Genomic DNA, 136,275 nt, shown 5'->3' with positions numbered 1-136,275 from the left:
TGAACCTTCATCAGAACTGTAGAAAAATGTATGAAAAATAGCAGTAACAAGTGATAACAAAACATACAGTGGTGTGAAAAAGTGTTTGCCCCTTCCTGAATTCCTATTCTTTTACATGTTTGTTACAATTAGTTTCAGATCACCAAACAAATTTAAATATTAGACAAAAACAACAGAAATAATCACAAACTGCAGTTTTTAAATGAAGGTCTTTATTATTATAGGAAAAATAAATCCAAACCTACAGGGCCCTGTGTGAAAAAGTGATTGCCCCCTAAACCTAATAACTAGTTGAGCCACCCTTAGCAGCAATAATTGCAATGAAGTATTTGCGATAATTGGCAAGAAGTATTTTACAACTGTTTGGAGGAATTTTGGCCCACTCATCTTTGCAGAATTATAACTTAGCCACATCGGAGGGTTTCCGAGCATGAACCACCTTTTAAAGGTCATGCCACAACATCTCAATCTTATTAAGGTCAGGACTTTGACTAGGCCATTCCAAAGTCTTAATTTTATTTTTCTTAAGCATTTCAGAGGTGGACTTTCTGGTGTACTTTGGATCATTGTACTGCTGCATAATTCAAGTGCGCTTCAATTTGAGGTCACGAACAGATGGCCGGACATTCTCCTTCAGGATTTTTTGGTAGACAGAAGAATTCATGGTTCCATTTATCACAGCAAGTCTTCCAGATTCTGAAGCAGCAAAACAGCCCCAGACCATCACACTAACACCACCATATTTTACTGTTAATATGATGTTCCTATTCTAAAATGTGGTATTAATTATATGAGAGCTGTAAGGGGACATACACCTTCTAAAAAGTTCAACTTTTGTTTCGGAAGCCCACAGAGTATTCTCCCAAAAGTCTTGGGGATTATCAAGATGTATTCTGGCAAAACTGAGACGATCCTTTATCTCTTTATTGCTCAGTAGTTGTTTTTGTCTTGGAACTCTGCCATGCAGTCCATTTGTGCCCAGTCTTTCTTATGATGGAGTCATGAACATTGGAAGCCTGCAGTTCTATGGATGTTGCTGTGGGGTCTTTTGTGTCCCCTTGGATGAGTTGTCGTTGTGCTCTTGTGGTAATTTTGGTCGGCCACCCACTCCTGGGAAGGTTAACCACTGTTCCATGTTTTTGCCATTTGTGTATAATGGCTCTCACTGTGGTTTCCTAGAGCCCCAAAGCTTGGTAAATGGCATTATAACCCTTTCCAGACTGATATATCTCAATGACTGTTTCTGATTTGTTCCAGAATTTCCTAGGATCACGGCATGATGTCTAGCTTTTAAGGAGCTTTTGGTCTACTTCACTTTGTCAGGCAGGTCCTATTTAAGTGATTTCTTGATTGGTAAAATGTGTGGCGCAGTAATAAAGCATGGTTGTGGCTAGGGAATTTTAACTCCGCTTCCCAAGGATGTGATAAACCACAATTAATTTATGTTTTAAGGGGAGAGGACAATCACTTTATTAAACAGGGCCCTGTTGGTTTGGATTTCTTTTCCCCTTAATAAAGACCTTCATTTAAAAACTACATTTTTTGTTTACTTGTGTTATCTTTGTCTAATATTTAAATTTGTTTGGTGATCTGAAACATTTAAGTGTGAAAACATGCAAAATAATGGGAAATCAGGAAGGGGGGCAAAAACTTTCACACCACTGTATATACATATAATACAAAAATATGTCAACATAAATAGTTTTCATAGTATGGGATACAGCGAATACATCTGTTCTTATGACAAGTCTATTGTTTCTTTTTAAATAGTATTTTTCCGTATTCTATTTAGATATCTAAAATAAGATCAGCAATTCCTAACAATCATTTCATGAAAAAAGGATACAGCAGAGATTTAGAATGGAGTTCCAAAACTCTGTCACAAGGTTGCAGCCTGTCCAAGGAAAAGACACAGTGTCCACTACTAGGACAACCCCTTCTTAAACTAAATTTTCGACCATGATAACATAATAAAGCTTATACTGACCTCCTGTGCAGGCACTGTTCCAGCGGTGTTGGCACTTGCGATCCTGGGGCTGTGATTGGGTGGAATGGCACGTGATGCCCGGCGCCCAATCAGCTCTGTCGTCACTGTTTCCGCCTTCGGACAAACTGAACATGAAGAGGAAGTCCAGGCTGCAGCTGATCCCTGGCCATAATTGACCCCACATTACTGATTTATTCAAAACCGACCATGTGTCTATACACATGCTATCATGACCATATGCTTGTTCCAATAGGGCAGACCATGGCAATTCTGCAGATTTGGGTATGGTGGACGTTACTAGGTTAAATTTACTATGTGTTGCTAATCTTTTAAGGGTAGATAAATCTATACTTACTGTTCCTGGCTAGAGCTGGACAGACCCCTGGATGTTCAGGTCTGGCAGGTTCGGCCAAAGTTAAGAATAAAGTTTGTGTTTCGGTACCAGAACAGTACCCAAATCCGAACCCAGACCCCATTCACTTGTATGGGGGGCCCCGAACATCCAGTGTTTGCCACACTGTCATGTGCATGACAGAGTGGCAAACACTGCTTCTGAGTGGCGGCATAATTACCGCCGGACAGACAGCCACGGTTCCCACACTGTTATTTGATCACAGCTGTGATAGAAGGTAAAAAGTTTACCTCCAGTCATTGCGTCAGCTGATAAGACTACTGCTCCCATCAGCCTACGCCTGCCGCTGCAAATAACTGCTGTAAATAAATAATTTATTTTAAAAAACTGCGTGGGTTCACCTGTGGTTTTGATAACCAGCCAAGCAAAACTCACAGCTGGGGTCTGCAACCCTCACCTGTCAGCGTTAGCAAGGTTGGTTATTATTATACATTTTTTTCTAGTGCCATTTACCCCATGGAGCTTTATATGTGAAAAGTGGGCAAATATAGATAAATACAATAAACACGAGCAATAACAGTGCACTAACAGGTACAGAAGGACAGAGAGGACCGTGCCCGCGAGGGTGAGGATACACTAGGAGAGGGTAGAGCTGGTTGTGCGGCGGTTCAGTAGGTTGAGGATCACTGCCGGATCACTGTAGGCTTGTCGGAAGAAGTGAGTCTTCAGGTTCTTTTTGAAGGTTTCCATGGTAGGCAAGAGTCTAATGTGTTGGGGTAGAGGGTTCCAGAGTATGGGGGAAGCACGGGAGAAGTCTTGGATGTGGTTGTGGGAAGAAGAGATAAGGGGGAGTAGAGAAGGAGATCTTGTGAGGATCGAAGCTTGCATGTAGGTAAGTACCGGGAGACCATGTCACAGATGTATGGAGGAGACAGGTTGTGGATGGCTTTGTATGTCATTGTAAGGGTTTTGAACTTGACTCTCTGGACAATAGGAAGCCAGAGAAGGGCTTCGCATAGGGGAGAGGTTGGGAAATAGTGGGGAGACAGGTAGATTAGCCAGGCAGCAGAGTGTAGGATGGATTGGAGTGGTGCCAGAGAGTAGGAGGTTGCAGTAGTCAAGGCGGGAGATAAGGGCATGCACTAGTGTTTTTGTGGTTTCGTGGTCAAGGAATGTGCAGATCAGGGGAATATTTTTGAGTTTGAGATGGCAGGAGGAGGCAAGGGCTTGTATATGTGGCTTGAAAGAGAGGGCAGAGTCGAGGATCACCCCGAGGCACCGGGTGTGTGGGACTGGGGAAAGTGAGCAGCCATAAACATTGATGGACAGGTCTGGTGGAGGGGTAGAGTGAGATAGGGAAAATGATGAATTCTATTTTGTCCATGTTCAGTTTTAGAAAGCGAGCAGAAAAGAAGGCTGAGATAGCAGACACAGTGTGGGATTTTGATGAGTAAGGAGGTGAGGTCAGGTCTGGATAGGTAGATCTGCGTGTCATCAGCGTAGAGATGATACTGCAAACTGGTATTCTATGAGCTGTCCCAGGCAGAAGGTGTAGATGGAGAAGAATAAGGGTCCTAGAACTGAGCCTTAAGGAACGCCGACAGGCAAGGGGCTGGGTGAAGAGGTGGTGTGAGAGAGGGAGACACTAAATGTTTGGTCTGTTAAATATGACGAGATCCATGATAGGGCCAAGTCTGTGATGCCAAGAGATGAGAGAATCTGTAGCAGGAGGGAGTGGTCCACAGTGTCAAAGGCAGAGTACAGGTCCAGGAGAAGGAGGACAGAGTAGTGTTGCTTGCTTTTGGCAGATAGTAGGTCATTGGTGACTTTAGTTAGGGCAGTTTCAGTTGAGTGATGGGGTCGGAAGCCAGATTGTAACCGGTCAAAGAGGGAGTAGGAGGAGAGGTGGGAGGACAGTTCAAGATGAACATTCTGTTCCAGTAGTTTTGAGACGTAAGGGAGAAAAGATATCGGGCGATAGCTAGACACAGAGGATGGGTCGAGGGAGGGCTTGTTGAGGATGAGTGTGATCGAGGCATGCTTGAAGGATGAGGGGAAGACACCAGTTGTGAGTGAGAGGTTGAAGAGGTGTGTTAGGGTTGGGATGAAGACCCTGGCGAGGTTAGGGATGAGGTAGGACGGGAGCGGGTCAAGCGTGCAAATGGTGAGATGTGATCTCGACAGGAGGGTAGAGAGCTGATCTGTCATGGTGGAGAAGCTGGTTTCGGAGGAACAGGGTTGAGCAGCTAAGAGGTGCATTGGTGGCTGCAGACTAAAGCTTTCTCTGATCGCGGATTCCTGTAAGGCTCATAATCAAACATTACCTGTCCAATATAAAATATAATTTCTACCTATTGTATACTACATAAACACTGCAGTTCTGAATTTTGAAGCTACCTGGTCTCTGCAGAAGAAGGGACCTAGCTGGGAATTGCAAACCTGGCACACAGAATCTTCAAGGTAAGGGTCAATCTGAACCTTTTTAGTAAACTTCAAGAATAGAGGGGTCCCATGATGTTTTTTTAAATTATTTAAACCAGCTAAGCTGGCACTTTGCCCGGCTCTTCCCACTTGCCCTGTAGACACCTATCCATTACTACTCCTATAGTTGAATGGTAAATAAACACACAGCAAGTATAAAGTTTTTAATAACAGCTGTGAGTTTTGCCTGGCTGATTGTCAAAAAAACTGGATCCTACGTCATTTTTTAAAATGTATTTATTGAGGGCTCATACTCATTTGCGAGAAAAATGTATGAGTGTATTCTGATAAAAAATCAGATTGTACTCAAAGCAATGTTCAATTGGTTACATCTCATCTGCGATTTATTTCTGTGCTGAAATCGGTCTGAGAAAAAAATTGCAGCATGCTGTGATTGTCCTCTTATCTCAGATGAGACTTGCCAATTGCAAGCCTATGGGTGCAAGAAAAATCACACAGCACTAGGACCATGCGGGTGCTGTCCGATTTTTATGCACCGGTGTCCTTTGAAAAGTCGGCAATTCATGTGCTGCTTACAGTAAAATCACAGTGACATGTTAGAATAGAATAGATCTATACACATAGAATGCATAGATATTTAGATGTCTGACACACAAACATATATATATTACATAGATTAAAAGATGGCAATTCAGCAACTGCGTAGTGTAAAATCACAGCAGGAGCCGACAGGATAGAATAGATGGATTACATACAGTAAATACACATAGAATAGGTAGATATACAGATGTCTGTGACAAATATAATTAGTACAGTGTGAGTGCAGTTTACTGTACATGTATTTAATTAATAAAATAATTTTTCTGAAAAAATGGCATGGGTGTAACCAGCAGAGGGAAAGCCGATGGCTGGGGGCCGATGTTTACAGGCTGGGAAGGGGGTAATACCCATGGAGCTTCCCAGGGTATTAATTTCAGCTCACAACTGTATACTTAGTCTTTACTGGTTCTTAAAATGTGGGACCCTAAAAAAAATGTAGGGTCCCCCTATAATTAATAACCAGCAAAGGCGATGCAGACGGCTGCGGGATGATATTAATAGCCTAGGAAGGGGTCATGGATACTGCCCCCCACCCAGACTAAAAACATCAGCTCTCAGCCACCCCAGAAAAGGAGCATCTCTGTTATGACCTGGTGGTTAGGAGCACCTGGAATGACCTGATGGTTAAACTAGAAAACAGGACAAGCTCTGGGGAGTGGGATCTCTGCTGACCGCAAACTCTAATCCTATCGCACACACTAGAAATAGCCGTGGAGCGTACCTAACTCTCCCTAGACGCCTCTTCACAGCCTAAGAGCTAACTACCCCTAAAGATAGAAAATAAAGCCTTACCTTGCCTCAGAGAAATTCCCCAAAGGAAAAGGCAGCCCCCCACAAATATTGACTGTGAGTTAAGAGGAAAGTCACAAACACAGGAATGAAACAGGTTTTCAGCAAAGGAGGCCAGACTTACTAAATAGACTGAGGATAGGAAAGGAATCTATGCGGTCAGCACAAAAACTACAAAAAGCCACGCAGAAAGTATGCAAAAAGACCCCCGCACCGACTCACGGTGCCACTCTGCACCCCAGAGCTTCTAGCTAGCAAGGCAATATCATGTTAGCAAGCTGGACTAGAACTTAGCAAGTACTAATAAATATATTCAGTACACAATGACAAACAAATGAACTAGCAGGGACTTAGCTTCTGCTGGAGTAGACAGGTCATCAGAAAGATCCGAGAGAGATCTGAACCAGTACCGATACATTGACAGCTGGCATGAAGTAACGATCTGAGTGGAGTTAAATAGAAAAGCCAGCCTAGCCGCAAACGAGGGCAGCTGAGGAAACAACCTCAGAACCAGCAGTTCCACTCACAGCCACCAGAGGGAGTCCACGGACAGAACTCGCCGAAGTACCATTCATGACCACAGGAGGGAGTTCGAGAACGGAATTCACAACACATCTCTAAGATGCACCAATTCTGGTACTTAGCCTCGCTCTTCCCACTTGCCCTGTAGCGGTGGCAAGTGGGGTGATAGTTGGGGGGTTGATGTCACCATTGTATTGTTAAGTGACATCGAGCCCTGAGGTTAGTAATGGAGAGGTGTCAATAAGATGCACCCATTACTAACCCCATAGTTATATCCATACACCAAGAAAAAAAGTAATTTAATTGAAAGAATGACAGACTCCTTTAATAAATATTAATTAAACCTTACTTACGACCTTGCCCATTCCACCGATGCCATCATCTTTTGCAAAAGAGTAAAAAAAAATTTCCCAAGGTGCTCGCGATGACGTCAGGAAGGTGAAGTGAGTTCATTGGCTTCAATGACCTGTCTGACAGCACCGCGAGCAGAACTTTTTCATGCTTGCGGTGCCATCAGACGGAATAGGAGTTCACAGTGAAACACTCAGCACACTGCTCAATGTCTCTGCTGGATGGCAGGCTGTATGGTCGCATCATGCAACCATGCAGCCTGCCATCTAGACGCAGCAGAGCTAGACCCGCCGTGGGACACATAGATTAGCACTATCTCTGCAGAAAGGTGAGGAATGTTGTATTTTATTTTTAATAGGGATGAGTGAATGTGCTCGTTACTCGCCCGAGTATCACTATGCTCGGTGTACTCGACGAGCACCGAGCATTTCCGGGATTATTTGGCAGTAACTGGTGTCTCCACCCAGCGATTTTGGCGGACGTTAAAGACCCAATCACAGTGCAGGGATTGTCTGCCAGGCCATGAAATGCCGCAGCCATCTTTGTTCTGGCCGTGCAGTGATTGGCTTGGCCGCACCGCATCATCCCGAGTATAAGAGACCTGGTGCTCCCCTGCTTGCCGTATTCTGTTCCTGATTCAGCGAGAGTAGGGAGAGCTGCTGCCGAGATATGGTCAGAATCGTGGTTTTTAGAGTTAGTGTAGGTCTGCAACTCTTAAATCCACAACTCCTCAGAAACAAAAAGTCCTTTTTAGGGCTAATTCGTGGGTCCCGATATTGCAGCGCTAGGTAGGCAGGGCACAGCATATCCACATCAGTGCAAGGCCTGCAGGCACTGTATGTGCGTCCATTGCTCCATAATTGTCTGCTGCAGCTTCTTTACTATATACTTAGTTGCATTTTTTTTCCAAAAATTCACCCCAAAAAACTAAAATATACAGTCTGTTCTGACAGACTGAGGCCTGTTGAAAAATCATAGTTTGTCAGACATACGTAGCATAGTTGTGTGTGCTAGCCTTGTGCCACTTTTTTTTGTGTGTGTGTTTTAAATTCACCGAAAAAGGCCTCATATATCTGCGTGCTCCAAGCTTTTGCATTGTAGGCCTTTTTGCCACTGTTATTGCTGTCTGTTACTCTAATTATATACAGCACTATTTGGCATTTTTTTTAAAAAAACAGGCCACATATTTGCCAGTGTGGCATTTCCGTGACCGCCCGTATACATCTGCGTGCTCCAAGTTTGGTCATTGTAGGCCGGTGTACCCCTCTTTTTGCTGTCTTATACTCTAATTCTATACAGCACTATTTTGCATAAATTTACTTATCAAAAAAGCCCTGAAAAATTGAATACAGTCTGTTATATCAGGCTGAGGCCTGCCTGGTGTTTGGGTTTTAAAAATCGTAGATTTGCAGGCATACTGATCAGATATCTTTTCGCTACTAATAAATATATTTGGGTTGAGCATTTGAAATAGGGCAGTAGTCCATTTAAAATGGGCAAGGCAAGGGACAGGGAATTGGATGTGATGATGATGGTGCATGCAGAGGACGAGGCCGTGGCCAAGGTGAAAGTGGGCAACAACAAAGACCCACATCTCGCTCGACCTTCCTGTCTCAGTTTCTAGGTGACCGCAGCACATTACTATTGAAGCCAGAGCAGTCTGAAACGGTTGTTGGTTGGATAGCGGATAATGCTTCCAGTCACTTAGCCACCACCACCATGTCTTCCACACGGTCAAGTCTGAGTAGCCGTGAGTGTGGCCCGGATATTCCTCACCCTGATCCTCCTTCCTCCCACCATGCCGAGTGCCCTGAGACAACTGATCCCACACTTGGACACTCTGAAGAGCTGTTCAGTTATCCATTTCAAGATTCTGAACTCTTGGCCTGTCATCTTGAAGTGGGGACAGATGAGATCGCATGTACAGATGCCCAAAGCTTTGACCAGCCCCGGTCACGCGAAGGCGATGGTGGGAATGTGGCGGAAGAGGTGGCTGAGGATGAGACACAATTGCCAGAAAGTCAGGAGGAGGAGCAGGGTGCGGATGTGGAAGATGAGGTGGTGGATGACATAGTGACTGACCCAACCTGGCAGGAGGACATGCAGAGTGAGGGCAGCAGCACACATGGGGAAGGAGGCATATCACCACAACAAGCAGGAAGAAGCAGTGTGGTGGCCACAGACAGAAGTTGTGCATCTGTTCCCCGTAACACCAACATGAGGGAAGTAACCATTCGAGCTGTTAGATCTTCCCGAGTCTGGTTACTTTTTAAAGACTCTGCCGATAACCCCAAACAGGCCATTTGCAGCACCTGCCATGCGCGTATCAGCAGGGGTAGCAAAACAACCAGCCTGACCACCACCAGCATGATCAGGCACATGGCAGCAAAGCACCCAACTTTGTGGGCCAAACCCCAGGCTCCAGGACCACTGCCCGCAGGTCACGCCACTGCTTCTTCAACTGTTTTGTGGAGAAGCCAATCCCCAGTACACCGTGCATGTGAAGATGCCTCTAGCCCTGCACCTGTTGTGGCCCACAGTCAAGCAGCACCATCATCAAGCCCGTCCACGTCCTTGTCCCAGCACAGCCTTTAGTTGTCTATAACCCAGTCTTTGGAACGCAGGTGGAAATGCCTCGCCAACGCCCCACAGGCCACAGTCCTAAATTCTAATATTTCTCTTCTGCTTGCGCTAGAAATGCTGCCTTTTAGGCTTGTTGAGACGGAAGCTTTCCGCAACCTAATGGCGGCGGCCGTCCCAAGGTACTCGATCCCCAGTCGCCACTATTTCTCTCAGTGTGCCATACCGGCATTACATCTGCATGTGTCCCACAACATTATCCGTGCCCTCAACAATGCTGTTACAGGGAAAGTCCACCTAACCACGGACACGTGGACAAGTGCTTGTGGGCAGGGACGGTACATCTCACTGATGGCACACTGGGTTAACATATTTGAAGCCGGGACCCAGTCGGACCTTGGGATGGAACACATCCTCCCCACGCCGAGGATTGCTGGCCCTACGTCAATCAGGGTTGCCCCCACAGTCTACAGCTCTGGCACCTCCTCTTCATCATCCATCTCTGAAATCAACACATCAGTCAGAAGCTGGAAGCACTGCAGCACTGCCTCAGCCAAGCGGCAACAGGCTGTGCTGAAGCTAATCTGCATAGGTGACAAACCGCACAATGCAGAAGAGTTCTGGACAGCGCTGAAAGAGCACTCAGATGTTTGGATGACACCACTGAATCTACAGCCAGGCTTGGTCATGTGTGACAATGGCCGTAACCTGGTGGCGGCTCTGAGGCAAGGTGAGCTCACACACATACCTTGTTTGGCCCATGTGCTTAACCTTGTGGTTCAACGTTTTCTGAAAAGCTACCTGGAGCTGCCGGATCTGCAAGTGAAAGTACGCCATCTGTCTGCCCATTTTAGAAAGTCAGCTGCAGCTTCAGCCGCCCTTGCCGTGCTTCAGCAGCGTTTTCAGCTTCCAGTTCACCGACTGTTGTGTGATGTCCCCACGCTTTGGAACTCTACGCTGCTTATGTTGGAAAGGCTTTGTAAGCAGAAGAGGGCAGCTGTTGACTACCAACATCGACAAGGCCATCGATATTCAGTTCAGACTCCACACATAAGACCTCAGGAGTGGACATGGATGTCCGACATATGTACCATCCTCCAAAACTTTGAGGACTTCACCAAGATGGTGAGCGGCGATGAAGCCACATAGTTAGCATGACCATCCCACTTCTTAGCATTCCGAAAACCTCTCTGCTCACAATTAAAGAGGATGCATTGCAGGCAGAGCACGAGGACATGGAGCAAGGAACCATACAGGGGATTACATTCAGCCCAGCCTCATGTCTTCTCATCTTGGATTGGTAGTCAATGAGGATGAGGAGGAACAGGAGCTACTTTCATGTGCTATAGACGGTACAAACTCAGCTGTCATACCGTCTGTTCAGCGGGGATGGCCTCAGGACAAGGAGGAGGAGGAGGAGAAGGACAGCATAGTCAGTTGTCCTGTTGGTGAGGACACGGAAGTCTTGCCTGTTAGCAGTCTGGCACGCATGGCTGACTTTATGTTGCGCTGCTTTTCACGTGACCCTCGCATTATAAAAATTTTGGGTTACACTCATTACTGGTTGGAGACAATTCTAGACCCACGCTACAAGGAAAACTTTCAATCTCTTCTGCCAGAGGCAGAGAGGTGTACTAAAATGTTGCAGTACCAGAGGGCCCTTGTAGTGGAATTACTTAGAAAATTCCCATGTGAGAACGCTGGCAGCAGATGTCAGAGTTTGTTGTACAACCAAGGAGTCCAAGCGAGAGAGACAGAAGTACAATCCAGCTCAGGCAGGGGAACAATGGCAAAGTTCTGGGACAGTTTTCTCAGACCCTGCCATCATGCTGGCACAGAGGCATGGGGTGCTGTCACAAAAAGTGCAATGTTTGGGAAGATGCTGAGGGAGTACCTTGCAGATCATACAAATGTCCTCCGGGATTCCTCTGTGCCTTTTAATTATTGGGTATCTAAGCTGGACACATGGCATGGACTGGCTCTCTATGCCTTGGAGGTCCTGGCCTACCCTGCTGCCAGCATTCTGTCAGAGCGGGTTTTTAGTGCCACTGGTGGAATTATAACAGATAAGCGCATCTGCCTGTCAACTGAAAATGCTGACAGGCTGACTGTTATAAAAATGAACAAGGGCTGGATTGGGAAAGACTTCTGTACACCACCAAATGAAACCAGTGAAAGATTACCTCAAATACATTCTCTCTTTTGGGGAGGTGTATTCTCATGCACCTGTTCACAACCACACATGGGTATACGCTTCCAGATTTGGTCTGTTTGTTGTTATCCTCCTCCTTATCATCATCCTCATACAGAACCACTAGATGACCAGGGTAAACGTGCTCTGTACTGTTATAGGTCAGTGAAATTTGGGCATGGGGGCTGTGAAGGCACTATTTTATTTTGTAAAAACAAGACCCCACATTGGGGAATTGGGCATTACATTACATTGATAAGGCTACGTTCACATTAGCGTTAAGCTAATGTGCGTCGGGTTTGCGTCGGCGACGCAGCGGCGACGCATGCGTCATGCGCCCCCTATACTTAACATGGGGGACGCATGCGTTTTTTTTTGTTGCGTTGTGCCACACATGCGTCTTTTTTGCCGCAAGCGTCGGACCAAGAAAACGCAACAAGTTGCATTTTTCTTGCGTCCGATTTTCGGCAAAAACCGACGCATGCGTCGCAAAACGCAGCGTTTTTGCGTGCGTTTTGCCGCGTTTTTGCGTGCGTTGTGCGTTGCGTCGCCGACGCAGCGGCGCACAACGCTAGTGTGAACTTAGCCTAACTCTGTCTCCTGCAATTTGCCCGTTATATGACACTAGATCACCAGGGTGAACGTGCTCTGTACGGTGAATTTTGGCCAAGGGGGCTGTGATGGCACTAGTTTATTTAATAAAAACAGGACCCCACATTGGGGAATTGGGCATTACATTGGGCCTACTTCTTAAGTCTGTCTACTGCAATGTGTCCTTTAACTGCCACTAGATGACCAGGGTGAATGTGCTCAGTACTGTTATAGGCCGGTTAATTTTGGGCAAGGGGCCTGCGATGGCACTAGTCTATTTTTAAAAAAGGTACCCCCATTGGGGAATTGTTTGGCAGCTCATGCACTGCATTACAAGTCTCGGAGACACACACCACTACATTGGGCTTTCTTCTTAACTCTGTCTCCTGCAGTGTCTCTTGTTTAACCCCTTTCTGACCTCGGACGGGATAGTACGTCCGAGGTCAGAAGCCCCGCTTTGATGCGTGCTTCTGCGGTGAGCCCGCATCAAAACCAGGACATGTCAGCTGTTTTGAACAGCTGACATGTGCCCGCAATAGAGGTGGGTGAAATCGTGATTCACCCACCGCTATTAACTAGTTAAATGCCGCTGTCAAATGCAGACAGCGGCATTTAACTACCACTTCCAGCCGCGTGGCCAGAAATGCGCGCATCACTGACCCCCGTCACATGATCGGGGGTCAGCGATGCTTCTGCATTGTAACTGTAATGGGGTCTACCATGCTGGAGTACCTCTTTCAGTACCACACCTGTTCAGGAGGTCCACTCTGCTTTGGCTGGAGTCTGAATGAAGGACGCTGGCTGGAATTGCTTGGTTACATGTGCGCATATAAAAGATCACTGCTTCTCCACGTATTTCCAGTGTGACAACACTTTACTCACAGGACACAGAATATATCACATAGATACAGAGGGCAGGCCAATTGAAAAGCGGCAGGCCAGACATACATTACAATAGTTGCAGGTGGCCGGAGCCTGACGATATTTACTGTGGGAATTACAAAGGTGGGGGAGGTCAGAAGGGGGATATCTTGTCCCCTCTGCCCAGTGGAGCAGCCTGTGGGCTGATGCATTAGGGACATACATCTCACATGGAACCTATTATACATGCATATAACTGCACAACATTCTGGGTCCTGAGGGGTTCCGTAACACGGCTCCCCTGTTCAGCGACGCGATCGGCATACACAGTCTGATCCTTAACGGATCGGTTTGGGGATGACCGAAGTTTATGGGGTTGGTACAAGTTCCATTTGTCGACTTAGTCCATCAGCGTTACCGTTTTGTTTGCCGGGTCTGTAGTGGATGGTGAAGTCCAGAGGTTGTAGGGCTAAACTCCACCGCAGTAATCTGGCGTTGTCTCCGGAGACCCGATTAAGCCAGACTAGGGGATTATGGTCCATTAGGAGGGAAAACAGTCGTCCATACAAATATGGTTGCAACTTTTTGAGTGCCCATACTACCGCCAGGCACTCCTTCTCGATGGCCGCATAGCTTACTTCACGGGGCAGTAGTTTCCAACTCAGGTAAGCTACCGGGTGTTCTTGGCCATCCGGCCCGACTTGGCTCAGTACTGCCCCCAATCCAAACATAGAAGCGTCTGTGTGAACAAGGAAACATTTAGTTGGATCGGGTGCAGCCAATACAGGGGTATTGGTGAGGGCATCCTTTAGCTGGTGGAAGGCTTCCTCACACTCTGGGGTCCAGGTTACCTGGTGGGGTTGGTTCTTACGGGTCAGATCAGTGAGGGGCTTGGCTATGCTGCTGTAATTGGGAACTAATTTCCTGTAATTCCCCGCTGTCCCTAGAAACGCCATGACCTGGGTTTTAGTGCGTGGGGTGGGCCATTTGGCTATGGCCTCAATCTTGGCTGGTTCTGGTCGCTGTTTCCCACTTCCCACCCAATGCCCTAAATACTGAACCTCTGCTTTGCCCACGTAACACTTTTTTGGGTTCAGGGTGATTCCGGCCTTGTGGATCCTGTCCAATACTGTCTCTAGGTGATTTAGATGCTCTTCCCATGTCGCGCTGTAGATGGCGATGTCATCCAGGTAGGCACAAGCATAGTCCTGGAGACCATCCAGAAGCCAGGCAGCCAGCCTCTGGAAGGTCGCCGGGGCATTCTTCATCCCGAATGGCATAACTCGAAACTGGAATAAGCCGAATGGGGTGACAAATGGCGACTTGGGAATAGCGTCAGGACTAAGGGGAATCTGCCAGTAGCCTTTGCATAGATCGATGGTGGTCAAATACTTTGCCCCCACCAGCCGGTCTAACAACTCATCCACACGCGGCATGGGATACGCATCCGTAACTGTTTTCTCATTGAGCTTACGATAGTCTACACAAAACCGTGTAGTCCCATCCTTCTTGGGCACTAACACTATGGGGGATGCCCAGGGACTATCTGACTCTTCAATGACCCCTAAACGCAACATCTCTTGTATCTCTTGTCGCATCCCTTCTCGTACAGACTCAGGGACTCAGAAGGGAGGTTGTCGCAGGGGGGTCTGATCCTGGGTCTCAACCTTGTGTTGTGACAGGCGAGTGTACGCTGGTCTCCCCGAAAACATCCTCTGTCGCTGCCTCAACAACGCCTCCGCCTGCTGTCTCTCCCGGGGACCTAGGTCTTCACCCAAGTGTACCTGGTTCCATGTTTTAGACTGAGTCCTTTCCCCTAAGACATCAGGCAAGAAAAGTCCAGGTAAATCCTCTGCCTCAGGTGCACAGATGGCCACTACCTCTTCAGGGCGCTCCCGGTAGGGCTTCAGCATATTCACGTGGAACATGCCGATAACCCTGGGGTCGTCACAATCGGCGACATTATAGGTGGTGTCGGCTATTTTCCCCACTACCTGGTAGGTAGTGCCGTGCAGCTTGGAACTTGTTCTGCCTAGTGGGCTCTAACACCAGGACCTTCTGTCCTATTTCCAAGGTGCGTTCTCTGGCCCTCCAATCGTACCATACGCACTGGCGCCACTGGGCCACCTGCATGTTCCCACGTACAGCCTGGGTCAGCTCCTGTAGGCGGTCCCGGAATTCCAGCACATAGGGTACAATAGGTACCCCTTCTATGATGCCCTCCCCTTCCCAGTGTTCTAGCACTAAGTCTAGAGGTCCCCTTACCCGCCTCCCATATACCAGTTCAAATGGGGAGAACCCCGTGGATTCTTGGGGCACCTCCCGATAGGCAAACAGGAAGTGTGGCAAGAATTTCTCCCAGTCCCTGTAGGTGCTGGTAAAAGTCCCAATGAGTTGTTTTAACGTCCCGTTAAAGCGTTCACACAACCCATTGGTTTGCGGGTGGTATGGGGTGCTTCTAACGGACCTTACGCCACACAGCTTCCACAGTTGGTTGGTTACCTCTGCTGTAAACTGGGTACCCTGGTCCGAGATAATCTCCCGGGGAAATCCAACCCGTGAGAAAACCTGGAGCAGGGCAGCCGCCACCGTCTCTGCCAGTATGTTAGGTAACGCGACTGCCTCTGGATACCGTGTGGCATAATATACCACTGTCAATATATACCTTTTCCCTGACGGACTGAGTTTGGCTAACGGCCCTATCAGATCGACCGCAACTCGGCTAAATGGTTCCTCCACAATGGGGAGGGGGCATAATTTGGCCTTGCATCGATCTCCCCTCTTGCCAATGCGCTGGCAACTGCCACTGGTCTGGCAGTACTGACGAACATCATAGGTTACCCCCAGCCAAAAGAAGTTTTGTGTCAGACGATGCCTGGTGCGACTGATGCCGAAGTGCCCGGCCAAGGGTATGTCATGAGAGATTCGCAGTAACTCCTGCCTATACTTCTTGGGAACTACCAGCTGTCGTTTTATAGTGGGGCTCATCTCTGTGTGGTGCTGCTCTGTGATCCGGTAGAGGAGTCCCTGCTTCCATACAAACTGTTCCCCTTCCAGTACCCCTCTCCCCTCCTGTGCCTTCCCACGATATCCCTCCAATGAAGGATCCTCAAGTAACTCCCTCTTAAATTCAGCTGGGGTGGCCCAAGAAATGTGTCTGGCTATGGGAATACGTGTAGGGCTGGGATGTCTTACCTGGGCCCCCTCTGAGTGTGATTCTGCCTCCGCAGCTCGAGCTTGTCTCCGGGTGGTCAAAGGCTATGTCTCAGCCAGAGGGGCAACCGAGAAGGCAGACAACATGGGCCCCAAGTCATTTGCCAGCAAGACATCTGCAGGCAAATCCTCTATCAAGCCGACCTCAACTAAGCCATCCCCGACTCCCCAGTTCAGGTGAATCCTGGCAGTGGGCAGTCGATGTATGGCTCCCCCTGCTACACGGACTGCCACTGTCTGGTCCGTCTTCTCTTGGTCCCGGACGAGATGAGGCTTCACAAGGGTCAAAGTTGCCCCAGAATCTCTTATGCCCTACATACGTTTCCCATTAACCCACACAACCTGTCGATGCTGTTGTCGATTATCTGCCCAGGCTGCCTGCACAGGGTCTATTTCATGCAGCACTTCCTCCATCTCTTCCACCCCCTGGTTAGTTGTAGCCCCCAATGCCGGGTCAGCTTCGCCTTGGTAGCAGTGTACAGCGGCCCGACTGAAGGTAGCTGTTCCCGCCTTTGGCCACTGGGTATGCTGAGTTCGGTTGGGACATTGTCTTTGCAGGTGGCCCAGCTGATGGCAGGTGTGGCATCGAGCCCCAGGGGGACTGTGGTAGGCCGGGTTTTTAGCTGGTCCCCCTACAATCTTCTGTGGTTTGGGGGCCTCCAGGTCCATGGGCGGACCCCTAGTGACCATCTTTGATCCGGACAACTGAGGCCTCCTGGCATCATGATGTTCATCGGCCAGACGAGTGGCCTCCTCAAGAGTCCTTGGCCACCTGTCCCGAAGCCATTCCTGTGTCTCGGGGGTTAGTCCATTAAAGAATCGTTCTAACAAGAAGAGCTGGAGGACGTCCTTCTTAGTGGTTGCTTGGCTCCCTTGTACCCACTGTAGCAGTGACCGCCGTAATTTACAGGCCCATTCAGCGTGGGTATCGGTTACTCATTTTATATGTCCGCGGAACTTTTGGCGGTATGCCTCTGGTGTCAGCGCATACCGGGCCAAGATCACTTCTTTGATTCGCTCATAGTCCATACAGTCCTCATCAGGTACCGTGCGATAGGCGTCCACTGCCCAGCCTGTCAGCTTGCTGGCCAGAATCTGAATCCGTTCCTCCGGCTTCACTTGATGAAGGGCACACTGCCGCTCAAAGTCCTGCAGAAAGCCATCAATGTCTTCCTCTGCCTCCCCCAACTGTCGGAAGGCATTATACTGGATCTTTTTGTGGCTTAATGTTTAAGGTACCTGGGCGGAGGCCAGATCTCCCCCTGCTCGCTGACTCTCCATCTTGGCCAGCTCCACTTTGGTCCGCTCTGCCAGCTCCATCTTGGCTAGCTCTATCCTGGTCCGCTCGGCCATCTTTTCCTTCAGATCAGAACGCACATCAGCCATCACCTCTTGTATGATCTCTACTGCAGGGTATGGGCCATAGAACGCCAGTCTGTTCTTTACCTCCCTCTGGAATTCAGTCTCCTCCACGTTCACATTGGGGGGCGCTGCACTGTCGTGTTCCATGATGGCTGCTATCAAATCCGCTTTTGTTTTGTTGCTGGCGATTAACCCTCGGCTTCCACCAGATCTTTTAATGTAGTCCTCTTTAACTTCTGGTAGTTGTTTTCCATTCATTCCTTTCCTCCTGTAGACAGGGTATCATATCCCGCTGTCTGCGACCAGTGTAACTGGTCTACCGTGCTGGAGTACCTCTTTCAGTTCCACCCCGTGTTTCAGGAGGTCCACTCTGCTTTGGCTGGAGTCTGAATGAAGGACGCTGGCTGGAATTGCTTGGTTACATGGGCGCATATAAAAGATCACTGCTTCTCCACGTATTTCCAGTGTGACAACACTTTACTCACAGGACACAGAATATATCACACAGATACAGAGGGCGGGCCAATTAAAAAGAATTAAAAAATTGCCGATATTTACTGTGGGAATTACAAAGGTGGGGGAGGTCAGAAGGGGGATATCTTGTCCCCTCTGCCCAGGGGCGCAGTCTGTGGGCTGATGCATTAGGGACATGCATCTCACATGGAACCTATTATACATACATATAACTGCACAACATATTCTGGGTGCTGGGGGGTTCCGTAACAGTAACCATAGAGGTCCTTGAGACCTCTATGGTTACTGATCCCCGCTAGCTGTGAGCGCCACCCTGTGGTCGGCGCTCATAGCACACCTGCATTTCTGCTGCATAGCATGGAGGCTATTGAAGCATGGCAAAAGTTTAAAAAAAAGTTTAAAAAGATGTGAAAAAAATAAAAAATAAAAAGTTTAAATCACCCCTCTTTTGCCCCATTCAAAATAAAACAATTAAAAAAAAAATCAAACCTACACATATTTGGTATCGCTGCGCTCAGAATCGCCTGATCTATCAATAAAAAAAAGCATTAACCTGATCGCAAAACGGCATGGCGAGAAAAAAATTTGAAATGCCAGAATTACGTTTTTTTGGGTCGCCGCGACATTGCATTAAAATGCAATAACGGGCGATCAAAAGAATGTATCTGCACAAAAGTGGTATCAGTAAAAATGTCAGCTTGGAACTCAAAGAATAAGCCCTCAACCAACCCCAGATCATGAAAAATGGAGACGCTACGCGTATTGGAAAATGGCGCAATTTATTATTTTATTTTTTTTTTAGCAAAGTTGGGAATTTTTTTTCACCTCTTAGATAAAACGTAACCTAGTCATGTTTGGAGTCTATGAACTCGTAATGACCTGGAGAATCATAATATCAGGTCAGTTTTAGCATTTAGTGAACCTAGCAAAAAAAGCCAAACAAAAAACAAGTGTGGGATTGCACTTTTTTTTGCAATTTCACCGCACTTGGAATTTTTTTCCCGTTTTCTAGTACACGACATGGTAAAACCAATGATGTTATTCAAAAGTACAACTCGTCCCGCAAAAAAATAAGCCCTCACATGGCCATATTGATGGAAAAATAAAAAAGTTATGGCTCTGGGAAGGAGGGGAGCGAAAAAGAAACACGGAAAAACGGAAAATCCCAAGGTTATGAAGGTGTTAACCGCCACTAGATGACAAGGGTGAACTTGCTTTGTACTGTTATAGGCCGGTGAAATTTGGGCAAGGGGCCTGCGATGGCACTAGTATATTTTTAAAAAGCATACCCCTATTGGGGAATTGTTTGGCAGCTCATGCACTGCATTACAAGTCTCAGAGACACACACCACTACATTGGGCCTACTTCTAACTCTGTCTCCTGCAATGTCTCTTGTTTATCTGCCACTAGATGACCAGAGTGAACGTGCTTTGTACTGTTATAGGCCGGTGAAGTTTGGGAAAGGGGCCTGCGATGGCACTAGTCTATTTTTAAAAAAGGTATCCCCATTTGGGAATTGTTTGGCAGCTCATGCACTCCGTTTTAAGTCTCATTGACCCACACCACTATATTGGGCTTACTTCCTAACTCTGTCTCCTGCAATGTCTCTTGTTTAACTGCCACTAGATGACCAGGGTGAATGTGCTTTGTACTGTTATAAGTCGGTGAAGTTTGGGCAAGGGGGGCTGTGATAGCACTAGTCTATTTTTACAAAAAGGTATCCCACATTGGTGAAACCACATCCTTGTTGGCAAAGACTTCATAACATTTGTGTACCTTAAAGAGCTCCTTTAAAAAGCTCCTTTTTGTGTTGCCTGGTTGCTCACATTGGACACAATACACTTCATATAAATTTGATAAAGCAATGCTGTTAGTTTGACTCAGTAGTTCATTAAAAATATTGCTTTGTCCACTATATTAGTTTCTCTCCTTGCGAGCCTTAACTTTGTCTGCCTCAAATGTACAAATGGCGAATATACAAATGGCGATTTGTAAACAAGATTAAAATACTGTATACCGGATGCATTCAAACAATCACATAGCTCCATTTCTTGTAAAACATTTACAGATGTGACAGACAATGCTCATAGTGACACAATCTTGATAAATATTTGTTTATTCACTTCACAAATGGTTCTAAGCCTCTATATGTTTGCTGTTTGTCACTGTAAAACATTAAGGTTTACTGAACCTGTGCCTGTGGTGGTTTTATCTAAATCCTTGTAGCTTTTATTTTCTAAGGGTTTATGGCCCCTCGTCTGATGACTCCATGATATCTCAGTGTCATCCAACCTTGAAAAGTGGCCACTTGAAGGTCTGGGTGAAACTAGAGTTACTGCAAAGTGTAAATCACTATATAAGATAAGACCAGAGAAACATGACTAAGACAGATGCCAAAACTGGGGTACCTGTACATGTACAGTGTGCTGATACCTGCATAATTGGGGACACCCATGCAGTGTAGGTAATCTCACAGGGGTTCTCTGTCTTGGTGTTGCTTCTCTGATATTCCAGACAGATGATGTTTAAAAACCTCTTGGTGATGATCTAAGAACCGTATTTTCCGGCGTATAAGATTACTTTTTAACCCCTGAAAATCATCTCAAAAGTCGGGGGTCGTCTTATACGCCGGGTATGGCGTGTTCAGGGAGCGGTCCTGTATGGTTCCCAGGGTCTGAAGGAGAGGAGACTCTCCTTCAGGCCCCGGGATCCATATTCATGAAAAAAAAAAAAGAATAAAAATAAAAAATATGGGATATACTTACCCTCCGATGGCCCCCGGCTCTCAGCGGTGCAAGCGGCAGCCTCCGTTCCTAAGGATGCATTGAGCGAAGGACCTTCGATGACGTCGCGGTCGCGTGATCGGTCGCGTGACCGTGACGTCATCGAAGGTCCTTCGCTCAATGCATCCTTAGGAACGGAGGCCGCCGTTTGCACCGCTGAGAGTCGGGGGCCGTCGGATTGTAAGTATATCCCATATTTTTTGTTTTTATTCTTTTTTTTTTTTACATGAATACGGATCCCAGGGCCTGAAGGAGAGTCTCCTCTCCTTCAGACCCGGGGAACCATCCGCACTGCACACCCCATATAAGATGACTGGGCGTATAAGATGACCCCCGTCTTATACGGTGAGTTTATCCCAAACTCCATATTTTATATGGAAAAGTTGGGGGTCGTCTTATACGCCTAGTCGTGTTATACACCAGAAAATACGGTATACTGTATGTAGTTAGTCTTCATATATACGTAATCACTATATTTATTTAATCCGTATATGTACTTATTAACCTTTGTATGTTAACATATACAAAAGTGTATGCACTCACACTATTCAAACATACTATTCCTTGAATTTTGTAGTTTGCAATAAAATTGCGTTGTATTGCAAGTATTAGCCTTTTTTAAAGCCGTATCTGAACCTTAGTGTTAAAAACATGGCAAATAAAATTGCCAAATTCTCCTGTAAATAATTCTGGAAAGAGGAAACCATCATAGCATTAAAAAATACGAGTGGATTTTCATGGGCCCATCCAGTATATGGGTTCAAAGGCGTAATGGGGTGCATATGACTGACTATGCAGCAGGGCTGGCCTTGCTACCAATGTGTAAAACAAAGGAATACTGGAGTACAAAATGCATATTGTGAAGTGGATTTTCCTGGGCCTATCCAGTATGTGGGTTCCAAGGCGTAATGGGGTGTATATCACTATGCAACAGGGCTGGCCTTTCTGTCAATGTGTAAAACAAAGGAGTAAGGGAGTTCAAAATGCATATTGTGAAGTGGAGTTTCCTGGACCCATCCAGTATGTGGGATCCAGGGCGTAATGGGGTGCATATGACTGACTATACAGCAGGGCTGGCCTTGCTGCCAATGTGTAAAACAAAAGCAGTACGGGAGTACAAAATGCATTTGCAAACTAGCGTTTGTGTACGCAGCATAGAGCTGCGTACTTCTTACCTTCAGATGTGCATACATCCGCATCCGTCCTGCGTACCTATCTTTAAAATTGTGTACACAGGGACATGCGTGGTCATGCGTTGTATGCGGATGCGTCCCTGTGCGGCGTTTTTATGTGGCCGCCGATCGCAACATCCACAACATCACAAAAGACTTCAAGCTGTCATTGATGTTTGAGGGGGCAATACACAGTATTAAGAAATGGGGTATGTGAACTTTTGATCAGGGTCATTTGGATGTTTTGAGTTGTCATTATGATTTAAAGAGAGAAAACAGTAGTTTGACAATAAATGGCTTCATCCAACCACTAACCATGAGTGGAGAAAAAGTTTTGGTGCTATCATTCATACAGTATTTTCTGAAAAAAGGCCAAGAAAGCAAAAATTCTGCTGGGGTATGTGAACTTTTGAGCACAATTGTATATACCAGGATGGGGCTGAGGATAAGGCTGGAGTCACACACAACGTATAAAAAAATCGGTCCGTTTTACACGGATGAGAATGGCACAAATGCTTTATGAACAGTGATCCGTGTGCAATGTGAGAATGCAATTTTTTCTCCAAAAAGTATCCGTGTGTCATCCGTATGGCATCCATATGGCGACATTTTCTCGCTAGCTTGCAAAATGGACATATTATCCATGGGTTCAAATATTCGTGAAAACATATACAGTATACAGTCTATCTATATATAATCGTCTAAGGGGCACTTCCGTCTGTTTGTCTGTCTGTCTTTCTGTCTGTCATGGAAATCCCATGTCGCTGATTGGTCGCGGCCGTCAGGCTACGACCAATCAGCGAAGGACACACTCCGGCCGCAAATTCGCCCCTTCCTACTCTTTGTCAGTGCCCCCTCCAGTCAGCGCTCACATAGGGTTAATGGCTGCGTTACACCGCGTTATGCCACAGTGTAACCCAGTCCGTTAACGCTGCTATTAACCCTGTGTGACCAACTTTTTACTATTGATGCTGCCTATGCAGCATCAATAGTAAAAAGATCTAATGTTAAAAATAAGGAAAAAAATGAAAAATCATTATATACTCACCTTCCGGCGCCTTTCCCGCTTATCGCGACGCTCCGTGCCTTGCATTGCGGTCTCACGAGATGATGACGTAGCGGTCTCCTGAGACCGCTAAGTCATCTGGGTAATTTTGCAATGCATTGCTGGGAACGGAAGCTGGCGGCCGCATCGCGTGCGTAGGGACAGCTTTGAGGGTGAGTATATAACTATTTTTTATTTTCATTCTTTTTTTAACAGGGATATGGTGCCCACAGTGCTATATAGTACTTGGGCTGTGTTATATACTGCGAGGATGCTATATACTACATGGGCAGTTATATACTGTGTGGCCTGTGTTATATACTGCATGGGCAGTGTTATATACTACGTGGGCAATTTTATATACTACGTGGGCAATGTTAAATACTACGTGGGCTGTGTTATATACTGCGTGGATGCTATATATTACATGGGCTGTGTTATATACTACGTGCGCAGTGTTATATACTACGTGGGCAGTACGTGGACTGTTATATACTGCGTGGATGCTATATATTACGTGGGCTGTGTTATACTGTATACTACGTGGCAATGTTATATACTACGTGGCAGTGTTATATACTATGTGGGCAGTGTTATATACTACGTAGGCTGTGTTATATACTACGTAGGCTGTGTTATATACTATGTGTGCAGTGTTATATACTATGTGGGCTGTTATATACTGCTTGGCAGTGTTATATACTACGTGGGCAGTGTTATATGCTACGTGCGCAGTGTTATATACTATGTGGGCTTTGTTATATACTACGTGGGCAGTGTTATATACTGCGTGGCCTGTGTTATATGCTGCATGGCTGTCTGTGTTATATACTACGTGGGCAGTGTTATATACTACGTGGGCTGTTATATACTACGTGGCAGTGTTATATACTACGTGGGCTGTTATATAATACGTGGCAGTCTTATATACTACGTGGCTGTGTTATATACTACGTGGCTCCCATATACTACATGGCTGTGCTATATACTATGTGTCTGTGTTGCGTGGCCTCTGCTATATGCTATGTGGCTGCTATTTATATACATACATACATATTCTAGAATACCCGATGTGTTAGAATCGGGCCACCATCTAGTGTATATATATATATATATATATATATATATATATATATATATATATCAGTGAGACACATATATATATATATATATATATATATATATATACACATATATATATATATATATATATATATATATATGTTTATATTTCATACAGAGCTAGATAGCAGAAAAGCCGGTAATTCAATTGTCAGCTTTTGCTAAATCATTACCGAACCCACCAGGATATGAGACATGGTTTACATACAGTAAACCATTGCATATGTTATATTTTTATATATTCCTCCCTAATAATGTTAGTAGTGTGTGTGTGTGCAAAATTTGAGAGCTCTAGATGTTAAATTAAAGGGTTAATTCACGGAAAAAATGGCGTGGGCTCCAGCACAATTTTCTCCGCCAGAGAGGGAAAGCCAGTGACTGAGGGCAGATATTAATAGCCTAGAGAGGGACCATGGTTATTGGCCCCCCTGACTAAAAACATCTGCCCCCAGCCACCCCAAAAAAGGCTCATCTGTAAGATGCGCCTATTCTGGCATGTAGCCTCTCTCTTCCCACTGCCCTGTGGCATTGGCATATGGGGTAATAAGGAGTTAAAGTCACCTTGCTATTGTAAGGTGACATTAAGCCTGGTTAATAATGGAGAGGTGTCAATAAGATACCTATCCATTATCAAGCCACTAGTCTGAAAGGGTTAAAAAACCACACATATTAAGAATAAAGTATTTTAATGAAATAAATAAACACAGGTTTTATTATCTTTATTGTATGCTCAATCCAACCGAAGACCCTCGTTCTCCTGTAAAAAGTTCCAAAATAAAAAAGCAACAATAAATCCATCTCAAGGGGTTAAATACACTTACAACCGGAAGCGCTGCTAATGCTGCCGCTCCCGGCTGTAAAAGACTGGGGAATTAATGAAATGCAGGGAACGCAGCTTCGGTGACTACCGATGCAGTCACCGAAGCTGCGCCACCTGGTGGCATGAACTCATATGAACTCTGTAGCATGGGAAAATATTCAGAAACTTTCCCACACTACAGAGTTCATGCCGCCAAGGGGCGCAGCTTCAGTGACGGAATAGTGGAGGGATAGTGTAGGACAGGATAGTCAGTCATCTGTACTCAGAAATTCATCAATGCTGGCAGTGTTACTTGCGTTACTCCATGGATTGTGGGTGCCACGTACAAGGAAAAAAAATTTCAGGGCCAATTCAGATCCCTTCTGTCAGGAAATATGATGTATTTGATTCTATATTATCATACACACTGAGCTCTGCCACATCCATTAGGTCTGTGTAAGACACACACTGTGGGCTTTTTGACCCCCCCCCCAGCTCTTTCTCACTACACACTCTGTGTAATTCTAAACCACTCATCCCTTCTCCCTCCAGGCAGCTGTGAAACTGGCTGAAAGCAGTTCTACTAGCCATGTGCTCTTTGTTCTATCCTAAAGATATTCAAGATGAAATAATTCGACCCCAGGTAGTGAGATAGGTGTGAAAGTTACATATTTGGGATGTGCCAGGGTAGAGCGACACGCAGTGTTTTTCTAAGCTCAGCACCTAGCAGAAATGAAGAGACAGATTACTACTTAACCGGGTCACTCAGCTACCCCATGTGTAAGCTTAAATGGAAGCTAACCTCGTGAGAAGACATGTAATACTTTCCTTGTCACTCTACGAGGTTCCCAGCATATGCTATGACGGTTATGAGATTTAATAAAGTTATTAGTCTCTTTGGCAAGGGGAGTGGAGTCCATGGTGCAGCCCACTCAGTAATGTCATGACCAGGGGGTATAAGATAGTGGGACCTCATTTTGCACTAGTCTTTGCCCAGGGAGCCAGCTAGGAGATGCTCTCTGTGATGCATTTTGATATCACCCCTCCCCCATGCCACATGGTCAGCCATGATATGAGAGAACTGTAAGGGTATGTGTCCACCTTCAGGATGGCTGGCGGTATGGACGGAGCAGCAAACCCGCTCTGCCCTAAACCCCGCCCCCTTCTGTGACGCGATGATGCCGGATGTGTTCATTGCACACATCCAGCATCATCACACCCCACACATAGGGCCCTGTGATATACCTTGCGGCGGCGCAGCGGCGGCGCAAGGTATACAGACATGCTGCGATCTAAAAAGACACGCAGCATGTCCGGAATCGCAGGGTTGCCGGGTGCGTGTTACCACGCATAGTGGAGACGGGATTTCATAAAATCCCCTCCACTATGCTGTAACATCTGGACGCTGCGTGTTTGACGCTGCGGCTCTGCGCAGCGTCAAACACGCAGCGTTTCCTGCATGTGGAAACATACCCTAAGTGTTTTTTCTTCTTTTAATCCCTTTTTATTTGTAATTGCCTTGTACATGCTATGATTGTCTAATTTTCGTAATATCTTTTTATATACTTTTGTAAACACTGCCTAATCCTTTTGGAGTAAAAGTTATATTTACTAGCCTCATTTACCTTGCTCTAAACGTACCCCAAGTACTCCGACCTAAGCCAGTGCTACTGATTAGGTTGGCTCCTGACCCGCTATTAATCTCATTAATATGAGCTGGTAGCAGCAAAGTGTTCTGAGCTGGTTGGGTAAAACTGTCAGCGACGGATGGCGTTTGATAATTATAATTCCTGCCAGAATGGGAGTAGTTATATCGCCCTCGCTGCAGGGTGCCCAATAGCCAGTACATAGTAAGGCAGCCTTTCTGGTGACTAATTATCCTAGGTGCAGTTCCCTGACTGACCTGAGGGTAAGGGGGCACCAGAGATCTGCCAGTTCCAAACCAGAACTGGGATATAAATAAATCCCTGAAGAAAGAACTGATTTGGCTAGGTGAGAGGCTCTGTCCTGAGGTCCAAGGTTTCTCCTTGTGGAGAGTGACATACCAGCTCTGGTTTGTCAAGGTAAGGAGGCTTATTCGCCGTGCAATGCTCCTCTGGGAAATTTAATATGCAAATTGCCTCTTCAGAGAAAAAGAGGACTTGAACTCTGTAGCGCCACCTGTTGGAAGTAGCGATCCTACACGTCACAATCAACCCTTTAACGAGTCTTGCAATATGACTTAGGACAAGAGCCAAATCAGTATCTAAATTCGCAGACACAGTGTTTCAGGCTGTTGGCCCTCATCAGTGCGAAGCACGAGAACTGATTTGGCTAGGTGAGAGGCTCTGGACTGAGGTCTAAGGGGTAAGGTTTCTCCTTGTGGAGAGTGACATACAATGTGTTCATTCACAGTTTGTCTGTAGCATCTGTATGACAGACGTAGTGGTGGGAGACTTTACAGTACTGGAGCTGGAATTACCACTTCTGAACTCTCCAGTACTTTGTTTCCATCTATTTCTGAGTGGTTCTTGACGTATGTTTGGGGTCATTGTCCTGCTGGAAGACCCATGACCTACTCCGATGGAAACCCAGCTTTCTGACATTGCGACTAAAAATCCTTTGGGAATCTTCACATTTCAAAGCACCTCGGGCCATAGGCAGCAAAACCCCAAAATATCTTTGAACCTCCACCATATTTGACAAACTACTGTGTTCTTTTATTTGTAGGCCTCATTCCATTTACAGTAAAATTATGTGATTTATCAAAAAACTATCTTCGTCTCATCTGTCCACAAGACACCTGATGGACCGCTAACAATAGAAAGGGCTCCCTATAAATAGTGATGGCCTGCAAAAAAAAATAATTTCAATGTGTCTGATCATGTCTCACACTCCACATGGCCAGATAAGGTATTAAAATGATAAAATTACATTTCCTGTTGACTGTTTTTTGAGTGTGAACATAGCCCAAGGTGTGGAGGAACATTTTTTTTTTTATTTATTTTGCCTTATATATAATTCATGATCCTGGAAAGAATGTTTTTTAATATTTTTTTTCCAGTCAAATCCATCTTAAGTGTGTTTTTTTATGTTTTATTGTCAGTCCGTAAAAGTGGCATAATTGTTATGACCCCAATGGCAGAGGGTCTCAGGAATAAATACCAAGTCTGCAAACACAAAAAAACAGCTCATAGGACAGTGGTAACTGAGCTGACCATATATCTAATCCTAGCACCACAAATAGAAGTAGCCGGGGAACGTGCCTACGTTGGTTCTAGACGTCTCGCGCCAGCCGGAGAACTAACTAACCCTAGAAGGGAAAAGAAAGACCTTTCTTGCCTCCAGAGAAAAGACCCCAAAAGTTGGATACAAGCCCCCAACAAATAATAACGGTGAGGTAAGAGGAAAAGACAAACATAAGAATGAGCTAGGTATTTAGCAAAGAGAGGCCCACTAGCTAATAGCAGAATATAGTAAGATGACTTATATGGTCAGCAAAAACCCTATTAAAATATCCACGCTGGATATTCAAGAACCCCCGAACCGTCTAACGGCCGGGGGGAGAACACCAGCCCCCTAGAGCTTCCAGCAAGGTCAGAAATCACATTTAGTACAAGCTGGACAAAAATAGAAGCAAAGCAAGTAACTCAAAAAACAAAGAAGCAGGACTTAGCTTAAATTTGCAAGAGCCAGGACCAGCAGACAGAAGCAACAGAAGGATCTGATAACAACGATGCCAGGCACTGGACTAAGGATCCAGGAAGTTTATATAGCGACACCCCTGGACTAACGACCCAGGTGAGTGCCAAACTGAAGAAAGAAAATCCCAGAGTCATATCACTAGTGACCACAAGAGGGAGCCAAAAAGTCTAATTCACAACAGTACCCCCCCCTTAAGGAGGGGTCACCGAACCCTCACCAAGACCACCAGGACGATCAGGATGAGCAGCGTGAAAGGCACGAACTAAATCAGCCGCATGCACATCAGAGGCAACCACCCAGGAATTATCCTCCTGACCATAGCCCTTCCACTTGACCAGATACTGAAGCCTCCGCCTGGAGAGACGAGAATCCAAGATCTTCTCCACCACGTACTCCAACTCGCCCTCAACCAACACCGGAGCAGGAGGCTCAACAGAAGGAACCACAGGTACAACGTACCGCCGCAACAAAGACCTATGGAACACGTTGTGAATGGCAAACGACACCGGAAGATCCAAGCGAAAGGACACAGGATTAAGGATTTCCAATATCTTGTAAGGACCGATGAAGCGAGGCTTAAATTTAGGAGAGGAGACCTTCATAGGAACAAATCGAGAAGACAGCCATACCAAATCCCCAACACGAAGTCGGGGACCCACACCGCGGCGGCGGTTGGCAAAACGCTGAGCCTTCTCTTGTGACAACTTTAAGTTGTCCACCACATGATTCCAGATCTGCTGCAACCTATCCACCACAGAATCTACCCCAGGACAGTCAGAAGGCTCCACATGTCCCGAGGAAAAACGAGGATGGAAACCAGAGTTGCAGAAAAATGGCGAAACCAATGTAGCGGAACTAGCCCGATTATTAAGGGCAAACTCAGCCAACGGCAAGAAGGTCACCCAATCATCCTGATCCGCAGAAACAAAACACCTCAAATAAGCCTCCAGAGTCTGATTAGTTCGCTCCGTTTGTCCATTAGTCTGAGGATGAAAGGCCGACGAAAACGACAACTCAATGCCCATCCTAGCACAAAAGGATCGCCAGAACCTGGAAACAAACTGGGATACTCTGTCAGACACAATATTCTCAGGAATGCCGTGTAAACGAACCACATTCTGAAAGAACACAGGAACCAGATCGGAAGAGGAAGGCAGCTTAGGCAAAGGCACCAAATGGACCATCTTAGAAAAGCGATCACATACCACCCAGATGACAGATATGCCCTGAGACACCGGGAGATCTGAAATGAAATCCATGGAAATGTGTGTCCAAGGCCTCTTCGGGACAGGCAAGGGCAAGAGCAACCCGCTGGCACGAGAACAGCAAGGCTTAGCTCGAGCACAAGTCCCACAGGACTGCACAAACGACCGCACATCCCGTGACAAGGAAGGCCACCAAAAGGACCTAGCCACCAGATCTCTGGTGCCAAAAATTCCCGGATGCCCTGCCAACACCGAGGAATGAACCTCGGAAATGACTCTGCTGGTCCACTTATCAGGAACAAACAGTCTGTCAGGTGGACAAGAGTCAGGTCTACCAGCCTGAATTCTCTGCAACACACGTCGCAAATCCGGAGAAATGGCTGACAAGATAACTCCCTCTTTAAGAATACCAACCGGCTCTGCGACTCCCGGAGAGTCAGGCACAAAGCTCCTTGAAAGAGCATCAGCCTTCACATTCTTTGAACCTGGTAAATACGAGACCACAAAGTCAAAACGGGAGAAAAACAATGACCAGCGGGCCTGTCTAGGATTCAGGCGTTTAGCAGACTCGAGATACATCAAATTTTTGTGATCAGTCAAGACCACCACACGATGCTTAGCACCCTCGAGCCAATGACGCCACTCCTCAAATGCCCACTTCATGGCCAACAACTCCCGATTGCCAACATCATAATTCCGCTCAGCAGGCGAAAACTTCCTCGAGAAAAGGCACAAGGTCTCATCACAGAGCAACCAGGGCATCTCTGCGACAAAACGGCCCCTGCCCCAATCTCAGAAGCATCCACTTCAACCTGAAAGGGAAGTGAGACATCAGGCTGGCACAAAACAGGCGCCGAAGTAAACTGGCGCTTCAACTCCTGGAAAGCCTCCACGGCTGCAGGAGCCCAGTTAGCAACATCAGAACCTTTCTTGGTCATATCCGTCAAAGGTTTAACAATGCTAGAAAAATTAGCAATAAAACGACGGTAGAAGTTAGCAAAACCCAAGAACTTCTGAAGACTCTTAACTGACGTGGGTTGAGTCCAATCATGAATAGCTCGGACCTTGACTGGGTCCATCTCCACCGCATAAGGGGAAAAAAATAAACCCCAAAAAGGGAACCTTCTGTACTCCAAAGAGACACTTTGAGCCCTTAACAAATAAAGCATTCTCACGCAAAACCTGAAACACCATCCTGACCTGCTCTACATGCGAGTCCCAGTCATCAGAAAAAACCAGAATATCATCCAGATAAACGATCATAAATTTATCCAGATACTTCCGGAAAATATCATGCATAAAGGACTGAAACACTGAAGGAGCATTAGAGAGCCCAAAAGGCATCACCAAGTACTCAAAATGACCTTCGGGCGTATTAAATGCGGTTTTCCATTCATCTCCTCGCTTAATGCGCACAAGGTTGTACGCACCACGAAGATCTATCTTGGTGAACCACTTGGCACCTTTAATTCGGGCAAACAAGTCTGACAACAGAGGCAAAGGATACTGAAATTTAACAGTGATTTTATTCAAAAGCCGATAGTCAATACAAGGTCTCAAAGATCCGTCCTTCTTGGCCACAAAAAAGAATCCCGCACCAAGAGGGGAAGAGGAAGGACGGATATGCCCCTTCTCCAGAGACTCCTTGATATACGAACGCATTGCGGTATGCTCAGGTACAGACAGATTAAATAGTCTTCCCTTAGGAAATTTGCTACCTGGAATCAAATCTATGGCACAGTCACAGTCCCTATGAGGAGGCAGAGCACTGGACCTGGACTCGCTGAACACATCCTGATAATCAGACAAATACTCAGGAACTTCCGAAGGAGTAGAGGAAGCAATAGACACCGGCGGGGAATCACCATGAATTCCCTGACAGCCCCAACTTGACACAGACATTGCCTTCCAATCCAAGACTGGATTATGAGTCTGTAACCATGGCAAACCCAAAACGACCAAATCATGCATTTTATGCAGAACAAGAAAACGAATCACCTCCTGATGTTCAGGAGTCATGCACATGGTTACCTGTGTCCAAAACTGCGGTTTATTTTCCGCCAACGGCGTAGCATCAATACCCCTCAGAGGGATAGGATTAACCAACGGCTCAAGAACAAAACCACAGCGCTTGGCAAATGACAGATCCATAAGACTCAGGGCAGCACCTGAATCCACAAACGCCATAACAGGGTAAGAGGACACTGAGCAAATTAAAGTCACAGACAAAATAAATTTAGGTTGCAAATTACCAATGGCGACAGGACTAACAACCCTTGTTAGGCGTTTAGAGCATGCTGATATAACATGTGTAGAATCACCACAGTAAAAACACAACCCATTCTGACGTCTATGATTTTTCCGCTCATTTCTGGTCTGAATTCTATCACATTGCATCAAATCAGGTGCTTGTTCAGACAACACCACCAGAGGATTAGCGGTTTTGCGCTCCCGCAAACGCCGGTCAATTTGAATAGCCAGCGCCATGGAATCATTCAGACTTGTAGGAATGGAGAAACCCATCATCACATTCTTAATGGCTTCAGAAAGGCCATTTCTGAAATTTGCGGCCAGAGCACACTCATTCCACTGAGTAAGCACGGACCATTTCCGAAATTTTTGGCAATACACTTCAGCTTCATCCTGGCCCTGAGAAATAGCCAGCAAGGCTTTTTCTGCCTGAACCTCAAGATTGGGTTCCTCGTAAAGCAATCCGAGCGCCAGAAAAAACGCATCAATATTTGCCAATGCCGGATCTCCTGGCGCTAGCGAGAAAGCCCAATCCTGGGGGTCGCCCCGTAAAAAAGAGACAACAATTTTAACTTGCTGAGCTGAGTCTCCAGATGAATGGGGTCTCAGAGATAGAAACAATTTACAATTATCCCTGAAATTCCTAAACTTAAATCGGTCTCCAGAAAACAGTTCAGGAATAGGTATTTTAGGTTCAGACATAGAACTACTGGTAACAAAATCTTGTATGCTTTGCACACAAGCAGCAAGCTGGTCCACACTTGTAATCAAGGTCTGGGCATTCATGTCTGCAGCAAGCTCAAGCCACTCAGAGGTAAAGGGGAGGAAGAGAGGAAAAAAAAAACCTCAGAATTTCCTTTCTTATTATCCCACTTCTGCAATGCATTAAACATTCAATGTTGGCCTGGCATACTGTTATGACCCCAATGGCAGAGGGTCTCAGGAATAAATACCAAGTCTGCAAACACAAAAAACCAGCTCATAGGGCAGTGGTAACTGAGCTGACCATATATCTAATCCTAGCACCACAAATAGAAGTAGCCGGGGAACGTGCCTACGTTGGTTCTAGACGTCTCGCGCCAGCCGGAGAACTAACTAACCCTAGAAGGGAAAAGAAAGACCTTTCTTGCTTCCAGAGAAAAGACCCCAAAAGTTGGATACAAGCCCCCAACAAATAATAACGGTGAGGTAAGAGGAAAAGACAAACATAAGAATGAGCTAGGTATTTAGCAAAGAGAGGCCCACTAGCTAATAGCAGAATATAGTAAGATGACTTATATGGTCAGCAAAAACCCTATTAAAATATCCACGCTGGGGGGGCGTGGCCTGGCTGCAAGAGGGAATGGTCGCACTTCTTAGGAGCTCCTGCCTGGCTCTGGTTTAACACCGAACTTTCTGGCCCCACAGAGTCAAAAATAACTCCTCAGAAGGAATTTAATGTTGGGACTGTCCCCAGAAGAAATTGACAGCAAGTGGTGCACCTCACCCCAGCACGGGACCCGTGAGACTCGGAGGGAAAGAGGGAAAAGGAAAGAGACGCCGCCATCTTAGACAGTGTGTGGACCCTGAATACAGCATACCTCAACGGCTTCAGAGAGGTACGGGCAGTACTTTCCCCGGACACACTTCCCCACCCCAGCTTACCGCTTCTGCAGCTTGCCGCCTCTCAGCGCTGGGGCCCCTCGGGGTCCGGTGGTTGCTGCCTTCCTCTGCGGGGTGCGGGTCCATCGCTGCTGCGGCCCGGTCACTGCGTCCTGCCCAGGGTACCTGCTGAAGAGATCAGACACACCTGTCGGTAACGTCGCTGGGTGGGCTTAACGTCCTCGGCGGCGCTCTGAGCCCCTCTCAGTCCAGCGGCTGTCTTGATGAGACGGTGCATCTCTGTGGTGAGGAGACGGACCTGGGGATTTCCCGCCGAGCCCGGCGCCATTTTGGTTTCCTCACAGGGCGCAGAGAGAGACCCGTTAATCAGATAAGGGCCGCTTCCTCTACGCCGTCCTTTGCTGGACCCCCTCCCCTGTCGATAACTGGGAGTGTGAGGTGGCGAGTACTGCGGCACTCTTCATATATCGGACATTGCCTCGGACCCTTTGTGAGATCGGCACCATCTTCCCCTCCCCTCCTATAGATAAAGATGCACCGAGTTGACACACAATAAACAGGAGTGTATTCTACATAACGGTCCCCCTCACCAATCTTATCAACCTCAAAGATGATAACAACATCATATTGACTGAACTGAAGAGACACCTTGGGGATTGGTTCCTCCCTCCTCACACAGGCGTTCTGCAGGATAAGACTCTTTCTCTATAACAAGCCCAACCACGATTGTCTGATCTGGTCACTACCATACAATTGAGAAAGTCATATCTAAGCGTTTTGAGACTTACTGTCCCTTGCCCTGGTCCTCAGTGCTCAAGTCATCTCTAAATATAATTTTATTTTAGATAGGTCGCTGTAGTCGATCTTTGGGCCTGAGTGTACTTTTTCGTGCTGCCTCTATTCGCGTACTGCATAATCTACAAATTGCTTTACAAGATAATCTCACAGTCACTTGGTGCCTATCCTGAATACTAACATTACAATCAGTATACTTTGGGGCACAGGCGCGAGGCTTGATGATGGTGGTTTGGCGACTATGAGCTTCACCCCCCGTTAGGTCCATAACTACCCCTATTAGCACGCCGACTATTACAAAAAGGACATTAGAGCTCTTCTTACCTATCCTGGGCCCCGGCACGCTACCATGCCAAGGAAAGGAGGCTCCACCCAGCCGGCAAGTCGCTCAATAGTAGATCTGCTGTCAGATTCTGGCAACTCCAAAATGGTGGCCACAGCTTCAGCACCAGATATCACTAACCCCCTCGCCACGCGGCAGGACATTGCAGGGGACGACGAGGAGGGGCTGACACAGGAAGACACTGTGGTGTCCACAGCTATTCTTATAAAAACTTTACAGGAGACATTTAAACAGGAGCTGAATCTTGCCATGAAATCAGTCACAGAACAAATGCAGGAGATACTACAGCGCACCTCCTCATTAGAGGACAAAATGGATACGGTGGCAGATGCGCTTGAAGAAGATCAGGAACAAATAAGACAACAAATGGAGCGCATTCAGGAGCTAGAAATTAAGTGTGAGGACTATGAAAATCGATCAAGGAGAAGCAATCTTCGCATAAGGGGTCTCCCTGAATCAATAGTGTCATTGAAAGAGACTGCATCTAGCCTATTCTCTGCCCTTCTCCCACAGGCAGACCCGAACACACTGCACATCACTAGAATACATAGAGCACTGGGCAAGCCAAGGTCTGATAATGCTCCAAGGGATGTAGTCCTGAAATTACACTATGAAGAGACCAGAGACCTCATTTTAACAGCAGCTCGAGACTCTCCAAATCTCCCAGGTGTTCCAAACTCAGTTCATCTCTATGCTGACATAGCGCCTGCCACTCTGAACAGACGCAGGGAGTTCAGACCACTCACTACAACTTTGCAAGCTGCCAAAATAAGATATAGATGGGGCTTTCCATTCGCCCTGTCTTTCTCCCATGATAACAAGCACTTTACATGTCGATCATTTGAGGAGGGAAGACGTGTGATTGAGCAATTGGGTTTCAAAATATCAGCTGATCCACAACCTCTGCCTCAGAGGAAACCCAGACCAAGTAGAGAGTGGAAAGAGATCCCAAGAGTTACAAGAAGCCAACGTGCGAATGTCACTTGAAAGCTATTGAACAATGCGGCGTTCCCATTTAACTGTATTAATAACGGTTTCTCTCTGTGCTTAATACATCAGAGGGTGGAACCTCATCTAAGAAAGAATGGTTCAAGTTGTTCGGTTGGAGTTGGAGGATTTTGACACCTCCCAAGGAGCTCATTTACATTTCTCCTTTTTCTCCTCCCCATGCACCCCCCCCACTTTTTCCCCACTACCTCTCCCCCTCCACCCTTTCCCCCCTACTCCTTCCTCTCACTCCTTCTTTCTTTCCCACCTCCTCCCTCCCCCACTCTTCTCCCTTTCTACTTTTCCCTCTCCCTCCCAATTTGAAATGGATAGTCGGTACAAATATTTTCATGGGGTCCTATAGTAATATGAAGTTTCGTTACTGTTTTGATGGGGATACCTGTGATATTTAACAATTTGAAGGGGCTGGACTTGTTAGGGGTTATTCTCACGTTACCCATTTTAGTGAAGCCTGGTCGTTTCCACATAATATGGACCACCAGTTCACTAAGTTATATGGGCTCTTAGCCCATCTGATTATAAATGTTTGTTCTATGTTGTCTTGTTTTGTCTCCCTCCCTCCCCCTTCTATTGTATTTGCTTTATGTAGGTTCGTAGATGTCTGCTCTAAAGCTTCTACTTTGCATGGACTCCAGGTGGATCGTTACCGGGAGATGTCCAAGGTTGGGAGAAAACTTAGGGGTAAGCCTTTATATGCAACACTAACTCAGCCCATCTATGTGTAGGGTCCTATCCCATAATGTAAGGGGGTTTAATTCCCCCACCAAACGTAAAAAAGCCTTCCTGGACTATAAAAAACAGAATCCTGATGTTCTTTGTCTTCAGGAAACACACTTCTCCACCTCATCATGCCCGAAGTACTTTGACCAGAACTACTCTCGGGTTTTTACATCTTCAGGCACAAGTAAAACAAAAGGAGTAGCAATTTTCCTCAAAAACAATTTCCCAATACAGATAACAAATTCCATATCAGATGATGAGGGTAGGTTCTTAATCTTACTAGGCACATTACAAGGGCAAACACTTTGTTTAGTAAATAGCTACCTCCCGGCCTCGTCTCAAGTTCAGGTTTTTAAGTCCATTTTAAACAAGCTGGATAACTACTCCTTCCAGCACCTGATATGGTGCGGAGATTTTAATTTCACGATAAATCCCACATTAGACAGCAATGCTATAAGACGTACTGACATTACTAAAAATGAGAGGAAGGAGATCTCCCGATTATTAATGGACCATCACCTGGCAGACATATGGAGAGAGATGAACGGTAATAATAGAGGTTATACGTACTACTCCCCCGCCCACAAAACATATTCCAGAATAGATCTTCAGTTGACAAATACCACCTCACTACCTGCAGTCCTATTCTCACGCCACGTACATTCAGCATGGTCTGACCATGATGCTGTACTCTCAGTATTCAAATTTAATGTGTCCACCTCTAGCTTATATAGATGGAGACTTAACGAATCATTACTTACTGACCCTGTGATCACAAATACAATTAGGGACGAATTAACCGAATACTTTAAATTTAACACCTTCGGTGATGTGTCCCCCGGAACCATTTGGATGGCACACAAGAAATATATAACGGGCTCAATAATTAAGTTGGCTGCTCAAAGGAAAAAGACGAGAACTGAACTACAAACCAGATTAGAAAATAAATTAGCAAAATTAGAACAAGCCAACCAGATGTCCACCTCTCTCTACCTTTCTAAACAAATTCAGGAGACTAAAACTCAATTAGATGCCATCCTCACCACTAGAACTGAGAAGGCCTTGACCTGGACGCGAGCCAAATTTTACAAATTCGCTAACAAGCCGAGCAAACTATTAGCTCGTAAGTTACGTTCTAGGGAAATGATCAACACAATTTTTTCAATAAAAGATGGTTCGGGAAGGATTTCGTCTCACCCAGATAATATATATAGAACATTCCATGAATATTACCAAAACTTATACACCCAGCCCAAACCCTCATCTCCTCCCCCGATTCAACAATTTCTACAAAATCTCCACCTACCTAAAATCACAGATGCAACGGCTAAACAACTTCACTCAGAAATATCTATAGAAGAGATCCAATCAGTTATCAAAGCGTTGAAAAAGGGAAAGGCCCCCGGCCCTGATGGACTCACGGCCATTTATTATCAAAAATTTGCTGAAATTCTTTCACCCCACATTAAAAAATTTGGAGATGCCCTCCTTCAGGGCTCAAAAATGCCCCCAGAGTTTCTGGTTTCCCATGTTACAATTCTACCTAAGCCAAAAAAAGATCATTTACTGACCAAGAACTTTAGGCCTATTTCTTTACTAAATGTGGATTTAAAAATATTTACTGCAATTATCACAAGTAGAATAAACCGCATATTGCCCTCTCTTATTCACAGGGACCAGGTGGGGTTTATCCCGTCTAGGCAGGCCCCGGATAATATCAGACGTAATATAAACCTTATCCACACAGCAAACTCCCGCAGGGAACAACTTTTAATATTAGCCTTAGACATTGAAAAGGCTTTCGACTCACTCTCCTGGAACTATCTCTTCCAAGTCCTATCCAAATTTGGTTTTACTCGGGAGTTTATAGAATGTATTAAATTACTCTATGACTTTCCCACAGCATATCTGAAGCTCCCGACATTGAGCCCTTCTCCTATATCTATTCAGCGTGGTACCAGACAGGGATGCCCACTTTCCCCGGCGTTATTTGCTCTAGCTATGGAGCCCTTGGCAGAAGCCATTAGAATAAATCAGAATATTACCGGTTTAACTAACTTAGGTGAACAATACAAGGTTAGCTTGTTTGCTGATGACCTCCTTTTGACTATTACCAATCCCCATACAACAATTCCTAATCTCTTATCTCTGCTTAATTTATTTGAAGACATTTCGGGGCTAAAAATTAATATAGACAAATCGGAAGCTCTCTTTATTAATACCAGCAAAACTATTCAGGATAATATCACCTCCCAATTTAAATTTACAAAGAGGGATAATTATTTAACCTACTTGGGAATAAATATTACAACAAACAGAGCTGACCTCTTTAAATGGAACTACACACCACTTATCCAGAATCTTCACACTGATTTATCCAGGTGGGCTTCGCTAAACCTATCTTGGCTAGGTAGGATCCACACAATAAAAATGGTGACCCTCCCGCGGTTTTTGTACCTTTTTAGATCTCTCCCAATACCAATTTCAGCTAAAACGTTCTCAGGTCTTCACGCCACGATATCCAAATTTATATGGCAGAATAAAAGGGCTAGAATCCCCCAAAAATTAATGTTCCTTCATAGAAGACATGGTGGAGTTTCACTCCCAAATCTATCTCTATATTATAAAGCGGCACAAGTAGCACAATTAACAAGTATATGCGCCCTAAATAACAAGCCAAGGTGGGTTCATTTGGAGTCACATCTCATTAAGCCACTCACATTGCCAGGCCTCATGTGGTCCACGGGAAAAATCCCCAAACAACTATTTACAACAGCACCTTACACTGCTCACTCGTTTAATTTGTGGAGACGAGTTAGATTTAAATATTCTCTGCAATCAGATCCCTCCCCATTAATCTCTATATTAGGTAACCCGATGTTCACTCCTGGTCTGGACCCACGTTCGTTCACTTGGTGGATATTACGAGGGATTACAACAATAAAACACTTGTGTGACCCTTTCGGTGTCCTGATGGACAGAGCAGAATTCGTGAGGAAGCTTGAACCCCCGATTAGAGAAATAATGCATATTAATCAGATTTTGCACTTTGCAGGTGGCCTAACTCATGGTAAACGGCCTGTTCCTGTTTCTGGTTTTGAACAAAAATGCCTTTCAGACCCAATGGGAAGGGGGACAATATCTTTGCTCTACTCTATTATGATTCCAGCTCATGATAAGAAGAAGCTGGGTTTCATGAGACGGTGGGAGGAGGAGTTGGGTGTCGAGCTGACGTTGGAGAATTGGAGGAGGTGTTGCGACACATTAACTAAGGGTAGTCATCAGTCATCTCTAGTGGAAACCTCGATCAAGGTCCTTCATAGGACTTATCTAGTGCCAACTAAACTTCATAGCATATTCCCCAATGTCTCAAATTTATGCTTCCGGGGATGCAATCTACCTGGGGACATGATACATATATGGTGGTCTTGTCCAGTGGTGTCCAACTTATGGCAAAAGATAAACCTTCTGGTTGACCAACTGGCGGGGAAAAAGACCAACCTGGACGCCTCTGTTTTCCTGCTGGGGGCGAGACACCCGGCTCTTCCTAAAGATCTATTTAAGTTGGTTTCTTTTCTCTTTATGGCTACTAAAATTCACATTGCCTCAAAATGGAGGAACCCCACGTTGTCGATCCATATGGTTAAGGAAAGGATGAATAACATTATGTTCTATGAACGCATTGAGGCCACTAGAAATGATAGGTGGGAACAGTTCTTTAAGATATGGGGTCCTTGGATGGATTTGTATCCTAACTTGCAATTGAGTCAGACTCTTCATCTGTCCCCATAATAATTTGACTCTATGGGGATAACGTTTGTTATAAATTAAAAAGTAAATGCAATTTCTCCCTTCTTCTATGTTTTTCCCCTGTGTTGTCTTTGTCTTGTCCACCCTTGTCTCTATAAGGAATATGTGTTCTTATGATAATCACTTTCAGACTCCCCTGCGAGGGAGTTCATTCGCATTGCAATTTCATTTTATGAATGTTAAAGTTGAAATTTCAATAAAATATCCACGCTGGATATTCAAGAACCCCCGAACCGTCTAACGGCCGGGGGGGAGAACACCAGCCCCCTAGAGCTTCCAGCAAGGTCAGAAATCACATTTAGTACAAGCTGGACAAAAATAGAAGCAAAGCAAGTAACTCAAAAAACAAAGAAGCAGGACTTAGCTTAAATTTGCAAGAGCCAGGACCAGCAGACAGAAGCAACAGAAGGATCTGATAACAACGATGCCAGGCACTGGACTAAGGATCCAGGAAGTTTATATAGCGACACCCCTGGACTAACGACCCAGGTGAGTGCCAAACTGAAGAAAGAAAATCCCAGAGTCATATCACTAGTGACCACAAGAGGGAGCCAAAAAGTCTAATTCACAACACATAATACTCTGACAACATTATTCTCAGCATCGACTTGGAATTCAGAGATGCTTCCAGGGGTGTTCTCCATGCTGTTCCCATGCCATTTCAATGCTGTTTGCATAATTTTCAGCAACCTTTGACTCCCCCCTAGGAATGCCAGAAAAATGCTTGAGTTTTAAATTGACTTCCATAATACTCGTTACTCCGGGCGAGAACCCAAGCATTACGATTTGCTCGAGTAATGAACACTCGAGCATTTCAGTGCTCGCTCATCACTAACCATGATGAACAAGTGTTCCTAGAGACACTCATTTCATGATAATCTTGCAATGTACACTGGCTGTTGATTCTGAGATGAATGAGCAAAATGGTCATTCATCAGGCAAAATGATCTTTGGTGCCGCATGAACTATCATTCTCGGCAGCAAATCTGTCTGTTTCAACAGGACTCAAGCTGCCAAGAACAATGACAGCCTATATAAGATTGTTCAGTGCGCACTGTTAAGCATGGTATTCCTGTCTAAACAGGCTATTAAACAACAAGAGAGCAGGTGACTTTTTGAGATAGTAAGTTTTGTAAAGAAATGATTGCAGTAGTAAGTTGTTCGTAGCACAGATGTACATGTCAACTCATGTCACGTCAAAGTGAGAAATATATCACTGCTCACATTATGTTTATAGTAGTCAAGCAGTGTGAGGTCTGAAATAGCTATAACATAGGATACACCGAGATTGCTCTATACATCAAATAGGAAACACTAAGGCTCCTCTATATACATCACATAGGATACACAGAGACAGCTGGTACAACATATAGTTGACGTTTAGACTGCTGTACATACATCACATAGGAGACACCGAGGTTGCTGTATACATCACATAGGAGACACTGGGGCTCATGTACACTGCTCAAAAAAATAAAGGTAACACTTAAACAGGATATAACTCCAAGTGAACCAAACGTCTGTGAAATCAAACTGTCCACTTAGGAAGCAACACTGTTTGACAATCAATTTCACATGCCGTTGTGCAAATGGAATAGACAGATGGAAATTATTGGCAATTATCAAGACACACTCAAAGGAGTGGTTCTGCAGGTGGGGACCACAGACTACATCTCAGTACCAATGCTTTCTGGCTGATATTTTGGTCATTTTTGAATGTTGGTTGTGCTTTCACACTCGTGGTAGCATGAGACGGACTCTACAACCCACACAAGTGGCTCAGGTAGTGCAGCTCATCCAGGATGGCACATCAATGCGAGCTGTGGCAAGGTTTGCTGTATCTGTCAGCGTAGTGTCTGGAGGCGCTACCAGGAGACAGGCCAGTACACCAGGAGACTTGGAGGGGCCGTAGGAGGGCAACAACCCAGCAGCAGGACCGCTACCTCAGCCTTTGTGCAAGGAGTAACAGGAGGAGCACTGCCAGTGCCCTGCAAAATGACCTCCAACAGGCCACAAATGTGCATGTGTCTGCACAAATGGTTAGAAACCGACTCCATAAGGATGATCTGAGTGCCCGACGTCCAGACTGGGGTTGTGCTCACAGCCCAACACCATGAAGGACACTTGGCATTTGCCACAGAACACCAGGATTGGCAGATTCACCACAGGCACCCTGTGCTCTTCACAGATGAAAGTAGGTTCACACTGAGCACATGTGACGGACGTGACAGAGTCTGGAGACGCCGTGGAGAGTGATCTGCTGCCTGCAACATCCTTCAGCATGACCGCTTTGGCAGTGGGTCAGTATTGGTGTGGGGTGGCATTTCTTTGGATGGCCGCACAGCCCTCCATGTGCTCACCAGAGGTAGCCTGACTGCTATTAGGTACCGAGATGAGATCATCAGACTACTTGTGAGACCATATGTTGGTGCGGTTGGCCCTGGGTTCCTCTTAATGCAGCATAATGCCAGACCTCATGTGGCTGGAGTGTGTCAACAGTTCCTGCAAGATTAAGTCATTGAAGCTATGGACTGGCCCGCCCGTTCCCCAGACCTGATTCCGATTGCACACATCTGGGACATCATGTCTCGCACCATCCACCAACTCCCTACAATGCCTGGGCATGCTCCTGATGAGGCGGCGGATGGTCTCCTGAGGGATCTCCTCCCAGACCTGTACTAAAGCATCCGCCAAAACCTGGACAGTCTGGTGCAACGTGACGTTGCACCAGACTGTCCAGGTTTTGGCGGATGATTTAGTACAGGTCTGGGAGGAGATCCCTCAGGAGACCATCCGCCGCCTCATCAGGAGCATGCCCAGGCATTGTAGGGAGATCATAAAGGCATGTGGAGGCCACGCACACTACTAAGCATCATTTCCTTGTCTTGAGGCATTTCCACTGAAGTTGGATCAGCCTGTAACTCATTTTCCACTTTGATTTTGAGCATCATTCCAACTTCAGACCTCCATGGGATATTAGTTGAGATTTACGTTGATCATTTTTAGGTTTTATTGTTCTCAACACATTCCACTATGTAATGAATAAAGATTTACAACTGGAATATTTCATTCAATGATATCTAGGATGTGGGATTTTAGTGTTCCTTTATTTTTTTGAGCAGTTATATACATTGCATAGGAGACACTGAGACTGCTGTATACATCATGTAAGATACACCAAGGTTGCGAAATATAAATCACTGAGGCTGCTGTAGGTATATCACATGGGAGACATTGAGCCTCGTGTATATACAACACATAGGATATAGGATACACTGAGACAGCAGTATGCAATACATAGGAGACGCTGAGACTGCTGTCTATATCACATAGGATACCTTATTTTCATGTTATTAGTTTAAAAATTTGTCTATGAAACACTGCTTTATCAAACTTTTGGAAAATGTTCTTGTATTCAATGAGATATTGATTAAAATCTTACTTTTCAAAGCGGGTCTCCTCATTTATGCTGAGCAATGTACATCTTATAGGATACACCAAAATTATTGTATACATCACATGTATAAACCAGTCCTGGTGTATACATCACATAAAAAACAGACAGACTGCTGTATCTAAATCAAATAGGATACACTGAGAATGCTATATACATCACATGAGACACAGACTACTGTATTATACATCACATAGGAGACACAGACTGCGTATACATCACATAATATACACTGAGATTACTGTATACTCCATATAGGAGACACTGAGACAGCTGTATACATCACAAAAGCTACACTGAGATGGCTGTGTACATTGCACAGGAGACAATGATGTACGTGTGAAATAAACACATTTCCAATTTTTCTTTACATTGTTCTCTGATATTGTAAAAAAATATAAAAATAGCACAAAAATTAAGCCTCATGTGTCGCAAATACAAATCGAGAAAAAACTCATAATATAATGCCATTAATAGCCCATGTCTGATAAAACCAAAAAAATGTCCCAAGTCAGGAATGGGGTAAAAAAAACAGATTATGAACTGGTTAAATTGCTGCTCAAGCAAAAATGCATACTTCAACGTTGTTTATGATCACTTTCCCTGTGTGAGCTTCTCTGTCCCCTTCCCTCACACAAAGGGTATGTGCGCACGGTCAGGAATTGGCAGCGCTTTGGACACAGCACATGTCCACGGTGTCCAAAGCGCTGCAGGTTATTGAACGCAGGTAAATCCGCATGTGTTCACTGAACCGTGTGGATTCACTGCATCCAATGCATTGTACGGGTGAGATTTATCTTGCGGAGACTTACCGTATATACTTGATTATAAGCCGAGATTTTCAGCCCACTATTTTAGGCTGAAAGTAACCCTCTCGGCTTATACACGAGTCATACCCATGGGTCGGCAGGGGAGGGGGAGCGGAGCTGTGTAATAATACTCACCTGCTCCCGGCGCTGTCCCTGCACGTCTGTTCAACGCCGCTGGCAGCTTCTTCCTGTAGTGAGCGGTCACATGGTACCACTCATTACAGTAATGAATATGGACTCCACTCCCATAGGGGTGGAGCCGCATATTCATTGCTGAAATGAGCAGTACCATGTGACCGCTCACTACAGGAAAAAGCTGCCGGTGCCGGGGAACAGACGTGCAGGCATCGCGCCAGTGCGCTATATTCACCTGCTCCCCATTCCACCGTCGGCGCCGCTGCATCTTCTGTGTCCACTGCAGTGATGCTCCGGTCAGAGGGCGCGATTAGTGCGCGCCGACCTCTGCCTGAACGTCAGTGCAGAGGACGCAGAAGACACAGCGACGCTCGGCGGTGGAACGCGGGACAGGTGAATATAGCAAGTGCCGGGGGCCTGAGCGACGAGAGGTGAGTATGTGTTTTTTTTTATCGCAGCAACAGCATATGGGGCAAATATCTCTATGGAGCATCTTATGGGGCAATGTGCAGCGTTATATGGGGCTAATATTTCTATGGAGCATCTTATGGGGCCATGTGCAGCATTATATGGGGCAATTATCTGTATGGAGTATCTTATGGGGCTATGTGCAGCATTATATGGGGCAAATATCTGTATGGGGCCATGTGCAGCATTATATGGGGCAAACATCTGTATGGGGCTATGTGCAGCATTATATGGGGTGTAAGATAATGTAAGACTATTCCTACTGAGTGTATTGGGGGACACTCGCTTTGCCGCGACATTCAGCACACGGGCACGGGTTTTTTAAAACAAAACAGTCTATCTGGTTTATTAGGGTATCATAAACCACATTGTGAACAGTCCATTTACACACTGTACCAGGACATCACATCACGTTTCATATCCTCAGTCTGTAGCAACTAAACATGCTGGTCCTCTCCTGACCAGTTGCAGTGGGTTACCACACAGTTCATGGAACATAACAAGCACCATCAGACAATGATACCTTATGGGAGCTCCTGCTCCATCTGCTGACTCCTTGTCAGTCCGCTCTCCTGTGGAAACTGCCTAACGGGGTTCACCAACTTGCCTGGCCAGCACACATCAGTCAGTCCAGAGCCACCGAAGGCCGGTAGCTTCCCCAACGCCGATCATCCAGGTCCACAGTCTCTCAGGTGCTCCAAGAAGACTCCACTCGCAGGAGCTTCTAACACAGACTGTGCCGGACCATGATCACACTGTGTTCTTCAGAACGTCCATCCCACCTGGGACCGTTCAACACAGAGGCCGTGGCCTGTCTGGGTGCTATTCAGGACTCAGTCCAACACCACAGGCCACCAGGTCCAAGCCAAGCCTTTCCAGGAAGCCTCCTCCCAGGTCTTCCTACACGGGGCACACAGCCCAAGCACAGGCTTCCAGGACCTTGCACTTGGACCATTCAGATCCAACACTGGAACCACACAGGAACCACACAGAAGACCACGTGACCCACACCCTGGTCAGGTTATGTACCTGTAACCACACCCACAGTAATGGATCACCTGGGCTGGTCATGTGATCCTGACATTACTGCAGGTCAATTCTCACGGCCTCAATACGACTCCGTGCACATACCGGGGAGACCATGCAGCGCCCCCTACCTATCACTATATCACAGGGGCAAATATCTGTATGGAGCATCTTATGGGGCCATGTGCAGCATTATATGGGGCAAGTATCTGTATGGGGCCATGTGCAGCATTATATGGCACCAATATCTGTATGGGGCCATGTGCAGCATTATATGGGGCAAATATCTCTATGGAGCATCTTATGGGGCCATGTGCAGCATTATATGGGGCAAATATCTCTATGGAGCATCTTATGGGGCCATGTGCAGCATTATATGGGACAAATCTCTATGGAGCATCTTATGGGGCCAAGTGGAGCATTATAGGGGTCAAATGTGTCTATGGAGCATCTTATTGGGTCATAATCAACATTTGTGCAGCATTATATGGGGCATATTTTAATATGGAGCATCTTATGGGGCCCATCCTGAACTGTATGGAGCATTATATGGGGCTCCTGATTCAATATGGATATTCAAAAACAACTTAAGCTACTGATGTCTCAATTAATCTTACTTTTATTGGTATCTACACTGTGTGCAGAATTATTAGGCAAGTTGTATTTTAGAGGTTATTTTTATTATTGATCAACAACTATGTTCTCAATCAACCCAAAAGACTCGTAAATATTAAAGCTTAATATTTTTGGAAGTTGGAGTGGGTTATTTTTAGATTTGGCTATCTTAGGAGGATATGTGTTTGTGCAGGTAACTATTACTGTGCAGAATTATTAGGCAACTTAATAAAAAACAAATATATCCCCATCTCACTTGTTTATTTTCACCAGGTAAACCAATATAACTGCACAAAATTTAGAAATAAACTTATCTAAAATGCAAAAACAAAACCCCAAAAAATTAGTGACCAATTAAGCCACCTTTCTTTATGATGACACTAACAGCCTTCCATCCATAGATTCTGTCAGTTGCTTGATCTGTTTACGATCAACATTGCGTGCAGCAGCCACCACAGCCTCCCAGACACTGTTCCGAGAAGTGTACTGTTTTCCCTCCCTGTAGATCTCACATTTTTTGAGGGACCACAGGTTCTCTATGGGGTTCAGATCAGATGAACAAGGGGGCCATGTCATTATTTTTTCTTCTTTGAGACCTTTACTGGCCAGCCACGCTGTGGAGTAGTTGGAGGCATCTGATGGAGCATTGTCCTGCATGAAAATCATGTTTTTATTGAACGATGCAGACTTCTTCCTGTACAACTGCTTGAAGAAGTTGTCTTCCAGAAACTGGCAGGTCAGGGAGTTGAGCTTCACTCCATCCTCAACCTGAAAAGGTTCCAAAAGTTAATCTTTGATGATACCAGCCTAAACCAGTACCCCACCTCCACCTTGCTGGCGTCTGAGTCGCAGTGGAGCTCTCTGCCCTTTACTCATCCAGCCTCTGGCCCATCAAGAGTCACTCTCATTTCATCAGTCCATAAAACCTTTGAAAAGTCAGTCTTAAGATATTTCTTGGCCCAGTCTTGACATTTTATCTTATGTTTCTTGTTCAAAGGTGGTCATTTTTCAACCTTCTTTACCTTGGGCCAGGTCCCTGGGTATTTCCTCAATTCATGGGCAGTTATTTTGCGCCTTTTTTGCCCAACACGCTTCTTTCGACCCTGTTGTTCGGTGATCACGCTTCAAAAGTTTGGTAATTTCAAGACTGCTGCATCCCTCTGCAAGACATCTCACAATTTTGGACTTTTCAGAGCCCGTCAAATCTCTCTTCTGACCCATTTTGCCAAAGGAAAAGAAGTTGCCTAATAATTAAGCACACCTTATATAGGGTTTTGATGTCATTAGACAACACCCCTCCTCATTACAGAGATGAACATCACCTGATTTACTTAATTTGTAGTTGGCTCTCAAGCCTGAACAGCTTGGAGTAGGACAACATGTATAAAAAGTATCATGTGATCCAAAAAACAACTTGCCTAATAATTCTGAACGCAGTGTATTTTTATTTTAATTTACCAGTAGCTGCTGCATTTTCCACCCTAGGCTTATACTCGAGTTTTCCCAGTTTTTTGTGGCAAAATTAGGGGGGTCGGCTTATACTCGGGTCGGCTTATACTCGAGTATATACGGTACTTCTCTGCAAGATAAACAGACATGCTGCGGTATGGAGAGTCTGGGCGTCTGTGCATAGTGGGCATGGGATTTCTTGAAATGCCATCAACTATGCTATAACATCTGGACGATGCGGGTTGGACGCTGCGCAAGTATGCAGTGTCCAACCCGCACCGTTTACTGACCGTGCGCACCTACCCTTTGCGTATTTAAGTATTTACTATTTACAAACTCTCATTGCCTGATAATGGGGATGGGGGGAGAGGGAAGAGAGCTCACACAGGAAGTGTTTATAAACAGCATCTGTTTGAGCTGCAGTTCAAAGTAGCTACTGAAAAAGCATGAACTAAGGCTGCTTTCACACTAGTGTCGGCACGGGGCCATCGCTATGCGTCGGCCCGACGTGCGTTGTGAAAGTGATGCCCGACGTGGGCAGCGGAAGCAGTCTTACGACGCTTCCGCTGCCCCACTGTAAGGTCCGGGGAGGAGGGGGCGGAGTTTCGGCCACGCATGCGCGGTTGAAACTGGCGGACACGACGCGCAAAAAATGTTACATTAACTTTTTTTGTGCCGACGGTCCGCCAAAACACAACGCAACCGTTGCACGACAGTAGCGACATGTGGCCATACGTCGCAATGCGTCGCTAATGTAAATCTATGGGGAAAAAACGCATCCTGCGGACAACTTTGCAGGATGCGTTTTTTCTCCTAAACGACGCATTGCGACGTACAGCAAACAACTCTAGTGTGAAAGTAGCCTAGGCTGGTAAAACTATAGTTTCAACATAGTGTTTGAGAGAGATGAAAGCAAAACAAGACAACAGAGTATATCACAAAGATTCATAACTTTGCAATGCTTGGAGAATAATGAAATAAAAAGTTTACTTACTCTTTAACTATCCAATAGTTTACTGAAACCCAGAGGACTTAGTGAAGGATAAAAATACGATAAAGTGGGATAATAAAAATAGAGTCTTGAAAGCTACAGTACAAAAATGGCAGGAAAATCACTATTAAAGGTTATCTGTCAGTATTATCAACCCATCTATATGGGCATGTAGGTCATAGAAAGATTAATAAAATAATAGTTTTATATCTGTAATCCAATGATTTATTCCAGATAAATGTAAATTTACTGTTACCCTTTCTGACATATGACGTACTATCCCGTCGAGGTGGTATGGGCCTGTATGACCACCGATGAGATAGTACGTCATCACCAATCATCAGCAGCTCTCACGGGAGGAGCACGGCCGATCGGGGCCGGGTGTCAGCTGACTATCGCTCCTGGCACATTAACCAACGGAACACTACGATCAAAGATGATGGCAGCGGTCCGGCGGCACAGGGAAGCATCGCGCAGGGAGGGGGCTCCCTCCGTGCTTCCCCGAGACCCTTGGAGCAACTCGATGTGATCGCGTTGCTCTGAGGGTCTCCTACCTCCTCCTCCCTGCAGGCCCGGATCCAAAATGGCCATGGGGGGCCTTCCGGGTCCTGCAGGGAGGTGGCTTGCAAGCGCCTGCTCAGCTTGCAATCCTCCTGCAGTGCCTGTGTGATTGCTGATCTGACACAGTGCACTGCAAAGTGTCAGATCAGCGATCTCACACTATAGCATAATGTAAAAAAGTTAAAAAAAAATATTTACATGTGTAAAAAATATAAATTCCTAAATAAAGAAAAAAAAAATATTGTTCCAATAAATACATTTTTTTATCTAAATAAAAAACAATAAACGTATACATATTTTGTATCGCCGCGTCAGTAACGACCCGACCTATAAAACTGCCCCACTAGTTAACCCCTTCAGTGAACACCGTAAAAAAAAAAGAGGCAAAAAACGACGCTTTATTATCATACCGCCAAACAAAAAGTGGAATAACACGCGATCAAAAAGACGGATATAAATAACCATGGTAACGCTGAACACATCATCTTGTCCCGTAAAAAAGAAGCTGCCACACAGCATCACCAACGAAAAAATAAAAAAGTTATAGTCCTCAGAATAAAGCGATGCAAAAATAATTATTTTTTATATAAAATAGTTTTTATCGTATAAAAGTGCCTAAACATAAAAAAAGATATAAATGAGGTATCGCTGTAATCGGTCTGACCCAATTTTACCAAACGTGGAACGGTATAAGCGCCCCCCCCCAAAAAAGAAATTCATGAATAGCTGGTTTTTGTTCATTCTACCTCACAAAAATCGGAATAAAAAGCGATCAAAAAATGTCACGTGCCCAAAAATGGTACCAATAGAAACGTCAACTCGTCCCGCAAAAAACAAGACCTCACATGACTCTGTGGACCAAAATATGGAAAAAATAAGCTCTCAAAATATGGAGACGCAAAAACTATTTTTTGCAATAAAAAGCGTCTTTTAGTGTGTGACGGCTGCCAGTCATAAAAATCCGCTAAAACCCCACTATTAAAGTAAATGAAACCCCCCTTCATCTCCCCCTTGATTAGGGGAAAAATAATAAAATTTTAAAAAATGTATTTCCATTTTCCCATTAGGGTTAGGGTTGGGGCTAAAGTTAGGGTTGGGGCTAAAGTTAGGATTAGGGCTAAAGTTAGGGTTAGGGCTAAAGTTAGGGTTAGGGCTAAAGTTAGGGTTAGGGCTAAAGTTAGGGTTGGGGCTAAAGTTAGGGTTGGGGCTAAAGTTAGAGTTAGGGTTGGGGCTAAAGTTAGGGTTAAAGTCAGGGTTTGGATTACATTTACGGTTGAGATTAGGGTTAGGGGTGTGGTTAGGGTTATGTTTGGGATTAGGGTTAGGGGTGTTTTTAGGTTAGGGTATCAGTTAGAATTGGGGGGTTTCCACTGTTTAGGCACATCAGGGGCTCTCCAAACGCGACATGGTGTCCGATCTCAATTCCAGCCAATTCTGCGTTGAAAAAGTAAAACCGTGCTTCTTCCCTTCCGAGCTCTCCCGTGCGCCCAAACAGGGGTTCCCTCCCACATATGGGGTATCAGCGTACTCAGGACAAATTGGACAACAACTTTTGGGGTCCAATTTCTCCTGTTACTCTTGTCTTGCTAAAATTAAACAAATTGGAGCTGAAGTAAATTTTAAGTGAAAAAAGTTAAATGTTAATTTTTTTAAACATTCCAAAAATTCCTGTGAAACACCTAAAGAGTTAATAAACTTCTTGAATGTGGTTTTGAGTACCTTGAGATGTGCAGTTTTTAGAATGGTGTCACACTTGGGTATTTTCTATCATATAGACCCCTCAAAGTGACTTCAAATGTGATGTGGTCCCTAAAAAAAAATGGTGTTGTAAAAATGAGAAATTGCTGGTCAACTTTTAACCCTTATAACTCCCTAACAAAAAAAAAATGTTGGTTCCAAAATTGTGCTGATGTAAAGTAGACATGTGGGAAATGTTACTTATTAAGTATTTTGTGTGACATATTTCTGTGATTTAACGGCATAAAAATTCAAATTTGGAAAATTGCCCATTTTTCAAAATTTTCGCCAAATTTCCATCTTTTTTACAAATAAACGCAGGTAATATCAAATAAATTTTACCACTATCATGAAGTACAATATGTCAGAATCATCAGGATCCGTTGAAGCGTTCCAGAGTTATAACCTCATAAAGGGACAGTGGTCAGAATTGCAAAAATTGGCCCGGTCATTAACGTGGAAACCACCCTTGGGGGTAAAGGGGTTAAGAGGCGTTACAAGTATGAGACATGTAGCTCAAGAGAGAAGACTCTCAGCTATTATGTCTCACACTGGTAACACCCCCTTTAATTTCAAATAAGCTCTGGAGGCAGATTTTAGAGAGATCTATATCCAATACATAGAGCTAAACAGCTCATTTACAGATATCAAGGTATTGTTCTATTTATGAGACCTGTGTGTCCATATAGACAGCTTAGGAGGCTTGATCCTACTGACAAGATTTATTTTAAAATGCTGACTCCTTCCACTTTGTATTACTATTACAAGTGCCAGTCAACTCAATCAAAGGATAAAATAATACTGTATTGGAAAATATTTAACAGCAAGTGAGAAACACTTATAAATTTATTTCTGTAAGTTTAATAGTTTGTAAGTACATTAAACAAAACTCTAAAACTCTTTGGGCAATCAATACCATGGTCCTATCTGTCACCAATAGATTAACAAATATATTTTCGTATGCTTTATTTTACCCCTTTAAGGTAATAAAACATACACATAAAAAACACTTAATATATGGACATAATTAAGACTAAGAATGGAGGACTTAAAAGATCTGTGGAAGACCTTCTTTCAATTTAGACCATTAAAAGAAGGAGTCGGCAAATGATCGCAAGTAGGCAGATCACATATAGGCAGTCACATGACAAGTGGTGGGAGGATAGAAACAGCGGAATGTTAACACTGGGTACATTTTACTGCTAGGATTTCCTGCTGAATTATATACAGTTGAGTGAAAAACTGTTTGCCCCCGGATTTCCTATATTTTTGCATGTTTGTCACACTTAAATGTTTCAGGTCACCAAATTTAAATATTAGACAAAGATAGCACAAGTAAACACAAAATGCAGTTTTTAAATGAAGGTTTTTATTATTATGTGAAAAAGAAATCAAAACCTACAGAGTCCTGTGTGAAAAAGTGATTAACCCTAAACCAAATAACTGGTTCGTCCATCCTTAGCAGCAACAACTGCAATCAAGCGTTTGTGATATCTGCAATGAGTCTTTTACAATGCTCTGGAGGATTTTTGGACCACTCATCTTTGCAGAATTGTTGTAATTCAGCAACATTGTAGGTTTTCCAAGCAAGAACCTTTTACGGTCATGCCACAGAATCTCAATCGGGTTAAGGTCAGGATTGTGACTAGGCCGCTCCAAAGTCTTAATTTTGTTTTTCTTAAGCCTTTCAGAAGTGGACTTGCTGGTGTGTTTTGGATCATTGTCCTGCTGCATAACCCAAGTGTGTTTCAGCTTGAGGTCATGAACAGATGGTCAGACATTCTGCTTCAGGATTTTTTGGTAGAAGGCAGAATTCATGTTTCCACTTACCACAGCAAGTGTTCCAGGTCCTGAAGCAGCAAAACAGCCCCAGACCATCACAGTACAAACCACACTTTACTGTTAGTATGATGTCCCTTTTCTGAAATGCTGTGTTACTTCTATGCAGAGCTGTGGAGTCGTGGAGTTGGAGCCCATTTTGGTGGAGTCGCAGTCGGTGTCATGGAAATTGAGGAGTCCGAGTCAGAGGTTTGGCTTACCGACTCCACAGCCCTGCTTCTATACCAGATGTAATGGGACTTACACCTTCAAAAAAGTTAAACTTTTGTCTAGTCAGTCCACAAAGTATTCTTCCAAAAGTCTTAGGGAACATCAAGAAATTTTCTGGCAAAACAGAGATGAGCCTTTATGTGCTTATTGCTCAGCAGAGGTTTTCATTTTGGAGCTCTGCCATGTAGGCCATTTTTGCCCAGTCTCTTTCTTATAGTGGAGTCAAGTGAGGTCTGCAGTTCTTTGGATGTTGTTGTGGGGTCTTTTGTGACCTTTTGGATGAGTCGTCGCTGCACTCTTGGGGTAATTTTGGTCGGCCTGCCACTCCAGAGAAGGTTCACTACTGTTCTATGTTTTTGCAATTTTTGGATAATGGCTTTCAATGTGGTTCACTGGAGTCCCAAAACTATAACCTTTTCCAGAGTGATAGATCCCAATTACTTTATTTCTCATTTGTTCTAGAATTTCTTTGGATCGTGGCATGATGTCTAGCTCTCAAGGATCCTTTGGTCTACTTCACTTTGTCAAGCAGGTCCAATTTAAGTGATTTCTTGATTGAGAACAACAGGTGTGGCAGTAATCGGGCCTGGGTGTGGCTAGGGAATTTGAACTCAGCTTCCCAAAGATGTGATAAACCACAGTTAACTTATGTTTTAAGGGGGGGAAGAGGGGAAATCACTTTTTCACACAGTACCCTGTAAGTTTGTATTTCTTTTCCCCTTAATAATAAAGACCTTCATTTAAAAACTGGATTTTGTGGTTACTTTTGTTATCTTTCTCAAATATTTAATTTTTTTAGGTGATCTAAAACATTTAAAGGTACCGTCACACTCAGCTACGATGCAGCGATATAGACAACGAGTCGATCGCTGCAGCGTCGCTGTTTAGGTCGCTGGGGAGCTGTCGCACAGCTCTCTCCAGCGACCAACGATCAGGGGAACGACTTCGGCATCGTTGAAACTGTCTTCAACGATGCCGAAGTCCCCCTGCAGCACCCGGGTAACCAGGGTAAATATCGGGTTACTAAGTGCAGGGCCGCGCTTAGTAACCCGATATTTACCCTGGTTACCATTGTAAAAGTAAAAAAAAAAAACACTACATACTCACCTTCTGATGTCTGTCACATCCCCCGGCGTCCACAGGGTTACGCGCTGCTGCCGAGAACTTAGTAAGACCCTGCCCTGCACTTAGTAATCCGATGTTTACCCTGGTTACAAGTGAACACATCGCTGTATCGGCGTCACACACGCCGATACAGCGATGACAGCGGGTGATCAAACGACGAAATAAAGTTCTGGACTTCTAGCTCCGACCAGCGATATCACAGCGGGATCCAGATCGCTGCTGCGTGTCAAACACAACGAGATCGCTATCCAGGACGCTGCAACGTCACGGATCGTCGTCCTTCTCGCTGCAAAGTCGCTTAGTGTGACAAAGATGCAAAAGAATAGGAAATCAGGAAAGGAGCAAACACTTTAAATATCCAGGACATCCCCTTTAAGATTCATGGCTCCAGCTATTTGCCACTGGAAACACTATTAGATCGAAATAATCTGGTATGGACCATTACTAAGGAGATAATGCAAGGATTGTGTTCCCACTTTAAACACTAGTTTAGACTATAAACATGGAACCACCATTTTTTTCAGTTCATGAATAAAGCAAAAAATTGGGTTTGTCTGACAAATTCTGACAAAGCATTTCATCCCAAACATGCCTATAATTCCAGATTTCCCAAACTATCATTAAACATTAAGACACACTGAAGTCCTTAGTTATATGTAACGTTTTTAGCACGGCTGTGAATTCTCAAGTGATTGTTTAAATTGCTCTTCTGTGTAAAGGATTTTCCACATTCCGGACATGTAAATGGCTTCTCTCCTGTGTGTATTCTCTGATGCTCTAATAAATGAGATTTATTGCTGAAGAACTTCCCACAATCAGTACAGGGGTAGGGTTTCTCGCCAGTGTGAGTCCGACGATGTGTTACGAGGTGTGATGTACTGGTGAACCTTTTTCCGCACTCTGGACAGGAATATGGCCGTTCTCCAGTGTGAATTCTCTGGTGTTTGATAAGGTTAGACTTGTTTGTGAAACATTTGCCACACAATGAACAAGGGAACGGCTTCTCACCAGTGTGAATGATCTTATGTTTGACAAGGTCAGAGCTGCTGGTAAAACATTTGCCACACTCGATACAGGAGTATGGTTTCTCTCCTGTATGGATTCTTTGGTGGGCCACAAGATTTGAGTTAGTTGTAAAAAACTTTCCACATGTTGAGCAAGCAAATGGCTTCTCCCGAATCTGTATCCTTTGGTGCTTGTTACAAGTGAAGCATTTCTCGCATTCTGAGAAGCTGTGCGTTAATTCTGTGTCTTCAAAGAATTGATGGTAAGACGTTGAGGCCACTTTCACAGGTTTTTTTTCTTGTCCTGTATACATGACTGTCGTCTTCTTTTCACCTGATCTTTTACAGATGGAAGCGTACTCTCTAGGAGTACAGACATCTGTGTCCGTAAGATTTTCTTCATCATGTGATTCCTCTTTAATATAGGTGATTATATAGTCTATGTGAGAACTGTCTGTAGGTGTAGAATCATCTGTGAGAATTCCTTTCTTGTCCGATATAAACTCTTCTTTTATACCAGTGGTTATGTACTGTGTCTGATCTGCTGGCACTGAAATGTTCAAGGGGCTTCCATCCTCATTGGGCTCCAGTTGCAAATTCTTTGGGCAAACTCTCTCGGTCTCTTTCTGTGAAAATGTCTTCCTGTAACTGACCTCTGCTTCCTCTTTCCTCGCACGGTGGCATTTCCCTTTACCTGTAAGACATGAAAACACACATAAGGTTAACATTAACTTAAAGGTTACCTGGTAAGACTCAGAGTTAGTCAATGAACCCATATGCAGGGATATCTACCATTGTCCTTATGTTGTGAACGTGGGTAGTCGAAGTGTCCAGCATAAGGAAAGAACCCATGGCTGTACACCAAAATCTATTTCCTTGCATGTCCTTCAACACTGACTGCATTAACAATGTAATATCTAGAAGTACCACCCCCAACCCAAAAGCACCTCACTCTGTCATAAACAGGGCAGAGGAGATAATGCAGTCTCACCAAATAATTTGAGGCAAGGGGAATATTCCTGATGTCTATGTTCTTCCAAATGTTCCTGCTGAGTAGTTGGGTCACCAGACACCTCTCCAGTCAGCAGTTGAATAATCTTGTTGGTGAGTTCCAGAATCTTCTTTTCATGTAGGAACGAATGAGGCAAAGTGATCGTAAACGGGTTCTGTGAGACCCTGCTGAATCCTGCTGAGATTTGGTCATTTCCTTTCCTCCTCACAATAACATAGTCCTACAGAAAAGGAAATATTGCATGCAGAAGCAAAAGATCGTTAACATCAGAGATAGCTTTTGCCTATAGCCCCTCTTCATAACTACTCAGCCCTCCTCCTACAAAACCAACTTCTCCACCATTACAAAAGATCAACTTTCCTCTCAAGATCACATCTCACCACCTGTGCACTCGACCTGATCCTGTCCCACCTCATCTCAAACTTTACCAGTCTTCATCCATCATTAACAACTGGTATTTTCCCTTCATGGTTCAAATATGCCTCTATCACAGCCATCCTCAAAAAGCCCTCCCTTGACCATCCTCTCTGTCTAGCTATCATCCCATGTCACTTCTCCCCTATGCCTCAAAACTACTGCAGCAACATGTCCATCTTGAACTGTCCTCCCACCTCTCTTCCTGCTCCCTCTTTGACCGCTTACAATCTGACTTCCAACCATATCATTCAACCAAAACTGCACTTACTAAAATCACCAATGACCTACTAACTGCCAAATCAAAGTGACACTACTCTGTCCTCCTGGATCTGACATCTGCTTTTGACAGTCGACCATTCCCTCTTACTACAGATTCTCTCATCTCCTGGCATTACAGATTTGGCCCTATCTGGGATCTCTTTATACCTAACAGACTGGACATTCAAAGTCTCCTACTCACTCACCACCTCCTCATCTCGCCCACTATCTGTCGGTGTCCCTCAACGTACAGTCCTATGACCCCTGCTCTTCTCCATTTACACTTTCAGCCTGGGACATCTCATAGAGTCCCACAGCTTTCAGTATCATCTCTATACTGATGACATACAGATCTACCTCTCTGGACCCGATATCACCTCCTTACTAACCATAATGCCACAATGTCTGTCTTCTATTTCATCCGTATCTGCTCGATTTCTAAAACTTAACATGGACAAAACAGAATTCATCATCTGTCCCCCAACTCACTCAATCTCTCCAACAGACCTATCCATTAACATAAATGGCTGCTCACTCTCCCCAGTCTCGCAAGGTTGCTGCCTTGGGGTAACTCTGGACTCTAATCTCTCCTTCAAACCACATATCTAAGATCTTTCCACTTCCTGCCAACTCAAAAATATTTCCCGGATCCGTACATTCCTTAATCAATAATCTACAAAAACACTAGCACATGCCCTCATCATCATCTCACGCCTCGACTATTGCAACCTCCATTCTAACACTCTTGCATCCCTCCAATCTATCCAAAACTCTGCTGCCTGACTAATCCACCTGTCTCCTTGCTATTCCCCGGCCTCTCCTCTCTCTCAATCCCTTCAATGGTTCCCCATTGCCCAGAGACTCCAGATAAAAACAATAACCATGGCATACAAAGGCATCCACAACCTGTCTCCTCCATACATCTGTGACCTAGTCTCCTAGTACTTACCTGCATGCAACCTCCGATCTGCAGAAGATCACCTTCTCTAATCCCCTCTTCCTACAATTACATACAAGATTTCCCCATGCATCCCCCCTACTCTGGAACTCTCTACACCAACATATCGGACTCTCTCCTACCATGGAAACCTTCAAAAGGAACCTTTTCCTACAAGCTGCAGTAACCCTTGTTCCACCATACCGCTGCACGACCAGCACTACCCTCACCTACTGTATCCTCACCCATCCCATGTAGATTGTGAGCCTCACGGGCAGCGTTCTCTCTCCTCCTGTACCAGTTGGTGAAGATTATTGTACGTGTTTTTTATTATGAATACCCCTTTTCACATGTAAAGCACCATGAAATAAATGGTGCTATAATAATAAATAAGAATAATAAACATTAAGGAGCCATAATATGCCAATGTATTCCAATGCATCATAAGAATCCTCACCTCACCAGTGACGGTGTAGATGATTTCCAGGGTCAATCTAAGAATGCTTCCATAAATCCAGTCCATGTCCTCCTCCAGCATCACTGAGCCCACTGGGTTCCTCGCCAATGATTCCCTTTCTTCTGTTTCCACATCAGCGGACATTAGGTTGCTTCATCTTATCTATTATTCTGCAAAAAAAAGAAAAAAAAGTTTTGTTCAGAAGACTCCAGTCTCCATTACCAACATGTAGATAAGGATGGGGCTGCATGGAGGCATAAAATGCATAACCAAATACTGTGCAAGTTGTCTATGTTTTGGTATTGTGCGACTATTTTCATCTCTCATTCTGCTGTAAGCAAAATAGCCAAGCCGCAGACAAGTTGCATGTCGTGTGCGATTTACATTGAATTCTAAAACAAGTGTGTCATATGCGACTTGCGACCAGCGACAGAAAATCCAATACATTTGAAAATATATGTGACTCTGTCGCGACATGTCACAAGAGGAAATGATTACATTCAATGTTGCAATGTGTCACTGCTATTTTAGTGTTGCGTAACATGCCACCGTTTATTCTGGCAACTGGCACAGAGGCAGTAAGACAATGTCTAAATAATATCAGCACTTACTGGGCGCCACATGCAGTGGAGTTCTTTGTGATAACAGAGCCCGGGAATTATAATCCGAGAAAGTATTAAATATTGATGTCCCCAACAGGCACTGGAACAACAGAGAAAACCGAAAAAGAAGATGTGTGCCAGGACAAAACAAATGGTACAAGTTACTAAAATGTAATAAACTTTATTAGGTACAGGTCATAAGAGTAATAAATACAGATAATTCCATCAATGGAGACAAGGACGAAAATTGGTGGGTAAGCAACAGTGGAGAACCCAAGAGTAAAAAGTATAGATCACATATTGTCAGGGTGAAAAGATATATCTTTATACACTTTTTGTACTTTTATATTCTTATGCTGTGAAACAATAAGTTTTCCCTTTTGCTTGCTGATGCAAATGTAACTATATTTAAAAAGGCTGCTAGTATTCACCTATGCCCTAGTTTTGTTTCTGAGAAGCTAAGTATCGTTTCTGCTGGAGTCGAAACCTGAGATACGTGGGAGAGAAGAGGATCCACCAGATGACGTCAGGACTAACCAGAAAGACCGGATACTAGACATATATTGCTTAAACCCCGCCTATTGCACGCCTTCCCCTAATACACTACATGATGCTGTGTATCAGGAAATAAAGTTCAGTTGCTGTGACCGTTGCTAATACTTGTAGAAGCACGAGCATGCACTGAGATTGAACCAGCTCTTTGTCTGACTCATTCTTACCTGGTACCAATGCTCATAGTCTAATTTGGGATGACTGGTGAATGAAGGGTATTGTCGTGACGACCCCGACAATTTGGCGCTCCGAACGTGGGGCGTGGTCAGCGATCCGAGACCCCCTGGACCCATCCCTGGACGTCCGTGGACGACACCCGTAGTGGCTGACCTCGAGGACTGATCATCCTCCAAACACGGTAAGTGGAGATCATATACTCTGTATGTGTCACACTTGCTAGTGTTTCAGCCGTTATTGGTTTGTCTGTGGTCTCCATGGGTCCGAGGGGTGACCGGTCAAGTGGTGAGACCGAGCGCGATCCCGTGCCACGCTCCGAACCAGCAACTGAGAGACGTCGCATTCTGCGCGTCCTCGTGTACACCATACCTCCTCCACCGGTCATCGTACTCCATTGAACCACCCTACCCGTGACTATTGTCTAGTAGCGAAATAGACTGAAAGATTGAGAAAGTTGTAGATTGGGGGGCGGCTTAGAGAAAGGGATAGGAGACGCAGCCTCTGTGATATTGTATAGATAGGTAACTAAGACGTCCCGAGAAGGGACCACCTGTATTTCAGTGGAGGGCTCTCATTAGGAGACCGCCTCCCAACGGTTTGGAATATCGTGACAGGACAGTCTGTAATCACTGTTGTTCAGGTTAGGGACAGGAAATATCAAGCGCGAGGCTCTATATTCATAGTACGTTGAACGCGAGGTTCCGTGCTTTAGGACACAGTGTTGATTGTCGTTGTCAGCGGCCTGAGCTGCAGCAGGGCGTAGTATTCTGTGAGTCATGTTGCATCTCTTAAAGCAGAAGAAGTCCGTGCCCCACAAGTTAGATGAGGATGCTGTGGAAGTCAAGACAATAGTAGAGTCACGGGAGGGCAAGAAGGCAGTCAAGAATGTTGGGAGGTTGTACAAGTATGTAGGATTGCCCTCGTCAGGGAGATTGCAGCCGTCTACATGGCACAATCTCATAGAGAACAAAAGGGGCATGTTGAGGGATAAAGGATTGTTAAAAGAAGCGCAAGCTCATTTACGAGTTGCGCGAGGCTTAAAGAACGAGGGATGGAAAGAGGTTGATGGAGAGGGAGGATCAGAAGATGCAGAGCCCATGTTTGGTTCTAAAATGCCTCCGAACTGTAATCTCGCAGATTGTAAAATGGCCGCCGCGCCACTGATGTTGAACACACCGCCTTATAATGGCGGCGACACGAGGTCTCCAGAAGCTTGGGTGTGTCCTGCCTGTGGCGAGCAGAATCCGCCTTGGGCGGAAACCTGTCGCGTGTGCGGGGCGGGTCGTTCTCGGGACTCTGCCCAGGCTACGGACGGAGGTGGGGCACGCCACACTTCCGCCGGCAGCCATCTTGGTGTACCCGGAATATTTCCGGTGCTGACGTCTTCCGGCGAGTACTACCAAGGACCACCCCTTCCTGAGAAACCTCCGGCGCCGGCCGATGTTGTTTCCGCCTCCACTGTTTCCGCTTCCGCTCCGGCCTTAGGGCCTAGTCTTCCGGTGCAACCCACAGTTATATTTGTAAACACTCCGGCCCATAACGCCTTTGACCTTCGGGCCTTAACTAATACCCCGACCTTCAAGGCCGCTGCACAAGCGAGACGCGAGGCCCTGGGCCTTGCTGGATCTGAGGATGAAGGTGATCCCCTCCTGGAGCAGTCTGTAACGATCCCTAATGCACCTCCGCTGCCTGCAGGCCCTGTGCAGACCCCCCAGCCCGGAAAGGCCCCTAGACCTCCTCTTCCCGTGAAACCTTCACACCTACAAGGCCAGACTCTCCAAGAACCTGAAGTTTGGTTCGCCTGTCATTCACGCTACTACATCACACCTCAGGGCTCCCAGGTTCTTTTCTCAGTGGGGTATAGGGACATAATTACCCACCAGGTTGGAGCCATAGTGAACCCAGCCAACTCTACCCTGTCACATAGAGGTGGTTTGGCCCAACAGATAGCTAACAAGGGAGGCCCAGTCATAGCCCAAGAGTGTCAGGCCTACCTTGCCGCTTATGGCCCCTTGCAGCCAGGAGACGCTATGTCCACCCAAGGAGGGAATTTGCCCTGTGATATAGTGTTACACGCCGCAGGCCCCGTATATGATTACAAGACACCCGAGCACTGCCGTACAGTATTGCAGACTGCCTTGCAGACAGTGCTCACCTATGCAGGACATGCTACGGGTGTGCTGACTCAGCTTTATGGAGACAAACAGAGACCTGTTGCTTATTACAGCAGCCCCCTGGATACAGTGGCAAGAGGAAGCCCCTCTTGTGTTTAGGCTGTGTTGTCTGTTCAGCTGTTGCTACACAAGTCTTCAGAGATTGTTTTGGATCACCCACTGATGGTTCATACCCCACATGATGTACATAGTATCCTTAACCAAGTACAACCTAGCCACCTGTCTATGGCCAGACAGCTGCGACTTCAGTGTGCTATTCTCATGCCTACTAATGTGACTTTGAAAAGGTGCACTGTCCTAAACCCCGCTACTCTTCTCCCAGTTCCTATGGATCCAAATGGGGGAGGGGGAGGTGACATGGAAAAGGACACTCTTTTTCTTTCTAGAATGGATCCAGAGGAAAAAGATCAGGTATCTAAACCACATGATTGTCTAGAATTGATGTCTCAGGAAACGGCTGGTCTCCCTACTGTCTCTAGTGTGCCCATACCTAATGCTGATTTTGAGCTTTTTGTAGATGGATCCCGTCACCAAGATGACCAAGGACGCTTCTGTACCGGATATGCTGTGGTCTCAGAACATGAGGTAATCAAGGCAGAGTCAATGCCAGCTCATATGTCTGCACAAGAAGCAGAGCTCAAGGCGCTCACAGAAGCGTGCAAACTAGCAGAAGGTAAGACTGTAAATATCTACACTGATTCCAGGTATGCTTTTGGCACTGCACACGATTATGGGCCTATCTGGAGAGCCAGGGCTTTCCTGACAGCAAATGGCCACCCCATTAAACATGCTGAGGCAGTCCAGCAACTTATGAATGCACTACAGCTTCTCACCCAAGCAGGCATCATAAAGGTAAAGGCACATACCAAAGGCACTGATGGACAGGCAAAGGGTAACGCACTGGCAGACCAGGCTGCCAAGAAAGCAGCAAGCACTCCTGTAGCCTCTAAAGTTCATCACCTAGACACCCCACCATCTCCACTTGTGTCAAAAGACATCTTAGCCCGGTTACAAGAACAGGCAAGTAAGGAGGAGAAAAATAGGTGGCAAGAGATAGGGGCTTACTCTGATACCATCAATGGACTATGGGGGAGGGGTGAAAAGGTCTGCCTACCACAGGTACTGTACCCAATGATGGCACAGGTTCTGCACGGGAATGTGCACCACTCGAAGACGGCCATGTGTGACACCCTACAGAAACAATGGATTGCCCCCGGGTTTTCCACCTGCGCAGAAAGGCAGGTACAGAGCTGCATGATATGTGCCACACATAATCAGGGTAGGACAGTGAAAACTCCATCCAAACACACTCCCCGGCCCCTTTACCCATTCCAGAGACTGCAGATTGATTATATTCAGTTGCCTAGAGTAGGGACGTATGAGTATGTGTTGGTCTGCATTGATTTATTTTCAGGTTGGCCAGAAGCCTACCCAGTTGCCAAAGCTACGGCTAAGACAACGGCGAAGAAACTGATGGCTGAGATCATATGCAGGTATGGAGTTCCTGAGGTCATTGAAAGCGATCGGGGTTCCCATTTTACTGGAGAGATCATGTCAGAGGTAATGGCAGCACTGGGGGTAAGTCAAGCATTGCATACTCCATACCATCCACGGAGCAGTGGAAAAGTGGAGAGACTAAATGGAACTCTTAAGCTTAAAATCCAGAAGGCAATGGCAAAGACTGGTAAACCATGGACAGAATGCCTCCCTCTAGCTTTGTTTTCAGTAAGATATATCCCAAACAGGAAGACAGGACTGTCACCGTATGAGATTCTGTTTGGCAGGGGCCCCAATATTGGATGTTTCTTTCCACAACAGTTGCAGCTCAAGTACCAGGACTTGACTAGCTATGTGCAGGCCTTACATGGACACCTTGCCAAAGTGCATTTAACTGTCTTCAGTTCTCTTCCAGACCCAGACAAGGTTCCTGGACACCATCCCTTGGAGCCAGGAGACTGGGTAGCGATAAAGCGGCACGTCCGGAAGAGCCTGGAACCAAGATTTGACGGACCATACCAAGTGCTCCTGACCACAGCCACAGCTGTCAAGCTCGAAGGAAAACCTAGCTGGATCCACGCCTCACACTGTAAAAGAGACCGAACCAGCGTTTAGTCACAGTAGTGATTGAAGGGAAATGTTGCTGTTGTTTTTGGTCCTGGGGCTGGGGGCCATCCTCGCCCCTACCTCTTCGGCCCCTATTGTAAATAAGAATCCCGGTGCCACTATTCTCTGGGTAAACTTGACGACCCCGGTAAATATCTGGCAATTTGATTTCTGCGATGTAGTCAAGTGCCTCGAGACTCAACAGGTGGTAGAGGGAATCATCCAGTTTTATATATGTGTTACCAGAAATAACAATAATAATTGTTATTATTGGTCAGATGCTGCCTGGAATACGGGGGATGATTGGGGATATAGACCTAGCGAAGCCATGTCCCCTAAGGATGGGACGGATAGGAGTCTTCGCGGGAGAATGCATCTAACAGCCCTTTTACAACCACCTAGGGGCTGTAAATGGGGTAGAAACTGTCACCCCCTCCTCCTAAATCTTGAAAGCCCCCAATCTGCTGACCTGCAGACGTTTGTACTGGGAAGGCATTTTCATAATGTATTTAATGGTGGATACTATGGGAATTTAGGCCATATACAGCTCCAGGATATTAGCTTCAGACCAACCAAGGCCCCCGTTACCAGTACAGCTAAAACAGGCCCAGGTGAGCGTTTGCAAAATGTAGTTAAGGCTACGTTCACATTTGCGGTCAGCGCCGCAGCGTCGGGCGCCGCAGCGGCGCCGCATGCGTCATGCGCCCCTATATTTAACATGGGGGCGCATGGACATGCGTTGTGCTGCGTTTTGCGCCGCATGGCCGCAAGCGTTGGACGCAAGAAACGCTTCAAGTTGCATTTTTTTTGCGTCCAACTTTCGGCCAAAAAGGACGCATGCGGCGCAAAACGCAGCGTTTTAGCGTGCGTTTTGCCGCGTTTTTGTTTGCGTTGTGCGCTGCGGCGCCGACGCTGCGGCGCACAACGCAAATGTGAACGTAGCCTAACGAAGTAATCCCAATTCCAGGTCTCAGTTGGCAAGAAGTCTTCTCCATAGAAACACAAACAGCCCCAAGGAAAAACCTATGGTTAGAATGGGTAAGATACAATGTAAGAGTTCAGAATATCTCTGTAGGATGTATTGCTTGTGCTGCTGCGAAAACATATCTATACACACATGCACTGCTTTTTCCTGATGACAATACCACTGCCTGTGTCATGAATCTGTTGAAGGGTCTAAAGTCCACAGATTGCCCAGATTATGTCCCACTAATTCATGAGGAACCCAAACTAAAGGTCCCAGGAGAAGTAACCGTATTAGCTGACAATTATACCTGCTATAATTCCCACGACACCACAGGTACACCAGTAGGGATCTTCGAGACAGGTTTCTGCAAAGAGAACAGTTCCCTAGATACTGACTTGCTAATTAATCATACACAATATATGTACGACATTTATTGGTTATGTGGAGATGGTAAGCTCCATCCTAGGTTGCCTAATGCCTGGACAGGTCAATGCACCCTTGTTAAACTAGCTATGCAGCTCAAGATTTTAACTTGGGATCCAGAGGTACCTGATGAACCTATCAGAAAGATGAGAAGCCTTGATCAGCTCCACATGAGTTATGAAGAAGATCCACTAGTATATATTGATGCCATTGGAGTGCCAAGGGGGGTGCCTGACCAGTTTAAAGCCCAGAACCAGATCTATGCTGGCTTTGCTTCATTAATCCCACAGGTGCAGATCAATAAATATGTTAATTGGATCAATTACATATATTACAGTGAACAAAGATTCGTCAATTATAGCCGTGATGCCTTTCAGGGTATAGTTGAGGAATTGGGCCCTAATACTAGAATGACCCTCCAAAACCGACTAGCCCTTGATATGATCTTAGCTGAGAAAGGAGGAGTCTGTGGGATGGTGGGAGAGGAGTGTTGTACCTATATCTCTCAGAACTCTGGGGTGAATGGAAAGACCATGATAGCCCTTAAAAAGATAACTGGGTTGGCAGCAGAATTGAAAACTAATGCTGGAGTAGACACATCTTTCTTTTCCGGCTGGTTGGGTGGGCTCAAGGGATTCCTTCAACAAGCTTGTCTGGTACTGATTGCCCTCCTTATAGTTGGATCGATAATCCTCTGTTGTGTTATTCCCTTGTATAAAAAGGTTATTGCTGAGGCAACTCTGACTGGCACCTTCCTCAATCAAGAAGTAGACCCACCAGAGTACGATGGTACTGATCCAGGGGAGATCCCTAAGTATGTCCCCCTCAAGAAATTAGACAAAACCCCCTATTTTCAGATGACGCTAAGAGACTTAGTCTAGGGACAGCGGGAGAATTCTATGTGAGGCTAGTGAAGGGTTCAGCTGCCTGGAGGCCTCTCGCAAGGGGAGAGCTTCTGATGTGTCTGGATGAAGAAATCCACCTCCCCTTTCCCCATCACATGGACAGTCTCGAAGGATCTTTCTTTCTTTTTTTTAGGGAAAAGCTTAGTGTTTAGGGGGGAATTGTCAGGGTGAAAAGATATATCTTTATACACTTTTTGTACTTTTATATTCTTATGCTGTGAAACAATAAGTTTTCCCCTTTGCTTGCTGATGCAAATGTAACTATATTTAAAAAGGCTGCTAGTATTCACCTATGCCCTAGTTTTGTTTCTGAGAAGCTAAGTATCGTTTCTGCTGAAGTCGAAACCTGAGATACGTGGAGAGAAGAGGATCCACCAAATGACGTCAGGACTAACCAGAAAGACCGGATACTAGACATATATTGCTTAAACCCCGCCTAACCCCGCCTATTGCACGCCTTCCCCTAATACACTACATGATGCTGTGTATCAGGAAATAAAGTTCAGTTGCTGTGACCCTTGCTAATAATTGTAGAAGCACGAGCATGCACTGAGATTGAACCAGCTCTTTGTCTGACTCATTCTTACCTGGTACCAATGCTCATAGTCTAATTTGGGATGACTGGTGAATGAAGGCTATTGTCGTGACGACCCCGACAATATTATAAGTTGAATATAAATTAAACAGCAATGGGTTGGGAAATGTAGCTAGACATGAGTCTGAGAAGACGTGCTTTTCTGAGCTCCTCCACAGTTTCCCAACAAAACACTGACATCATGGGCAAAACAACCAAGACAACCAGAGCAAAAGTACACCACAAAGATCCACATCCCTCCACGTTGACATGGATGCATACGTCACCCATTCTGGCAGACAAATCCTGAGGTCCCTGCAGCTGAATCATAACAGGAGAGGGATCCGGAGCCCCCAAAATGAGCATCCAACAACGAAGGCACATGAAGTAGCACCGCAAGTATTTGTGGCCCAACAGATAAACAGGAGTCCTCCACTGAGTCCCTCCTGTAGCCAGGATAAAAAAGAAGCCATATGGGAAGAATTGTCAGAGGAGACGGCGACAATACAAGAGGGCTGCCGCCCTCTGCAGCCTGCAGTGTTGGCGCAACTGTCTAACACGCAAAGCACCCTGACTTCCCCCTCACATTCCTGTGATATCCTCCATGATATCAAATGTGTTGGAATAGACAGAAGACTGTTGTGAATTCCGCTCTTGGGCTCCCTCCGGTGGTTATAAGTAGCATTTTTGTGAGTTCTGCTCTTGGGCTCCCTCCTGTGGTTTTGAGTGGTATGGCTGCTTCTTGGATTTAGCATCAGCAGCTGTTTTCACTGATCATCTTTCTGGCTCTGCTATATTAGTCTGGCCTTTTCCCTAATTCAATGCCAGTTGTCAATTGTTGAGCTTGGAGTCATGGCTCTCTGAGGATTTCCCTGTCACTCTGACCATTTCAGCAAAGCTAAGTCCTTGCTTGTCTTTTTGCAGTTCACTTGTTGTGGACTTTGTTGTTTAGCACTTTCTATGTTTTGCTCATTTGTCCAGCTTATCAGTATGTATCTAGTCAGCTAAGCTGAAGCTCTGGGCAGCAGAGTTTGCCCTCCACACCTTTAGTCAGGTGTGGAGATTTTTGCAATTCTCTGCGGTGGACTTTTTCTAGTTTTTATTACTGACCGCACAGTGTTCTGTCCTGTACTAATTCTTTCTAGCTAGTAGTGGCCTCCTTTGCTAAATCTTGTTTCATACTACGTATGTTATTTCCTTCTCCTCTCCTCTCACAGTCATTATTTGTGGGGGGCTGTCCTATCCTTTGGGGATTTTCTCTGAGGCAAGATAGCTTTCCTGCTTCTACCTTTAGGGGTAGCTAGATCTCCGGCTGTGACGAGGTGTCCAGGGACAGGAACCTCCCACGGCTACTGCTAGTGTCTGTGTTAAGATCAGGAACTGCGGTCAGTATAGTTACCACCTGCCCAGAGCTAGTCGCATGTCGCTCCTTAAACACCAGACCATAACAGTACAACTGGCCAAAAATGAGCTGAATGCATCTCAAAAGAAGGAAAAGAAAAAGAGTTCTGAGCCATTTTTTTTTTCTTTAGTCTGTTTTGTCTTTTTCCTTCCTCTTAATCTCTGGGTGATTCAGGATTTGGATGCGGGCATGGATGTTCAGGGGTTGTTTTCTCGTGTGGATCAGCTTGCTGCAAGAGTACAGAGTATTCAAGATTATGTTGTTCAGACTCCGGCCTTAGAGCCTAGAATTCCTACTCCAGATTTGTTTTACGGGGATAGATCTAAGTTTTTGAACTTTAAAAATAACTGCAAATTGTTTTTTGCTCTGAAACCCCGTTCCTCTGGTGACCCCATTCAGCAAGTAAAAATAGTTATTTCTCTGCTGCGTGGTGACCCTCAGGACTGGGCATTCTCCCTTGAGTCAGGGGATCCGGCATTGCTTAATGTAGATGCATTTTTTCAATCGCTTGGATTATTGTATGACGAACCTAACTCTGTAGAGCATGCTGAGAAAACACTGTTGGCCCTGTGTCAGGGTCAGGAAGCGGCAGAATTATACTGCCAGAAATTTAGAAAATGGTCTGTGCTCACTAAATGGAATGAGGACGCTCTGGCAGCAATTTTCAGAAAGGGTCTTTCTGAAGCCCTTAAAGATGTTATGGTGGGGTTCCCCACGCCTGTTGGTTTGAGCAAATCTATGTCTCTGGCCATTCAGATTGATCGGCGCCTGCGCGAACGCAAAGTGGTGCACCATATGGCAGCGTCCTCGGAGCAGAGTCCTGAGCCTATGCAATGTGATAGGATTTTGACTAGAGCGGAACAGAGGGGATACAGACGTCAGAATGGGCTGTGTTTTTACTGTGGGGATTCTGCTCATGCTATTTCTGATTGCCCTAAGCGTATTAAGAGGGTCGCTAGATCTGTTACCATTAGTACTGTGCAGCCTAAGTTTCTCCTGTCTGTGACCCTGATTTGCTCATTGTCATCTTTTTCTGTCATGGCATTTGTGGATTCGGGCGCTGCTCAAAACTTAATGGACTTAGAATTCGCTAGGCGCTGTGGTTTTTCTTTGCAGCCTTTGCAGAGTCCCATACCCTTAAGGCAGAGGTCCCCAACCGCCGGTCCGCGGACCAGGACCGGGCCGTTGGGGTTTTTCAGCCGGTCCGCGGCGCCCCTGTTCAGCGGTCACGTGGGACCGCTCATTAGAGAAATGAATAGGCGGCTCCACCTCCCATAGGGGCGGAGCCGCATAATTCATTTCTCTAATCAGCGGTGCCGGTGACCGCTGACAGAGGAAGAGGCTGCGGCACCGAAGACCAGCTGTCCGGGGGAAGGAGCGGGACGCCGGGAGCAGGTAAGTATCGCATATTTACGTGTCCTCGTTCCACACGCCGGGCGCTGTCTCCATCTTCCCGGCGTCTCTCCGCACTGACTGCAGGCAGAGGGCGCGATGACGCATATAGTGTGCGCGCCGCCCTCTGCCTGATCAGTCAGTGCAGAGAGACGCCGGGAAGATGGCGCCGAGGAGCTGCAAGCAAGACAGGTGAGTATGTGTTTTATTATTTTTATTGCAGCAGCACAGCTATGGGGCAATAATGGACGGTGCAGAGCACTATATGGCACAGCTATGGGGCAATAATGGTGCAGAGCACTATATGGCACAGCTATGGGGCAATGGTGCAGAGCACTGTATGGCACAGCTATGGGGCAATAATGGTGCAGAGCACTATATGGCACAGCTATGGGGCAATAATGGTGCAGAGCACTATATGGCACAGCTATGGGGCAATAATGGTGCAGAGCACTATATGGCACAGCTATGGGGCAATAATGGTGCAGAGCACTGTATGGCACAGCTATGGGGCAATAATGGTGCAGAGCACTATATGGCACAGCTATGGGGCAATAATGGTGCAGAGCACTATATGGCACAGCTATGGGGCAATGGTGCAGAGCACTGTATGGCACAGCTATGGGGCAATAATGGTGCAGAGCACTATATGGCACAGCTATGGGGCAATAATGGTGCAGAGCACTGTATGGCACAGCTATGGGGCAATGGTGCAGAGCACTATATGGCACAGCTATGGGGCAATAATGGTGCAGAGCACTATATGGCACAGCTATGGGGCAATAATGGTGCAGAGCACTGTATGGCACAGCTATGGGGCAATGGTGCAGAGCACTATATGGCACAGCTATGGGGCAATAATGGTGCAGAGCACTATATGGCACAGCTATGGGGCAATAATGGTGCAGAGCACTGTATGGCACAGCTATGGGGCAATGGTGCAGAGCACTATATGGCACAGCTATGGGGCAATAATGGTGCAGAGCACTATATGGCACAGCTATGGGGCAATAATGGTGCAGAGCACTGTATGGCACAGCTATGGGGCAATTATGAACGGTGCAGAGCACTATATGGCACAGCTATGGGGCAATTATGAACGGTGCAGAGCACTATATGGCACAGCTATGGGGCAATTATGAACGGTGCAGAGCACTGTATGGCACAGCTATGGGGCAATAATAAACGGTGCAGAGCACTGTATGGCACAGCTATGGGGCAATAATGGTGCAGAGCACTATATGGCACAGCTATGGGGCAATAATGGTGCAAAGCACCAGGGAAACAAGCATGGTGCTCCCACTCATTCTGAACCTATGGTAAGTTGAATCACATTCTCATTATAAATGTCATAATTATATGATAAGTATGCACTAAGCTCCATCCCTCCATAACCCCACCCCCATATGACCAAAGCCCCGCCCCTGCCCCACCCCCACCGGGCCATGGAAAACTGGTCTTGCTTAAAGCCGGTCCCTGGTGCAAAAAAGGTTGGGGACCTCTGCCTTAAGGGGTATTGATGCTACACCGTTGGCCAAGAATAAACCTCAGTATTGGACTCAGCTGACTATGTGCATGGCTCCAGCACATCAGGAAGATTGCCGTTTTCTGGTGTTGCATAATTTACATGATGTTGTTGTACTGGGTTTTCCATGGTTACAAGTACACAATCCAGTGCTGGATTGGAAATCAATGTCTGTGACTAGTTGGGGTTGTCAAGGGGTACATAGTGACGTTCCTTTAATGTCAATTTCCTCTTCCCCCTCTTCTGATGTTCCTGAATTTTTGTCAGATTTCCAGGATGTATTTGATGAGCCCAAGTCCAGTTCCCTTCCTCCACATAGGGACTGTGATTGTGCTATTGACTTGATTCCTGGCTGTAAGTTCCCTAAGGGCCGACTTTTCAACCTGTCTGTGCCTGAACATACCGCCATGCGGAGCTATGTAAAGGAGTCTTTAGAGAAGGGGCATATTCGGCCGTCTTCGTCACCATTGGGAGCGGGATTCTTTTTTGTTGCCAAGAAGGATGGCTCCTTGAGACCCTGTATTGATTATCGCCTTCTTAATAAGATCACGGTCAAATTCCAATACCCTTTACCTTTGCTCTCTGATTTGTTTGCTCGGATTAAGGGGGCTAGTTGGTTTACCAAGATTGACCTTTGAGGGGCATATAATCTTGTTCGTATTAAACAGGGTGACGAATGGAAAACTGCATTTAATACGCCCGAAGGCCATTTTGAATACCTGGTGATGCCTTTCGGGCTTTCTAATGCTCCTTCTGTATTTCAGTCCTTTATGCATGATATTTTCCGCAATTATCTTGACAAATTCTTGATTGTGTATTTGGATGATATTTTGATTTTTTCCAATGATTGGGAGTCTCATGTGAAGCAGGTCAGGATGGTATTTCAGATCCTTCGTGATAATGCTCTATTTGTGAAGGGGTCTAAGTGCCTATTTGGAGTTCAGAAGGTCTCTTTTTTGGGGTTTATTTTTTCTCCTTCGTCTATAGAAATGGATCCTGTTAAGGTCCAAGCCATTCATGACTGGATTCAACCCACATCTGTGAAGAGCCTTCAGAAATTTTTGGGCTTTGCTAATTTTTATCGCCGTTTCATTGCCAACTTCTCTAGTGTGGTTAAACCCCTGACCGATTTGACGAAGAAAGGCGCTGATGTGACTAATTGGTCCTCTAAGGCTGCTGAGGCCTTTCAGGAGCTTAAACGCCGATTTACTTCTGCCCCGTCTTGCGTCAGCCGGATGTTTCTCTTCCTTTCCAGGTTGAGGTTGACGCTTCTGAGATTGGGGCAGGGGCCGTTTTGTCACAGAGGAATTCTGATGGTTCCTTGATGAAGCCATGTGCCTTCTTTTCCCGAAAGTTTTCGCCTGCGGAACGCAATTATGATGTCGGCAATCGGGAGTTGTTGGCTATGAAGTGGGCATTTGAGGAGTGGCGACATTGGCTTGAGGGAGCCAAGCACCGCATTGTGGTCTTGACCGATCATAAGAATCTGATTTACCTCGAGTCGGCCAAGCGGCTGAACCCTAGACAGGCTCGGTGGTCCCTGTTTTTCTCCCATTTTGATTTTGTGGTCTCATATCTTCCAGGATCTAAGAATGTTAAAGCGGATGCCCTCTCTAGGAGTTTTTTGCCTGATTCTCCTGGAGTCCTTGAGCCGGTTGGCATTCTTAGGGAAGGGGTGATTCTGTCTGCCATCTCCCCTGATTTGCGGCGGGCGCTTCAGGAATTTCAGGCTGATAAACCTGACCGCTGTCCTGTGGGGAAGCTGTTTGTTCCTGATAGATGGACAAGTAAGGTAATTTCTGAGGTCCATTGTTCTGTGTTGGCCGGTCATCCTGGGATTTTTGGTACCAGAGATTTGGTTGCTAGGTCCTTTTGGTGGCCTTCCTTGTCGTGGGATGTGCGTTCTTTTGTGCAGTCCTGTGGGACTTGTGCCCGGGCTAAGCCCTGCTGTTCCCGCGCTAGTGGGTTGCTTTTGCCTTTGCCTGTCCCGGAGAGGCCTTGGACGCATATTTCCATGGATTTTATTTCAGATCTACCTGTGTCCCAGAGGATGTCTGTTATCTGGGTGGTTTGTGACCGGTTCTCTAAAATGGTCCATTTGGTACCTTTGCCTAAATTGCCTTCCTCCTCTGATTTGGTTCCATTATTTTTTCAGCATGTGGTTCGTTTGCATGGCATTCCAGAGAATATTGTGTCTGACAGAGGTTCCCAGTTTGTTTCCAGGTTTTGGGGGGCCTTTTGTGCTAAGACGGGCATTAATTTGTCTTTTTCTTCGGCGTTCCATCCTCAGACAAATGGCCAAACTGAGCGAACTACCCAAACCTTGGAAACCTATTTGAGATGCTTTGTGTCTGCTGATCAGGATGATTGGGTGGCTTTCTTGCCGTTGGCCGAGTTTGCCCTTAATAATCGGGCCAGTTCGGCTACTTTGGTTTCGCCTTTCTTTTGTAATTTTGGTTTCCATCCTCGTTTTTCTTCAGGGCAGGTTGAGCCTTCTGATTGTCCTGGTGTGGATTCTGTGATGGACAGGTTGCAGCAGATTTGGACTCATGTGGTAGACAATTTGACGTTGTCTCAGGAAAAGGCTCAGCGTTTTGCTAACCGCCCTCGGTGTGTTGGTCCTCAGCTTCGTGTGGGGGATTTGGTCTGGTTATCCTCTCGTCATGTTCCTATGAAGGTTTCTTCCCCTAAGTTCAAGCCTCGGTTTATTGGTCCTTATAAGATTTCTGAGATTATCAATCCAGTGTCTTTTCGTTTGGCCCTTCCAGCCTCTTTTGCCATCCACAATGTTTTCCATAGATCTTTGTTATGTGGTACCCGATGTTCCTCCTGCCCCGGTGTTGGTTGAGGGGGAGTTGGAATATGTGGTTGAGAAAATTTTGGATTCTTGTTTTTCGAGGCGGAGGTTTCAGTATCTTGTCAAGTGGAAGGGTTATGGCCAGGAGGATAATTCTTGGGTGGTTGCCTCTGATGTCCAGGCCGCCGATTTGGTTCGTGCTTTTCATTTGGCTCGTCCTGATCGGCCTGGGGGCTCTGGTGAGGGTTCGGTGACCCCTCCTCAAGGGGGGGGGTACTGTTGTGAATTCCGCTCTTGGGCTCCCTCCGGTGGTTATAAGTAGCATTTTTGTGAGTTCTGCTCTTGGGCTCCCTCCTGTGGTTTTGAGTGGTATGGCTGCTTCTTGGATTTAGCATCAGCAGCTGTTTTCACTGATCGTCTTTCTGGCTCTGCTATATTAGTCTGGCCTTTTCCCTAATTCAATGCCAGTTGTCAATTGTTGAGCTTGGAGTCATGGCTCTCTGAGGATTTCCCTGTCACTCTGACCATTTCAGCAAAGCTAAGTCCTTGCTTGTCTTTTTGCAGTTCACTTGTTGTGGACTTTGTTGTTTAGCACTTTCTATGTTTTGATCATTTGTCCAGCTTATCAGTATGTATCTACTCAGCTAAGCTGAAGCTCTGGGCAGCAGAGTTTGCCCTCCATACCTTTAGTCAGGTGTGGAGATTTTTGCATTTCTCTGCGGTGGACTTTTTCTAGTTTTTATTACTGACCGCACAGTGTTCTGTCCTGTACTAATTCTTTCTAGCTAGTAGTGGCCTCCTTTGCTAAATCTTGTTTCATACTACGTATGTCATTTCCTTCTCCTCTCACAGTCATTATTTGTGGGGGGCTGTCCTATCCTTTGGGGATTTTCTCTGAGGCAAGATAGCTTTCCTGCTTCTACCTTTAGGGGTAGCTAGATCTCCGGCTGTGACGAGGTGTCCAGGGAGTGACAGGAACATCCCATGGCTACTGCTAGTGTCTGTATTAAGATCAGGAACTGCTGTCAGTATAGTTACCACCTGCCCAGAGCTAGTCGCATGTCGCTCCTTAATCACCAGACCATAACAGAAGACCAGAACAGAGGGGATTCTTGCACAGGACAGGGCAGCAGGGAAAACTCCCATCTCACTTCAGCTCTTTTCTGACCCCAATTATAATGGAGGCTCACAGACACCAGGACGCTCCAAGTTTAAAGTGAGATCCCTCAATGCACCAGTGACTGGAACCACTCAACTTAATTCACCTGTCACACCTCTCCCCCATCAGTCCTCTGAGAATCACAGGGGTAAAATGGGCTTATCTTTTCCTGAAGAAACACAGGAACTGACATGGACTGCATCTCATCTAGGGGCTCAATCTAGGTTGTCCACAGGCTCATCGTGGGCTGAATCCCACCCACATGTTCCCACCAGGCCTGCATGGGCCATAGAAACACCCTAAAATGAAGATAATGTAGCTGTCTCAAATACCTCTCAACCCATTTTTGCTATAGATGCTGGACAAGGGCTGCCTTTGGTACATAAACCTAAAATGAACTATAAGGTTTTCCTGCAGGGTCAGCACAGAAAGAGGATCCTTTCCTAATTACTCATTCACTGAGGACGATAGACCAGCATCCTTGGCAGACTTAAGGGCACTATTACAAACGATACTCACCAAAAGTAATATACCAGCCCTGGCTCATCAAGTGGTTACAGAGTGGAAGCAACAATTTGCTCAATTTCAATTTGATATTTCCACACTAGCCACCAGAGTAGACAAATTATCCAAAACACAACAGTCTGAAACTTTTACCTTACCAATCCTGCAAGATACGGTTCAAGGACATTCTGCGCTACTGTACTCTGTTCAGCAAAATCTGGACAACCTAGAGAATAGGAACAAAAGGAACAACCTCTGAATACAAAGTCTGCCTGAGTAAATCAATACAACAGACATACCCTTTGTCCTCCTGTCTATTTTCAATAACCTTCTTGGTTGCCCACCCGGTGCTCTAAAAGAAATTGATAGAGCGCACACAGTTCTTCGCCCTCCTGATCCAGATGACCCTTGTCCTCAAGACATAATTTGCCACATTCACTTCTTCCCAATGAAGGAGTCCATTGTTCAAGCGGGCCGGAAAAATAAACAAACTGTCATACACAGCAACAAACCCATGCAGATTATGCCAGATCTATCCTATCACACCTTGGCGCAATCATCAGCACTTAAACCTCTACTGGACATCTTATGGGATAAAGGGATTCATTATCAGTACAAAAATGTTCTCAGTCATTACAATCCCCGGAGGATTTGCTAGTATTCTTAGTCTGTCTGGACCTTCCAAATATCATCTGACTCGGAATCCATTTGGACCCATAAGTCAACCGAGCAATCACTCCACTCCGTCTGCATCTGCTACAGGAATGGGTCTTTCCCTGGGAGAAGGTCGCCAGGAGGGCAGGAGGCGTTTCCACGCTAAGGCTGTGTGCCCACATTCTGGATTTTTAGCATTTAGCATTTTTGCGGCAGTTTTCCACTGCAAAAATGCTTAAAAAACGCTTACAAGCATCCCATAACTTGAATGCATTATGCAATTTTTTGCGTTTCCATGCTGCGGTTTTTTTCCACAAAAAAAGGCATTGTGGAAAAAAATACAGCATGTTCATTAATTTAGCGGAAAATCTGCGAATTTTCCGCTATATATTGTATTGGGACGCTCCAGAAAAAAAAACGCGAGCAGATTTCCTGCGAAAGGAGTCAGGTTTTGTTCAGGAAAATTCTGCGAACATTCTGAAACGTGGGCACATAGCCTAAGTCTCAGGGTCCAAGAAACACTGCCTGATCCCAAGCCCCCTAGGTTCGATGACCTTATCTAAATTTCCTAAGAGCTATTAAGGCTATTGTTAGTTTTACTGCTGGCTCTGAATTATATGATTTTGTTGAGATAGATGCCAGTTGTTCTACTTTTACATATTTAATTTCTACAGGAGCTGTTCTCTATAACATGTCTACCATCTTTTCCCCCCCACATAGGTTGGGAGCCTTGGTCTTGTCCACTGGGGACTTGCATACTCCATAAACACGAGTGCAACTTTTTAGTTTCATCAGCAGAGAGTAACCACCCCCTGATTTTGTTTGATATTGTCTTACTATGGTTTACTCTTGCCCTAACATTTTTCTTACATTTCCTATCTGACCAAGGAGACAAGACAACATGGATACCTCTATCCTCAATTCCCTCAGTGAACATCAGACAAAACATAAGTGGAGGACATAAATATAGCTACATTCAACACGAAAGAGCTCAACACCCCAGAAAAACCTGCACCGATCCTCTACCATTTTCACTGGCGCAAGGTACATATAATTTGCTTTCAGAAAACCCATTTCAAAACTAGCCATTCATCAATAATCAAGCAAACACTACACAAGCTGGTATTTTGCCCATAATCCTATTTCAAGCACTAAAGGAGTGGCGATTGCCATTCATAAATCCCTGGCACTCCAAATTATTAACTGTTTTGTAGACCAAAAGGCCAGGTATATAATTGTCTCTTTATCCATTGGTGGCCAAACCTTTACAATAAGTAACTTATATGTCCCCAATCAAGAACAAGTTAGTATAATTATTACCATTCTCGTCGACACAGACTTTCTGCTGAGTCGTGGGACTACATTACTATGTGGGAACTCCACCCTAGATCCCAAGCTGGACAACTCCAAGGGACGATCCTATCTTTCCTATGCGGTTGTTAAATGTATTAGGAAGGAATTACTGCAACTCCAAGTATATGATACAAGGAGACTTCAACACCTCCCAAAAAGAGATTATAGTTTCTACTCTCCTCCTCAGGATTCGTACAGCCGGCTGGATATCTTTATTCAGCACAATGTCTTGCCCTGGCTCACTCATACTAATTACTAATATCGGCAATATACTTTGGTCCGATCATGCACCAGTATACTGCTCCTTTAAGGTACCTACTCTCACTGTCAGTGCGGGAAGGAGACGGCGAGGGACGTGTGACAGACAGCAGAAGGTGAGTATGTACTGTTTTTTTTTTTTACATTTACGCTGGTAACCAGGGTAAACATCGGGTTACTAAGCGCGGCCCTGCGCTTAGTAACCCGATGTTTACCCTGGTTACCAGGGGACTTCGGCATCGTTGGTCGCTGGAGAGCCGTCTGTGTGACAGCTCTCCAGTGACCACACAGCGACTAAACAGCGACGCTGCAGCGATCGGCATCGTTGTCTGTATCGCTGCAGCGTCGCTTAGTGTGAAGGTACCTTAACGCTGATATACAGACTTCCAAACTAATTTTATCTTAGAGTACTAAGCTGATGTTAGAGCAGGATCCATTTTATTTTGCTTGCCTCCATTTTGTATAAGTGTTATTAGAGGTCAGAAAAACAAGACATAATTCACTATTCTTCATTGTGCTGTTATCGCTGATTCCTAAGAACTAATTGTAGCAGTGAATGTCCTTGGTAAAATAACGAATAATGTACTGTGTAAAATATGTTTGCGAAACCGTAGGGAGGCAAGGGAGTAATACACTCCGACGCTTAGCCAATACATGGGGAATCCGCCTCCAACTCAAAAATGCATAAAAAGTGTGTGTAAGCTTATTAAAGACTAGAGATACTTCAGATACAGCCCTGGTGTATTGTGTCTTATCTCTCCGGTGCCGTGACGTCATCTCTACAGTGGACTCATCAGAGAGTAGGTCGAGACCTGCGACAACAATTCTGGCGCCCGAACAGGGACCTGAGTGCTTCATCTGAGACCCGGCCGACTCCAGTAATGGACCAGGGGACTTCCCGGGACTAGTGGCATCACACAGCGCTGGGGTGAGAATACTGATTATATTCTGCCTACGTCATTCCACTTGTGGACGGGTTTTCCCCTGCTTCTAGTCAACCGGGACCAGGTAAAATCACGGGCTTTGCCCGGCTCAGGTACCCTTGAACCCATATGTTAACCCTCATTGTGTGGTTACTGATGACTCCACTGTTAGACTAAAATGATTGACTTTTTGTATGTTGTGCTTGTGGAGTGTTTGTTGCTTGTCTGTTCATATACCTGTGTTATCAATCTTGGAAGCAAGCTAATACAATAACCTGTAAGCACAGTAAACCTATAGTTTAGGTTTAGGACTAAGGCAGGAGGACATAGCCTACTCTAGGTGAGGAGGAAAGGTCCGTCTGATAAGTTTTCAGCCTGCATGTATAGGACTAACGTAGGATGACATAGCCTACTCTAGCTGAGGAGGAAAGGTCCGTCTGATCAGTTTTCAGCCTGCATGTATAGGGCTAACGCAGGATGACATAGCCTACTCTAGGTGAGGAGGAAAGGTCCATCTGATAAGTTTTCAGCCTGCACGTATACTAGCAATAGAATTGGGAACTAAGTACAGGGTTCCATAGTGCTAGAGAATTAGTCCAGAGTCCAGTATACTAGCAATAGAATTGGGAACTAAGTACAGGGTTCCATAGTGCTAGAGAATTAGTCCAGAGAATAGTCCAGAAGGGAAGGAATCCCAGAAGCAGGTTAGTGTGTTCTTGAAGGCAGGAGGCTTCCACCCCTCAGGGGAATTAGATTCAGGTAAATGGCATGACTTCATGAAAACCCACACGGCGCAGCTGACAGTGGATCTCCGACTTACCATGTTGCTAGTAGGTATCAGCCATGGTCTCCACAGAACAGATGTCTTTGACTGCCCAGCTGCCAGACATTAACCAACCTGTGACTTTTGCCATACAGTGTGGGGTGATACAGCACACTTACCAGGCAACCAGACAGGACATGCAACAGTTAGTGCGTTCAGCCCTGGGGGAAGCACCTTCCACCCGACTGACAGCTGAGACATTTAAAATGTACCCAGGGGGAAATGGTCCCCAAGGCGGAGAACCTAACAATGCCAGGTCAGGGTCTGACTTTGTTGAGGCACTAGAAAAAGCCTGTAAGATTAGACAGGAGGAAGTATCGGTGCATTTAGAAGACTGTATACAGGACCCGAAGGAGCTCCCCATTGATTATTTTTACAGGTTGCAACAACGGTGGTCTGATATGGGTTATGGTGAAGGTGATAGAACTGCGACACGTTTGTTAAGTCATGCATATATGCAAGAGATTGATAAGTATGTGAGATAGAAGGTGATGGCAAGTAGACCAGATTGGAGATCCTGCCCCCCAGGCGATCTTGCTAAGATTGCACATGGAGTCAGTTTGGACTCACGGAAGCAAAAGACTAAGGTTCAATTTCAGAGGAGTGGACCCTCACAGAGAGGTGGAGGACGTGGACGACCCACTATGGGTCCTACATTGTGTTACGGATGTAAGAAACCAGGACATTTTAGGAAAGATTGTTGCACAAACCCATACCCAGATAAGGTTCCCACCCCTGCTACCCCCCAGACCGACGAATAGATAACTGGCAGCCTGCAACTGTGTCCTCTAGTCACTCTACCCCCCACCCCCGACTGTATAGTACAGGTGAGCCTGCCAGGAGGAACTACAGCTGACTTTCAGGTTGACACGGGAGCTGACAACTCAGTTATTACGCTTTCAGATTGTCCATTACCCTTCCGTGACACCACCGACATTGTCATGGCCACACCTTTCAATGCGCCGACCCGGACCTTGGGAATGACGGAAACCATTCCCCTCTCCATTTGTGGGAAGACCATTCTGACTCAGTTAATGGTAGCCCCCAGGGGACAATGTAATTTGCTAGGTGCTGACATTTTACGGAAACTACAGGCGGTTATTACTTACCATGATGACAAAACAGTGACTATGGCCCCTCGACTTAAACCCAGTACCCTCTGCAAGATTATGGCCCTGGATGCAGCTGCAAGTACTGCAGAAAGTGATCCGCCCACTGCACCTGCCCTGGATCAACTCCCCACTGATCTGTGGGCAAAAGGCAAAACTGATGTGGGAAAACTCAAAGTTCCTCCCATAATAGTCAAATTGAAACCAGGGGTAGCACCACCCCTATTGCGTCAGTACCCTCTGAGTGCTGCTCAGGAGGCTGCAATAGACGCACAGTTACAAAAAATTGCTGGAATCAGGGGTTGTTGTGCCTACACAGTCCTTTTGCAACACTCCCCTGTATCCAGTAAAGAAGAAGGTTAGGCCTGGGGAGCCGGTGAATTATAGAATGGTCCATGACCTCAGAGCAGTCAATGCCACAACAGAACTGCTTGCTGCCTTGGTTCCTAACCCTCACACCTTGTTGGCACACATACCTGTTAACAGTATTTGTTTTTCAGTGATTGACTTAGCAAATGCCTTTTTCAGTGTTCCATTGCACCTAGTTTGTCAGTATCACAAGGCTGGCATGTTAAAGGAGTAGTTCTCATTCAGTATGTTGATGACCTATTGCTGTGTGCTCCTTCTCGTTCTCTGTGTAAAATGGCCACAATCTCTTTACTCTTTTTTCTCCATCAACAGGGGTGCAAGGTATCCAAACAAAAATTACAGTTTTGCTTAAGTACTGTTGTGTTTCTAGGACATTGTCTCTCTCCAGGGAAAAAGCACTTCACCCCTGAGCGAAAACAGGATGTCATGGACAAGCAGCCACCACGGAATGTGTAGGGCCTCCGTGTGTTTCTAGGACTAACTTCCTACTGTCGTCCATGTATTCGTTCTGCCTCCATCTTAATGCAACCTCTATATGACTGTATGCAATCTGTCCCCTTCTGCCTTACACCAGAGGCACTTGACTGTTTTTACTCTCTGAAATTATGCATTGTATCTTCTCCAGCTTTGGGCATCCCCAATTATGCCCTTCCTTTTAACCTTTTTCTTCATGAAAATGCAGGACATGCTACGGGTGTGCTGACTCAGCTTCATGGAGACAAACAGTGACCTGTTGCTTATTACAGTGGCCGCCTGGATACAGTGGCAAGAGGAAGTCCCTCTTGTGTTCGGGCTGTGTTGTCTGTCCAGCTGTTGCTACACAAGTCTTCAGAGATTGTTTTGGATCACCCACTGACGGTCCATACCCCACATGATGTACATAGTATCCTTAACCAAGTACAACCTAGCCACCTGTCCATGGCCAGACAGCTGCGTCTTCAGTGTGCTATTCTCATGCCTACTAATGTGACTTTGAAAAGGTGCACTGTCCTAAACCCCGCTACTCTTCTCCCAGTTCCTATGGATCCAAATGGGGGAGGGGGAGGTGACATGGAAAAGGACACTCTTTTTCTTTCTAGAATGGATCCAGAGGAAAAAGATCAGGTTTCCAAACCACATGATTGTCTAGAATTGATGTCTCAGGAAACGGCTGGTCTCCCTACTGTCTCTAGTGTGCCAATACCTAATGCTGATTTTGAGCTTTTTGTAGATGGATCCCGTCACCAAGATGACCAAGGACGCTTCTGTACCGGATATGCTGTGGTCTCAGAACATGAGGTAATCAAGGCAGAGTCAATGCCAGCTCATATGTCTGCACAAGAAGCAGAGCTCAAGGCGCTCACAGAAGCGTGCAAACTAGCAGAAGGTAAGACTGTAAATATCTACACTGATTCCAGGTATGCTTTTGGCATTGCACACGATTATGGGCCTATCTGGAGAGCCAGGGCTTTCCTGACAGCAAATGGCCACCCCATTAAACATGCTGAGGCAGTCCAGCAACTTATGAATGCACTACAGCTTCCCACCCAAGCAGGCATCATAAAGGTAAAGGCACATACCAAAGGCACTGATGGACAGGCAAAGGGTAGCGCACTGGCAGACCAGGCTGCCAAGAAAGCAGCAAGCACTCCTGTAGCCTCTAAAGTACGTCACCTGGACACCCCACCATCTCCACTTGTGTCAAAAGACATCTTAGCCCGGTTACAAGAACAGGCAAGTAAGGAGGAGAAAAATAGGTGGCAAGAGATAGGGGCTTGCTCTGATACCGTCACTGGACTATGGGGGAGGGGTGAAAAGGTCTGCCTACCACAGGTACTGTACCCAATGATGGCACAGGTTCTGCACGGGAATGTGCACCACTCGAAGACGGCCATGTGTGACACCCTACAGAAACAATGGATTGCCCCCGGGTTTTCCACCTGCGCAGAAAGGCAGGTACAGAGCTGCATGATATGTGCCACACATAATCAGGGTAGGACAGTGAAAACTCCATCCAAACACACTCCCCGACCCCTTTACCCATTCCAGAGACTGCAGATTGATTATATTCAGTTGCCTAGGGTAGGTGTTGTGAATTCTGTTCTCGAACTCCCTCCTGTGGTTATGAATGGTACTTCGGCGAGTTCTGTCTATGGACTCCCTCTGGTGGCTGTGAGTGGAGCTGCTGGTTCTGAGGTTCCTTCCCCAGCTGACCTCGTTTAGACCTTGGCTGGCTGCTCTATTTAACTCCACTCAGATCGTTACTTGATGCCAGCTGTCAATGTCCTAGTACTGGTTCAGTTCTCTTGGATCTTTCAGATGACCTGTCTACTTCAGCAAAAGCTAAGTCCCTGCTAGCTTATTTGTTACCACTGGTTTTTGTCCAGCTTGCTATTATGATTTTGTCTTGTTAGCTGGAAGCTCTGGGATGCAGAGTGGCACCACCGCGCCGTGAGTCGGTACGGTGCTCTCTTTTGCACACTCTGCGTGGTTTTTTGTTAGTTTTTTTGTGCTGACCGCAAAGATACCTTTTCTATCCTCAGTCTGTTAGTAAGGTCTGGCCTCCTTTGCTGAAACCTATTTCATTCCTGTGTTTGTGACTTCCATCTTAACTCACAGTCAATATTTGTGGGGGGCTGCCTATTTCTTTGGGGAATTTCTCTGAGGCAAGGTAGGCTGTATTTTCTATCTTTAGGGGTAGTTAGCTCTTAGGCTGTGAAGAGGTGTCTAGGCAGAGTCAGGAACGCTCCACGGCTATTTCTAGTTGTTGTGATAGGATTAGGGGTTGCGGTCAGCAGAGCTCCCACTTCCCAGAGCTCGTCCTGTATTACTAGTTTGCTCATCTGGTCATTTCTAGTGCTCCTAACCACCAGTTCAATCATAACAGGTAGGGACGTATGAGTATGTGTTGGTCTGCATTGATTTATTTTCAGGTTGGCCAGAAGCCTACCCAGTTGCCAAAGCTACGGCTAAGATAACGGCGAAGAAACTGATGGCTGAGATCATATGCAGGTATGGAGTTCCTGAAGTCATTGAAAGCGATCGGGGTTCCCATTTTACTGGAGAGATCATGTCAGAGGTAATGGCAGCACTGGGGGTAAGTCAAGCATTGCATACTCCATACCATCCACAGAGCAGTGGAAAAGTGGAGAGACTAAATGGAACTCTTAAGCTTAAAATCCAGAAGACAATGGCAGAGACTGGTAAACCATGGACAGAATGCCTTCCTCTAGCTTTGTTTTCAGTAAGATATACCCCAAACAGGAAGACAGGACTGTCACCGTATGAGATTCTGTTTGGCAGGGGCCCCAATCTTGGATGTTTCTTTCCACAACAGTTGCAGCTCAAGTACCAGGATTTGACTAGCTATGTGCAGGCCTTACATGGACACCTTGCCAAAGTGCATTTAACTGTCTTCAGTTCTCTTCCAGACCCAGACAAGGATCCTGGACACCATCCCTTGGAGCCAGGAGACTGGGTAGTGATAAAGCGGCACGTCCGGAAGAGCCTGGTACCAAGATTTGACGGACCATACCAAGTGCTCCTGACCACAGCCACAGCTGTCAAGCTCGAAGGAAAATCTAGTTAGATCCACGCATCACACTGCAAGCGAGTTAAAGAACTCGACAATCGATAAAGGAAACAATGTTTTGGCTGGTTTCGATTTCCATGATATTATGTGTAATCGCATGGGACAGTCTAAATTCTCCAACATCCTTGAACAATAAGTTTGTGCAACATCACCGAAAACTGATAGATGACTTGTTGAGAAATTCCCAGCCCTTATCAGACTGTTGGATCTGTACGCATTCACCAACGTCAGCCACAAGTATCCCCTTCCTAGTTATCCCTGTGTCACCTGAGGAACTGCTTGCCTGGACTGATTGTTCTGACACATTTGCCAACAATGCCACAAACAATGTTCAGTTGTGGAACACTACCGTCGGACAGCTGGTGGTCAGATGCTTTCTCTTTCCTAAACCCAGCCAATTGGTTTAAGGGGATCGGGGGCTGGGTAGCTGGGATTTTACAAAGCTTATTGCATATAGTTGCGATTGTCCTTATTGCATATATAGTGTTCAAAATAGTTTTTAAGTGTGTCTCTGTATGTACTGGGAGATCTGTGTTTTGTTTAAAGCAACAATATTGTTTTGCAGTAGAAAGAAATATTGTAAGTTGAAGTTGGAAGTTGAAGGTGAAATATGGTGCCTAGTTTTGGAAGGAAACTTGTAAGTGATTGTTGGGTTATCAGTGTGATTGAAAGATTGGTAAAAGATTTACCTACTTCAAGTTGAGTGGTTGATATAGAGCAAATTGAGGATCAACAGAGGAAGTGAATTCTGTTTTTGTCACGTTGAAAAAAGGAAAGTTGTCTATTACTATGACGAAAAACTGGATGTTTTGTGGTGCAAGAAGGAACTGAGAAAGTGACTGAGATTAATGTGTCGGAAAAGCAAACAGTTAAAAATTTGGGACAGAGGGTCTCCCTGCTAGATAATCAGTTTCTGTAGAATAAGAAGACTTTGAATTTGTGTGATGAAGGTTTTGTAGAAATTAATTAAGTCTGAGAAGTGCTGTATTCCGTTTCTGTGTGAAATTTCTAAAATACCTGATGAAAAGGGTGAGTCAAATATCTGCGCAATTGTTTTCTTCTGTGTTGAGGAATGCTGTGATTTTCTTATCTCTGCTATGGAGGGGGCATGTAGCTGCGTTCCAGTTTTCTCTGTATTTTCTGTCCTTGGTGTAGTATGCGCTGGGAAATTCTGCACTCACATAGCTGATGATGATATATACTAACAAATCCTCCGGCCAGGAAACAGTACAGCTTATTCAGAATAGTGAATAAAATGGGGGAATGTTAGAGCAGGATCCATTTTATTTTGCTTGCCTCCATTTTGTATAAGTGTTATTAGAGGTCAGAAAAACAAGACATAATTCACTATTCTTCATTGTGCTGTTATCGCTGATTCCTAAGAACTAATTGTAGCAGTGAATGTCCTTGGTAAAATAACGAATAATGTACTGTGTAAAATATGTTTGCGAAACCGTAGGGAGGCAAGGGAGTAATACACTCCGACGCTTAGCCAATACATGGGGAATCCGCCTCCAACACAAGAATGCATAAAAAGTGTGTGTAAGCTTATTAAAGACTAGAGATACTTCAGATACAGCCCTGGTGTATTGTGTCTTATCTCTCCGGTGCCGTGACATCATCTCTACAGTGGACTCATCAGAGAGTAGGTCGAGACCTGCGACGACACTGATAACACAGCCCCAATTTTCAAATGGGAAGCTCGCGGGTGTCTGTTCTCAGGTGGGTGTTCATTAAACACGGTTCAAGGATCAAAAAAGACAGAGCCCAGGACATCAAAACAGCTCTTCAGAAAGTTGCTACGGTAGTTTAGAACTGGCCCAAAAAAAAACACTTTCTACCGAAAATCTTAGGGACTCCCTTAAAGCTAGACTAGAAGCCAAACAGTTGATTGATGCTTCCCATAGGCATTGTCTTCAGGTTGGTCTTAGTAACAAACCTCGGAGGATGCTGGCCAAGGCTCTGGGCTCTAAGAGAGCTCAGACATAAACTAGTACACACTGTCTTGGAAATAGCAAACATGTTCCAAACCTATTACTCTAAGCTATATAAACTACCCCCTCCAACCCCAAAAGCAGGGCCCTCCAGCACCATGGTCTCCCCTTTCTAAAAAATAAAAAATAAAAAAATGACTTCAGAGACAATTGAGAGTTTGGAAGATCATTTCTCTCTTAATGTACTACTCTTGGCCACAATCAGAGAGTTACCGGGCAATAAGAGCCCTGGACTAGATGGCCTTACATTTGCATTTTACAAATATTTTTCTAAACAATGAATTCCTCTGATGTTACAAGCTTTAACTCTAGCTCAAGACTCTTGATTTTTCACCAAAAATTTACATTTGGTATCTTTATGTTTGAAGCATGATATGTGGGAAAAGGTTGAAAAGTTCCAGGGAGACAAATACTTTCAAAAGGCACTGTATGTAATAACAGAATATTGGAGGGTAGCGCCACCTATAGAAGGATTCTATGTAATAACAGAATACTGGAGGGTAACGCCATCTACAGAAGGGATCTATTTATTAACAATATACAGAAGAGTAGCACCATCTAAAGAAGGGTCCTATGTAATACCAGAGGGTAGTGCTACCTACTGAAGGCTTCTATGTAGGAACTGTATGCTTGAGGGTAGTACCACCTACTGAAGGGTTCTATGTAATAACAGGGCTGGAGGGTAGCGCCACCTACTGAAGGGTTCTATGTAATAACAGGGCTGGAGGGTAGCGCCACCTACTGAAGGGTTTTATGTAATAAAAGAACTAGAGGGTAGCGTCACCTACTGAAAGGTTCTATCTATGTAATAAAAGTACTCCAAAGGTAACGCCAACTACTGAAAGGTTCTATGTAATAACAGTACACCAAAGGGTAAAATCACCTACACAAGGGTTCTATTTAATAACAATATACTGGAGGGTAGCACCACCAACAGAAGTGTCCTATGTAATAACAGTATACCAGAGGGTAGTGCCACCTACTGAAGGGTCCTATGTAATAACAGTGCTGGAAGGTAGCGCCACCTACTGAAGCGTACTATGTAATAAAAGGGCTAGAAGGTAGTGCCACCTACTGAAGCCTTCTATGTAATAACAGCACACAAAAGGGTAACAACACCTATAGAAGGGTTCTATGTAATAACAGTATACTGGACGGTAGCACAACCTACTGAAGGGTTCTATTTAATAACAATATACTGGAGGGTAGCGCCACCTACAGAAGGGTCCTATGTAATAACAGTAAACCAGAGGGTAGTTGTTATGATGACCTGGTGGTTAGGAGCACTAGGAATGACCTGATGAGCAAACTAGTAATACAGGACAAGCTCTGGGAAGTGGGAGCTCTGCTGACCACAACCCCTAATCCTATCACAAACAACTAGAAATAGCCGTGGAGCGTACCTGACTCTGCCTAGACGCCTCTTCACAGCCTAAGAGCTAACTATCCCTAAAGATAGAAATAAAGCCTAACTTGCCTCAGAGAAATTCCCCAAAGAAATAAGCAGCCCCCCACAAATATTGACTGTGAGCTAAGATGGAAGTCACAAACACAGGAATGAAATAGGTTTCAGCAAAGGAGGCCGGACATAACTAAACAGACTGAGGATAGAAAAGGTATCTTTGCGGTCAGCATAAAAAACTACCAAAAAAACCCACGCAGAGTGTGCAAAAGAGACCCCCGCACCGACTCACGGCGAGGAGGTGCCACTCTGCATCCCAGAGCTTCCAGCTAGCCGGGCAAAATCATAGTAGCAAGCTGGACAAGCAAAACAGTGGTAAACAAATAAGCTAGCAGGGACTTAGCTTTTGCTGGAGTAGACAGGTCATCTGATAGATCCAAGAGAGAAATTAACCAGTACTAGAACATTGACAGCTGGCATCAAGTAACGATCTAAGTGGAGTTAAATAGAGCAGCAGCCTAGAACCAAACGAGGTCAGCTGAGGAAAGAACCTCAGAGCCAGCAGCTCCACTCACAGCCACCAAAGGGAGTCCATGGACAGAACTCACCGAAGTACCATTCATAACCACCGGAGGGAGTTCGAGAACAGAATTCACAACAGGTAGTGCCACCTACTGAAGGCGTCTATGTAGTAACTGTATGCTTGAGAGTAGCACCACCTACAGAAGGGTTTTATGTAATAAAAGGACTGGAGGGCAGTGCCACCTACTGAAAGGTTCTATGTAATAACAGTACACCAAAGGTAACGCCAACTACTGAAAGGTTCTACACTGTGTTCCAAATTATTATGCAAATTGGATTTAAGTGTCAAAGATTTAATTGTTTTGTTTATCAAATAAACTCATGGATGGTATTGTGTCTCAGGGCTCAATGGATCACTGAAATCAATCTTAAACACGTGATAATTAGTTTAATATAGATAATTATAGGAAAACTACTTAAAAATGATGCTCCACATTATTAAGCAGGCCAAAGGTTTCAAGCAATATGGGAAATAAAAAGGATCGCTCTGCTACTGAAAAGCGTTAAATAGTGCAATGCCTTGGACAAGGTATGAAAACATTAGATATTTCATGAAAACTTAAGAGTGATCTTCATACTGTGAAGAGATTTGTGACTGAAACAGAGCACAGACAGAGTTCATGCAGATAAAGGCATAATGAGGAAGGTTTCTGCCAGACAAATTCATTGGATTAAGAGAGCAGCTGCCAAAATACCATTACAAAGCAGCAAACGTTATTTGAAGCTGCTGGTGCTTCTGGAGTCCCTCGAACCTCAAGGTGTAGGATCCTTCAAAGGCTTGCTGTGGTGCATAAACCTACTATTCGGCCACCCCTAAACAGTGTTCACAAGCAGAAAGGGTTGCAGTGGGCCCAGACATACATGAAGACTAATTTCCAAACAGTCTTGTTTACTGATGAGTGTCGAGGAACCCTGGATGGTCCACATGGATGGAGTAGTTGATGGTTGGTGGATGGCCACCATGTCCCAACAAGGCTGCAACGTCAGCAAGGAGGTGGAGGAGTCATGTTTTGGGCCAAAATCATGGGGGAAACAGCTGGTAGGGCCCTTTAAGGTTCCTAAAGGTGTGAAAATGACCTCTGCAAAGTATATAGAGTTTCTGACTGACAACTTTCTTCCATGTTATAAAAAGCAGAAAAGTGCCTTCAGGAGCAAAATCATCTTCATGCATGACAATAAACCATCTCATGCTGCAAAGAATACATCTGAGTCATTGGCTGCTATGGGCATAAAAGGAGATAAACTCATGGTGTGGCCACCATCTTCCCCTGACCTCAACCCTATAGAGAACCTTTGGAGTATCATCAAGCAAAAGATCTATGAGGGTGGGAGCCAGTTCACATCAAAACAGCAGCTCTGGGAGGCTATTCTGACTTCATGCAAAGAAATACAAGCAGAAACTCTGCAAAAACTAACAAGTTCAATGGATGCAAGAATTGTGAAAGTGATATCAAAGAAGACTTCCTATGTTAACATGTAACTTGGCCTGTTAGGATGTCTTGGAGTTAAATAGCTTTTTTTGTTCAGTGAATGTGACCTCCTAATGCTGAAAATTCCACAAATGAGCATTTTCATTTTTTTTAAACATATCAAATGTTTAGAAATTCTGCTGTGCCAAATAATTTGGAACAGTGCATTTTGAGTTTTTATTCATTTCGGAGATTATACTGTTATTATTAGGAGGTTTCTTCAATAAAATTCGATGTATAATCTAACGGGTGATGACTTTTATTAGACTATCATTTGCACCGACCATTTAGGAAAATCCGAGAAAAATATAATTTGCATAATAATTTGGAACATGGTGTATGTAATAACAGTACACCAAAGGGTAACACCACCTACAGAAGGGTTCTATTTAATAACAGTATACCAGAGGGTAGCGCCACCTACTGAAGGCTTCTATGTAGTAACTGTATGTCATGAACCACATGGGGGATATTTTTATTTATCCCACCGCTGCCACCAATATGTCATGAACCGGGCTTGTTTGGTCGCCCCCGGATCTTTTCTGAAGGGGTTTAATTTATATCCCACTTCCCAGTTCCGGTTTGGAACTTGCAGCTCTCTGGCGCCCCCTTACCCACAGAGTCCTCACAAGAACTGTGCAAGTTTTTAATGAGAGGAATGATTGCTCAAACCAGATCACTAATGCTCTATTATCCCACAGGGGGGATATTTTTGTTCATCCCACCGCTCCCACCAATATGTCATGAACTGGGGTTGTTTGGTCTCCCCCGGTTCTTTTCTGAAGGGGATTTATTTATATCCCACTTCCAGTTTGAAACTTGCAGCTCTCTGGCGCCCCCTTACCCTCACATCAGACAGGGAACTGCACCTAGGATAATTAGTCACCAGAAAGGCTGCCTTGCTATGTACTGGCTAATGGGCACACTGTAGCTAGGGCAATATAACTACTCCCGCTCAGTTGGGAAAAATAATTATCAACGCTGTCCATTGCTGCCAGTTTCCCCCAAAAGCTCAGAACACTTCCGCTGCTACCAGCTCCTATTTCTTATTTAATAAGGGTCAGGAGCCAACCCAATTAGTAGCAATGGTCAGAAGCTTTAGGGTAAGTTTTAGAGCACGGAAAGCAACGCTAGCAAATATTATAACTTTTACTCCAAAAAATATTAGGAAGTGTTTACAAAAGTATATACAAGATATTATAAAATGAGACAATTATGTATGTACAGACAATTACAAAATAAAAAGGGATTAAAGATGAAAATACACTTACAGCTGCTTAAGTCATTTCATAGCAGACCATGTGGTGTGGGGGAGGAGGGGCGATACATCAAAACGCATCACAGAGCGTCTCTCAGATAGCTCCCTGGACAAAGACTAGTGCAAAATGAGGTCTCCCTGGTCGTAACATCACTGAGTGGGATGGATACGCCCACTTTGGAAAGGTATGGAAAACCTTAAACATATCTCGGCGTATGAACCTCGTAGAAGGACGACCCAATTACCATTTTTCTCAGCACAACACGGACGTCCATTTAAATCCAAACACGGCTTGGCTATGAGCCTCTGTTAAAAAGTAATGCATTTCTCAATTTTGGCTAAGCGCTGAGCTCCCAAAAGCTACCAGTTGGGAGCCCTGTCACTGCGATTTCCAGAAATATGAACTGCCTATTTTTGTGAATATCCTATGTTGATATATTTGGTCTTAAATGACCACTGTAGCTAAACAAAGGGATTGCCATGTGTTGCTACTCTTTACTTTCGGTTTCACAGCTGCATGCAGGAGGGAAGGGGGAATGGTTTAGAATTACACACAGCTGGCAGGCAGAGGAGAAATGTATTCACCCACAGGCAGCTGGGGGGAAGAGAGGGGGGATCAGAGAGCCCACAGAGTGTGTCTGTAAAGCCATGGAACCTTCTAGAATTATACTCAGAACATGGCATATTTACATTATCGTGACATCTCTACGCTCTATTATCTATGACACCTTTATTGGACTGCGCTACGGAGGCAGGACCTCTTGGTACTCCTCCCTGCTCACCTCGGCAGGTTTGCCCCAGCCGGACATCCCATCAGCATTGCTATGCTCGCTGCCAGTTTTGTGTTTGACTGTAAAGTCGTACTACTGAAGGGCAAGGCTCCAGGGCAGCAACCTTCCGTTGGTACCAGACATGGATTGTAGCCAGCGCAGGTGCGACCGTACAGGTAGGGCTGCAAGTGTTGCAGGGCCCAGACCATGGCCAGGCACTTCTTCTCGATGGTGGAATAGACCACGTCCCTCGGCAAAAGCTTCCGGCTCAGGTACAACACGGGGTGCTCTTGGTTCCCTGAGTCGACCTGGCTGAGCACAGCACTGAGGCTAAAACTCACTGGCGTCGGTCTGTACCAGGAACAGCCGACTGCTGTCGACTACTTTTAACACCGGAGAACTGCTCAGGTCTGTTTTCAAAGCCCGGAAGGCCACCTCACAGCCGTCTGTATAGTCGACCGGGGTAGCCTCTTCCTCGTGAGGTCCGTCAAGGGTTTTGCCAGGCTGCTATAGTTCTGTACAAAGCACATATAGTACCCTGCAGTGCCCAAGAAGGACATCACCTGTTTCTAGGTCCTGGGGGTGGGCTAGGACGGGATCGCATCCACTTTCCCAGGCTCTGGCCTCATGGAGCCCCAGCGAACCCGGTGCCCCAGGTAGTGGACCTTGCTCATGCCCATCTGGCAACTTCCCGGCTTGATGGTCAAGCATGCTTGGTGAATTCGCCGGAGCACCTCCTGGAGATGCTGCAGGTGTTCCTCCCAGGAGAGACTGAAGATAGCGATATCATTCAGGTACGCCACAGCATATTTCTCCAGTCCCTGAAGCAGGTGGTTGACCATCCGCTGGAAAGTGGTAGGGGCATTCTTCATGCCGAAGGGCATGACCGTGGACTCGTACATTCCAAAGGGGGGTGATAAAGGCCGACTTCTCCTGCGCCCCGGGGTACAGGGGAATCTGCCAGTATCCCCGACTCAAATCCATAATGGAGATATTTTGTGCCAGCTAACCGATCAAGCAGCTCCTCAATGCGCGGCATTGGGAGCGCGTCAGGCTGTGACGGCGTTGAGCCCCCTGTAGTCCACGCAGAACTGGGTGGTCCGATCCTTCTTTGGCACGAGGACTACAAGTGAGGCCCACGTGCTTTTGGACCATTGAATCACCCCCTGCTGTAACATCTCATCGATATCCTGGCGCATAACCTACTGCACCTTGTCGGAGATCCGATAGGGTGTTCGCTGTAGTGGGGCATGATTCCCTGTGTCCACCTCGTGGACCGCTAACTCTGTCTTTCCAGGCCTGTTGGTGAACATGGCCTGGAAGAGTTCCAGCGTTGTCCACAACTGCGACCACTGGGGTTCAGATAGCAAGACGCTTACCTCCACATCCTTGATGAACCCATCGGCCTTGGCTTGGGCCAGCATGTCCAGGAGGGGTCTTTCTCCCAGTGTTCAGGCAGGTTGCAGACCGATAGGATGCAGGCTTCACGTTCATGATGAGCCTTCATCATATTGACTTGAAAGGCCTTTCGCCTACCCCAAGCGTGGTCATGCGTGACCACGTAGGTGACTGGGTTGAGCTGTTGGTGGACAATGTACGGGCCTTCCCAGGATGCCTGAAGCTTATCCTTTGGTACGGGGACCAGCACCCACCCGGTAGGTCCACTCCCGGGCATTCTGGTCGTACCAGTGCTTCTGATCAGCCTGGGCTTGCGCCATGTTGTAATGCACCAACTGCAACAATGAAAAGATGGCCAACAGTGCATCCGCCACCTTATCCGCCTTAGTTGAGGACAGAGCCACTGCCTCTGGGTACTGGGTAGCGTAGTCTACCACAGTGAGGACGTATTGCTTTCCAGAGCTACTGGGGATGGCCAGCGGGCCCACAATGTCCACCGCGATCCCCTGGAAAGGCTACTCTATCACCGGCAAAGGGATCAGGGGAGCCTTAAGAGCAGGCCCCAACTTCCCCACTCTTTGGCAGGTGATACAGGAGCAGCAGTAGTTTGTCACATCTGTCCCCATCTTAGGCCAATAGAAGTGTCGAGACAGCCAGGCCTTAATTTTGCTGATCCCCAAGTGTCCAGCGAGTGGGATATCATGGGCAATCCGCAACAACTCACCCCTGAATTGGTACGGGATGACCAGCTGTCTTTCCCTCAACCACTCCTTTTGGGATTGACCGGGAACTGTCTCCTGGTATAACCTCCCTCATTCCCAGAAGACCCTCTTCTTATCAGTCACAGAGGTGGGGGTCTCAGCGAGGTGTCTCAAGTTCTGGAGGCAGCCAGAAGTGACGTCAGGGTCACTTCCCCACAGTAACCCTCTGGGACCTGCTCTGGGTCCCTCTCTGGTTCAGTCACCCCTGTGACTGAGGAGGGTCCAGAAGGCAGAACGTTATCTGCATTCTGGGCACTCTGACTGCGGGTGACAGCAGCTACGTAGGCTGTCTGCCCGGGGATTTCCACAGACCCATCAGCCGGCGCTAGTATGGGTTTTACCTCCCCATTCACCCCCAACATCTCACGAGCAGTTCTATATATGGGCAAGTTACCTTCCTCTGTGGCACTGGTCAGTTGCATGGCATCACCTTCCTCACGGTTCCTGTTGTGAATTCTGTTGTGGGTTCTGCTCTTAGGCTCCCTCCGGTGGTTATAAGTGGTAGTGCTGCTGTTTGTCCTTCACAACAGTCATCAGCTGCTTCCACTTTGGACGGGGCTATTTAGTCTGGCTCCTTCCTTTAGTGAGTGCCAGTTGTCCATTGTTTTCTAGGGATCCACATCTCTGCTTGGTTTCTCCTTCTGGATTGTCCAAATCATCAAAGATAAGTCCTGGCTCTGTTTTTGCAGTCCACATGCGGTGGACTTAATAGTTCTGTGAATTGCTATATTTTTTCTTGTCCAGCTTTGTCTGTGTTAAGATTTACTCAGCCAAGTTGGAAGCTCTGGAGTCACAGAGTTACCCTCCATGCCTTTAGTTAGGTGTGGAGATTTTTGTATTCTCTGTGGTGGATTTTGTAGTATTTTTTATACTGACCGCACAGTACTCTTTCCTGACTTTTCTTTCTAGGTAGCGTGGCCTCCTTTGCTAAATTCTGTTTTCAGTCTGCGTTTGTAATTTCCCTCTCCTCTCACAGTCAATATTTGTGGGGGGCTGCCTTTCCTTTGGGAATTTTCTCTGAGGCAAGATAGTATTCCTGTTTCTTTCTTTAGGTGTAATTAGTCCTCCGGCCGTGACGAGGTGTCTAGGGAGTTACAGGAACATCCCTCGGCTACTTCTAGTTGATGTGTTAAGTTCAGGGTCTGCGGTCAGTATAGAGGCCACCTACTCCAGAGCTCGTCCATGCTGCTCCTAGGCCACCAGTTCATAACAGTACAACTGGCCAACAATGAGCTAACCGCATCTCAAAAGAAGGGAAAGAAAGTGCTGAGCCATTTTTTTTTCTGTACTCTGTTGTGTTTTTTGTTTCCCTCTTCACTTCTGGGTGGCTCAGGAGTTAGGCGTTGACATGGATGTTCAGGGACTTGCTTCTCGGGTGGATCAACTTGCTGCTAGAGTACAGGGTATTTCTGATTATATCGTGCAGACTCCTGTTTTAGAGCCTAGAATTCCTACCCCCGATCTGTTCTTCGGGGACAGGTCCAAATTTTTGAGCTTTAAAAATAACTGTAACCTGTTTTTTGCTCTTAAGCCCCGTTCCTCTGGTGATCCCATCCAGCAGGTAAAAATTGTCATTTCTCTGTTGCGTGGTGACCCGCAGGATTGGGCATTTTCCCTGGAATCTGGGAATCCGGCCTTGCTTAATGTAGACACCTTTTTTCAGGCGCTTGGGTTATTGTATGATGAACCTAACTCTGTAGAGCATGCTGAGAAAACACTTTTGGCCCTGTGTCAGGGTCAAGAAGCGGCAGAGTCATATTGCCAGAAATTCAGAAAATGGTCTGTGCTTACTAAGTGGAATGAGGATGCTTTGGCGGCAATTTTCAGAATGGGTCTTTCTGAATCTGTAAAAGATGTTATGGTGGGGTTCCCCACGCCTGCAGGTCTGAGTGATTCCATGTCTCTGGCCATTCAAATTGATCGGCGCTTGCGTGAGCCTATGCAGTGTGATAGGATTGTGTCTAGAGCGGAACGCCAAGGATTCAGACGTCAGAATAGGTTGTGCTTTTACTGCGGCGATTCTGCTCATGTTATTTCTGATTGCCCTAAGCGTGCCAAGAGAATCGCTAATTCCGTTACTATCAGTACTGTACAACCTAAATTTCTGTTATCTGTGACCCTGATCTGCTCATTATCGTCATTCTCTGTCATGGCATTTGTGGATTCAGGCGCCGCTTTAAATTTAATGGAATTAGAATTTGCCAGATGTTGTGGTTTTTCCTTACAGCCTTTGCAGAGTCCTATCCCTTTGAGGGGGATTGATGCTACACCATTGGCTAAAAATAAACCTCAGTTATGGACACAGTTAACCATGTGCATGGCGCCAGCCCATCAGGAAGATTGTCGCTTCCTGGTGTTACATAATTTGCATGATGCTGTTGTGCTGGGGTTTTCATGGTTACAGGTACATAATCCGGTGTTGGATTGGAAATCTATGTCTGTGACTAGTTGGGGTTGTCAGGGGGTTCACGATGACGTTCCTCTGATGTCAATTTCCTCCTCCCCCTCTTCTGAAATTCTTGAGTTTCTGTCAGATTTCCAGGATGTTTTCGATGAGCCCAAGTCCAGTTCCCTTCCACCGCATAGGGACTGTGATTGTGCTATTGATTTGATTCCAGGCTGTAAGTTTCCTAAGGGCCGACTTTTCAACCTGTCTGTGCCTGAACATGCCGCCATGCGGAGCTATGTAAGGGAGTCTTTGGAGAAGGGGCATATTCGGCCATCTTCTTCTCCATTAGGAGCAGGTTTTTTTTTTGTTACCAAGAAGGATGGCTCCTTGAGACCCTGTATTGATCATCGCCTCTTGAATAAGATCACGGTCAAATTCCAATACCCTTTGCTTTCTGATTTGTTTGCCTGAATTAAGGGGGCTAGTTGGTTTACTAAGATTGACCATCGAGGGGCATATAATCTGGTTCGTATTAAGCAGGGTGACGAATGGAAAACTGTGTTTAATACGCCCGAGGGCCATTTTGAGTATCTTGTGATGTCATTCGGACTCTCTAATGCCCCATCTGTGTTTCAGTCCTTCATGCATGATATTTTTCGGAATTATCTTGATAAATTCATGATTGTATATTTGGATGATATTTTGATTTTTTCAGATGATTGAGAGTCTCATGTGAAACAAGTTATCATGGTATTTCAGGTCCTTCGTGACAATGCCTTGTTTGTGAAGAGGTCTAAGTGCCTCTTTGGAGTACAGAAGGTTTCTTTTTTGGGCTTCATTTTTTCTCCATCATCTATAGAAATGGATCCGGCTAAGGTTCAGGCCATTCATGATTGGATCCAGCCCACATCCGTGAAGAGCCTTCAGAAATTTTTGGGCTTTGCTAATTTTTATTGCCGTTTCATTGCCAACTTCTCCAGTGTGGTTAAACCCCTGACCGATTTGACGAGGAAGGGCGCTGATGTAGCTAATTGGTCCTCTGAGGCCGTTTCTGCCTTTCAGGAGCTTAAGCGCCGATTTACTTCTGCCCCTGTGTTGCGTCAGCCGGATGTTTCTCTTCTTTTTCAGGTTGAGGTTGACGCTTCTGAGATTGGGGCAGGGGCCGTTTTGTCTCAGAGGAATTCTGATGGTTCCTTGATTAAACCGTGTGCCTTCTTTTCTCGAAAGTTTTCGCCTGCGGAACGCAATTATGATGTCGGCAATCGTGAGTTGTTGGCTATGAAGTGGGCATTTGAGGAGTGGCGACATTGGCTTGAGGGGGCCAAGCACCGTATTGTGGTCTTGATCGATCATAAGAATCTGATTTACCTCGAGTCTGCCAAACGGCTGAATCCTAGACAGGCCCGATGGTCCCTGTTTTTCTCCCGTTTTGATTTTGTTGTCTCGTATCTTCCAGGTTCTAAGAATGTTAAGGCTGATGCCCTCTCTAGGAGTTTCTTGCCTGATTCCCCTGGGATTCTTGAGCCGGTTGGTATTCTTAAGGAGGGGGTGATTCTTTCTGCCATCTCCCCTGATTTGCGACGGGCTCTTCAGGAGTTTCAGGCTGATAAACCTGATCGCTGTCCAGCGGGGAAACTGTTTGTTCCTGACAGATGGACTAGTAAAGTGATTTCTGAGGTTCACTGTTCTGTGTTGGCTGGCCATCCTGGGATTTTTGGTACCAGAGATTTGGTTAGTAGGTCCTTTTGGTGGCCTTCTTTGTCACGGCATGTGCGTTCTTTTGTGCAGTCCTGTGGGACTTGTGCGCGGGCCAAACCTTGCTGCTCCCGCGCCAGTGGGTTGCTTTTGCCTTTGCCGGTCCCTGAGAGGCCTTGGACGCATATTTCTATGGATTTTATTTCGGATCTTCCTGTTTCCCAGAGGATGTCTGTTATCTGGGTGGTCTGTGACCGGTTTTCTAAGATGGTTCATTTGGTACCTTTGCCTAAGTTGCCTTCCTCTTCTGAGTTGGTTCCGTTGTTTTTTCAGCATGTGGTTCGTTTGCATGGCATTCCGGAGAATATTGTGTCCGATAGAGGTTCCCAGTTTGTTTCTAGGTTTTGGCGGTCCTTTTGTGCTAAGCCGGGCATTGATTTGTCTTTTTCTTCCGCATTTCATCCTGAGACAAACGGCCAAACCGAGCAAACTAACCAGACTTTGGAAACTTATTTGAGATGCTTTGTGTCTGCCGATCAGGATGATTGGGTGGCTTTCTTGCCATTGGCCGAGTTTGCCCTTAATAATCGGGCTAGTTCTGCTACCTTGGTGTCACCATTCTTTTGTAATTCTGGGTTTCATCCTCGTTTTTCTTCAGGGCAGGTTGAGTCTTCTGATTGTCCTGGGGTGGACTCTGTGGTTGACAGGTTGCAGCAGATTTGGGCTCATGTTGTGGACAATTTGGTGTTGTCTCAGGAGGAGGCTCAGCGTTTTGCCAACCGTCGTCGGCGTGTGGGTTCCCAGCTTCGGGTTGGGGATTTGGTCTGGTTGTCTTCTCGTCATGTTCCTATGAAGGTTTCTTCCCCGAAGTTCAAGCCTCGGTTTATTGGTCCTTATAGGATTTCTAAGATTATCAATCCAGTGTCTTTTCGTTTGGCCCTTCCAGCCTCTTTTTCCATCCATAATGTTTTTCATAGATCTTTGTTGCGGAAATATGTGGTGCCCGTGGTTCCCTCTGTTGATCCTCCTGCCCCGGTGTTGATTGATGGGGAGTTGGAGTATGTTGTGGAGAAGATCTTGGATTCTCGTTTTTCTAGACGGAGGCTTCAGTATCTTGTCAAGTGGAAGGGTTATGGCCAGGAGGATAATTCTTGGGTTGTTGCCTCTGATGTTCATGCTGACGACTTAGTTTGTGCCTTCTATTTGGCTCGTCCGGATCGGCCTGGGGGCTCTGGTGAGGGTTCGGTGACCCCTCCTCAAGGGGGGGGGTACTGTTGTGAATTCTGTTGTGGGTTCTGCTCTTAGGCTCCCTCCGGTGGTTATAAGTGGTAGTGCTGCTGTTTGTCCTTCACAACAGTCATCAGCTGCTTCCACTTTGGACAGGGCTATTTAGTCTGGCCCCTTCCTTTAGTGAGTGCCAGTTGTCCATTGTTTTCTAGGGATCCACATCTCTGCTTTGTTTCTCCTTCTGGATTGTCCAAATCATCAAAGATAAGTCCTGGCTCTGTTTTTGCAGTCCACATGCGGTGGACTTAATAGTTCTGTGAATTGCTATGTTTTTTCTTGTCCAGCTTTGTCTGTGTTAAGATTTACTCAGCCAAGTTGGAAGCTCTGGAGTCACAGAGTTACCCTCCATGCCTTTAGTTAGGTGTGGAGATTTTTGTATTCTCTGTGGTGGATTTTGTAGTATTTTTTATACTGACCGCACAGTACTCTTTCCTGTCTTTTCTTTCTAGGTAGCGTGGCCTCCTTTGCTAAATTCTGTTTTCAGTCTGCGTTTGTAATTTCCCTCTCCTCTCACAGTCAATATTTGTGGGGGGCTGCCTTTCCTTTGGGAATTTTCTCTGAGGCAAGATAGTATTCCTGTTTCTTTCTTTAGGTGTAATTAGTCCTCCGGCCGTGACGAGGTGTCTAGGGAGTTACAGGAACATCCCACGGCTACTTCTAGTTGATGTGTTAAGTTCAGGGTCTGCGGTCAGTATAGAGGCCACCTACTCCAGAGCTCGTCCATGCTGCTCCTAGGCCACCAGTTCATAACAGGTTCCCACGCATCTCCCAATTTTCCCTTAGCACCATCGCTTGCTCCTGTTAGGGGTTCCTCAGCCATCCCACCCCGCAGAGTGATGTGGCTGAGCACTCCTGCACCTGTAGACACATTATCCTTAGAAAATAAATGGTTAGCAGGTAAAACATGCACATTTTCATCATCATCATCATCATCATCATCATCATCATCATCATCATCATTATGAAATAAAGCATTATCCTTGGCATTTTCAGAAAAATGGTTATCAGGTAAATCATTAATTGGTAAAGCATTGTCGGGTAACACATGCAATTTCCCATCATTATCATCAGCATTAGATAGGGGAGGGGGGTCAGGGACGTAATATGCAACTATCCTCCCCAAATCAATCCCCAATAAAATGTCAGTGGGCAAGTTTTCGGTCAACCCTACTTCCTTCACCCCGCTTCCGGCACTCCAATCAATAAACACCTGGGCCATCGGCAAGGGACAACGAATGCCCCCCAATCCCGGTGACAGTCAGGGTTTTCCCTGGAATAATCTCTTCAGGGGCCACCAGTTCAGGTCGGATGAGGGTTCGTTCAGCCCTGGTGTCCTTGAGGCCTGTAGCGACATGGCCCCCACGGTGACGTGCTGTACGTTGTTACAGACCCTCCCAACCGCCCCACCCACCAAAAGAACAGCTGCATTAGGTGCTGGCAACGGGGACAGGGCCTCCGGTGAATCGGCTGGCAGGGGCACTGGGGTGGGTTGCAGGCTTTCCCCCTCTCCAGGTGGCGGTGATTGGCTTTTGCACTTCCGATTTATGGTTGGCCTCATAGGCGTCGGCAATCTCCGCTGCTTTATCCACGTCTTTGGGCTCTAGGTTCTGCACGAACTGTCGCACCTCAGCTGGGCAAAGATGTAAGAACTGGTCTTTGATCATCAGGTTTTGCAGCTGCTCAAAGGTGATCGCTGACAGTCCTTGTATCCACTGGTCAAAGTGGGTCCTGAGTCCATGCACCACATTGCTGTAACTGTCGCGTGGGCCACATTGGAGGTTCTGAAACTTTTTGCGGTAGACCTCAGGAGTCAGTTGGTACTTCTTTATCAGGGCCTGCTTGATGGCCTCATAGTCTTCATCTTGGTCTGGCGGGAGAGAAGCAAACGCCTCCAGATGTTTGTCTTTTAGCCCTGGGGTCAGGTATGGGACCCATTGGTTCTCAGGTAGCCGGTACTGTCAGCAGGCTTTCTCAAAGGCCCTCAGAAAAGTGCCCAAGTCCCCGTCCTTTTCCCATCACAGGAAAGTGCTCTGGCCAGGGTTTGGGGAACGGAGCGTTGCAGGACTCGCTGCCACGGGTGGTGGATGGTACTGCCCTAAGTTGGGACATATGCAGTTCATGAACCCTCTCGCTCAGCTCTCTCAGCCTCTTGGAATTGCAGAATAAGCTGCAGACGCCTCTTCGGATCATCTGAGGGGCAGTATTGCAGAGCCATCTCCAGGCGGCGGTCCACGCTACCCTGGTTGCAAGTAGGGCCAGCATTCAGCAGTTGGACCTCGGTTGCAGAACCATCTGTGCTGACTTCTGCATCCGCTGGGCTCGGAGGACGGGATTGGTCCGCTTCAAATCGCACCAGTTCCGTGACCATTTGGGCCTTGGTTTTGCCATAGCGGTCCAGGCCGTGGTACGTGCATATTCCAACAAGAGTGTACTTATTCTGTTGGGTGTACCAGTCTTCCCCTTTTGCGGCCATCCTTGCCAAATAAAAGATGGGATAGAAAAACAAAGAGAAGGGAGGGGGTAATCGAAAGTACACACGGTATCGTCTCAGGACAAGTAAACACTGAGCTCGTTCTCCAAACCTTTTTGCACAGAGTCCTCACAAGAACTGTGCAAGTTTTTAATGAGAGGAATGATTGCTCAAACCAGATCACTAATGCTCTATTATCCCACAGGGGGGATATTTTTGTTCATCCCACCGCTCCCACCAATATGTCATGAACTGGGGTTGTTTGGTCTCCCCCGGTTCTTTTCTGAAGGGGATTTATTTATATCCCACTTCCAGTTTGAAACTTGCAGCTCTCTGGCGCCCACTTACCCTCAGATCAGACAGGGAACTGCACCTAGGATAATTAATCACCAGAAAGGCTGCCTTGCTATGTACTGGCTAATTGGCACACTGCAGTTTCCCCCAGAAGCTCAGGACACTTCTGCTGCCACCAGCTCCTATTTCTTCTATATCTACTATATAATTGTCAAAGGGTCACTTCCGTCTGTCTGTCCTTCTGTCTTTCTGTCAGCGTTATTCGTTCACTGATTGGTCTCGGCAGCTGCCTGTCATGGCTGCCGCGACCAATCAGCGACACGCACAGTCCGGAAGAAAATGGCCGCTCCTTACTCCCCGCACTCACTGCCCGGCGCCCGCATACACCCCTCCGCTCACCGCTCACACAGGGTTAATGCCGGCGGTAACGGACCGCGTTATGCCGCGGGTAACGCACTCCGTTACCGCCGCTATTAACCCTGTGTGACCAAGATTTTTACTATTGAGCCTGCCTATGCAGCGCCAATAGTAAAAACATCTAAAGTTAAAAATAATTTAAAAAATAAAAAATGATTATATACTCACCTACGCCGCCTTTCCCGCTCCTTGCGATGCAACCGCCACGTTCCGATGCACGGATGGTCTGGCAGAAGGACCTGCCATGACGTAACGGTCATGTGACCGCGACATCATCAGAAGTCCTGCGCGCCTGCGCAGAAAGGACCTACCGTGACGTCACGGTCATGTGACCGCGACGTCATGACAGGTCCTGCGCTACAAGGACCTGCCAGTCGACAGAGCTACAACGCACCGGCAGCAGGTGAGTATATGTTTATTTTTTACCTGTGTCATACGTGGCTGGGCAATATACTACATAGCTGGGCAATATATTACATAGCTGGGCAATATACTACATGGCCTGTGCAATATACTACGTGGCTCTGTGCTGTATACTACGTCACTGGACAATATACTATGTGGCTCTGCTGTATACTACGTCACTGGGCAATATACAATGTAACTGGGCAATATACTACATAGCTGGGCAATATACTACGTGGCTGGGTAATATACTACGTGGCTCTGCTATATACTACATAGCTGGGCAATATACTACATGGCTGGGCAAAATACTACATAGCTCTGCTATATACTACATAGCTGGGCAATATACTACATAGCTCTGCTATATACTACATAGCTGGGCAATATACTACGTGGCTGGGCAATATACTACGTGGACATACATATTCTAGAATACCCGATGCGTTAGAATCGGGCCACCATCTAGTATATATATAATCGTCTAAGGGGCACTTCTGTCTGTTAGTCTGCCTGTTTGTCTGTCTGTCACGGAAATCCCGGGTTGCTGGGACGGGCACAGCGACGGGCACAGTCCGGTCGCGAATTCGCCCCTTCCTACTCTCTGTCAGTGCCCCCTCCAGTCAGCGCTCACACAGGGTTAATGGCTGCATTACACCGCGGTGTAACGCAGTCCGTTAACGCTGCTATTAACCCTGTGTGACGAACTTTTTACTATTTATGCTGCCTATGCAGCATCAATAGTAAAAAGATCTAATGTTAAAAATAATAAACAAAATAGAAAATCATTATATTCTCACCTTCCGTCGGCTTTCCTGCTGCTCCTCGCGATGCTTCGGTCCATGCATTGCGGTCGAGAGACCGCTACGTCATCATCTCGCATCTCAGACCGCAATGCATTCTTGGGACCGGAGCGTCGCGAGGAGCATCGGTAAACACCTGGGCTGGATCCAGGGGCCGAGGGAAGGTGAGTATATAACTATTTTTTATTTTAATTCTTTTTTTTAACAGGGATATGGTGCCCACATTGCTATATACTACGTGGGCTGTGTTAGATACTACGTGGGCTGTGTTATATACTGCATGGGCTGTGTTATATATACTACATCTCTGTGCTATATACTACGTGGCTGTGGTATATATTACGTGGTTGGGCAATATACGACATCGCTGTGCTCTATACTACGCGGCCTGTGTTATATACTACACCTCTGTGCTATATACTACGTGGTTGTGCTATATACTACGTGGCTGTGCAATATATTACATGGCTGTTCAATATACTACGGGGGCTGTGCTTTATACTATGTGGGCTGTGCTATATACTATGTGGGCTGTGCTATATACTACGTGGGCTATGCTATATACTACGTGGGCTGTGTTATATGCTACGTGGGCTGTATGCTACTTAGCTGTGCTATATTTCTCTGCTGTCTCTGTGCATCATGAATTGTGGTTTGTGTTAAAGAGGGTGGCCCACTGAGACTCTTTCGCCCGGGGCCCTCAAAAACCTGGAGCAGGCCCTGGCTTCACTGATTGTTCGCGGCCGGGCGTGACCATCAGCGACAGGCGCAGTCTGGCCGCAAATTGGCGTGGAATTTGAACCACACTTCACTAATTGGTCGCGCCCGGCCAGCCGAATCCTGTGTATAAATTGCATTATTCTGAAAAATTCATAAACTACATTCATATTCTAGAATACTCGATGCACTAGAATCGGGCCACCATCTAGTATTTAATAACAGGTCAGGAGCCAACCCATTTAGTAGCAATGGCTTAGGACAGAGGCTTTAGGGTAAGTTTTAGAGCAAGGAAAACAACGCTAGCAAATATTATAACTTTTAGGCAGTGGTCACAAAAGTATATAAAAGATATTATAAAATAAGACAATTACAAAATAAAAAGGGATTAAAGATGAAAATACACTTACAGTTGCTTAAGTCATTTCATAGCAGACCATGCGGTGTGGGGGGGGGAGGGGCGATACATCAAAATGCATCACAGAGCGTCTCTCAGATAGCTCCCTGGACAAAGACTAGTGCAAATGAGGTCTCCCTGTTTTATACCCCTGGTCATGACATCACTTATAGGGCTGGATACGCCCCCTTTCGAAAGGTATGGAAAACCATCTACTAAACATATCTCGAAGTATGAACCTCGTAGAAGAACGACCCAATTATACCATTTTCTCAGCACAACATGGACGTCCATTTAAATCCAGACATGGCTTGGCTATGAGCCTCGGTTAAGCAGTAATGCATTTCTCAATTTCTGCTAAGCGCTGAGCTCCCAAAACCCACCATTTGGGAGCCCTGTCACTGCGGTTTCCAGAAATATGAACTGTCTATTTCTGTGAATAGCCTGTGTTGATATATTTGGTCTTAAAGGACCACTGTATATAAATAAAGGGATTGCCATGTGTTGGTACTCTTTACTTTCGGTTTCACAGCTGCATGCAGGAGAGGGGGAATGGTTTAGAATTACACAGAGCTGTCAGGCAGAGGAGAAGTGTATTCATCGACAGGCAGCTGGGGGGAAGAAAGGGGGGGGGTCAGAAAGCCCACAGCGTGTGTCTGTAAAGCCATGGAACCTTCTAGAAGTACATGGCATATTTACATTATCGTGACACTGTATACTTGAGGGTAGCACCACCTACTGAAGGGTTCTATGTAATAACAGGGCTGGAGGGTAGCGCCAACTACTGAAAGGTTCTATGTAATAACAGTACACCAAAGGTTAACGCCAACTACTGAAAGGTCCTATGTAATAACAGTACACCAAAGGGTAACACCACCTACAGAAGGGTTCTATTTAATAACAATATACTGTAGAATAGCGCCACCTACAGAAGGGTCCTATGTAATAACAGTATACCAGAGGGCAGTGCCACCTACTGAAGGGTCTGTAGGGATTTGCTCTGATAGGGAGTGGCAAGGCCGCAGTAATGAGGCAACACACAGGCTTTCAGTCCAAACTTCAGTGGTTTATTAACACTTTAAATAGTCAGTGGCAGAAAGTAAGAGAATAAAAAACACATACTCCAGCTTGGAGAACCACTGGTCTCAGACTCACCCTTGCACGGGACGGGCTTAACTAAGCGGCTGCCAAGTCAGAGGGGTCCGCCAGGTGCCTTTCCCAGAGTTGCTATGAGTCTTGGTATGATATGTAAAGCGACAAAAAACAATATTTTGGCTCACTCCAGCCTAGCTCCTCACACAGAACGTGCCAAGCAAAAAAAACTCCATTACATAGGTACCTCACCTGTGAGTGTGGTTATATTCTATCACATGGGCTGATCACGTGATCGTAACATCACTGCAGGTCCTCAACCTTAGGGAAAAACCAGGCCAAATCTTATCCTGCTGGGAGAAATATATCTTCCGTCCAGCACTACACCTTTTACTGCACCACACACCTCTCCCCTTTGTTCAACCCTAGGGGGTTGGACACATGACATACAGTGCACTCTGGACAGGGCATCTGCGTTCCCCTGTAGTCTGTCTGCCCGATATTCTACTGAAAATTTAAAATTTTGCAGGGACAGAAACAACCTGGCATTCCTCTCCTTAGCTTGACTCATCCATGTAAGACGGGGATGATCTGTCACCAAGCGAAATGTTCTCCCCAGAAAATAATAGCGAAGAGACTCAAGTGCCCACCTAATGGCCAGGCACACTCTCTCCACAATACTGTACCTGGTTTCAGCTGGGGTAAGCTTCCGGCTCAGGAAACTAACAGGATGCTCTTCTCCGTTAATCTCTTGAGGCAACACGGCACCAAGACCTATCTCAGAGGCATCGGTCTGCACGATGAACTCTGTTTTGAAATCGGGTGTAATCAGAATCGGTGTACCACACAGTACTGATTTTAACTTTACAAAGGCCTCTTCTATCTGATCATTCCAGTGGACCATCACAGACTTCCTCCCTTTCAAGCAGTCTGTTAAAGGCGCGGACAACGTTGTAAAGTTGGGAATAAATCGCCTGTAATATCCCACTAAGCCCAAAAAGTTTTTACCTGCTTTGTTGTGAGGGGACGGGGCCAGTTCTGAATTGCCTCTACTTTATTTGGGGTTTGAGAACTCCTCTCCCAATTACATATCCCAAGTACCGAGCTTCCTCCAACCCTATGGAACACTTCTTTGGATTGGCAGTTAGCCCTGCTTGTCGGAGAGAATCTATCACCGCCTGTACTTTGGGTATGTGAGTTTCCCAGTCTGCACTGTACACAACAGTGTCATCCAGATAGGCTGAGGCCTAACGGCGATGGGGACGGAGAACAATATCCATTAACCGTTGGAACGTCGCCGGCGTGCCATACAAACCAAAGGATAATACTTTATACTGGAACAGCCCTTCGGGCGTTACAAAGGCCGTTTTTTCCTTTGCTGCCTCTGTTAGGAGCACCTGCCAGTATCCTTTTGTGAAGTCAATGTTTGAAAAATATCGTGCCTGCCCAAACCGCTCTATCAATTCATCCACCCGGGGCATGGGGTAAGCATCAAATTTTGAAACTTCACTAAGTTTTCTGAAGTCATTACAGAACCTTAGCGTCCCATCAGGCTTAGGTATTAGGACTATTGAACTGGCCCACTCACTTTGGGACTCTTCAACGACCCCTAACTGTAGCATAGTTTTCACCTCTTGTGATATGGATTGTCGCCGGGCCTCAGGCACCCGATATGGCTTTAGTCGGATTTTGGCCTGTGGCTCCGTGACAATGTCATGTTGGATTATGGAAGTACATCCAGGGAGCTCAGAGAAAATATCCGTATTTTGGCTAACAAACTCCCGGACCTCCTGAACCTGTTTAGGAGACAAAGTATCTGCTATTTTGACTACGGAGAATGTTATGATTGAACTGGTGGTTAGGAGCACTAGAAATGACCAGATGAGCAAACTAGTAATACAGGACGAGCTCTGGGAAGTGGGAGCTCTGCTGACCGCAACCCCTAATCCTATCACAACAACTAGAAATAGCCGTGGAGCGTTCCTGACTCTGCCTAGACGCCTCTTCACAGCCTAAGAGCTAACTACCCCTAAAGATAGAAAATACAGCCTACCTTGCCTCAGAGAAATTCCCCAAAGAAATAGGCAACCCCCCACATATATTGACTGTGAGTTAAGATGGAAGTCACAAACACAGGAATGAAATAGGTTTCAGCAAACGAGGCCAGACTTAACTAAATAGACTGAGGATAGAAAAGGTATCTTTGTGGTCAGCATAAAAAACTAACAAAAAACCACGCAGAGTGTGCAAAAGAGAGCACCGCACCGACTCACGGCGCGGTGGTGCCACTCTGCATCCCAGAGCTTCCAGCTAACAAGACAAAATCATAATAGCAAGCTGGACAAAAACACAATGGTAACAAATAAGCTAGCAGGGACTTAGCTTTTGCTGAAGTAGACAGGTGATCTGAAAGATCCAAGAAAACTGAACCAGTACTAGGACATTGACAGCTGGCATCACGTAACGATCTGACTGGAGTTAAATAGAGCAGCCAGCCAAGGCCTAATCGAGATCAGCCGGGGAAGGAACCTCAGAACCAGCAGCTCCACTCACAGCCACCAGAGGGAGTCCATGGACAGAACTCGCCGAAGTACCATTCATAACCACAGGAGGGAGTTCGAGAACAGAATTCACAACAGTACCCCCCCCTTGAGGAGGGGTCACCGAACCCTCACCTGTTGTGAAATTGGATTCTGGGCTCCCCCGGTGGCCACTTGTGGAATTGTACTTGTGTGCATCATCCCCTCTTTTCACCTGCTCCTATCAGGATGTGGGAGTCGCTATATAACCTTGCTCCTCTGTCAGTTTCATGCCGGTCAACAATGTAATCAGAAGCCTTCTGTGCATGTTCCTGCTACTAGACAACTCCTAGCTAAGTTGGACTTTTGTCCTTGTGTGTTTTTGCATTTTGTTCCTGTTCACAGCTGCTGTTTCGTTACTGTGTCTGGAAAGCTCTTGTGAGCGGAAATTGCCACTCTGGTGTTATGAGTTAATGCTAGAGTCTTAAAGTAATTTCTGGATGGTGTTTTGATAGGGTTTTCTGCTGACCATGAAAGTGCCCTTTCTGTCTTCATGCTATCTAGTAAGCGGACCTCGATTTTGCTAAACCTATTTTCATACTACGTTTGTCATTTCATCTAAAATCACCGCCAATATATGTGGGGGCCTCTGTCTGCCTTTTGGGAAAATTTCTCTAGAGGTGAGCCAGGACTGTCTTTTCCTCTGCTAGGATTAGGTAGTTCTCCGGCTGGCGCTGGGCATCTAGGGATAAAAAACGTAGGCATGCTACCCGGCCACTTCTAGCTGTGCGGCAGGTTTAGTTCATGGTCAGTATAGTTTCCATCTTCCAAGAGCTAGTTCTCATATATGCTGGGCTATGTTCTCTCGCCATTGAGAATCATGACAGTTTGACCGGCCCAAAAAAGGGTTAAATTACTGGCTGAGAAAGGAGAGAAAAAAGAAGTCTGCTACAATTTTTTTTTTTTTTTTTTTTTTTCCCTCTAGTTCTGAGTGTGCTCTTAATTGAATCACTTGCTAGTCTGCCTATACTGCAGCCTTCCTCTCTTTCTCTCCTTCTAATCCTTGAATGGCTCTGTGTTCACCTGTTTCAAATGGATCTTCAGAGTGTAGCTACAGGTTTGAATAATCTCGCCACAAAGGTACAAAATTTGCAAGATTTTGTTGTTAATGCACCTATGTCTGAGCCTAGAATTCCTTTGCCTGAATTCTTCTCGGGGAATAGATCTCACTTTCAAAATTTTAAAAATAATTGCAAATTGTTTTTGTCCCTGAAGTCTCGCTCTGCCGGAGACCCTGCACAGCAGGTCAGGATTGTAATTTCCTTGCTCCGGGGCGACCCTCAGGACTGGGCTTTTGCATTGGCACCAGGGGATCCTGCGTTGCTCAATGTGGATGCGTTTTTTCTGGCCTTGGGGTTGCTTTATGAGGAACCTCATTTAGAGCTTCAGGCGGAAAAGGCCTTGATGTCCTTGTCTCAGGGGCAAGATGAAGCTGAAATATACTGCCAAAAATTCCGCAAATGGTCTGTGCTTACTCAGTGGAATGAGTGCGCCCTGGCGGCGATTTTCAGAGAAGGTCTCTCTGATGCCATTAAGGATGTTATGGTGGGGTTCCCTGTGCCTGCGAGTCTGAATGAGTCCATGACGATGGCTATTCAGATCGATAGGCGTCTGCGGGAGCGCAAACCTGTGCACCATTTGGCGGTGTCTACTGAGAAAACGCCAGAAAATATGCAATGTGATAGAATTCTGTCCAGAAGCGAGCGGCAGAATTTTAGACGAAAAAATGGGTTGTGCTTCTATTGTGGTGATTCAACTCATGTTATATCAGCATGCTTTAAGCGTACATAGAAGCCTGACAAGTCTGTTTCAATTAGCACTTTACAGTCTAAGTTTATTCTATCTGTGACCCTGATTTGTTCTTTGTCATCTATTACCGCGGACGCCTATGTCGACTCTGGCGCTGCTTTGAGTCTTATGGATTGGTCCTTTGCCAAACGCTGTGGGTATGATTTGGAGCCATTGGAGGCTCCGATACCTCTGAAAGGGATTGACTCCACCCCATTGGCTAGTAATAAACCACAATACTGGACACAAGTGACTATGCGTGTTAATCCGGATCACCAGGAGGTTATTCGCTTTCTGGTGCTGTATAATCTACATGATGTTTTGGTGCTGGGATTGCCATGGCTGCAATCTCATAACCCAGTCCTCGACTGGAGAGCTATGTCTGTGTTAAGCTGGGGATGTAAAGGAACTCATGGGGACGTACCTTTGGTTTCCATTTCATCATCTATTCCCTCTGAGATTCCTGAATTCTTGTCTGACTTTCGTGACGTTTTTGAAGAACCCAAGGTTGGTTCACTACCTCCGCACCGGGAGTGCGATTGTGCCATAGACTTGATCCCGGGTAGTAAATACCCTAAGGGTCGTTTATTTAATCTGTCTGTGCCTGAACACGCGGCTATGCGAGAATATATAAAGGAGTCCTTGGAAAAGGGACATATTCGTCCTTCGTCATCTCCCTTAGGAGCCGGTTTTTTCTTTGTGTCTAAGAAAGACGGCTCTTTGAGGCCGTGTATTGATTATCGACTTTTGAATAAAATCACGGTTAAATATCAATATCCGTTACCACTGCTTACTGATTTGTTTGCTCGTATAAAGGGGGCCAAGTGGTTCTCTAAGATTGATCTCCGTGGGGCGTATAATTTGGTGCGAATCAAGCAGGGGGATGAGTGGAAAACCGCATTTAATACGCCCGAGGGCCATTTTGAGTATTTGGTGATGCCTTTTGGTCTTTCAAATGCCCCTTCAGTCTTCCAGTCCTTTATGCATGACATTTTCCGCGATTATTTGGATAAATTTATGATTGTGTATCTGGATGATATTCTGATTTTTTCGGATGACTGGGACTCTCATGTCCAGCAGGTCAGGAGGGTTTTTCAGGTTTTGCGGTCTAATTCCTTGTGTGTGAAGGGTTCTAAGTGTGTTTTTGGGGTTCAAAAGATTTCCTTCTTGGGATACATTTTTTCCCCCTCTTCCATCGAGATGGATCCTGTCAAGGTTCAGGCTATTGGTGATTGGACGCAACCCTCTTCTCTTAAGAGTCTTCAGAAATTTTTGGGCTTTGCTAACTTTTATCGTCGATTTATTGCTGTTTTTTCTGATGTTGTAAAACCATTGACTGATTTGACTAAGAAGGGTGCTGATGTTGCTGATTGGTCCCCTGATGCTGTGGAGGCCTTTCGGGAGCTCAAGCGCCGCTTTTCTTCCGCCCCAGTGTTGCGTCAGCCTGATGTTGCTCTTCCTTTTCAGGTTGAGGTCGACGCTTCTGAAATCGGAGCTGGGGCGGTGTTGTCGCAGAGAAGTTCCGACTGCTCCGTGATGAGACCTTGTGCCTTTTTTTCCCGTAAATTTTCGCCCGCCGAGCGGAATTATGATATTGGGAATCGGGAGCTTTTGGCCATGAAGTGGGCTTTTGAGGAGTGGCGTCACTGGCTTGAGGGGGCCAGACATCAGGTGGTGGTATTGACTGACCACAAAAATTTAATTTACCTTGAGTCTGCCAGGCGCCTGAATCCTAGACAGGCGCGCTGGTCGTTGTTTTTCTCTCGGTTTAATTTTGTGGTGTCTTACCTACCGGGTTCTAAGAATGTTAAGGCGGATGCCCTTTCTAGGAGTTTTGAGCCTGACTCCCCTGGTAATTCTGAGCCCACAGGTATCCTTAAAGATGGAGTGATATTGTCTGCCGTTTCTCCAGACCTGCGGCGGGCCTTGCAGGAGTTTCAGGCGGATAGACCTGATCGTTGCCCACCTGGTAGACTGTTTGTTCCTGATGATTGGACCAGTAGAGTCATCTCTGAGGTTCATTCTTCTGCGTTGGCAGGTCATCCTGGAATCTTTGGTACCAGGGATTTGGTGGCAAGGTCCTTCTGGTGGCCTTCCCTGTCACGAGATGTGCGAGGCTTTGTGCAGTCTTGTGACGTTTGTGCTCGGGCCAAGCCTTGTTGTTCTCGGGCTAGTGGATTGTTGTTACCCTTGCCTATCCCGAAGAGGCCTTGGACGCACATCTCGATGGATTTTGTTTCGGATCTGCCTGTTTCTCAGAAGATGTCTGTCATCTGGGTGGTGTGTGACCGTTTCTCTAAGATGGTCCATCTGGTTCCCTTGCCTAAGTTGCCTTCTTCTTCCGAGTTGGTTCCTCTGTTTTTTCAAAATGTTGTTCGTTTGCATGGTATTCCGGAGAATATCGTTTCTGACAGAGGGACCCAATTCGTGTCTAGATTTTGGCGGGCATTCTGTGCTAGGATGGGCATAGATTTGTCTTTTTCGTCTGCTTTCCATCCTCAGACTAATGGCCAGACCGAGCGGACTAATCAGACCTTGGAGACATATTTGAGGTGTTTTGTGTCTGCGGATCAGGATGATTGGGTTGCTTTTTTGCCTTTGGCGGAGTTCGCCCTCAATAATCGGGCCAGCTCTGCCACCTTGGTGTCCCCGTTTTTCTGTAATTCGGGGTTTCATCCTCGATTTTCCTCCGGTCAAGTGGAATCTTCGGATTGTCCTGGAGTGGATGCTGTGGTGGAGAGGTTGCATCAGATTTGGGGGCAGGTGGTGGACAATTTGAAGTTGTCCCAGGAGAAGACTCAGCTTTTTGCCAACCGCCGTCGTCGTGTTGGTCCTCGGCTTTGTGTTGGGGACTTGGTGTGGTTGTCTTCTCGTTTTGTCCCTATGAGGGTTTCTTCTCCTAAGTTTAAGCCTCGGTTCATCGGCCCGTACAAGATATTGGAGATTCTTAACCCTGTGTCCTTCCGTTTGGACCTCCCTGCATCCTTTTCGATTCATAATGTTTTTCATCGGTCATTGTTGCGCAGGTATGAGGTACCGGCTGTGCCTTCCGTTGAGCCTCCTGCTCCGGTGTTGGTTGAGGGTGAGTTGGAGTACGTTGTGGAAAAGATCTTAGACTCTCGTGTTTCCAGACGGAAACTCCAGTATCTGGTCAAATGGAAGGGATACGGTCAGGAGGATAATTCTTGGGTCACTGCCTCTGATGTTCATGCCTCCGATCTTGTCCGTGCCTTTCATAGGGCTCATCCTGATCGCCCTGGTGGTTCTGGTGAGGGTTCGGTGCCCCCTCCTTGAGGGGGGGGTACTGTTGTGAAATTGGATTCTGGGCTCCCCCGGTGGCCACTTGTGGAATTGTACTTGTGTGCATCATCCCCTCTTTTCACCTGCTCCTATCAGGATGTGGGAGTCGCTATATAACCTTGCTCCTCTGTCAGTTTCATGCCGGTCAACAATGTAATCAGAAGCCTTCTGTGCATGTTCCTGCTACTAGACAACTCCTAGCTAAGTTGGACTTTTGTCCTTGTGTGTTTTTGCATTTTGTTCCTGTTCACAGCTGCTGTTTCGTTACTGTGTCTGGAAAGCTCTTGTGAGCGGAAATTGCCACTCTGGTGTTATGAGTTAATGCTAGAGTCTTAAAGTAATTTCTGGATGGTGTTTTGATAGGGTTTTCTGCTGACCATGAAAGTGCCCTTTCTGTCTTCATGCTATCTAGTAAGCGGACCTCGATTTTGCTAAACCTATTGTCATACTACGTTTGTCATTTCATCTAAAATCACCGCCAATATATGTGGGGGCCTCTGTCTGCCTTTTGGGAAAATTTCTCTAGAGGTGAGCCAGGACTGTCTTTTCCTCTGCTAGGATTAGGTAGTTCTCCGGCTGGCGCTGGGCATCTAGGGATAAAAAACGTAGGCATGCTACCCGGCCACTTCTAGTTGTGCGGCAGGTTTAGTTCATGGTCAGTATAGTTTCCATCTTCCAAGAGCTAGTTCTCATATATGCTGGGCTATGTTCTCTCGCCATTGAGAATCATGACACTCACCAGAGCCTCCAGGCCGATCCGGACGAGCCAAATGAAAGGCACGAACAAGATCGGCAGCATGAACATCAGAGGCAACCACCCAGGAATTATCCTCCTGACCATAACCTTTCCACTTGACTAGGTACTGAAGTTTCCGTCTCGAAACACGAGAATCCAAAATCTTCTCCACCACATACTCCAACTCCCCCTCAACCAACACCGGGGCAGGAGGATCAACGGAGGGAACCATAGGAGCCACATATCTCCGCAATAACAACCTATGGAACACATTATGGATGGCGAAAGAAGCTGGAAGGTCCAAACGAAATGACACAGGATTAAGAATTTCAGAAATCTTATAAGGATCAATGAAACGAGGCTTAAACTTAGGAGACGAAACCTTCATAGGGACATAACGAGACGACAACCAAACCAAATCCCCAACACGAAGTCGGGAACCAACACAGCGACGGCGGTTAGCGAAACGTTGAGCCTTCTCCTGGGACAATGTCAAATTGTCCACTACGTGAGTCCAAATCTGCTGCAACCTGTCCACCACAGAATCCACACCAGGACAGTCAGAAGGCTCAACCTGCCCTGAAGAAAAACGAGGGTGGAAACCAGAATTACAGAAAAAAGGCGAAACCAAAGTGGCCGAGCTGGCCCGATTATTAAGGGCGAACTCAGCCAAAGGCAAGAAGGACACCCAATCATCCTGATCAGCAGAAACAAAGCATCTCAGATATGTTTCCAAAGTCTGATTGGTTCGTTCGGTTTGGCCATTTGTCTGAGGATGGAAAGCTGAAGAAAAAGACAAATCAATGCCCATCCTAGCACAAAAGGACCGCCAAAACCTCGAAACAAACTGGGAACCTCTGTCCGACACGATGTTCTCCGGAATGCCATGTAAACGAACCACATGCTGGAAAAACAATGGAACCAAATCAGAGGAGGAAGGCAATTTAGGCAAAGGTACCAAATGGACCATCTTAGAGAAGCGATCACAAACCACCCAGATAACTGACATCCTCTGAGAGACAGGGAGATCTGAAATATAATCCATGGAAATATGCGTCCAGGGCCTCTTCGGGACCGGCAAGGGCAAAAGCAACCCACTGGCACGAGAACAGCAGGGCTTAGCCCGAGCACAAGTCCCACAGGACTGCACAAAAGAACGCACATCTCATGACAAGGAAGGCCACCAAAAGGATCTAGCCACCAAATCTCTGGTACCAAAGATTCCAGGATGACCAGCCAACACCGAACAATGAACCTCAGAGATAACTCTACTAGTCCATCTATCAGGGACAAACAGCTTCTCCGCTGGGCAACGGTCAGGTCTATCAGCCTGAAACTCCTGCAGCACCCGCCGCAAATCATGGGAGATGGCAGACAAAATTACCCCCTCTTTGAGAATACCAGCCGGCTCAGGAACTCCCGGAGAATCAGGCACAAAACTCCTTGAAAGGGCATCAGCCTTCACATTCTTAGAACCTGGAAGGTACGAAACCACAAAATTGAAGCGGGGGAAAAACAGCAACCATCGAGCCTGTCTAGGATTCAACCGCTTGGCAGACTTGAGATAAGTCAGATTCTTGTGATCCGTCAAGACCACCACATGATGCTTGGCTCCTTCAAGCCAATGTCGCCACTCCTCAAACGCCGACTTCATAGCCAACAACTCTCGATTGCCCACATCATAATTGTGCTCAGCAGGCGAAAACTTTCTAGAAAAGAAAGCACATGGTTTCATCACAGAGCCATCAGAACCTCTTTGAGACAAAACAGCCCCTGCTCCAATCTCAGAAGCATCCACCTCGACCTGAAACGGGAGCGAAACATCTGGCTGACACAACACAGGGGCAGAAGAAAAACGACGCTTCAGCTCCTGAAAAGCCTCAACGGCCGCAGAGGACCAATTGACCACATCCGCACCTTTCTTGGTTAAATCAGTCAATGGTTTAACAACACTAGAAAAATTAGCGATGAAGTGAGTAAAAATTAGCAAAGCCCAGGAATTTCTGAAGGCTCTTCACAGAAGTAGACTGAGTCCAATCATAAATGGCCTGAACTTTAACAGGGTCCATCTCGATAGTAGAAGGGGAAAAAATGAAGCCCAAAAATGAAACCTTCTGAACTCCAAAGAGACATTTAGACCCCTTCACAAACAAGGAATTAGCACGAAGGACCTGGAACACCATTCTGACCTGCTTCACATGAGACTCCCAATCGTCCGAAAAGACCAAAATATCATCCAAATATACAATCATGAATCTATCCAGGTACTTTCGGAAGATGTCATGCATAAAGGACTGAAACACAGATGGAGCATTAGAAAGCCCGAATGGCATCACCAAGTACTCAAAATGGCCCTCGGGCGTATTAAATGCTGTTTTCCATTCGTCGCCCCGTTTAATACGCACAAGATTATACGCCCCTCGAAGATCTATCTTGGTGAACCAGCTAGCCCCCTTAATCCGAGCAAACAAATCAGACAGTAGCGGCAAAGGGTACTTAAATTTGACGGTGATTTTATTGAGAAGGCGGTAATCTATACAAGGTCTCAGAGAACCATCCTTAAGGGCTTCAGAAAGACCCTTTCTGAAAATTGCCGCCAGGGCACATTCATTCCACTGAGTAAGCACAGACCACTTTCTAAACTTCTGACAATATACCTCCGCTTCATCCTGACCCTGACACAAAGCCAGCAAAATTTTCTCTGCCTGATCCACTGAATCTGGTTCATCATAAAGCAATCCAAGCGCCAGAAAAAACGCATCTACATTACGCAATGCAGGATCTCCTGGCGCAAGGGAAAATGCCCAGTCTTGAGGGTCGCCACGCAGCAAAGAAATAATGATTTTTACTTGCTGAATGGGGTCACCAGAGGAGCGGGGTTTCAAAGCAAAAAACAGTCTACAATTATTTTTGAAATTCAGGAACTTAGATCTATCCCCAGAAAACAAATCAGGAAATGGAATTCTGGGTTCTAACATCGGGTTCTGAACTACATAATCTTGAATGCCTTGTACCCTTACAGTGAGTTGATCCACACAAGAGGACAGACCTTGAATGTCCATATCTACACCTGTGTCCTGAACCACCCAGAGATTTAGGGGAAAAGAGAAACAAAACACGCTGCAGAGGAAAAAAAAAAAAAAAAAAAATTGGTCTCAGAACTTCTCTTATCCCTCTATTGAGATGCATTAACACTTTATAGGCCAGCTGTACTGTTATGATTGAACTGGTGGTTAGGAGCACTAGAAATGACCAGATGAGCAAACTAGTAATACAGGACGAGCTCTGGGAAGTGGGAGCTCTGCTGACCGCAACCCCTAATCCTATCACAACAACTAGAAATAGCCGTGGAGCGTTCCTGACTCTGCCTAGACGCCTCTTCACAGCCTAAGAGCTAACTACCCCTAAAGATAGAAAATACAGCCTACCTTGCCTCAGAGAAATTCCCCAAAGAAATAGGCAGCCCCCCACATATATTGACTGTGAGTTAAGATGGAAGTCACAAACACAGGAATGAAATAGGTTTCAGCAAACAAGGCCAGACTTAACTAAATAGACTGAGGATAGAAAAGGTATCTTTGCGGTCAGCATAAAAAACTAACAAAAAACCACGCACAGTGTGCAAAAGAGAGCACCGCACTGACTCACGGCGCGGTGGTGCCACTCTGCATCCCAGAGCTTCCAGCTAACAAGACAAAATCATAATAGCAAGCTGGACAAAAACACAATGGTAACAAATAAACTAGCAGGGACTTAGCTTTTGCTGAAGTAGACAGGTGATCTGAAAGATCCAAGAAAACTGATCCAGTACTAGGACATTGACAGCTGGCATCAGGTAACGATCTGACTGGAGTTAAATAGAGCAGCCAGCCAAGGCCTAAATGAGATCAGCTGGGGAAGGAACCTCAGAATCAGCAGCTCCACTCACAGCCACCAGAGGGAGTCCATGGACAGAACTCGCCGAAGTACCATTCATAACCACAGGAGGGAGTTCGAGAACAGAATTCACAACAGGAGAAGGCTTCTCCTGACTCACCCAGAGGTAATGGAGCCTTCTCCACAGGAAATGCAGGCAGCAGAGTATCCCCACCAAGGTGGTCTCTATCTTTCCACGGTTTAAGCAAATTAATATGATAAACCTGCTCTGGCTTCCTCCGTCCTGGTTGGTGTACCTTATAGACTACCGGTCCCACCTTCTCCATAATCTCATAGGGCCCCAGCCACCTTGCAAGATGTTTGCTATCCACTGTGGGCACAAGTACCAACACCTGATCTCAAGGACTAAAGGTTCTTACCCGAGCTTCTCGGTTATAGACCCGACTCTGAGACCGTTATGCAGCTTCCATATGTTCCCAGACCAGCGGTAGGACTGTCTCTATTCTTTCCTTCATTTTTGCAACATGTTCTATTACACTCTTGTGGGTGGTTGGTTGGTTCTCTGCTCTACCATTTCCCCACGTATTTTCTCAACTCGATACAACAGGTTTCAGTTTAGCTCAAAGCATGGCAACATTGTGGCTACCCCAGATTGTTGGGCTTCCCCTTTAATAAACAGTACATTTTCCCTGGCTCGAGCCAAAGTAGGGTCTCGGAGTTGCGCCATAACAAAATTATCGCCCGATACATTTAAGTCTGATAATTCAGGTCCTGGCGGCAAGTCTTCCACATCCCTGGCCATCACTTCTATGGGAGAATTCTCCCCCTCCTCCACCGAAGGGGATGTTACACTACCGCTAACACTTCTTCCTCTGGACCACCAGGTTCATGCCACACTTATGGAGAATGTAACCTGGTAGCCACCGATGTCGGCAGTTGTCCACTGGGTGAGACAACTGTTGGCCAAAGTACAGAAAATAAAGGAAAGTCTCTTTTAAGTATCAATTCATAATGTAAGTCTAAGAGAGGACTCACAGGTTCCCATACAGATGAAGACTTTAATCTAAGACAGAAATGGCATTAAGTTAGATCCTGGAAACGAGGATCGCCTTAACGTGGCTTCCAGGTACACATGAATTGGCCAATTTATGCGCTAAGAATTCTCAATTTTAATACAATTCAATTTTCATATTTCATATTTGCATGCTATGGCGCTACAGTGTGCTGCCTTTTTTGTTTGAGTGTATATGAGTTGGTGACTCTAGGTAAGCACCTGTTCACACTTAGTTTATGCTTGGATGTGATGGTTAGTTTTTTGAAACTATGTAATAAGACTGGAGTGTAGTGCCACCTCCTGAAGGCTTCTATGTAGTACCTGTATGCTTGAGGGTAGCGCCACCTACTGAAGGATTCTATGTAATATTAATATACTGGAGGGTAGCACCACCTACTGAAGGATTCTTTGTAATAACAATATACTGGAGTGTAGTGGCACCTACTGAAGGCTTCTATGTAGTAACTGTACGCTTGAGGGTAGCACCACCTACTGAAGGGTTCTATGTAATAACCATATACTAGAGGGCAGTGCCACCTACTGAAGGCTTCTATGTAATAACAGTATACTGGAGGGTAGCGCCACCTACTGAAGGGTTCTTTGCAATAGCAATATACTGGAGGGTATTGCCACCTACTGAAGGGTTCTACGTAGTAACTGTGAGCTTGAGAGTAGCGCCACCTACTGAAGGCTTCTATGTAATAACAATATACTGGAGGGTAGCGCCACCTACTGAAGGGTTCTACGCAGTAACTGTGAGCTTGAGAGTAGCGCCACCTACTGAAGGGTTCTATGTAATAAAAGTACACCAAAGGGTAGAGCCACCTATGGAAAGGTTCTATGTAATAAAAGGACTGGAGTGTAGTGCCACCTACTGAAGGGTTCTATGAAATAACAATATAACGGAGGTTAGCGCCACCTACTGAAGGGTTCTGTGTAGTAACTGTACTCTGGAGGGTAGTGTCACTTACTGAAGGGGTTTACCTAAAGAGGTATTCCCATCTCCAAGATCCTATCCCAATATGTAATGGGTGTAAAAATAATAATATTAGCAAATATCTCCAATTAGAAAAGAAGTATAGTTTTTCGGATTCTCTGTCTTTTTCTTCATGTGCAGGACCTTAGTTATCCATGGTTATGACCACTGATGCAACGACAGCTAGTTGGTAGTGGTCGCAACCATGGATACCTAAGGTCCTGCACATGAGGAAAGAGACATAGAGAATCAGAACAACTATACTCCATTTCTAATTGGAGGTATTTGCTAATATTATTCTTATTACACCTACTACCTATGGGGATAGGGTCTTGGAGATGGGAATACCTCTTTATTTGTAATGTTGCTAAATTGAGGCCACAGTGCAAGGCCTCCTTCACATATACGTGTCTCTGGTACATTTGACATACGCTTTTTCCACAGATACCACACATACTCATAACCTATGGTGATCTTCACATAACCATGTTTTAACCCCACGGAGACACGTTTGTTTTTTCCGGCAGCACGGATGACAAGGGCCAATACAAAGTGTATGGGTCCGTGAAAACCACGTGCAGCACACGGATGGCGTCTGTGTGCTGTAGGTGTTTAACATTGCACAGTATAGGAGAAGCATTTCATTCCTTAGCCATAACACGGATGAAATACGGATGGCAAATATTGATGACACCGCTGCCGGTTTTTAACATACGTGTTTTTTTCACACAAATGTAAATTAGACCTAAGGGAACAGCGCCACCTGCTGGAGAGCTCTATGTAATAACAGTATAAAAAGACAGCACCACCTGCTGGAGAGCGCTATGTAATAACAGTACAGTAGACGAGTGCACCTTCAAATGTGTCACCGGTTCTCTGGGGTAAACCTCATTATGGGGATAGTCTTTGTGGGGTGCAGCACATTTAACCCCCCTCCCAAACGGAACCTGCAGTTACCGTCATAGACTCCGCTATCTCCGGCAGCTCCTCCTCTTCCCTCGAGCGCCACAGAAAGCACCGGAAGTGCCCATCCGGAAGTGGAATCTATTGAACTCAGCTGTGCGTTCCACCTAACAATGCCTTGCGCTGCACTCACTGACACTTCCGGCTGTACCCAGCGGCTGCAGTCCGGTTCTCCTTAGTGGCTCCTCGGCTCTGGCTATGGGAAGGAGGGCTCCTCCGGTCACCGAAGGCTGTGGGCACTCGTTACTGGTCCGTCCCTGTTGAAAAGGAGGCAACACTCCAGTGACTGGAATTCATATTTCTCCTATTATCCAGTGATGAAATAGAGGGCACCATAGACGTCTATGTTATATATATGCTGCTAATGTTCCTTGTAGCTATATGTGGCATAGTGCAGGGTACGGGACAGACACTGGCCAGAAGGACTCCCTTGTGGCTCCACATGCCCATGCTGAGCCTGTACATGGGGGGATTCCGGGCATAGGGATCGGGTCTTAGGCTACTTTCACACTAGCGTTGTTTGCTGTACGTCGCAATGCGTCGTTTAGGAGAAAAAACGCATCCTGCAAAGTTGTCTGCAGGATGCGTTTTTTCCCCATAGATTTACATTAGCGACGCATTGCGACGTATGGCCACACGTCACAACCGTCGTTCGACGGTTGCGTCGTGTTTTGGCGGACCGTCGGCACAAAAAAAGTTACATGTAACTTTTTTTGCACGTCGTGTCCGCCATTTTCGACCGCGCATGCGCGGCCGAAACTCCGCCCCTCCTCCCCGGACCTTACAATGGGGCAGCGGAAGCGTTGTAAGACTGCTTCCGCTGCCCATGTCGGGCATCACTTTCACAACGCGCGTCGGGCCGACGCTAGTGTGAAAGCAGCCTTACTGGGCAGGGCACCAGAGCTTACCTGATGTAAAGGGGGTAAGTACAAGTTACTGTGAAGTGAGGGCAGCATGAAAGCCATCATTATTGGGCTGGCCCAGGGGATCATACTGAGATCTTTTACTCACACACTAGTAACAGCAAGGGTTAGTCTTATGATCGGTCTTCAGGAGCACCCTGTTTCCCAGCTTGATGGATCTTCAGGAGCACTCTGCTTCCCAGCTTGATGGATCTTCAGGAGCACTCTGCTTCCCAGCTTGATCGGTCTTCAGGAGCACTCTGCTTCCCACCTTGATCGGTCTTCAGGAGCACTCTGCTTCCCACCTTGATCGGTCTTCAGGAGCACTCTGCTTCCCAGCTTGATCGGTCTTCAGGAGCACTCTGCTTCCCAGCTTGATCGGTCTTCAGGAGCACTCTGCTTCTCAGCTTGATGGATCTTCAGGAGCACTCTGCTTCCCAGCTTGATGGCTCTTCAGGAGCACTCTGCTTCTCAGCTTGATGGATCTTCAGGAGCACTCTGCTTCCCAGCTTGATGGCTCTTCAGGAGCACTCTGCTTCTCAGCTTGATGGATCTTCAGGAGCACTCTGCTTCCCAGCTTGATGGATCTTCAGGAGCACTCTGCTTCCCAGCTTGATGGATCTTCAGGAGCACTCTGCTTCCCAGCTTGATCGGTCTTCAGGAGCACTCTGCTTCCCAGCTTGATCGGTCTTCAGGAGCACTCTGCTTCCCAGCTTGATCGGTCTTCAGGAGCACTCTGCTTCCCAGCTTGATGGATATTCAAGAGCACTCTGCTTCCCAGCTTGATGGATATTCAGGAGCACTCTGCTTCCCAGCTTGGTGGATCTTCAGGAGCACTTTGCTTCCCAGCTTGGTCGGTCTTCAGGAGCACTCTGCTTCCCAGCTTGATCGGTCTTCAGGAGCACTCTGCTTCCCAGCTTGATCGGTCTTCAGGAGCACTCTGCTTCCCAGCTTGATGGCTATTCAGGAGCACGCTGCTTCCCAGCTTGATGGATATTCAGGAGCACTCTGCTTCCCAGCTTGATGGATATTCAGGAGCACTCTGCTTCCCAGCTTGATGGATCTTCAGGAGCACTCTGCTTCCCAGCTTGATCGGTCTTCAGGAGCACTCTGCTTCCCAGCTTGATCGGTGTTCAGGAGCACTCTGCTTCCCAGCTTGATCGGTCTTCTGGAGCACTCTGCTTCCCAGCTTGATGGATATTCAGGAGCACTCTGCTTCCCAGCTTGCTGGATCTTCAGGAGCACTTTGCTTCCCAGCTTGATCGGTCTTCAGGAGCACTCTGCTTCTCAGCTTGATGGCTCTTCAGGAGCACTCTGCTTCTCAGCTTGATGGATCTTCAGGAGCACTCTGCTTCCCAGCTTGATGGCTCTTCAGGAGCACTCTGCTTCTCAGCTTGATGGATCTTCAGGAGCACTCTGCTTCCCAGCTTGATGGCTCTTCAGGAGCACTCTGCTTCCCAGCTTGATGGCTCTTCAGGAGCACTCTGCTTCCCAGCTTGATCGGTCTTCAGGAGCACTCTGCTTCCCAGCTTGATCGGTCTTCAGGAGCACTCTGCTTCCCAGCTTGATGGATATTCAGGAGCACTCTGCTTCCCAGCTTGATGGATATTCAGGAGCACTCTGCTTCCCAGCTTGGTGGATCTTCAGGAGCACTTTGCTTCCCAGCTTGGTCGGTCTTCAGGAGCACTCTGCTTCCCAGCTTGATCGGTCTTCAGGAGCACTCTGCTTCCCAGCTTGATCGGTCTTCAGGAGCACTCTGCTTCCCAGCTTGATGGATATTCAGGAGCACTCTGCTTCCCAGCTTGATGGATATTCAGGAGCACTCTGCTTCCCAGCTTGATGGATATTCAGGAGCACTCTGCTTCCCAGCTTGATCGGTCTTCAGGAGCACTCTGCTTCCCAGCTTGATCGGTCTTCAGGAGCACTCTGCTTCCCAGCTTGATGGCTCTTCAGGAGCACTCTGCTTCCCAGCTTGATGGCTCTTCAGGAGCACTCTGCTTCCCAGCTTGATGGCTCTTCAGGAGCACTCTGCTTCCCAGCTTGATCGGTCTTCAGGAGCACTCTGCTTCCCAGCTTGATCGGTCTTCAGGAGCACTCTGCTTCCCAGCTTGATCGGTCTTAAGGAGCACTCTGCTTCCCAGCTTGATGGATATTCAGGAGCACTCTGCTTCCCAGCTTGATGGATATTCAGGAGCACTCTGCTTCCCAGCTTGGTGGATCTTCAGGAGCACTTTGCTTCCCAGCTTGGTCGGTCTTCAGGAGCACTCTGCTTCCCAGCTTGATCGGTCTTCAGGAGCACTCTGCTTCCCAGCTTGATCGGTCTTCAGGAGCACTCTGCTTCCCAGCTTGATGGATATTCAGGAGCACTCTGCTTCCCAGCTTGATGGATATTCAGGAGCACTCTGCTTCCCAGCTTGATGGATATTCAGGAGCACTCTGCTTCCCAGCTTGATGGATATTCAGGAGCACTCTGCTTCCCAGCTTGATCGGTCTTCAGGAGCACTCTGCTTCCCAGCTTGATCGGTGTTCAGGAGCACTCTGCTTCCCAGCTTGATCGGTCTTCTGGAGCACTCTGCTTCCCAGCTTGATGGATATTCAGGAGCACTCTGCTTCCCAGCTTGCTGGATCTTCTGGAGCACTTTGCTTCCCAGCTTGGTCGGTCTTCAGGAGCACTCTGCTTCCCAGCTTGATGGATCTTCAGGAGCACTCTGCTTCCCAGCTTGGTTGGTCTTTAGGAGCACTCTGCTTCCCAGCTTGATCGGTCTTCAGGAGCACTCTGCTTCCCAGCTTGATGGATATTCAGGAGCACTCTGCTTCCCAGCTTGATGCATCTTCAGGAGCACTCTGCTTTCCAGCTTGATGGATCTTCATGAGCCCTTTGCTTCCCAGCTTGGTCGGTTTTCAGGAGCACTCTGCTTCCCACCTTGATGGATCTTCAGGAGCACTCTGCTTCCCACCTTGATGGATCTTCAGGAGCACTCTGCTTCCCAGCTTGGTCGGTCTTCAGGAACATTCTTCTTCCCAGCTTGATAAATCTCCAGGAGTAAAAAAACACCATCAGAGGAAAAACCTCCACTATTCTAGACAAAAAAAACACCAGTACACAGGCAGAGATGTTTACCTGTCCAGGGCCTCCAAACAATTGCACTAACCAAGGTGCAGCGGACCCAAATAAAGATGGTAAATACGCAGGTGCAATAATACCGATAAGGCAGCCACCCTACAATCAGGAATTGGCCGTGCTTGGTACACCTGTGCAAACAAATAATCTGTATGTGGCATGTTCACACAAATGCAGAGCATATGGCTCAAAGCCTATTGACGCCATATAGCGGGCTAACCATCGCTAACTATGATGCATCCTGTGTGAACAGAGGCCACAGTTTACAGAGCCATCTAGGGCCCAGCTGCACCCTGAAAAAATATAAAGTGCACAAAAACATAACAATGTATGCAAGGTATTGGTTGATATTATGGCCACAATACTTAAGCCGGCAACCCACGTCAAGGGTCCTTACGTATTGCCGGTCCTAATCTAACAAACACCATAAGAGGAAAAATCTCCACTATTCTAGACAAAAAAACACCAGTACACAGGCAGAAATGCTTACCTGTCCAGGGCCTCCAAACAATTGCACTAACCAAGGTGCAGGGGACCGAAATAAAAATGGCAAATAGGTGCAATAATACCGATAAGGCAGCCAGCCTACAATCAGGAATTGACTGCTTGGTACACCTGTGCAAACAAATAATCTGTATGTGGCATGTTTACACAGAAAAGCAGAGCATATGGCTCAAAGTCTATTAATGACGCCATATAGCGGGCTAACCATTGCTAACTGTAATGCATCCTGTGTGAACAGAGGCCACAGTTTACAGAGCCATCTAGGGCCCAGCTGCACCCTGAAAAAATATAAAGTGCACAAAAACATAACAATGTATGCAAGGTATTGGTTGATATTATGGCCACAATACTTAAGCCGGCAACCCACGTCAAGGGTCCTTACATATTGCCGGTCCTAATCTAACAATAAAACACCTTAAGAGGAAAAACCTCCAATATTCTAGACAAAAGAAACACCAGTACACAGGCAGAGATGCTTACCTGTCCAGGGCCTCCAAACAATTGCACTAACCAAGTTGCAGCGGACCCAAATCTCCAGGAGCACTCTGCTTCTCAGCTTGCGGTGCATTCCTCATGAGTTCTAGTCTGGATCAGAGGCTTGGCTGAACCATTGGCCCAAACTGTGTCTTCTAGCATGCTTCAAGCAGAGGCAGCTTTCTGCATCAGAAGAGTGCAAGAGCATTGAGGTTGGCCAGATCGCTAGAAAGCTCTTAGAAGTAGATTGGGAGCAGGGTCTTCTCTCCTCCTCTACCAGTCTTGGCTATTATTAGCTTAAGATTACTGCACTCGTTTTTATTTTGTATACCCCTTTTCACATGTAGCGTGGCATGGAATAAGCGGCGCCATAATAATTACTACATTCCTTGCTTAGGAAACCAGCTACCTTTTATAAACTGCAGCAGTGGCCGGTAACCTAGGTAATGAGCAAAAATGAGAGGACTTTTAAAAAGTTAAAGGGAACCTGTCAGCAGAATTGTGCATGGTAATCTACAGACAGTGTCAAGTTGGCTCCGTTATACTGATTAAAATGATAGCTTGGTTGATGAAATCCGTCTTGTGGTTGTTGTTTAATCTTTATTTTCAGTTGATATGCTCGGGCTCCTGGGCAGCCTGTGGGGGGTCTTCATGGGGTGCTCTGTTCTCATATTCATCTGTATAACTTACGACAGCCTGCCCCCCTATTTTACATACTAACCAAAACCACTGGATTGCCAAAGAATTCCAGACAGTAAATTAATAACTTTTTATTAAATAATAGTGGCAAAGAAAATTACATAAAGACAATGTGAGTGTATTCAGGACAAAAAAATATAAAAACCATAAAAAAGCACTCCTCATACCAACTTCTCTCCCTCCTTTATCCATGCAGAAAAAAGCTAACTGACGAGAATTAGTAATAGAGCCCAGATTATATAAGGAAAAGGAGTGGCTAACCAAGCACAGCTGAGAACAGGGATTTCCAACATGGCCGATTAATCCCTGTTCTGCAAGAAAAAATAAACACGTTTAATAAGCCGGAGAAGTGCTTCTCAACGCCGGAGTGGGAGCATCTAGACGCTGCAGTCCTCTGGCTCCGCTCTGTCGCAGTAACCCCGTAACACTCTATCTCTGCCTTTCCCTGGCTCTATGAAGCCAGACCTGTCAATCAAATAAGGGGGCGGAGATAGGGAAAGCAAGCAGGTAGGACCGTGTATTTAAATGATTGGCCCTGCCTTGAAGCACTGAGTGGCGGGACTTGGTCTGATCAGTCATCCTGTGCTGACAGACTCCTTTTAAAGAGCAGCCTATTTTGAGCCTTCAGGAGCAAAGAATATTTTTTATGAATTAAAGGAGTGGTCCGGAGGTCAAAGAAATTTTAATCTGAATCCGTATGTATATGATACCGTAATCTAAGCTAATTTCTAATATACTTGTATTAAAAATACCTTACTGTTACCCAACTACATTAACAGCTATTGTATTTTGTTTCTCTACTTCCTGTGTGATGACACATTGTTGAGAATCCCCGTGCATCCTGGGATACTCGAACGGAAACATCATCAGCGACGCTTGTTTCAGGGGTGGGGCTAGTCCCTGCGCGCTGTCATTGTATGATGTGCACAATCACAGCGAGTTCTGTGTTGTCAGCTCAGACAAATAGTAATGAGCAGAGAGGAGAGCGCACTATCAGAGTGCAGTTTTAGGGTACCTGCCAGTCAGAGACCAGCGTTGCCCCCGCAAGATAGCTGTAACTGCTGTGGTAACAGCCTGAGCTAAGGCTAGGTCCATACTGTGGTTGTGGACATGATAAGGAGGTATGTGCCTATCAGGGTGCACTGTCAGGTTGGATATCGAAGCATCTGTCCACCATAGGGACCCACTGTAAAGAGACGTATATCGCATGGTGTACATCTCTTTGCAGTGTGCCCCTGTATAGGAAGGTGCAATTTGCTTTGCTTTCCTATACAGTTACATAAGCGCATGTGGCCAGACGGTGGCTGAAAGAACACACTTTTAGCGTGTGTCCGGTGAAAGGTCGGCCATGGTGACATTACAATACATATCAGGAAAAGTTTCCAGATATCTACTGTAGGCTGCAGACACAGTGTGCACCTAGCTTAAGTGATGTACGGGCTGTAAACAGCAACCCTGTACGTTGCTTGGTGGCCACTGTCTGAATACTGTAGTACATTCTCTTCAATAGGAGATAAAGCTCAGTATTCGTCTACTAAGAAATGTACAGGGCAGCTGTGTTCGGGAGCAGATTTCAGCTAATAGGTGGGTGCGCTGGTGCTGGACCCCCACAATCTCATATTGAAGAACTATCCAGTGGACAGATAATCAATGATTAGACCTAGAGAACCTCTTTATTGCCCTCTGCAGTAATGCCATACATGTTCACGTTAAGTGTTGGTACAGCATGCTGCAGGGCTTAGAAGAGGAGGTCATTTGGCTTTCTGAGTTTGGATTTTACTGGATGTTATTTGGGAGCCATATCGCTTTTCTAGTGCCTCTGAACTACTAGGAACATGGATGTCACCGGGTCCTTCTCCGATACCACACAATCAGCAGAGCGAGGGAAGTATAAACAATCCCAAGACCTTTATTATAGGCAAAACTAAAAGGTCCATAAACAATCCACCACACTGAAAATACAATAGTGCAGAACACGAATGCAGTTCAGTAACAGGATAAAATGTCCAAGGAGATGAGAGTCCAATAATCCAGCAGACAGAGGATAAAAAAAATCCATATGCTTCCCTTTCTCTCTGACGTGCTGTGTTCACACCATCCTCACCACACGGGAACTGACTTTCAGCTTCTGTGCTCCTCAGCCCCCTCCTTATGTCCAGGGGTAGTCAGACAGGTTGGGGTGGTTTTCAGGCCTCCCAGACCTGACAAAGGTACCTCGTGGATTAAGGCACTACAGGGGGTCATCAAGAGGCCTAGATACAGTCAGGCTGCAGACCATAAGGGTACTGTCACACTCTGCAACTTTCCAACGATCACGACCAGCGATACGACCTGGCCGTGATCGTTGGAAAGTCGTTGTGTGGTCGCTGGGGAGCTGTCACACAGACCGCTCTCCAGCGACCAACGATGCCGAAGGCCCCAGGTAACCAGGGTAAACATTGGGTTACTAAGCGCAGGGCCGCGCTTAGTAACCCGATGTTTACCCTGGTTACCATCGTAAAAGTAAAAAAAAAAAAAACACTACATACTCACATTCCGGTGTCCGTCAGGTCCCTTGCAGTCTGCTTCCCGCCCTGACTGAGTGCCGCCATAAAGTGAAAGCAGATCACAGCGGTGACGTCACCGCTGTGCTCTGCTCTTACATTCTGGCCGGCAGTCAGTCAGAGCGGGAAGCAGACTGCAAGGGACCTGACGGACACCGGAATGTGAGTATGTAGTGTTTTTTTTTTTTACTTTTACGATGGTAACCAGGGTAAAAATCGGGTTACTAAGCGCGGCCCTGCGCTTAGTAAGCCGATGTTTACCCTGGTTACAAGCGAACTCATCTTTGGATCGGTGTCACACACACCGATCCAACGATGACAGCGGGAGATCCAGCGACGAAAGAAAGTTCCAAACGATCTGCTACGACGTACGATTCTCAGCAGGGTCCCTGATCGCTGCTGCATGTCAGACACAGCGATATCATATGGATATCGCTGGAACGTCACGGATCGTACCGTCGTAGCGACAAAAGTGCCACTGTGCCCTTAGGGTACTGTCACACAGTGGCACTTTGATCGCTCCGACGGCACGATCCGTGACGTTGCAGCGTCGCTTGATTATCGCTCCAGCGTCGTAGACTGCGGTCACACTTTGCAATGCACGGTGCTGGAGCGATAATTTCATGACGTAGTTGCGATGTAGAAGTCATACGGGACATTGGGAATATCGTGCACACCTTTGTTACACGCTGCGATCATGCCGCCACAGCGGGACACTTGACGACGAAATAAAGTTTCAAACGATCTGCTACGACGTACGATTCTCAGCGGGGTCCCTGATCGCAGTAACGTCTCAGACACAGCGAGATCGTAACTATATCGCTGGAACGTCACGGATCGTGCCATTGTAGCGACCAAAGTGCCACTGTGTGACAATACCCTAAGTGAGCTAATTCAATTATCAGCCGTTTGGAAGGTAATTGAGACTCTAGACAATATGGGGAATACACGGAATGATACAGGACAACAAGAGAACACTATGAAAATCAGTAAAATATAAGTATACACAAAATGATACCCACATAACATCACACCATCACAATGGACAACCTCTATTTTTCCATTGACAGATCTGAGAAGGGGCTTGGTTTTTGCAGGATCAGATTTAGTTTTTATTGGTGCCATTTGTGGGAACATAACATTTTTTATTTATTTTGTATTCCAATTTTTGAGATACAGAATAAACAAGTAAAAAGCAATTGTCTTTCTTTTTTTTATGCCATTCTATGCTGTCGACCGTGCAGTAAACGTGATTATTCTTTGTGTCAGTAAAATTACAGCAACGCTAGGGTTATAAAGTAATTTTATAATTTGCACCCTAAAACACTGATTTATGGAAAAAAGTATTTATTGCATTGCCATATTCTGAGAGCTATAACTTTTATTATTATTTTTTTGTTGATGGAACTGTGTGGGGGCTTGTTTTCTGCAGGATGAGTTGACGGTTTTGTTATTGCCATTTTGGTCACATAACTTACAGGTGCACCTCACAAAATTAGAATATCATCAAAACAATAATTTATTTAGTTCTTCAATACAAAAAGTGAAACTCGTATAGAGTCATTACACACAGTATGTCTTTGGAATGTGGGAGGAAACTGGAGTATCCGGAGGAAACCCACGTAAACACGGAGAGAACCTGCAAACTCCTTGCAGATGTTGTCCTTGGGATATGAACCTAGGACTCCAGCGCTGAAAAGCTGCAGTGCTAACCACTGAGCCACCATGCTGCCCCTCAGTAAATTAGAATAATTTATAATACCAGCTTGAAAAAATGATTTTAAAATCCAAAATGTTGGCCTACTGAAATGTATATTTAGTAAATGCACTTAATACTTGGTCGGGGCTCCTTTGGCATCAATTACTGAGATCAAACTGTGGCACTGCTGAGGTGTTATGGAAGCCTTGGGTGCTTTGATAGCAGCCTTCAGCTCATCTTCATTGCTGGGTCTGGTGTCTCTCAGCTCCCTCTTGACAATACCCCATATATTCTCTATGGGGTTAAAGTCAGATGAGTTTGCTGGCCAATCAAGAGCAGTGACACTGTTGTGTTTAATCCAGGAATTGGTAGTTTTAGCAGTGTGGGCAGGTGCCAATTCCTGCTGAAGAATGAAATTTCCATCTCCAAAAAGCTTGTCGGCAGAGGGAAGCATGAAATGCTCTAAAATTTCCTGGTAGACGGCTGCGCTGACTTTGGTCTTGATAAAACACAGTGGACCTACACCAGCAGATGACATGGCTCCCGAAACCATCATTGATTGTAGATACTTCACACTAGACCTTGGAAATCAAGGTCCCAGAGTCTGGAGGAAGAGTGGAGAGTTAGAAAATCCAATCTGCTTCAGGTCTAGTGTGAGTCTGGGAGTGGTCCAGGGCTCCCTGGCCCAAAGGGAAGTGTAACAGTCCCGTATTATTGTTCTTACTGGTGCAACAAGTACAACGTTTGAAACATTTGTAGCAGAAATTATCTCCGTGCTCAACGGCACACGTCTCGTACCGCTTTATCACAGTGATCTCATGCCCGCATAAGGGCTGAGGTAGAAGAGGACTCTTCAGCCACAAAGTCCATAGGCTGCCATGACACAGCAGTGGTAGCGGGAGGATGGGAGGTAGGTGAGGTGCGAGGTGCGATTCGGGCCCGCACAGCACTCCGAGCCGTCCTCCTCGGTACACAGGGCCACAGCCACCGCCTAATAGCCCCTAGGACGGTCTTCTTTGAAGGAGACCCAGTCCTCTTCCACGAGAGGTCTATCAAACCTCACAGAGGCGGCGTTCACATACACCTTGTCATTGGTGCCCTGCTCTCGGATGAAGCCATACCTCTGCTCAAGCTTTGCATGTACTTACTGCCCACCAGAGCGACGCCTGGCCATAGCGTCCTCTCCGTGTCGGTGCAGTTCTGCCCAAACGTCTTTTTCCCGCTGTTTTTTTTCCTTCAATGGGCCCTACACCACTTGCTGGAAATGTGAAGTGCCCAGTGCCAAGCCTGCACCAGACGTGGGCCTGACCTCCTCATCTGGCGGCACCAGATCACCATACGGAGGCTCGTTTCCGGACACAGAAGGCTGGGGGACGATCCGACTTGGTGGAGTGGAGGATCGCGGCGGAGACCAGCCTCCTGGGGTCAAAGGTAGAGGCGCACTCACCGCCATAGGTCTTGATGGACCGGCCACACCCGTCCCACGACCGCTGGGTCCTTCTGCGGACGCTGCTGCATGAGGTTCTGGCTCACCCTTCTTTTCCGGTCTGGGCTCCTACGGGGCTGTCGCTAATTCCTGTCCCCATTGAGGCTGACTAACTGGTTCCGGACAAAGAGGTTCCGGTGGATGAGGTGTTCCTGCTCTGAGTGACGGCATAGCTTGAGCTCCAGCAACTCTCCGCCGCAGGTAACGGGCTCGTCACAACATCGACGTCCCTCCGTGGTCCAGTCAGTGTTCACTCCTCCTGCCACCACTTCCATTCCACTCAGCCTATGCCTCTGCAGTGATGGGTACAGGAGTAGTGCATTGCTGCCGACTCCGGATCTCGCCATGGCGCCACACAGCTGCATATGGAGTTTTCTTCTGGGCCCCACCCATTCCCGGGTGGGGTTGCTTCCGCCCGCTCCACCCATACCTTGGAAATCTGTTGTAGGGGTGGGATCTTCGTCTCTATCGCACCCAGCAGGGGCGGACACCATGATTAGGCCACAGTTTTTGCCAGACAGCTTCTCGCGCCATTTCTCCATTAGGACACCCATGAAGGACAAGTTCAAAGCTGTCATCGTCCATTTGCGTGCCATCCTCCGCCATTTGCAAAGCTGCCATCTTGGCCACCACAGTATCAGTGACATTCAAAGTTTTAGTCAAGTCCAGCATTTGAAGCACATCCACATCAGCGATATCTTCCACGGTGTTTCCTTGTGGCACGGTTGCGGCATCCTACCAGCTATACCAAGTGTGAGGGAGGGCCAGGGCCGTAGTTGTGGCTGAAGCTAAGGGTCTTTGCGCACCCTGGCCTCTCATCACATGCAAAGAACATTCCTTTATGAGGGTACTTGCCTCTCTGTTATCAGTACTTTCCGGATCCCTCCTGAGCTGATGCAGGCTCCGTTCACACAGATTTACTCACATTAAGACACAGTCCAGCTTTAACTTTAAACATAAAACTTTACTTGTTACTGTTTGCAGCACATCCTTTTCAGTTACATTTTTAGCATCGGGTTCCATACATTCCACATTTCTTACTTTCCCTGCTTCTCCTCTTTCGGCCTCGAGTACGTGCCCGGGTTGTACCACTTCTTGCGGTAACGCAGCGTTCTCCCTGTCCAAACTCACTGTGCCTGGGGGGTTCCCTCAGCTGTTTCGCGCCAGGATCTGAGGGCATCAGCCCACGCGACGAGTTACCACATTATGGAGCCACCTGCATCCCAGTACTGTCCTGGCCCTGCTTTCAGCCTTCATCTCAACACTGATATAGTCCGCTGCTTAGTTATTCTTCTGGCCCAGTGAGCCTTGGATGCCTGAGTACTGCACTTAACGTTGTGCAGCTGCTGGGTAGCCTGGGCTCTTGCACCCGACCAAGCTGCCTGGGCACCCTGGCTCCTATTGAATCTACCGTATTTTTCTGACTATAAGACGCACTTTTTTTCCTCCAAATTTGGGAGGAAAGTGGGGATGCGTCTTATAGTACGGATATAGCATGTGGGGAGAGGGGCAGCAGCGAGTGGGATCACACTGTTATCCCACTTCAGGATGTCCCCACTGCCCGGAATCAGCTGCTGGGGAAAGCACATGGCCCCGCTGATTAAGTGCAGTGAATATTTATTAGCTGCTCCCCGCCCACCGATCAGCTGAGCGGTGAGCCGGGAGCAGCAAATGAATGCTGCACTTAAGCAGGGACACACAGTTTCCCCAGCACTGATTCCGGGGAGAATCTGTGTGTCCGGGGGAGGAGGAGGCAGCAGCAGGGGCCAGGAGATCGCTGTCTACCTGCCTGTGCTGGACGCTGAGCTGTCTGGTGCACAGGGAGGACCTGTGTGATGTCAGAAGTGGGCGGGCTAGAGCATCACATGGCAGCTCAGAGCCCTCCCTCTTCTGACATCATCACAGGTCCTTCAGACTCCCACCTAGAATCTGCAGCTTCCTCTTATGTCCTGCGCTGTGGAAAGGCAACAACAACAGGGAGGGCTCTGTGTGTGTGCAGCCATGGGATGCTCCAGCTTTTACCTCACAACAGTGTGGCTGGCTGCCACAATTAAGAGGTCAGTCTTTACAAAACACAATAAAGCACTCTGCCACTCCTTTGGTGAACTATAACTCCCAGCATGTCATAGGATCTGCAGGACATGCTGGGAGTTATAGTTCTCCCATGGGATTTTAAAGCAGCACTCCAGTGTTATTTTGCAGTGCTGGAGTGGTGCTTTCACTATAAGCCCTGTGCCCCCATTCTTAGGGCTCATTTCCACATGCGAGGCACACGTCCGTATCTCGCATGTGGAAACCAAGCTGTGGAGCCGGCACTCCAGAGCGGAGCGTGCGGCCGCATAGGAACACATGGAGCTGCACAGCTCCGCTCCAAAGTGCCGGCGCCAGAGCTTGGTTTCCACATGCGAGATACGGACGTGTGCCTCACATGTGGAAATGAGCCCTTATACTCACCCTCCAGCGTCTTCATATCGTACTTCACAGACACCACACTGGTCCCG

At 46.2% G+C, this 136,275-nt stretch overlaps 2 protein-coding genes across 5 annotated transcripts; one reads left to right on the top strand and one right to left on the bottom strand.

The window, feature by feature from the left end:
- Window positions 1–52,722: 52,722 nt before the first annotated feature.
- On the bottom strand, window positions 52,723–122,399 carry LOC143764914 (oocyte zinc finger protein XlCOF7.1-like). 4 transcript variants are annotated; one of them, XM_077251022.1, is made up of 6 exons: window positions 122,341–122,391; window positions 76,568–76,640; window positions 59,770–59,860; window positions 59,159–59,328; window positions 57,069–57,309; window positions 52,723–56,771 (listed from the first exon to the last, which is right to left on the bottom strand). In XM_077251022.1, the coding sequence occupies exons 4-6, from the start codon at window positions 59,300–59,302 to the stop codon at window positions 55,720–55,722; spliced, it is 1,437 nt and encodes a 478-aa protein (XP_077107137.1). In that variant the 5' UTR covers window positions 59,303–59,328; window positions 59,770–59,860; window positions 76,568–76,640; window positions 122,341–122,391; the 3' UTR covers window positions 52,723–55,719. The 4 variants fall into 4 exon arrangements, with proteins under 4 accessions (XP_077107137.1, XP_077107136.1, XP_077107138.1 ...); XM_077251021.1 differs by lacking the exon at window positions 76,568–76,640 and having other exon boundaries at window positions 122,341–122,399; XM_077251023.1 differs by lacking the exon at window positions 59,770–59,860 and having other exon boundaries at window positions 122,341–122,384.
- On the top strand, window positions 82,456–86,084 carry LOC143764908 (protein NYNRIN-like). The gene is made up of 2 exons (XM_077251010.1): window positions 82,456–83,968; window positions 84,774–86,084. The coding sequence occupies exons 1-2, from the start codon at window positions 82,822–82,824 to the stop codon at window positions 85,469–85,471; spliced, it is 1,845 nt and encodes a 614-aa protein (XP_077107125.1). The 5' UTR covers window positions 82,456–82,821; the 3' UTR covers window positions 85,472–86,084.
- Window positions 122,400–136,275: the final 13,876 nt, after the last annotated feature.

This window comes from Ranitomeya variabilis, chromosome 4 (genome assembly GCF_051348905.1).
Source record: "Ranitomeya variabilis isolate aRanVar5 chromosome 4, aRanVar5.hap1, whole genome shotgun sequence".
In the NCBI taxonomy this organism is placed as follows: Eukaryota; Metazoa; Chordata; class Amphibia; order Anura; family Dendrobatidae; genus Ranitomeya; species Ranitomeya variabilis.
Note: the sequence above shows the minus strand (reverse complement) of the source record. Positions and strands in the feature narration are given on the sequence as shown.

What these genes read in the sequence shown, in the direction of transcription:
- LOC143764914 (XM_077251021.1), bottom strand. Translation starts at nt 59,302, where the DNA reads ATGTCCGCTGATGTGGAAACAGAAGAAAGGGAATCATTGGCGAGGAAC. An exon ending in TCTACACCGTCACTGGTGAG is followed by an intron (nt 57,310 to 59,158) that starts GTGAGGATTCTT and finishes CCTTTTCTGTAG; the next exon opens with GACTATGTTATTGTGAGGAG. An exon ending in CCCTTGCCTCAAATTATTTG is followed by an intron (nt 56,772 to 57,068) that starts GTGAGACTGCAT and finishes CATGTCTTACAG; the next exon opens with GTAAAGGGAAATGCCACCGT.
- LOC143764908 (XM_077251010.1), top strand. Translation starts at nt 82,822, where the DNA reads ATGGCCAGACAGCTGCGTCTTCAGTGTGCTATTCTCATGCCTACTAAT. An exon ending in TATTCAGTTGCCTAGGGTAG is followed by an intron (nt 83,969 to 84,773) that starts GTGTTGTGAATT and finishes CATAACAGGTAG; the next exon opens with GGACGTATGAGTATGTGTTG.